The 136,769-nt window shown below is 49.7% G+C and overlaps 2 protein-coding genes and 3 long non-coding RNA genes across 5 annotated transcripts; 1 reads left to right on the top strand and 4 right to left on the bottom strand.

The window, feature by feature from the left end:
• Nucleotides 1-55,115: 55,115 nt before the first annotated feature.
• On the bottom strand, nucleotides 55,116-90,346 carry Chc (clathrin heavy chain). The gene is made up of 9 exons (XM_077679192.1): nucleotides 90,159-90,346; nucleotides 79,628-79,985; nucleotides 78,682-78,800; nucleotides 78,425-78,586; nucleotides 71,082-72,818; nucleotides 62,554-63,384; nucleotides 60,568-62,145; nucleotides 59,114-59,189; nucleotides 55,116-56,627 (listed from the first exon to the last, which is right to left on the bottom strand). The coding sequence occupies exons 1-9, from the start codon at nucleotides 90,198-90,200 to the stop codon at nucleotides 56,518-56,520; spliced, it is 5,013 nt and encodes a 1,670-aa protein (XP_077535318.1). The 5' UTR covers nucleotides 90,201-90,346; the 3' UTR covers nucleotides 55,116-56,517.
• LOC144147117 (uncharacterized) lies at nucleotides 63,761-65,986 on the bottom strand. Its single transcript, XR_013317823.1, has 2 exons — nucleotides 65,645-65,986; nucleotides 63,761-65,211 (listed from the first exon to the last, which is right to left on the bottom strand). It is a non-coding gene; the product is annotated as an uncharacterized LOC144147117 (long non-coding RNA).
• Nucleotides 90,347-90,563: 217 nt separating the features above from the next.
• On the top strand, nucleotides 90,564-96,170 carry LOC144147118 (uncharacterized). The gene is made up of 2 exons (XR_013317824.1): nucleotides 90,564-90,638; nucleotides 94,464-96,170. It is a non-coding gene; the product is annotated as an uncharacterized LOC144147118 (long non-coding RNA).
• Nucleotides 95,583-109,582, bottom strand: Med21 (mediator complex subunit 21). The gene is made up of 4 exons (XM_077679193.1): nucleotides 109,476-109,582; nucleotides 109,154-109,265; nucleotides 106,966-107,066; nucleotides 95,583-97,049 (listed from the first exon to the last, which is right to left on the bottom strand). The coding sequence occupies exons 1-4, from the start codon at nucleotides 109,515-109,517 to the stop codon at nucleotides 96,780-96,782; spliced, it is 525 nt and encodes a 174-aa protein (XP_077535319.1). The 5' UTR covers nucleotides 109,518-109,582; the 3' UTR covers nucleotides 95,583-96,779.
• Nucleotides 109,583-122,852: 13,270 nt separating this feature from the next.
• LOC144145286 (uncharacterized) lies at nucleotides 122,853-124,360 on the bottom strand. Its single transcript, XR_013317465.1, has 2 exons — nucleotides 124,280-124,360; nucleotides 122,853-123,165 (listed from the first exon to the last, which is right to left on the bottom strand). It is a non-coding gene; the product is annotated as an uncharacterized LOC144145286 (long non-coding RNA).
• Nucleotides 124,361-136,769: the final 12,409 nt, after the last annotated feature.

The following is a 136,769-nucleotide window of genomic DNA, read 5'->3' as shown; positions in this document are numbered from 1 at the left end:
CCCCCTCTACATCTCGCCAGCGCACTCCAAGCAAAGAGCGCCTTGCTGAGGTTAACTCCAAGGACATGTTTCCGAATACCCGGCCTCAGTCTCGCGATGCGCATGCATGCACGCCGAGCATGGCCGGCGTCATAAAGACCGGGAAGGATTCGTCTCACGACACCCAAGGCGCGGAATGCATCAGGGCGTAGCAGGAATGCTACGCCATCTCTGGAGAATACATTTGAGAGCGTGGTTCCTTCAAGGAACGCATGACTCAGCTTGAAGAGCAAATGCGAAAACTCAAGGAAGAATACGTAAAGCGGGAGAAGACGCATGGCGACAAGCTGCGCGATGCTAGGAAAAGAGTAGAACTGGCGCAACACAAAGAGAGGGAGAGGGCAACCGCAGCCGAGAGAACAGCAGAACCAGCCCCGCGAAAACAACAAACACCGGACGGTGTGCCGGCACCCTAAACACGTTCGTCGCAAGAACCCAAGCAGTCGCGAGAGGAAGCGAGAGCCTCCATGCCCACTAACGACGCACCTACGTGGTTTCAGCGACTGGAGCAAGCCCAATAACACCAGGTGCAGCCTCTGCAACAACAGATACAAGAAACCGTCGAGCAGCAGATACAGGCCCAGCAGCTGCAGACGCAACAGCTGATACTGCAGACGCAACAGCGGACGACAATCGCCCTACAGCAGATGGTGCAAGCCATCGCACAGATACCGCTGCAAACAGCAGCGGTGACGGCGGCACAACTACAGGACAAGCAGGCGCAGCACCTCCCTCCCCAACATGGAGAGGAGCGGCCCACTTCCGCCTAATGCCCCAGACGTCCTGCAGTGGAATTGCCGCTCTCTTCGGGGATGTGTGACTGAGCTACCGAGCTCTTCAGCGTAGCCGGCGGACCGGCAAGGCTACGGCTGCAGGAGACCAGGGGCGAAACACCCGGAATATCTGGATACGTCAGATACTTCCAACCCACAATCGAACACAGTCCCACGGGGGTCAAGAGAAACAAGGACGGAGGCACAGCCCACGGTTTTTGTGCGGCGGGACTTCCCACATGCATATATAGACACTTCAGAACACTGCACCAAACACCAAGGATTAGTGACAGTTCGTACAACACTAGTAAGTCGGAATGTGATTTTGGTGTCGTACTACGCTCACCCTGACTCCAGCTGCGGAGGTCGCAGAGATGTTCCGGGTGGCGTAGTGACGTACAAGATGATCCTAGACCTTCGAAGACGCTACCCGTCAGACAATATGTTGATTACCGGGGATTTTAACGCGCACCACCCCGACTGGGGACACCGCCAGGCAGAGGCACGAGGTCCGGAGCTCCTAAAGACGACGGAGGCCGCGCCCCTGACGCTCAACAATGACATCGAGTACCCAAGATACGGGTTATATGCCGGACAGCAAGACACAGTGCTCGACCTAACCTGGGCATACCAGGGAACTGTGCTGGAGTGGCGGTGTAGCATGGGTCCCATGGGCGCAGACCATTACCCAATCTGGAGCTGCTTGGACACTGGAGATGAAAAACAAGCGCAGACGCATAGCGCGCGCCATCGACTGGGATTCCTTTCGAGAGGCCATTGGCAAATGCGAGCGAAACCTGCTCATCACGGAGAAGCTGCGCCGAGCGGTGGAGACCGCCATTCGAAAGACCGAAGTGGACGAAGACTGGCTTCACGCCGGACAAGCATTTTGCCGACCTCTTGGAGACCCGCGAGCAGCTGCACATGCGCTACATCACCAACGGGCAGAGATATGAAGGTCTTGTTCGTGTGCGCAATAAGACGGCCCAGGCGAGACGCCAGGCTAAGCACCTGGCGAGGTCTTGTTGGATGGAACACTGCGCGTCTTTTGACGAAAAAACTGGCAGCCATCGAACATGGCGTACGTAGCACGCCATGGTCGGTAAAACAAAGGGGCCGAACACCACGAAGAACATAAGGCTGGCCACGTGCTTGAGCGTCGAGGAGTTTGAGAAAAAGGCGGCCGAAACCTTCTTCCCACAACCACCGACACCACCGAATCACAGCGTATACGAACCAGAGCCAGTGACGAACGAACTAGAACAGAACACCCTGTTCACGCTACAAAGGCTGTCTGTGGCGCTAGAGGCGATAAACGTCCGCAGCGCCCCAGGCAAGTACGGATATATGAAGCGGCATATTCTGCGGAACCTAGGCGACGAGGGCCGTACACAGCTCCTGGACGAATTGACCATTGTGTGGCAATCCGGAGAACTGCCCGCAGAGTGGCGCCATTTCAAAATATTCCCAATTCCTAAACCCGGGAAGAGACCTGACAGAGTGCAGAACCTCTGACCCATTTCGCTTACGTCCACACTATGTAAGATGTTAAAGCTCATGATGCTGACGAGGTTTACCTACAGAGCAGAGCACCACACAGGATACATGCAGTCCACGCAGACCCGGGCTCTGTACGCACGAGAGCCTTCAAACGCTCCGCAGCACGCTGGGGCGCCGTCGCCTGCAGCCACCACCAACACTCCAACCATCATTGTAGCCGTAGACCTGAAGAAAGCCTTTGACATGGTCAACCATACCCCGATCGTGGAAGTACTTCGCAAGTGTGAAGTTGGCCCACGCATCACCAGTTTTGTGAAAGGATTCCTAAAAGACCGGACATTCGAGATTAACACCGACGGCCACCAACCACACACCATCAATGTAGTCGGTGTGCAACAGGGGGCGATCTTGTCTCCTAGGCTCTTTAATCTTGTGATGCGCGACATCGCTGGTGAGCTCGAGAAAATCGAACACTTGAAGCACACAGTATACGTTGACGATATTATGATCTGTACTGATGGCTCGACCGACGTCAAGGCGGCCACTGCGACGGTGCAGCGTGGACTGGACGTCATTGAAAGACCCAGTACATTGTTCTATGACCCAGTACATTGTTCCATGTAATCCGGAGCAGACTAAAGAGGCCATCGACATCAGGTCAGGTGGTCGCTGCATCGATCGGGCTGCTTCCCGTTGGATCCGGATCCTAGGGGTCCCAATGCACGAACAGGGCGTAGCTGATGAGTCGGTCCGACAGCTGAAGGTTACGTGGCGGCAGCGGCTCCATATCATCCGACGGATGGGCAACCGCTTCGGTGGTGCGGCGACGCAGGCGATACGTACGCTGATGCAGGTGGTGCTTACATCGAAGTCTGCTACGGAGTGGTTTGCTCCGAGCTCCCCCAAGCACAACACGCGCAACTAGAAACGCTGCACCACGAGTGCCTGCGAGCAATCACGGGTCTGCCCAGGCACACCAGAACGGAGGAGCTCTGCCGGTTTGCGAGGCTTCCTCCGCTAAGCCACACCATAGAGGAGCGGTACAAAAGGCACGCAGCGAGACTAGCTACTACCAATGCCGGGGCACACATCCAGCTTCTTATCGACGACACGGCGCGTGATGAGTCGCCGATTTCGCCACCGCCGAATCCCATCCCCCTTTGGGAGGACGAGCTTATCCGCACCCCCAAGACCATGTCGAGGGTCTGCAGGAAGGACCACCACAGAGAGGAGTGCGCCGCAGCCGCGGCACGAGCCGACCTGCAAGAAGGTGCAATATTCGTGGACGCTGCCGTCGATGCGACCACCAACCACGTTACCGTTAATTGTGCAGATGTGCCAGCGCGGGCGAGGCGGTTGTTTCAATTTGACACCACGCCAGCACAGTGCGATGCGAGCTGGAGGCGGTACTGCTCGCGGCGAATCACATAGAAGAGCGCTACCAGGCGGAGGAGCACCGGGGCCGGACGTTTAGTGTATATACTGACAGTAAAGAGGCGGTGGCAAGACTTGGTGGCACCCCACATCGATCCACATTCCACCTCATCAGGACGATTGCGAACACACCGCACAGTGAAATACATTACCGTGCGGGAGAACTGGGTGCCGGGAAGCGCGGGTGGCGTAGGGAACGAGGCCGCCCACGCGGGGGCTAGCGACGAAGCAAGTATCCGCTCCAACCCATCACACCCTGTACCCAAGAGTGGCACGACCCAGACCCTGCGGACGACAAAACCGCTGCCAAGCAAGAGAGCAGGGTGAAGATCCGTGCTCCTACACCCCATGACCCATGACCACTGTCAGGAAGACTTCTTAGGGGTGTCCAAGTCATGGTACACAAAATATGAGCCGGGGCTGCTCTTACGGAGGACACGTGCTCGCAAAGTGGCGGACATACATCCCCCGACGCTCAAGACACCTGAGAGAACCCCCCCCCCATCCCAGAACTCCAGGGAGACGACCATCGTGACCTGCTCCTCGTGTCACGTGCAAACGAGGCCCACAATGCAGCACATGCTATAAGAATGCTCGGGGCTCGCGGCGAAGAGGAATGGATAGAAACAACTTTATTGGTAGCCTGCAGATCGACGCCTTAAAGCGCCGCGACGCGGGCCTCTACGTCATCCTGGCGGGGTTCTCTACTCGGCGTCCGCATCTGCTACTTCCGCGGTTCGATGCCCGTGAAGGCGCCTCCAAGTCTTTTTCGCTCCGCTTGTGCCTTTCGAGAGCTCCCAGGACCAGCTGCTGGACGGCCCATAATTGTTCTTCCTGGTCGCGGCTCGCCATCGCTGTCCCTGGCCTCGACGGAAGTCCTCCTCTTATTGTTGACACTCGCTCCGAAAACTTGATACAGTCCCACAACACGTGCACGAAGTCCGCCCTCCCCCGCTGGCATACCCTGCACCTGTCGGTTGGGTAGGCTTCTGGATATACGCGTTTCATCAGGACCGGGGTGCGTATTCCCAAACCATATCCCGTAGGGGCCCAGGCCGACCACACCCTCTAAGCAGGCGCGCACCCACTGAGGTTAAAAAATTGCAATTTTTTAAAATCTTTGAACGCAGCACCGTGACGTCTCTACCTATATGTGCGCGATTTCATGCAAGGTGGATTTTTTCTTTTTCCCCCTCCCCTCGTTTCGGCTGCGTTACGGGTGGCGGATGGTTTCGCGCCGCAGGCAACTTGTGTTGTACTATTTATATTTTTATTCCTGCTATTTCTTGTTTATACCTTTGTATACTTTTTTGCGTGTGTGTGGCTTACAGTTGAGGCACGAGCTGTGACACAATGCTGGCGAATTAAAAGGCCAGGCAATACAGAAATCTATATGTGTGGTAGCTAAAAATGCGTCGCAGGAAACAGACACGAACTGCTCATCTATACCCATCAGTGGATCTCTAAAAGTGACAATTTTTTGCCGCTATTTGGACTCCGAGATCACTATTGTAAAAATAGTGCGCCAAGGAGATAACGTTCTTACTTAGTTTTATCTCTGCTGCGACTACCGTGACTTCAAGCTCACGGGCAACTACTCATTAGTGCCAGCGAAAAGAATATACGTATCTGATAGAGTGTAATACTGGATTAAATGAGAGGCCATGGCATGGGGCCCTGGGGGAGCAAGGATGAGGAGAAAAGGGGAAGGTCACAACTCGCACAATGAACACAGTTGCAGTCTTGGGGTCCTAATCGCAAAATGAACACATTAAAGTCAGTCAGTGGTAGCAAAACGCAGAGTTCACACTTAAATGTACTGTTCACACTGTGGACAATGCGGTTCACACTGAAAACTGCACGCTGCAGACAGTTCACATTGTGTACCGAACGGGAAAGTCGGCCAGGCTGCTACACCAATTTGTAGAGTCTGTTTTCAAGGGCGTACTCGGTAATTGCTTCTAGTGCGGTGGGATCGTCACGGACCCGACTAACATGTTCCTGTTCAGTCGCAGGGGCGGGACCTAGAGTTAAAAGCTGGTGGTGGCGATTACGGTCGAATAATGGACAGAGCCAAATTAAGTGGTAACGATTTCGTGTGCCTTCCCGATTACAGGGGGGGCAACAGCGCCATTAGGATCCTGCTGGAGCTGTCTATTTATAAATAACGTATCTTATGCAGCAAAATCTCTGTGTGCATGAAGCACAAATTGTTAAAAATAACTAATCGACATTGGCAAGAGCGTGAGTGGTAGCACGCATGATTACTGATATGAAACTCAGCCTGGTGGCTTCAGTGAAGAGACTGTGGTCAATAGCCCTGTACAGAAGACATATATCAAACTCCTCGAGTACTTCAGTTGCTGTACATTTCAACTATTACTTAGCCCTTGGTTGGTATATATTTTCGATATTGTTTCCCTAAATTGTTAAGACCAGCAGTGTAAATTATGCAGAATTCATGATCGAGTGTAACACGTGTACGTTTGAGCTGGTGTCTTTCTTATCAATGTATCACCCTTGCAAGAACGATTCACACCTTCCATTGCTGTTTACAAAATGTCAATGTTTTCCTTAGTGGCACTGTTCCTGTTAAAGAATAATGCAATGAAGTTAATGTTAACGAACTTCAATGTAATAGAGCTTATGTAAGTGCCAAAATGTAGCAGCTCATGCAGCTGTAATATTTCGCAAGAGTAGGACAGTTTGTAAATGTAGTCAAGGGTAATTGGCTGCCTTTGTAATCCTTACCTGCAGCACCGAATCGTGTTTTGAGCTGTGTATATAGTGAAAGAGCACCCAACTCAATTAGAATGAGCTTTCAATGAGGGTGTTTGCTTTCCGGAACGTGTATAATTGCCACATGCGCGTGAAAGCGTCCATCCGCGCGCGCGCAGTTCGAGCACCGAATCGAGTGCTTATTTAGGAACACGATCGGAGGCAGTGTTGTGCGGAACGGCGTTACAAGGAACGGCGTTCCTGGAACTAGTTCCTTTTTGGAGGAACGGAGGAACGTCACCGTTCCATTAATGGTCGGTGGAACTGTAACGTTAACTCGTTACGTTTTTCAAGGAACGGTAGGAACGGCGTTCCTGCCGTTACATCGCTAGGATTTGGCTGTTTTTGATGCCCAGGCTCGAGTACAAAAATCCACAAGTCTCTACTGCGTTTCTCTTCCTAAAATCTGGTCAATTTGCCCGCCCTTTAGCCTTAAGTGCTTCCTCGAATTTCAAAGGCAGAAGAATACCCACACAGCAGGCCGCGTCTTGTGCTTGCTTTCATGCTGGTTGAACATACGCGGCGTTCGACGGGTGAATAGCGTAGCCGCGAGAAAGCTTTTTACCTTTCTTCGTTTGCCTGGGGAGGCCAGGACGGGCGTCTGGCAGAGAGAATTGGTTCCTGGCGGGAAAAGATTGTCTAATACGGGATCCGGAGATTTCGGTGTCGGACATTTAGGTGAAGGAGGTTTCGGTGCGGACATTTCGGTGCACAGACATTTTGGTGCACGACGTCTTGGCCCAGACATTTTGAGTCACGGGATGTCCCAGGCATTCTTTGAACCTTTTAACTTTGATATTGTAATTTCGTGACTTGATATGATGTAACGTTCGAGACTTGTGCTTGCGCCGCCGTGTGTGGAAAAGAATGCTAAACCCTGGCGGAGCATTGCCACGTAAAACCCAATTTCTGAAGTAGATGGTAAAAATTAACGTCGTTAATTTGCATCCGTTCAACCTTTTTTTTTAACATTTATGTGAACAGCCCTACTACTTTAAGTGTTACCAAAGCACTTTGCTTTCACTTTACCCAACGGTGCAAGACGCTAGTGCTTTTAGTCAATCCCCCCCCCCCTTAGCAAAACATCCGCGAAAAAAAACAACAGAAAAGCGAGGTAAATTAAGCGCGTGTGCATTCCGTTTTAATTGTTTTCTCAATCAATCTCGTATTCGTTGCATTCGGTGTCGGTTCTACTTAAAACTAACCAACCAACGATCGCACTTACGGTGGCGCTACTTAGGGGAGGGGAAGGCTGAGCCCCGCCGGCTATACTCGGTTACAACTCAGGAACCACACCACCTATTGTACTGTATCACTCCGCCAAAGTGCCGGACCCGTGACGTCAGTGCGCGCGCGTTTTCAAAAGGGTTTGCTATGAATGCTTGATATCGCCTGCTTTGTCTCACGCAGTTTGTTTGTCGTCACTGGAGTCGTTTATAAGCATATTAAGTCCAAAAAATCACGGAAACGGCTCACGCCATGCCCAAAATATTCCCAGTAACGCCCTACTTGCGCCGCGCGGAGAAACATCCGGCTACGGTGATAAGGCACAGCGGCAACTTCCGGTGCCGTTCTTAAGTTGTCACCGAGTATACCAGCCCCCTTTGTAGAGAGAGAGGGGTGTCCCTTGTGGTTCACCATTGCATCAACTGGACTTCGAAAACTCAAAGATGACTGTTGCCGCTCTCGTCACACTAGCCTATTGAATTTTTTCGCTCCTTATAATGAGAGAAAGCAATGTATGACTTGGGTGTCCATGATATGCGCCACCTGAAGAGTTAATTCCCAATGGGGAGACTGAAGGCGAAGAAAGAGCGATTCCTGCAGTGGGGGTGCCATCGGTATGACCGCGACGCGCGGAAGGGCCTAGCCAGCAAACGATAGTGGCCGTTGCGTTCTTGGCGGTTTTTTGGGTGGCTTTTTGTTTCACATTATAGGGGTTTCGTGAGCTCCTGGCGAATGTAAAGCTTTTTCCTGTATCACTGTGGTGAGGCTTCGGAGACCGTGAACTCCGCCACGCTTGTAGGATTTTTTTGGGGGGGAAACCGAAAATAATATGACTGAAAATGAAATCTGGTAGAGATTCGGGCGTGCAGGCGGGGAGGGGAGGGGGGTGCGTTAGGACAAATAATTGTTGTTGTAGTCCTTTATTAGGCGAGGGAAGGCCATGCGGCCAAAATAGGGGTAGGGGAAGGAGGGGAAGGGAGGAGAATTAAAATGTTGTGAATGTAGGCATGTAAACATACAACGAAGGTTGGTGTTCCCGAACAGGATAGCTGCAATTTGTATGCACATCCCGTACGCGCTTAATCAACATTTAGGACATTAGAAGCTGCGGCTGTTTTCAAAAAGGCTCGTTCTTCCTCCACGACAATATCCTAGACCAGTATTTACAAATTCATTTTAGCAAGGCAGCCCAGCCTACGTAATACCCTTTATAAGGTTTTCTGCATTCTGGGCGGCTAGCTAACGTGTGTTACGTTTTCGATATTGACTAAGCATATAATTTATGTAATTGAGGTTGTGTCATTGTGTAATTTAAAAAAATACAAAAAAGGCGTCGGACCCTCGTAAGCACCGATTAATTGTCTTAGCTTAAAAAGAGCGAATATAAATTAACAACCTGTCGTAAATGAAAAAAAAAACGTGTGCTAAATATTTCAATCGGCTGCATAACAGGTGTCCCCAGGAATATGTATTAAACGAAAATATAAAAATGTAAATTAAAAAAATAAAAAAATAACGTCACTGCTCCAGATTGTTGTCTATCCCTCACGTTAAGCGGAAATAAAAATACAACGGCTGTCGCAAACAGGCAAGAACCGGATAATTTGGTCGCCGAAATGTTTGAGCACCGAAATGTCCGTACACCGAAATGTTCATGCACCACAACGCCCATACCCCGATGTGTCCGTACACCGAAATTTCCGCACCGAAACATCCTGCACCGAAATGCCCTAGAGCCGTCTGGAGTTTGTCCGGTGCTCCCTGAAAAAAGTCGCCTAGGAGATTTTCTTTTGGTTATTTTTATCTCCAGATAATTTGCTGACGGCGGTGTTAATATTCGTATAATATACGTAGTTCAATGGGAATTTTCAATTATTCACTTAATTTCGCCCCAGGATTATCCGACACTATATTTTAATTTAAAAACCTAATTGTAACGTTAATGTAACGACACGTTCCAATTTTTGAAGTGGAAGTGGAACGCGTTCCTTTCGCAATAAAGGAACTTGTAACGGGAACTCGTTTCAAAATTGGGAACGAACGAGGAACGAGCTTTCGTTCCTATTTTAGAGGAACGTGTACAACACTGATCGGAGGTCAGCGTCAACTCGCAGGTGCGGAAGAAGAGCGCGGAGAGATCAGGGGCTCAGGTACAAAGGGTTCGCTTCTACCACATGTGCGTCAACTTCCCCAGCGCCGGAGGCCAGCCCCGCCCACGGAGCGAAACCATCGGCCGCCTGCCAAGCAGTCGAAAGGAGGGGAGGGGGGAAAAAGAAGAAATCCACCTGGCATGAAGTCACGCACATATAGGTAGAGACGTCACGGTGCTGCGTCCAAGGAGGTTAAAAATGGCAATTTTTAATCCCTTTGGCTGCGCCCCCGCTTAAGGGGTGTGGTTGGCCTGGGCCCCTACGGGATATGGTTTGGGAATACGCGACCGGGGTGGGTAGCGACCCGGTCTGCAGCTGTCGAAACACCACTGCCTCTGAGCGGCTTAGCCCCGGGTGAGCTGGCGGAAGAGTCCGAGCCAAGCGGTGGAACTTTGTGGCCACGTTATAGTCTGTCAAGCCGTCCTTGACTCCGCACCACTTCGTATGGTCCGTTGCAGCGGCGCGGTTAGTTAGCGCTCGCGTCGCCGCGTGTGCCCTTTCGTGGTTGTCGTTCGTGGCCGACGCGTCTTGACCTGCGTGCGCCGGAAACCACTTGAGACGTATGCTTCTGTTTTCCTGCTGTAACCTCGCAGTCCGCTGCACGCGCTCGACTTCCTTGCATACTCAGCCCCTGGCGAAGTGTCGCACTGCACGGTCTTGCACCCGGCGTCAGCAGTGGGCAGGGCGATGGCCACATCCTCCGCCTCGGACGCCTCCTTTACTGGAACGCTCGCCGCCGCCCCCGTGGCACCGGCCGATGCCTCGACAAAGACCGCCGCGAACGCTTCTCGTTCTCCTTGATACTAGGCCGCCTCCACGCACCTCGCGTGCCCGTCGTTTGCGTGTAGTTCGGTAAGGGCCTTGGCCCTCGCCGCTCGTACGTCTGCCCCTGTTGTACTCCGCATTTACGTTCCTCTGTGCAGGGTCCACCCTGATCCGGCACCGGGTCTCGTCAGGGATGGGGACTCTGCTGCTCGCGTTCCCCGCCCCCTTCTCGTACCCCAGATCTCGCAGTATTCTCCTCCCCACCCGGTCGTAGATAGCCGCTCTAGCTGGGCCATCCGTTGTGCATCCGCAATCTCCTCGAGCATGTTGTGCACGCCCAGGCTCAGGAACTTGGTCGTACTCGTGCCCTCGAAGAGCCTATCTTCCGCCGAACATCAGGGCCCTCCAGGAGTGGACGTCACCTCCTCTGGTCCGGACCCACCCAAAAAGGACTGTTATGTCCCGGTGGACTTTCGCAAGTGGAACGGGGATACACAAATAGATGTAGACGCTCTCACCTCCTTGACCGCCTTCCCCCTCCCTGACTAGAAAGTAGTAAAAAGCTGCGGATACTGGTTGACGATGGTACTGCATAAAGCGGTACAGAAGGCCGAACGCGCGGACAGCATACACTCTTGCGACCGCACTGCGTTCCCACCATCTGTTTGGGCAGTGCCATTGTCAGGTTCTTAACAATAATATTCACAAGAAAGAAACTCGGTGAGCGAGTCTATGTTTATGTTCTACCCAAACCACGAATAAATACACACGCTATAGGGACAGAGAGACTAAAGAACACTGGGGAACCGAAGAACAGAAGGGGACTGCGATAACGCGGTATAGCAAATGCTAAAAAAGTTCAACAAAAGGGAAACAGTCAAAGTCCGGAATGAACGGCAATGACACAGTAAGGGTTCACTCCGGGCAACGGAGTATGTCCTACCACACGTCCCAGAGGCGCAGTCGTGGTGTTGTGGTGTCGAAACGTCCAGGTGATGTGTCGTCGCCGTGGTGTTCGAGCGCGCTCCCAGCTCCCGTTGCAGAGTGGCGAACGCAGCTGTCTTGGGGCGTCGCTGTCTTTCACCGATGCACGGCGAAACGAATTCCTTGCGGAGGAGAAGTTCTCCAGGCTCCGGTAGTGGAGGACCTCTTTAGGCACGGCACGGGTCCGGTCGCCCGACCGCCGTACATAGCGGTCACGCCTCACCCTCCGACTCTCTCGGTGTTCTTCACGGGATCGCTTTCTGCCGCCGGCCGCTGTCGCTGGCAGCTTCCGAATGGCCGGCGGCCGACGCAGCTGGTGCTGCGGTCTCTAGCGCTTCCTGCCGTAGCTCTCGGTGATGATGATGATGCTCTTGGGGTGGTTGTAGCGTACGCCACAGCACGCGTATTGTTTATGGTCGTCGTCTTCTTTTTATGGGAATGCATTTTCGTCGTTGTGATTTCTTAGCATAACAGCCATACAACCGCAGGTTTCAGTGGATGATTCACGATGGTAGATGTTTCACTTCAGTGGATGCTTCACTAGAGTCACGCCGGCACATACACGAAATCGCATCGTCAAACAAAGTGAAGATTTAACTGGAACCAACTTTGCTGCTAGCCGAGTTCCTATTTTGTAATTACCATGTTCGAAATACTAATTAAGGTATTACGTCTTTAACAAACGTGATATCGTTAAGGTTTGGAGGCCACAGCGGAATAACTACAGGCCAACGTTTAGGCTGTTAAGTCATCACTCTGTAGTGGCGCAGGGAATGTCTGTTCGCAACGCATTTCAGAGGCCCGGTGCAGATTCCCACCACTTTCGAAATTTATCCACTTCTTGTTTGAACCTCTACTTCTTGTTTCCTCTATCGTCGGCCGGTTCGTGATACGTCTGTCGCCAGATTCGGGCCTAATGAGGCTACTAATGCTGACCAACCCTCGGCCATTCGTCTTCCTGCGTAATCCGCTTTTACACCTTCCCCGGCGTGTGTTTTCTATATAGAAGCAGAGTTTTGATCTAGAAAACAGTGTAACTTGTGGCTTTATCAGCTTGACATTTCAATTCGACATTTTCAACGATTCTTATGCTGTTTTCATTTTTATTATCCGACACACTTCTTGCTGTTCACAAAACATAATTGGCATCCACTGCACCCTTAAGAGGCCCATGCATAACTGTTCATGGCCCAACTCCAAATACCAGCAGGAGGGAAAGGGGAAGCCGACAAAATCTCGTCAGCGAAAAACAAGGAGAGCCTTGGCAGATCGTGCTTGCGACATGTCCATCCCGCGAAGAAGAGGAAGAAGAGGAAGTATGGCAACTCACCTGTCCTGCCGACCTGCTCCGAAGGGCATCCTCAAGGGAGCAGCTTCGCCGGCAGGTCCTCAGCCTCAGCCTGCAGAGCCAGTGAGCGTCGACGCAATAGACAAAGAGCACGCTTCACAGCCGTGGAACGAGTTCTTCAATAACGAGGAATTCCGGGTGGCAGCGTGCTCGGTAGTCATGTGCGTACTCTTATCCATCACCGTGGTGGTGTTGGCCTTCGTGTTCTACGCCACCCCCTACGGTGAAGACGAAATCCCCGAGTCCACAGCAAAAGTCGAAAAGGGCGAGTCCACTACTACCACTGCGGGCCGGGACGTGAGATCTCCAATTGCAGATCACAACGCCAAGTCCTCTGACGCACCTTCGTTTCCCACAACACTGGGACAAGACAGCACCGCCAGCAAAGTCAGTGTGGGACAAGACAGCACCGCCAGCGAAGTCAATGAAATTGGCAACGGATCGACGGCAAGCCAAGAACTCGTGAATGCAAGTGAAACGCCAGCAACGTTCGCCACATCATCTGAACAGGTTGCCACCCAGTCGAGTGAGCGCTAGCCCACCCCAACACGCGGAATACCGGTCGACGAAAGCAGCCTGCGTATTCTAGTCGCAAAAAGTGGTGATTACAACGACTCGCGAAAGGGAACTGCCGACAAAAGAATGACGTCATTTTAGCCTTTGTTATTATCGATGAGCTTCACAGGCTTGAAGAATTCTAATTTGGGACGTTCATAAAGTCAGAATATTATGTGGCCTCGAATTCGTTCAAATGCGCTTCATTTAAGCTCTGGAACTTATCTGGGGAAAGATACAAGCCCACGTGCAACTGACATGCGCTCGTATCTTTGCATATTGGCTTCCTACTTAGCTTTTGTTTGTTTTTGTACGGCTTGTTCTGAGCAAAATAACTGTGTTTTACAAACTTTATCCTTCGGTAATTACAAATCCATTACCGCTTTCATCACCCTGATACTGTCACCTGAGGAAGGTAAATGGACACTATCCACTATAGTCGCTCGTCTAATGTAAGGGTGATGCGTATGCCAGCGCATAGCCATGCCTGAACTACACTCACTATATTGATCCCTTCATCATTCACCATGCTCCCTGTCACTTACGTCCTGAGAAACAAGTGCACCAAGGGTTACATGTGGATTATGCTTCAATGACCTGGGTCTGTTCGGAGATCAGGGTAATCTTTTTAGTGATGCTGTGACCCACCACCGCGGAATAGCGACGCACTGATTACTTCGGCGATATATTCTGGAAGCTATATACCGGCAGGAAAACGGGGGCTCTTAACATTTGCAGGCATTGAGTAAAGGGACGGCGTACGTTGTCTCACCCGCCAACGGAATGAGGAACCCTTTTCATTAATCTCTCGCTCTTGCCAGCCGTCCTTACAGAGCCGCTGTTAATGGGGTAATGATAAATTATTCTGCGATGTTCCTTCCACTCAGTGCAGTTCATGGGGAAATGAGAAGTTATATTCTGCAATGTTCCTGCCACTCAGTGCAGTTAATGGGGTAATGAGAAATTATTCTGCGATGTTCCTTCTACCCAGTGCAGTTAATGGGGTAATGAGAAGTTATTCTGCGATGTTCCTTCTACTCAGTACAGTTAATGGGGTAATCAGAAGTAATTCTGCGATGTTCCTTCTACACAGAGCAGTTAATGAAGTAATGAGAAGATATATTCTGCGATGTTCCTTCCACTCAGCGCAGTTAATGGGGAAATGAGAAGTTGTATTGCAGTTAATGGGGTAATGAGAAGTTATTATGCGATGTTCCTTCCACCCAGTACAGTTAATGGGGTAATGAGAAGCTATTCTGCGATGTTCCTTCCACCCAGTACAGTTAATGGGGTAATGAGAAGTTATTCTGCGATGTTCCTTCTACCCAAAGCAGTTAATGAAGTAATGAGAACATATATTCTGCGATGTTCTTTCCACTCAGTGTAGACGTATAACTAGCGGGCAATTGGCCTCGCGTCGCTCTCCACTGAGGCGAGAAAGGAGGGCACGTGTACAGAAACAACATTCTAAACCTTTCGACATCGGTCCGCCTGTTACTATATCCCTAGCGCGAAAACCCGTTCCCCTGCGGGGAGAGAGAGAGAAACACTTTTATTGAGCCTTGTGGTTTAGCAATGCGTGGTGGCCCCCGGTTGGAGTCTAGCGGCGACGGTGGAAGCTCTTGTGACCAGGAGTGTTTGCACGCCCGAGCTGCCCAGCGCACGCACCCACTGCTCATCACTATTTACGTATTGGAAGGGGTCTTGGGGGCATGCCCACATGGAGTGGACAATTGTGGCGGGGGCGCCACAAAGGAGGCAGTTCGGGGAGGGATGCTGTGCGGGGTAGATGCGATGGAGTACTGCCCGACAAGAGAGGTTATTCGTTTGCAAAAGTCGCCAGAGGCGTTCCTGATAGTTGGTGAGCCCTGGATGAGCGGGGGGTAATGGCGGCGGGCGAGGCGGTAATGCACGACGATGTCGTGATAGGTGATAAGTCGGTCCCTCGCGGATCGGGCACCATGGTAGGGGGTGAGGCTAGCCCCGGCACGGATAGTGAGCCCTCGTGCCACATTGTGGGCCGCCTCGTTCCCTCCAAGACCAATGTGCGCCGGGGTCCAAATGAGTTCGACCGGAGAGGTCGGGGGATTTTTGGAGAGGATTTTGGATGCCACGAGGGAAACTGACCCACAGGCGAAATTTTGAATGGCCGTTTTCGAATCTGTGATTATAGTTGTTGGAGTAGGCCGGGTTGTTAACGCAAGTGCTACTGCAGCCTCCTCCGCCGCCGCTGGGGAGGTGGTACGCACGGTGAGAGAGGTAACAGGGGGGCTATCTGGGCTGTTGATGGCTGCGAGGGCATAGCCTTCGTGATGGCAGTATTCTGCCGCGTCGACATACATGATCAAGAGGACTGTGATTTGGGCGAGTTGGTGAAAGTTCATGATTGACAATCCAGCGCGCGAAAACACGGCACAAAAAAGAACGAGAGTTAGACAGAACAGCGCTGCACTCACAACTGATTTATTTCGAAGAAAACATTGGTCATATATCTTGTGGAACAGCGCGAACTAACAGGGACACAAAACGAAAGAAGTGGACAGGACTAGCGCTGCTCATTCACATTTGAGTTCACATTTGAGCTGCCAAAACTGAACAAACTGCAGTTTTTGGATTTAGAATTAACTTTCAATACAGGTCATGTATACTGGTGTTACCGTCCCGATCTCAAAAACCAGTGCTAAACTTCAAATCGGGTCATTCGAAGGTAATAAAAAATGGGATCGCATTTTCTTGATTTCGCTCAGCCCTTTCAAAGTCATGTGACCATCAGCTGAATGACAGCTTCTCGAACCAGATAAGTAGAATGCAGACGGCTGGCTACCCTGACAATGTTCTCCTCATGGTCGTGCAGAAGTTAGTCAAATGGATAAAAGGAAAAGATACGGCAGGTTCTGTGACGCAGCCACCAAGGCAAAGAAAAAGATACCCCGTTGTGATACCGTATAAGCACCGGCTCTCTCATAACTTAAAAAACGTGGCAAAAAGATACGCTGTCGACGTGGTATTCTCGGCTCCAAATAAATGAGGAAAATTGTGCAGTAGGGTTGACCGAAGATTAGCTTCCCGGAATACAAAAAAAGTGTGCCCGATAAATCATTCAGACCCATTTGTGAAATGTGCAATGGGTGTCGTGTATATGTTACCACTTCGGTGTGGACATATATATGTGGGACAAACCGGGAGGTGTCTGAACACCAGGTTGTCCGAGCACCAGCGTTCATTTAAAACGAATCCACACAGCCACCTGGCAAAACACTGCTGCAAACAAGATTGTGAGCCGCTTTTCAATGAAACCACTGTGTTGTCGAGACACAAAGATAAAACAACACGGGAAATTATCGAGGCCTTTCAAATCAGACGAGCTGCTGACCGTTGTATAAGTATGCCCTCAATAGTGCTGCATGACCGGGAATACGCGTATCTGAGTGACGCCTTTGCATGACCAAGTAAACCAAAGACTACACATGTGCAAACCGATTAATGATTGCGTTTTTTTGTTTGTGGTTATCGGGTGCAATAAGTTACCGCCACGTGGGAGACTGATCTGTATATATGACCAATGTTTTCTTCGAAATAAATCAGTTGTGAGTGCAGCGCTGTCCTGTCTAACTCTCGTTCTTTTTTGTGCCGTGTTTTCGCGCGCTGGATTGTCAATCATGGACATACATGATGTCTGGTCGAATGGGCAATCTCTTCGCCAGCGGTCGCGCTCGCTCCTCCCTGCGAGCCCTATGGTACTCGGGGTGCATGTTCCGTGGGAGGGGACGAACGCGGAGACAGGCATGGGTGGTTCTTGGGGGACCTTCGGGTCGGAGATCTCTGGTGCGCGGATACCAAACGTTTTGGAATGTGCTCACCAGTGGTGGTAATGGAAAGTCGGCGGAGTGTGTTGATGTGATGGGCTTCAATAAGCTCCTGAGCCGTATTGTGGAGGCCTAGGCGTTCAAGTCTGGCTTTGGGTGCATTCTGGGGAATTTGCAGTGCTGCCCTGTATGCCTTCCTAATTAGATTATTGACTTTCGCCAGATCCGCATTGGTGACTCGAAGGTAGGGGAGGGAATAAGTAATCCAGCTGATGACAAACGCCTGTACAAGTCCTCTCGTGTTCTTTGAGCCCATGATTTCGACCGGAAATTCGTTTAAGGAGTCCAATCGTTTGATTTACATGGGAGCTTAATTTTGAGATGTATTGTGTGTTGCCTCGGTTGCGTTGTATTACCAGCCCTAGCACTTTAAGGGCAGGCACGGGATCAGGTGACCATCTATGGAAACTGCGATGTTTGGGGGGCTTCGCGCCCCTGCGGGGAGGTAGGGGTGGGAAGGGAGTATGCAAGCCGGCAACTTCCTGTACACAACCAGCGCTATCTACCTATACTTACTGTGAACACTCCCTTCTATTAAAGCGAAGCTTTAGTGTCCTTACCGATGCCGTAGAACGCCAATACGCGCTGCATGAAAGCCAACTTTCTCTGACGATGATGATGAATGATCGTGGGTGAAGTGGAAGAAAATAAACGCTTCCCGTGGCCGGAATCGAACCTGGGTCCCTCGCGTTACGAAGCCGGCGCCTATCCGATTGTTCCATTTCGACATGGTCGAAGCGAACTCCAAGCAGCAGGTACCGATTCGCGCCGTGCACCTCAAACCCAAACGTTAGGCCTACGGAGTGCGCACCCGACTGTTGCTGTGGGTATTTTGGAAAAGTGGTGCGTACCTCCAGAGTAGCACATACTTGCAGTGCGGGATCGATAAACCAAAGAACCCGTCACGAGAAAGCTTCGCGTTCAACCATCGTCGCCGCTAGACGGAGTGGTGCGGGATTTTAAGTGCGAATGCACTTTATAAGCGACCCCGAACCTTCCGCCGTCCGCATAGCAACAGCTGCGGGTGCGCGCGCTTTTCGTCTTCCTTAGCAACGGGGGGAGATGGGCGCGCGCTGCCTGGCCGCTGACATGGCACATACCCACGTGGGAGATTGGCCAGGAATAAGTGCGAATGCACTTCTTAAGCGAGCCTGAATCGTCCGCCGGGGAGGTGGGAGCAAGTGCGAATGCACTTTATAAGCGACCCCGAACCTTCCGCCGTCCGCATTGCTCCTCCTCCTCTCCCCTAGCAACGGCGCGAGGAGCGGAGAGGAGCGGGCTGCGGATCCCGAACTCCGCGCTCGGGAGGCCGAAGGGAGACGTAAGCGGTGCATCGCCTGCGGTGATGAAGGCCGGCAGCGAGACGCCGAACGAAAGCGTGCGAAGCGAGCCGAGGACCCCGAAGGCGTTCTGGCCCGGGAGCGCGCGGCGCGTGAGCGTGTTAGGGCCCTCGAATTCGATCGGCCGGACGCGCGCTTCAAGCGAGACTTCCTGGACCGCAGCTTCGGCAACAGCTGCGCCGTGTGCGACCGGCTGTGGTTCGATAACCTAAGCTGCATTTCCGGCGTGAGGAACGAGACCAACAGGTTGAACGCGTTGCGGGTTCTCAAGGCGATGGCACAATTACTACGCCGTGTACTCTCGGCGCAAGAAATGCATTCGCACTTCCTCACGATTCCCTTCGGGGAGGTGGGGGCAATTTTTTTTTAAAGACGATAGTCTTTCTTGGGCTACTTAAACCCAGAAATTTTGGTCCGTCTGTCTGTCTGTGACTCGATTCAGCCACCCGGCCAAAGGAAAACAAGGCCTGCGCAATTCCCTTATATAGTCACAGCTAAATCTACCCATCTAAGTCCGCTGTAATGTTCATACTTGTCAACATTGTTGAAGAATAACAAAACATTACGCAAATATAAGGCAACAAATTAATACAGAAGTCGTATTTGCATTGTTCCTTTATAAAAAATCGTACATGCTTGATTTTTGCGAAATAGAATACTTCATAACCGCAGAAAAAAAAATTCACTCCACCGTTGCCTGCTGTCGCCCGCGCCCTTATAGCTTCTGGCGCCATTTTAAGAAATCAACCGGCAACAGTAAAGAAATGTTCCACTAGATTGGTTCCCCGTTCTGCTTGGAACGCACGTGGAGTAGGGCAACGTGGTTCTATCAACGTTGAAGTAGGGCGCCTCGATATTCACGCGCGTCTCCGCCGTACGGCAGCGTTGGCATCGAAACACCCGGCCGGGAGCAGTGGAACGCGGTAAATTTAAAATGGTTTAAGCAAACCTTTCGCGTCTTTACCTTGGGAGGAGCACGACGCAAGTGGAACAACATGAGAGGTGAGCAGGAAAGCGAAGGGAGGCATTTACTTGGCAAAAGTCGATAAAGACTATCGTCTTGTGGCGAAATTCGCAACGAAAGGAGCAGATACGTGGCCAATTTTTGTTTGGAGCAACGTTTTAAAAAACCCGCTGTTCGGCATGCGAGCCTAGGCGCAGAATCGCGGGTTTTGAGGCGAACGACCTCGGTTTGAGACACCCAGGAGGGCCCAAGTAATTTTACTGTAAAATGGCCTTTTGGATCTGTTATAAGTATTCTATTCGCAAATAAGGGTCATTTGAGGTTTCTTTGGGGGCGGGGAGCGGCATATCAGCACACTTGATTAACATTCTTCATTGCTTCGGAAGTGTCCGTCTTGTACTTATCTCGGAACAGTGTTACCTTGGCGTTCGCCGCTGGGCAGCGATAGGGAAGGCATGAGCTGAGAGCGAGAAATGCGGGAACGGGGTTGTGTTCTCAGCTTGTCCTTTCGGCCCGTGCTGTATTACGCTACATCGCGTATTGTCACAACCTCGAGCGTGCGACGTCCAAAAGTACCGTATAGCAATTCATATTATTGTACAGCGCCTAATTCTTGTTGCAATCGTTTGATTCATTCAGTTCGGTTCTATTTGCCCCGAGAAAACACTGGAACTCTCTCGAACGAAGCGGCGGTAACGCGACCACTCGCCGGCTCGCCGGCAAGAAAATACCAAAATAGAAGCTCCGCCGCTCAGCTTTCACCGAAGCTTCGAGTTCTTTCGAGGGGGCGAGCGTAGCTTTGCCTGTGCAAAGGCGCGCCGATGATCTCCCTGCCGGCGCAGTTATAAAAGGAGAATCCGCGCCGATGCAAATTAGCTACCTTTGGACGTCGTGATGTGACAACGGCTTCTGCCAGTTTGTACACCACCATCGGTGACCCGCGCCCTGGAGGACTCCAACGTACTCCCGGGCCTCGAATCACCGTGATCGTCTCGGACGGCCTGGCCTACGACGAAGCCACGCTTCCCAGGTAACCGAATCGCCTGCGACAGCGGTGCATCGTCCAGCCCGGTCGGTGAATATTGTGGGACTCTGTCTCTCATATGCATCGAACTGTCATTCTTATAATTAACTTTTCTACCTTGTAATATTCGTTCTTAAAGCTCCTTATTGTACATTTTGTATTTGAACTGTTTCCCGCAATCTCATTCGTTCTAAGTTACCTCTCGTTAACGTTACATCTCCTCGTGCTTGTACAGTGTTTTGCCTGTCCGAATATAAGTCTCTGTTATTGATTCGTTCAAGGCTCTGACTCATTCTTACCGCTTTGGTCGGCGAAAGCCGCACATCAGACGGCCACCCCCTTCGTCACCTGTGCCCTGTAGATTCGGTGGGGTTGTTTGCTCGCTTGAGTCGACTCCCGATACCTTCTAACAGCGCACCCAATTAAGGAAACGGTGACACGTATTGACCGTAACATCTCCCGCTCGAACGAAGTTGCGGAAATACCAAGGTGCGGACGTTAGCTACAAACAACAGCCCCGTAAGAGGAAATTTTGCCGGCTTTTTCGCGCAAACTATTTTCAACGCTGGGACAGTATTCTAGTATTTATCGCTCGAGGGGTCGCCATTGCTTATGACAACTATCAGGCCGCAGCGGTACTTAGGGGGACCAATGAAAATAAAATTGTGCGTGAATAACTAAGATACTCATATATACAGTAATCCCGCGTTATAACGAAATCGCTTTAGTCGAAATATCGCTTTATTCGAAATTTATTGTGGTCCGAACCCAAACACATGCATTTTGGACCATTACTCGAAGCTCACGAACAGCGTGACCCGCTTAGAGCGAAGAGGCGAGCGGGGGTGTTTCCGAGTGGCGGCGACCCAGCGGCGAGCCAAGCTGCCAACATGTCGGGTCAATGCAAGCCAAAGTTTCCTCGGACATTTTCTCGAACCGGTAATGCTCAATCTGCGCCATCCGACTTTAGACAAACGGTCCAAATGCGTAATCGGGGCATTGAATGCGTAATCGGGGCGCCGCCCAACTGCACCAGCTGAGCCAAGAAATACCTAACACATTCGTGGAGCTCATATCTGCCCAACCCTCCTGTCCAAGTATACTTGATTTGATTGATTGTAGGGTTTAACGCGCCGACGCAACGCAGGCGATGAGGCGCGCCGTAGTGGAGGGCTCCGGATTAATTTTGACCACCTGGGGATCTTTAACGTGCGCCGAAATCTCGTACACACGGGCGTTTTTGCTTTTTGCCTCCATCAGAAAAGCGGCCGCCGCGGCCGGGAATCGAACCCGCGACCTCATGCTCAGCAGCGCAACGCCTTAACCACTGAGCCACCGCGGCGGGTAGTACATACATACTTAACGTATACAGCCCTCCCAACGGTAGTTTTCACGCAATTGACGACTTAATCCACGAAGCGACACAGAAGACAAAAAACGAACCTTTCCTCCTGGTTGGTGACTTCAATGCCCCGCACTGTGCATGGGGGTACGTGCACGCCTCAAAAAAAGGAACACAATTACTTCACGCCACACAAAACCACCACCTTACGCTTAAAAATGATCTCACCATTCTGACCAGAATTGGCAACAGCGTAAACCGAGATACTATCCCCGACCTGACTTTCACGAGAAATTGCCGAAATGTGCAATGGTTATGCCTGCCAGAAACATTAGGTAGCGACCATCACATTATCTCTCTACGACTATACATGAAGAAGAAAGCCACAAAAAGAGTAGTAGCCAAACTAACAAACTGGTCCGCTTTCCTCGAGGATGTCACCCCGCTCCCGCCAATACAAACAGACCTAACCGAATGGGCACAGGCAATGAAGCAGCGGGTACAAAAATACACGCAAGAAATCGCTCTTACTGAGGACACGCCAGCTACAGACACACATCTCCTAAACATATGGGAAGTGCGAAGGAGCTTGACAATGAGATGGAAACACCGAAAACAAGACGCTTAATAAACGTATAGCCCTCCTCAACCAAAAAGCGCAAGAATATTCCGACACCTTACAAAGACAAAAGTGGCCCTCGTTCTGTGACAAACTAAAAGGCACTCTACTCTAAGCCCCAAAAAAGCGTGGCACCTTCTTCGCCATCTCCTGGACAGCTCCAGCTCTCGAACTCAAGTCAACCACAAGATACAGCAACTAATAAGAAACTGTGACCTCCACCCCAGAGAGCTGCTTCGAACTATCCGCAACAACCTGTTTGGAACTCCCACAACCCAGCCAGCTCCCCCAACACTGTGTTACACAGGCCGACCAAATCAAGAACTTGATGCTCCTTTCACCTTTGAAGAACTGAAATCAATCCTTGCTAATCTCACTCGTAACACCACACCCGGCAGGGATCGAATCACTAACCGCATTCTTCGCAACCTGGATCATGAAACACTGGAATCGATACTTGAGCTCTTCAATTGCCATTGGGACGAGGGCACGCTGCCGGCACAGTGGAGGCACTCTGATATAACGCTTATACCGAAACCGAACAAACCCATCTCGCCTACGTCACTACGGCCAATATCTCTGACCTCATGCGTAGGCAAGCTTTTCGAGCACCTCGTGCATCAACGACTGATCAACTCTCTTGAAAAGCAAAACTTATATCCTCTAACAATGTTCGGATTTCGACAGAAACTCTCCGCTCAAGGTGTACTCCTGCAACTGAAGGAACAGGTCATTGATCATCTTAGCCGCACCACCCCTAAAGCAATACTGGCCATCAAGCTACCTTCGAAAATATTAACCACACTCACTGCGGATCCAAGGCTTTCAACTATGTCAAAGCCTTCCTTGGCAACCGTACAGCCGCCATCAAAGTTGAGCAGCTTGTGTCACCGACATTTAATACGCCTGCCAAAGGCACGCCCCAGGGCTCTGTAATTTACCCTCTACTTTTTAATATTGCGCTACTGGCACTTCCCGCAAAACTTAACGCAATAGCAAATCTCAAGCATGCATTCTATGCCGACGATTTAACCCTCTGTGCAGTGAAAGGTTCCAGTGGGGAGCAGGACGCCCTCCAACAGGCGGTGGATGAAGCCATCTCATACCTTCAACTAAGGGGACTAACATGTGAGCCTTCTAAATCAGCACTCCTCATCCTCAGGGCAAGAACGCGAGGACACCCACTCCCTCTTTCTCCGGACCCAGGCGTCACAATTTTCGGGCCGCCCGTTCCCAAAGTGCGAACACTTAGAATTCTTGGGGTGCCTTTCCACCACGATGGTTCGGGTTCAGCCCTGTTACCGCAACTTCACAGAACCGTGACGCAACTTACCCACCTCATACGCCGAATACGAGGCCAAAACACATGCCGATTGGTACTTAGCCCTTCTACTTAGCCGGATAACATATGCGACTCCCTTTATTCAACTCAGACCACAAGAGATCAGCAAGCTGGACGTCCTCATACGGAAAACATACAAAACGGTCTTAGGCCTCCCCACTTACACCTCCAATGAAAAACTACTCCGGTTGGGGCTACACAACACTCTTGAAGAGCTAATTGAAGCCCAGCGAAATCCACAACCTCATCGCCTAACACTTACTCCTACAGGGAGGAAGGTGCTTCATGACATCGGAAGACCAAGCCCAAACACCAACGACTTACCTCAACGAATCCCGCTCCACATTCGCAAGAAGCTCAAGGTTGCCCCCATTCCCAAGCACATGCACCCAGCCTTTAATCGAGGCCGCCGTGAGGCAAGGGTCCGCAAGCTTACGAAGAAATATGCAGACGACTGTCATACCACATATATCGCTCAGAATCCCAAGATACCCGCCACCACCCTGGTCACGCTCGATTCCAAAGGAGAAATTGCCACAGCAGCAACGTACTTTGATTTATCCACAAGATCGGCAGAAGCTCTAGCTATAGCCCATGCAACCACCACTCACCACAATCAACCCTACCTTACCACCATCTGGGACTGTCAGGAAGCCTGCCGAATGTATTAAGCTGGGCCGGCACCACCCCAGGCCATCCCAATCCTACAGCGATTGCCTGAAAACATAGAAGCAGCCATTGTCTGAACTCCTGGACACTCGGATCTTGCTGGGAACGAAGCTGCGCACGCTTCCTCCCGAGAACTCCACTCCCGGTTATTCCCATCCTCAACGCAAGCTACCCCGAGGGGCACGGAGAGTGGAGCTACCCAGCTGGAACCCCTCGACAACAGCTACAGCTCACTCTTGTCACATTACACCCACACGAGAAGAACATATCCCCCCCCCCCTCCCACGCCACACGTTATCTAACTACGACCGCAGACTACAAACTCATCGACACATTTTACAACCACACCATCCTCGCACACATATCTCCATCCACATACCCCTACAACTGCCCGCACTGCGACACTCCTCTCACAACCTACCACCTCGTTTACTCCTGCCCACGCAATCCTGATGCCGTCCCTGCCGTCCCCTCCCCTTCCCCAGAGCAGTGGGAGTCTGCGCTGACCAGCTCGGCACCGGAGCGCCAAATAGCCCTGGTGCAACGAGCCCTGGAATCAGCAAAGGCTCACGGCCTCCTGGACGTAGGAAGCTGACCACCACCCCTCACTCTCGTCCTTTTGCTCAATAAATGTTTACTCCTCCTCCTCCTACTCATTGTGTTTGTCGTCTTCGAAAAAGTCGCCACATAGCGCCACCAATGGCTGCATGGGTGTCCCATCCAAAACAGGATAGCATGCGAAACTCATAAAAAGTAAAAACGGGGGCTCGCATTATTCATAACATTTATTCGTACTTCTTTTAAATGCAGAGCATTTCTTTAACTCACGATGTCACCCGTTCTTGGCGTCCGTAGTAGTCCGCATCTCTCGCAGGTGCGCCCTGTCGGCGCGATCGTGGCGTGATAAAGGCGGTTGTCGGCGAGGCTGGAACGCGCTCATCGCCGCGCTACTGGCGGTGAGCGCGAACACGGGCGGCGCTGCAAAGCGCGCCTCCGTGACGTCGGCTTAGGGATTCTCGCATTTGTCGTCTGCTTCACTCAGGCTCGCTCTCCTGCTGTTTCTTTGCGCTCGGTCAACGTCTGATGCTTTTCCGCACCAGAATTGGCGTGTGGGTAACTTTTCATCATAATAATGGGCTTGATGATGATGATGGTTGGTGTTTCATGGCGCAAGGCCAACGAGGGCAAAGAGCGCCAGAAAAGAAGTTATATAATGAAGCGAAGTGATTACCACAAAAAGGTAGGTATAAAAACATGTAAATCGAACATAGTAAAATCAATTAAAGGTACTGGTGATGGCTGGTGTATAGGGCCAGATTTGATTATGCGTGATATGAGATAAGGTTTAAAAACTGAACATCTGACAAATAATGAAACACACGTTTCATAGAAACACTGGCATCGTCACCTAGAAACAGCAATGGATGTAGTGGGATATGTTGTCTGTAGAGTTCTCTGAAGTGTTTGTGTCGTGTTGTGTGAAGTGCCTTGCATGTTATTAGTATGTGGACTACGGATAGGCCCTCCCCGCACCTGCTACACAGGGGTCTTGGAGATCCCGTGAGCAGGTGGGAGTGTGTTGCATGCGTGTGGCCTATCCGTAATCGAGCCAGGGTAACTTCGTTGTGTCTGTTGTGAGTATCAGTGGTGTATACTCCCAAGAGTGGCTTTATAATGTGTAGTTTGTTGTCAGTCTGTTGATTCCAGTGTGCTTGCCATGTTGTGCGCAGGTGCTGTCTGATGTGTGATTTGAGGTCGGTGTAGGGTATTGTTGTTATGTCAACCGTAGTTGTAAGGGCAGCAGCGGCCGCCATTCGGTCTGCGGTCTCATTACCTGGAATTCCAGAGTGCCCTGGCACCCAGCACACGGTCACCTCAAGGTTTAACACATGCACAGACATAAGAGTACTAATGAGAGCACTGACCACATGGTTTTTAGACTTCTGTGAGGATAATGTACGCACAACACTTAAAGAATCAGTATAAATTACAGATTTCGGAATTCGACTTAGAACAATATGTTGAACTACAAGAAGTATGCCATAGGCCTCTGCCGTAAAGATACTTGTATTTCTATTCATAGTTCTACAGACATTAAAGGTGCCACCATGCGCAGCACAGGAAACAGTTGTGGCAGTTTTTGAAGCATCCGTATAAAATTCAGCACACTTATATTTGTGCTGCAGGGACAAGAAATGTTGCACGATCGCGCTTCTAGGCACTCTATTTTTCTCGACACTTATAAAAGATACATCACATGATATCGGGCGAAGCTGCCACGGTACTAGAAGTTCAGTAGCGGAGGTTTTGATGGTGTCTGAGAACATGACATCAAGTTGCGACGCTTCTTCTCTTACTCTCAAAGCGAAGGGAGCAGAGACTTATGGACGATTAGTAAGAAGTTGAGATATGGATGTATCATAAAAAACTGATATAAAAGGATGGTGAGGCATTGATGAGATTTTAAAAGCATAAAGCAGGTCTGTGTAGGCTCGCTGACGGTCTAGGCTCTATTTTTTGCACTCTACATACAGACTTTCGACTGGACTAGTCCGAAAGGCACCACATGACAAGCGGAGCCCTAGATGAAGCACAGGGTCCAGCATTCTGAGGGATGTTTTAGTGGCTGACCCATAGACAACGCTACCATAGTCCAGTCGTGAGCCTATCAAGCTGGTAAAAACACGTAAAAGAAGTTGTTTGTCAGCACCAAAAGAAATGTGCGACAGAACCTTCAGGATAGTCATTGTTTTTAAGCATTTATGTTTTAGTTGTTTTATGTGTGGGATAAATGTGAGCTTTTCGTCAAAGATTATACCTAAAAACTTGTGTTCTTTCTTGACAGGAATCGAGACACCATTGAGATGAATGTCTGGATCCGGCCGGATGCCACGCCTCTTGGAAAACAAGACACAAGTGCACTTCCCCGGATTAAATTTAAAACCGTTGCTGTCTGCCCAACCAGCTAGCTTGTTAACACCAAGCTGGACTTGGCGCTCGCAGACAGATAGGTTACAAGACTTAAAGGATAATTGAACGTCATCCACATAAATGGAGGAGGAAATCGATGGTGGTAGCGCCTTACGAAGAGAATTCATTTTTACAATAAAAAGGGTGCAACCCAAAACTCCACCTTGCGGCACGCCGTTTTCCTGCACATGAACCCTAGAAAGTGCAGTTCCAACTCGCACGCGAAACGTTCTTTCAGACAGGTAACTGGCAAGCGTGTTCATCATGTTACCCGACATGCCAAAGGACTTCAAGTCGCTAAGGATGCCGTACCGCCAAGCAGTATCGTACGCCTTTTCAAGATCAAAGAAGACCGTCATGCAGTACTGCTTGTGGAGGAAAGCATCTTTGATATAGGACTCTAACGCAACGAGTTGATCGTTGGTAGATCGCCCCGCCCTGAAGCCCGCCTGGCAGCTCTCGAGAAGACCATTGTACTCTAAGAAGTACACGTCTCCTGTTTATCATCTTCTCGAAGAGCTTACACAGGCAGCTTGTCAGGGCAATGGGCCGATAACTGGCAGGAGAGGAAGGGTCCTTCCCTTCCTTTAGAACAGCCAGTACTATGGCCTCCCTCCAAGAGCGAGGAATGTGCCCCGAAAGCCATATTTTATTGTATAGGTGTAAGAGTGTTTCAAGAGTGTCTGGGTGTAGGTGTTGTATCATGGTGTATGTGATTTTGTCTGAACCTGGAGCTGACGTCTTACATGTGCTCAGAGCAACCTTCAGCTCATGAATTGAAAAAGGATAATTGTAAGAAGTGTGCGACTTGTTGTTATCACGCAGGGACTTCTTTTCTACAGATGTTTTGTGTTTCATGAAAGTGTTTGTGTAGTGTGCTGAACTGGACACGTGTTCGAAGTGTTGTGCAAGTCTTCTGGTCTTCCTGGTCTTCCAGTGTGTCCCCTGTTGTACTAACCAGGGGCAGGCTGTGTGTCTGTTGTCCTTTTAGTTTTCGTATTCGTGTCCAGACTTTGTGTGTGTCAGTGTATGAATTGATGGAAGTGAGGAAGGTGCGCCAACTCTCCCTTTTCGCCTCACGACGCACTCGCTTCCCAAAAGCCTTTGCCCGTTTAAAAGAAATGAGGTTGTCTGACGTGGGGTACCGGCGAAGGACACCCCACGCCTTGTTCTGGGCCTCTCGCGCCCGCCTGCAGTCCTCGTTCCACCAGGGCCTCCTTGGGCTGCGGGACCCACTGGAGGCCTGGGGAATGGACTTTTCGGCGGCGTCGAGGATGTGCGCCGTGACGAGTTGGGCGGCTTCCTCCACGTGTAGGTGTTTTATGGATGTGTGGTGTAGTTGAGATGTTTGTGTGAATGTGCTCCAGTTTGCTTGTGATTCATTAAACCTTTTATGGGAAGATGGACTGCTCGGGCCTATACCTATATACGTTAATGAAGTGGGGAAATGGTCACTACCATATGGGTCTGTGCCCACACCCCACTCAAGACATGGAAAGAGAACTGCGGAACCAATAGCCAAGTCAAGATGCGAGTATGTATTGTGTCCTAAGTTATGGTATGTAGGCTGTGTTTTGTTGAAAAGGCATGCTCCGGAGGATGTAAGGAACTTCTCTATCAGGCGATCTCGGGCATCCGTTCTGGTGGAGCCCCAAAGAGAGTTGTGCGCATTAAGGTCGCCTGTTGGTATGTATGGTTCGGGCAGCTGGTCAACCAGTGCCTCGAAATCAGAGCTCAGAAGTGCAAAATCAGGAGAGGTGTAAATGGAGCATACCGTTATCACCCTATTAAATATTATGGTACGGATCGCTACAGCCTCGAGGACAGTGTTTAAAGTGACAGGGTGGCAGGCTAAGGATTTCCGGGCGATAATGGCCACACCTCCTGAAGAGTGGGTGCAGCCAACCCTGTCCTTTCTGAATACCATGTACCTAAATTTGTTTGTTTAGAGTTGAGGTGGGTTTCCTGGAGACACATAATACTTGGCTGACTGGCATGCAGAATCTCATACACATCGTCAAGATTTTTAAGGAGGCCTCTGCAGTTCCATTGGATGATATTTTCTGTTCCCATTATTTAAATTTAAGAATGACTGGAATGTGTGTGTTCGTGTGTGTTCATGTGTCGTCTTTCGGGGCTGTTACTCTTGGATTGGGCTTTTTGGGCCTTTCTGTAGGTTTGGAAGTCGGTGGCCGCTCCTTGCGCTGCGTTGCAGGCAGGAACGGCCCAACATCCATCTCGTCGTCGGATGTCCGAGGGGTGCCCGACGGACCGGGCCCCCCGGACTTGGCCCCCCTTCGGGAGCCCTTCGTTTGAGCCGCCACCGTCGGGGGCGCCAGAGGTGGCACAGGCGGTGCGGTGGCGGTGGGAGCCGGTGCGGGGCCCGTGGTGTCCATCACCTCGGTACCCTCCAACGCACTGGAGGACGGGGAGACAGAGGCGGGAGCGGCACCGGTCCCGACAGGAGTGGTTTGCGCCACAACCGCTGCTGCCTCAGCAAGCGGCGTGGTGCCGGGTTGGGCTGCGTGAGGCAACCCAGCGGGGGGCGGGGGCGGGACCAGGTCAGACTCGCTGAACTGGGTCCCTGTGGACACCAGACGCCGCTCCGCCCCCCGGCGAGCCGCGTCAGCGTACCTCCCCAGAGGGAAAGAGGCGAACCTATTTCTCGCCTCCGGGAAGGTGATGTTCTCGGTTACCTTGATGTTGATTATCTTTTTTTCCAGTTGGAACTTTTCGCACTTGCGGGAGTACGCTGCATGCGGTCCCCCGCAGTTTACACAAGTGAGGGTATCGGATTGGCAGTTGTCACTAGGATGATCGCGCGCCGCGCATTTCGCGCACGTCGTTCGGCCACGGCAAGAGTTCGTACCGTGCCCGAACCGCTGGCAGCGCCGCGGGTTCGGGATGTACGGACGTATTGAGCACCGGATAAAACCTGCATATATATGTTGTGGGAGAACTGAGCGGTCAAAGGTCAAGATGATGTGCTTGGTGGGAATCTCCTTGTCGTCTCTACGGATAGTGATGCGGCTCACGGCAGTGACGCCCTGATCCTTCAAGCCGGCAAGGAGATCCGCATCCGTTTCGTTCAGGAGGTCTGTCTCGGATATCACACCCTGCGAGCTGTTGAGGCTCCGATGGGGTGTGACCCGGATGTCAAGATCAGCCAGTCTAGTCTGAGCTAGAAGCTTTGCAGACTGCTGATTGTCATTTATTTCAATTAGGAGTTCACCAGACCTTTGTTTTTTGCATTTATACGATTTTCCTACTATGGCTTCAAGATACTTGGCGATCAAGAAGACTGACTGAGATGCAAGAGGGTGGGTTGGATTGAGGGATTCCATCACAAGAAATCGAGAAAAATCCCAGTCGAAAAACACAACAGGAATTTCTGTCGCACAACAGAAATTTCTGTCGCACGACAGGGATTTCTGTTGGGACTACAGGATGGTCTGTCGTGCGACAGAAATTTCTGTAGTACAACTACAGAAAATCTGTCGTACGACAGGCATTTCTGTCGCGCGACAGGGATTTCTGTTGCGACTACAGGATGGTCAGTCGTGCGACAGGAATTTCTGTAGTACAACTACAGAAAATCTGTCGTACGACAGGCATTTCTGTCGCACAACAGGAATTTCTGTTGGGAATGCAGGATGGTCTGTTGTGAGACAGGAATCTCTGTAGTAGGACGACAGAATGTCTGTCGTACGACAGAAATTTATGTAGTACAACACACATATCTATCATGCGACAGACATTGTGTAGCCCCACTACAAAAACCTTTGTAGTGGAACTACAAAATGTCTGTCGCATGAGACATTTCTGTTGTACTACAGAAACTTCTGTTGTGCAACACCCTGTAGGCACTACACAAATTTCTGTTGCACCATAGACTGTCCTTCAGCCACTACGACTGGATTCCGTAATTACTATTATTATCTGCCATGCGACCGAACATTTTGTAGTCCCTGCAGATTTTTACAGTCTGAAAGAGAATTTTAGATTCATTGCAAAAGTGTCACACGACAGACCGTTCAGTATTGCTACAAAATCTCTTGCTTACCCTTTCGGCAAACCCCGCGTTTTCCAGCATTAGGAGAGCGGTGGAATACGCCGGAAAGAAGGGATTACACTGGAAAACGCAGAGCTGGACAACATCAACGCGGGGACCACATTTTCCATCGAGAGAGCGATGTAATGCGCTGGAGACAACAGAAAACAGAAAACGCCGCGCTGAACGAGCGGTGTGGTTGCTGGAGAGCATCGAATAACACGGGGCCATTGCCTTTGAGGACAGAGCTTCAGACAGGCCAAACGGGATAGCACGAACAGGATAGTTAGTGTGGTACCGCTGCTTGGCTGGACATGGGAATGCCGCGCGCCGCTTAAGGGGTGAACTGGTTGTATTCCAGCGCCGCGATCGACGCAGATGCTCCGAAACTTGGTGTTTTCGGCCTGTGCGGTGCAGCGAATTCCCACTTTTATAGCGTGCGCTGCACGAAAATAATGGTGCGTGCGAGTGATGGTCATCTCGTTTAATTGCACCGCAAGCGTCTGTTGTAATGAACGTTTGTTGCATTACTGCCATTAGCATTCCGGTCGTGTTTGAAAAAACCTCGCTACAAATTTGCAATTAACAACACAACTTAGCACAAATCACTGTAATGTTGCAACATCTAAGCGTAGCCCCATAACCAAAGAAATGGATACATAAAGAACTTGCAAATTCTTTTAATTCTTTGAGGGCATTGCAATTGCATATATTGTCTGTGGACAACCTTTGATAAAAGAATGAGGCAATAAGGGTAGCCCGTCGGCAAAGCGGACACATAAAGGACAAGCAAGACATGCTTTTTGAAGACGTGGTGTAATAATTGCAGCGCACATTCTGACACGTATTTCTGGGTGTCGAGAGCCCCATTGTTTCAATCTGCGTGCTGTTGTTTTATTTTTTTAGCACGCAATTTGTTTATTTCAACGCGAAACATGTGTCCAATCAAGCCTAAATAGTTAAAATAAGATTTTAAAAACAGCGAACCAGTTGCCGCTACCGGTGTGAAAAAAAAAAAAAAAAAAGAAACGGCGCCAGTGAACTCGTTGCATTACTGAGATGTGTTAAAAAAATAAATGCAGAAAGAAAGAAAACGCACGCCTTCCCTCTAGCCCGGCCCTTCGGAAGAAGTTCGGGGAAGCATCGTCACCACTGAAGGCATGTCGCGGCGCGACAGCACTCGCGGGACGGGGAGACCCCAATACGAAGAATCGAGAGGGGTGAGGAGGGGTCGCGAAACAACTTCTCGTGATCGGCCGGTTCCCTTCTTACCCTTCCTTTGTTCCCTCCTGCTTTTCGTCTTTCGGTCAAAATTTGGCGGTGGCAGCGTGGCCGAGTGGCTCGTTCCCATTTAACATCGGCGCTTTGCCTAGCTGAAGTTACGCCTAACTTTTTGTAAAAACGTGCATCTTATGTCTCCGCGAAGTATCAGCCGCAACATTTGAAGCTTCGGAAGCTGTGCTAAAAGCAAGATCAGTGGTCCGGATTTCAAGCATCTCGAAGTGAGGACTTCTCTAGCCACGACTAACCGTGGTGCTTGGGATTATCGGCACAGTGATGCGAGTGAATACGACGAATTTCGCAGGCAGTGTGATCTCGAATGCGTGCGATGTGCTTCGACAATCGACTGAACTTGCAATGACCCCTGCGTGACTTCGGCAGGTATCGGGCGTGCATACTCTTCGAGATAGTGCATCACCACAGAGACGTGCGCTTTTCGCCACAGGATACCCCTCCACGTTTTGCTGTGCGAATGCATTGTCAACGGATCAAGGTTCACCAAGGCAAGCATTCCAGCTAAATCTTGACTTTCCATTTTAATTCTCTCACGTTCTCTCGAGTTTTGCTGTTTAAATAAATCAGGTTCAAGAAATATTTGTTTGCTTGTGTTTTAATGGTCCTAACTATATAAGGAACGAATTTTCGAACGGTTATTGTCCATGCTCGTTTAATAGTTTTTTTTTTCTATCCGGGAGAATAAATTTGCTTTCATGAACAGATTGAGCGTCATTGACGGAACGCGATGATGGGACGCGATTTGGCCCTGCTTCAGAAGCACGGCCAAATAAGCTGAAAAGTGCCCAAATGAGTCTACCCAGTCGAAAAACACAACAGGAATTTCTGTCGCACAACAGAAATTTCTGTCGCACGACAGGGATTTCTGTTGGGACTACACGATGGTCTGTCGTGCGACAGGAAGTTCTGTAGTACAACTACAGAAAATTTGTCGTACTACAGGCATTTCTGTCGCACGACAGGAATTTCTGTTGGGACTACAGGGTGGCCTGTCGTGCGACAGAAATTTCTGTAGTACAACTACAGAAAATCTGCCGTACGACAGGCATTTCTGTCGCACAACAGGAATTTCTGTTGGGAATGCAGGATGGTCTGTTGTGAGACAGGAATCTCTGCAGAATGATGACAGAATGTCTGTCGTACGACAGAAATTTATGTAGTACAACAGACATATCTATCATGCGACCGACATTCTGCAGTCCCCACTACAAAAACCTTTGTAATAGAACTACAAAATTTCTGTCGCATGAGACATTTCTGTTGTACTACAGTTTTTGTGCAACACCCTGTAGGCACTACACAAACTTCTGTTGGCCCACAGACTGTCCTTCAGCCACTACATTCAGCATTCCGTAATTACCATTATTATCTGCCATGCGACAGATCATTTTGTAGTCCCTGCTGATTTTTATAGTGTGAAAGAGAAGTTTAGATCCATTGCGAAAGTGTCACATGGCAGACCGTTCAGTATTGCTACAAAATTTCTTGCTTACCCTGTCGGAAAACCCCGCGTTTTCCACCATTAGGAGAGCGATGGAATAGCCCGGAAAGAACGGAATACACAGGAAAACGCCGCGCTGAACGACAGCAACGCGGGGAGGTTGCTGGAGAGCATCGAATAACATGGGGACATTGCCTTTGGGGACAGGGCTTTAGCCAATGCGAAGGGGATAGCACGAACGTTATAGTACGGGATGGTATGGTGCCGCTGCTTGGCTGGACACGGGAATACCGCGCGCCGGTTAGGGGTGGACTGGTTGTATTCCAGCGCCGCGATCGACGCAGATGCTCCGAAACTTGGTGTTTGCGGCCCGTGCGATGCAGCAAAATCCCACTTTTTTAGCGTGCGCTGCACGGAAACAATGCTGCGTGCGAGTGACGGTCATCTCGTTCAATTGCATTGCAAGCGTCCGTTGTAATGAACGTTTGTTGCATTGCGGCCAATAGCATTCCGGCCGTGTTGGAAAAAACCTTCGCTACAAATTTGCAATTAACAACGCAACTTAGCACAAATCACACTAATGTTGGAGCATCTAAGCGTAGCCCCATAATAAAAAAAAATGGATACATAGGGAACTTCGGAAATTCCTCGGGTTCTTCGAGTGAATTGCAATTGCATATATTGTACTGTGGACAATGTTTGATAAAAGAATCAGGCAACAAGGGTAGCCCCTCGGCAAAACGGACGCATAAAAAACAAGCAAGATGTGCTTTTTGAAGACGTGGTGTAATAATTGCAGTGCACATTCTGACATGTATTTCTGGGTGTCTTTGAGAGCCCCATTGTTTCAATCTGCGTGCTGTTGTTTTGTTTTGTTTTTTTAGCGAGCAATTTGTTTATTTTAACGCGAAAGATGTGTCCAATCAAGCGAAATAGTTAAAATAAGATTTTAAAAACAGCGAACCAGTTGCCGCTACCTGTGTGAAAAAAAAAAAAAAAAGAAACGGCGCCAGTGAACTCGCTGCATTGCCGAGATGTGTTAAAAAAATAAATGTAGAAAGAAAGAAAACGCGCGCCTTCCCTCTAGCCCGGCCCTCTGGAAGAAGTTCGGGGAAGCATCGTCACCACTGAGGGCATGTCGGGGCGCGACAGAACTCGCGGGACGGGGAGAACACAATACGAAGAATCGAGAGGGGTCAGGAGGGGTCGCGAAACAACTTCTCGTGATCGGCCGGTTCCCTCCTTACCCTTCCTTTGTTCCCTCGTGCTTTGTTCCTTCCTGCTTTTCGTCTCCCGGTCAAAATTTGCGGTGGCTGCGTGGCCCAGTGGCTCGTTCACATTTCACATCGGCGCTTTGCCTAGTTGAAGTTAGGCTTAACTTTTTTGTAAAAACGTGCATCTTATGTCTCCGCGGAGTGTCAGCAGCAACATTTGAAGCTTCGGAAGCTGTGGTAAAAGCAAGATCAGTGGTCCGGATTTCAAGCATCTCGATGTGAGGACTCCTCCAGCGACGACTAACCGAGGTGCGACGAATCTCGCAGGCAGCGTGATTTGTAATACGTGCGATGTGCTTCGACAATCGACTGAACTTGCAACGATCCCTGCGTGACTTCGGCAGTTATCGTGTGTGCGTACTCTTCAAGATAGTGCAGCACCACAGAGACGTGCGCTTTTTGCCACAGGATACCCTTCCACGCCTTGCTGTGCGAATGCAACGGAACAAGGTTCACAAAGGCAAGCATTCCAGCTAAAGATTGACTTTCCATTTTAATTTTCTCACGTTCTCTCACGTTTTGCAGTGTAAAAGAAATATTTGTTCATTTGTGTTTTAATGGCCCTAACTAATATAAGGAACGAATAAGGATCGAACGGTTATTGTCGATGCTCGTTTAATATTTTTTTTCTATCGGGGAGAATAAATTTGCTTTTATGAACAGGTTGAGCGTCATTGACGGAACGCAATGATGGGACGCGATTTGGACCTGCTTCCGAAGCACGGCCAAATCAGCTGAAAAGTGCCCAAATGAGTCTGGCTAAATTTTGTAGCGCTACTGAGGTTTCCCTGAAGGAATGACTTCTGTATTTCTTGTTAACAGCTACGCGGGTTTGCAATTACACGGCTATTAAAAAAAAACGCAGAGCGCGAGCATCGGCCACGCTATTCGCTAGACACGGCGTGGTGTCGGGCGTGTTCCAGCGTTACGTTCCAGCGGCTGCTGGATCCACGAGTTTCCGTGTCCGGCGTGTACCAGCGTCCAGGTTCCCGTGAATTTGCAGCAGGCGCAGTTTCGCATGACGGGCGGATGAAAGCTGTTTTGTACTAAAAGAAATTATAGTTCTGACCGTTTCCAAGTCAGCACGATCATGGAGCATACAAATAACGCGCCACATTTTGTTTTTATATTTGGCAATGAAATAAAAATTATTTGTTTGGTGCAACAGCAACATAAGAGGGCAGTAAAAGCCTCTCCATGACAAAAAGTGAAGCCCCGGTAGTGCCCAGGAACAGTGTTGTAAAAAGAGGAAAATAAAATGGATAAGCACCGCAAACTGCTTTTTTTTTTCGGACTGTGATCAGGCATGTGCAGTCTGCGTAACATCAAACTTTTGTATTGCATGCATGAATGTACCACTAGTTGCATTGCTTAAATGCCTTTTGGTACAGCTTTCTGAAATCAGTTATTCACTGAAAACAATTTCAAGCTTTTACCAGAAAAGCAAGAATGACCCCAAATGCTTATGTTTGTTGGTCATATTTTTATTGAAATTGTTATGCATATCCTGCATACTTCAGGTAATTAATAGAAAAAACATCACGGGAAGTAAATTTCTTATGCCAAACTAGTTGAAATTGCAGACATGACAGTATTTACTACGAAAACAGACATGACAGGATTTACTACAGAACAGGATTTACTACAGACAGACTACAGAACAGGATTTACTACAGACTACAGGACAGGATTTACGACAGACTACAGGACAGGATTAACTACAGACTACAGGACAGGATTTACTACAGAATACAGAACAGGATTTACTACAGAATACAGGACAGGCTTTACTACAGGACAGGGTTTACTACAGACTACAGGATGTCCCATTCCCTCACAGGATCATTCTGTCGTATTTTTCTGTTGTGTTTTTCGACTGGGTAGCTAAATTTTGTAGCGCTACTTAGGTGTTCCTGAAGGAAAGACTTCTGTATTTCTTCTTAACAGCTACGCGGGTTTGTAATTACACGGCTATTAAAGAAAAAAAGGCCTAGCGCGAGCATCGGCCTCGCTATTCGCTGGAGACCGCGTTGTCTCCGGCGTGTTCCAGCGTTACGTTCTGCGGCTGCCGCATCCACGAGTTTCCGCGTGTGCAGTGTGCGTGTCCACGAGTTTCTGCGACTGCACATGCATCAGGCATGTGCAATCTGCGTAACATCAAACTTTTGTATTGCATCCATGAATGTACCACTTGTTGCATTGCTTACATTGCCTTTTAGAACAGCTTTCTGAAATCAGTTATTCACTGAAAACAATTTTAAGCTTGTTCCAGAAAGGCAAGAATTCCTCCAAATGCTAATGTTTGTTGGTCATATTTTTATTGAAATTGTTATGCATATCCTGCATACTTCAGGTACTTAATAGAAAAAACATCACGGGAAGTAAATTTATTATGCAAAACAAGTTGAAATTCGAGACATGACAGGATTTACTACGAAAACAGACATGACAGGATTTACTACAAACTACAGAACAGGATTTACTACAGACTACATGACAGCATTTACTACAGACTACATGACAGGATTTACGACAAACTACAGGACAGGATTTACTACAGACTACAGGACAGGATTTACTACAGACTACAGGACAGGATTTACTACAGACTACAGGACAGGGTTTACTACAGACTACAGGACAGGATTTACTACAGACTACAGAATGTCCCATTCCCTCACAGGATCATTCTGTCGTATTTTTCTGTTGTATTTTTCGACTGGGATGGTCAGGTTCAGGAAAGGTTAACGACGCCAACAGAGGAAAGAATACTTCGGTGCGGCCCCTTTTCAAGGACCGATCACGGTTGGGGGGGGGGGGGGGGGGGTTTAGACAATACCATAAAGCATAGTATAAAAGCAGGGAGACGGGGGTACTTTCTCCTTTGACCTTACCCTGGTAGTCAAAGAGGTCCCAGAGCTCCCTGCCTGGTAGACAGGCAGGGAGCCCATCGGCCGGAGCTTGACCAAGGCTCCGACGGCCACCGTTTACGGCTTCTACCCTTCACCTTAAAAACACCTCGCCACGGTTGGACACGGCTTATGTTGGGAGCTCGTGGTCCGCGGTGTCGCTGCTCACCGTCCCCATGAATACTCAAGGTGCCCCGTGCGGGGATAATAATGGGCTTAAAATCGCGTACACTAGCTCATGGTGTCAGTTAAAGTATAGTTTTGGATACCGCTACGGAAGAAACATTGCCGGCGTCGCCCCATTCCTTGCGAAGCCGGTCACATCACTTTACGTTATCAAGGCATGAAAGTTTGCCGACATGCACTATGGGCTGCAAAAACTGTAGGTTGAGTTCCAAATAACCCACTTTGTATATAGGCGCGTGATGATTTCATACCAGGCATCTAACCAATATGGAGGTTTGTTGAGCTAAACGACCCACGTCTACGTTAAATATACAGTAACACTATGTTTGTTCAGACCTGGAGGGATATTTCGGTACATTTTCCACAGCCATATCTTCCCGGTATTCGGATATGCGTTATAGGAAAACTGCACTCAAGAGGAGGAGGAGTAGGAGGAGGAGAAAATTTTATTTACAATTAAATCGAGCTGGTTAGTGGGCCAGGTCCTCAGTCCAGGACAAGAGAGTAAAAGTAATTTTCTTCAATTCATAGAACGCCATCCCGAGTAGAATAGGATTTGTTCTTTGCGCCTGGAAGGGTTGGAATGCAATAAAGAGCTACTTGGAATTATTCTTCGGTTTCGATTCTTGTAATATATGCAGGTATACTATTTATTGCGTTAGTTAGCGAGTACATCATGCCTTCAACACCGTAGTCATGTCATCATTGTTCGGGTTGAGAGTCAGTTCGTTATGATAACGATATGATTACGATAGAAATTCGGAGCACAAAAGCCGCCTTTGACTACTGTGGACAACGTTGTTTAGGGCGCGATCGCGGTGGCTTAGCACAAACTTTCTCATTCTATTTGCATGTGCATAAACAAAGTACGCTGCGGATATGCACCTTCTTGCACTCAGCCGTAATGAAAGCCAATTTGTGAGGGAGCAATGTATGCCATACAACACGAAGGAAATATCCACACGATCTTTGTGAGCCTCCCAAACATCCCAAAACCCCCTAATAAGACGTTTGTGACGGCGCAGAAAAATTAATGTGTTGGGCAGAAAAAAAAAGCAAGAAGCATTAATCTGATACAAAACAACATCAACGAAAGAACTAGAAGAAAGCCGCTTTATTTCCTGCTGTACGATGCGCGTGTAGGGGCCGCTGCTTGGTACGTAGTATTAGACTGTTGAGTCTTCATAAGAGCATCTAAAAAATACTGCAGGGAAGCCTACGCATTTTGAATACTTATCAAGAAGCTCTGATCGCTGATCCTCGCGAATAAGCTAGAAAGGACGAGTTACGCACGATCTTGTGACCGATGCTCTGAAGGAAGTTGTTCTCTACCTCCTCGTGTGTTGCAAACTTGTGGGGGATACAGCTTCAAATTATTCAGATGCGTCAGAAGCTGGCAAAATAACTGAATCACTAGAAATGCGCTTTTTAATGCACTACAGCAACAAAGCGGGTGACTTCTAGCACAGACACTGCTGCCCCTCACAAGCGGAGTGTAGCAGACTACAGCGGCGCGAGTCCCTAAGCTGACGTCAGAGCCAGGGGGCGCCACTCAAACATCTCACCGCCAATCTCGTCAGCCCCGCTCCTCCTCGCCTACTCTCCGCTCGCATCGCGCGCTCTCTCCGCGGTCGGTTCGCGCCCAACAGGTGGTGGCGCGCGCGTCGCGGGATCAACAACATCTGTGGCGTGATCGTGACGTCAGCATCGCGCGCGCGTGGCGCGATCGTGGCGAGATAAAGGCGGCTGTCGGCGAGGCTGGAACGCACTCATCGCCGCGCTCTCTCGTCAGCAGTTGCCACAAGTGCAACAACATTAACGTAACGCAAACTACTTAACGTCGCGCGCCCCCGGAAATGCTCTGCATTTGATCGTGCCCCTCGCGAGGGGGATGTTTCTTCCATCAGGAAAACGGCTACCGCTGGCGGGAATCGAACCCGCGTCCTCTGGCACAGCATTTCTTCCACCCGTCGCCTTGTCATCATTCACTCAGTTAGGACGGTGACGCTGCTGAGCCCAGAAACGGCCGCCAAAGGGCTGCGCCCTAAAATAACAGCTTCAAATTTTTTTTCTTACGAAATCAGAGAAAATTACTTCACAGAGAAAATTTCAATCACAGAGAAAATTACTTTTTACTCTTAGTGTTCGTGACCCACGCATTTTTGATGCTCTGGGAGATTTATGACTGTGTTCTCCACGAAACTATGCGGACATCAATGAGGTCTGCGGGCATTGCGGGACCCATGTACGAATGGATGCCTGATTACTTCTCTGATAGTAGCATCTACATGTCTGTAGCAAATGGTGAGACATCCCTACATAAAGTGACCCGTCGTGCACCTCAAGGTGGCATATTGAACCTAACTCTTTCCAATATCTCGCTTATCGAACTTGACAGGTGTCTGCCGAAATCGGTTGAAGTATCCATGTAGGCAGATGATATATGGTGCTCGGGCCACAACAGGCGTGTGCTCCAGTCGAGGCTTCAGCGTGCAATAAGCTCGATTGAAAAAATTCTAGCGACACGTGGCCTTGCTATATCACCGACCAGGTGCGCTGAAATCGCGTTCACGAAGCGGAACCTCACAAACTACCAGCTAACGGCGGCAGGCGTCGATACCTCACGTCAACTATGACAGGTTCTTGGGTGTTACCTTCGACCGCCATTTCCCATGGATGCCGCACATCCAAAGCCTAAAAGAAGAAGAAGAAGAAAATAACTTTATTTTCACAAGGATCTGATATCTAAAAAGTTATAGGTCACATCCTGATTAGGTACAAAGCTTCTTGGCCAATCCCCCGCGTGGGTATGTGCAATGGTATGAGGCAACCAACCAACCAACCCTAGTCCGGAGCTTCCGGGATGGCCGACAGGGCCTTCTCTGCGCAATCAATACTTCCGCGCTAGAGTCGGCTAGCCTTCTTTCCCATGACGTCGGGGTAGGATTGGGTATTGGGGGAAGGTTAGGGTTCTGTGTACATGTCCAGAGAGTGTGATAGATGCTAGGGTAGTCCCCGCAGTTAGGACACTTGAGGGTACCCGGTAATCGTTGGAATCGGTGTGTTAGGTGTACAGTAGGTAGCGTGTTTGTCTGAATTTGCCTTAGCACAGCGGATTCTTGGCGAGTGAGTGTTTTGTGTGGTGTTGGGTGCTCTTGTCTGTTTTTACGGGCTGTCCGTAGCAGATCTCTGGTGCCAACTGGTTCTTGAGGTCCTAGTTGCGTCCTACACTCCTTTGAATGTGGAAGTGCATGCTCAGGCGACCGGTGGTTTAACGCTCGGGCGAGTGCGTGAGCGCTCTCATTTTCTGGCATGCCTTCGTGCCCAGGTACCCAGATTACCTTGTAGCACTTCTGACTTGAAGCGAGAACCTTGTTGAGTATGTTGGCGGTATTTCTGTGCATTCGGTTGCAGAGAAGTTGTCGGCATGCAGTCGGTGTAGATGTACACTGTACCGGTGTCTGGCACAGAATGGCAAGAGGGGTCTATAGCACGCGCAATTGCCCTTGTCTCCATATTGGCGGTTGCGTTGAGGTCAAGTTCTGTGCCTGCTGTGATGAGGGCATGACCCGTCTACGACAACGGTGACACCCGTCCCATCTCGGAGGCTGGCGTCAGTGTAGTAGAGTTTGGGTTGTGGCTCGGTTTTGTTGATCTGCTTCAGGATGGCCTTAACACGAAGGGTTCGTCTTTCCTTGTTCCTCTCCGGATGCAAATTGCGGGGTAGAGGAGCAGGGCAGATTTTACCCCGTATGTAAGGTTCCAGTTGTCCGTACGTGCTTCCCTCATATTGTCTGGTGTCGTATCCTAGGTTGTGAATGATGCTTACGCCCTGTGCCGTGCTTCGCAGTCGTTGTAGCTGATTGATTTTGTGCGCGTTAAGCAGTTCCTCCAAATAACTTGTTGTGCCGGTGTCTTCCAGTGCCTTTGTTGAGGTATACGTGGGCACCGCGAGTTCGATCTTATAGGCCTTTCTTAAAAGCACCTCTATGCTTTTGAGTTGAGATTTGCTCAGATTTTGGTACGGCAATTGATAAAGTATCCTGGAAGTGATGAGAGCTGCGTTAAGGCGAAGGACATCAGCTTCCCGAAGACCCCGGTGCCTGTTCGTAATTCTCCGGAGCATATGTATTACCCGACTTCCCTGATATAAGAGTTTCCGGACTGTATGGTTGGCTTTTCCGCTGTTTTGTAGTGTTAATCCGAGTACTTTGATGTGCGAACGTTGGGGTATGGCTCTTCCTTGCAGCTTCACCTTCAGTTGGACTTGTTGTTGCTTGCTATTGTGCTTAGTTACTACGACAAGCTCTTATTTTTTGGCAGAACAGGCTAGGCCACCGCTACTGGCGTAGCGCTCGACCTCTTCGGCCGATTGTTGAAGTGCTTCTTCGACTTATGCTGGGTAGCCTTTTGTTGTCCATATGGTGCTATCATCGGCTATCATCGGTGTCGTGCCCACGAGAATTGTTTGATGTGAAAAAGCATGTGTTTAGCTTATCGTCGTTGGTGTCATCCGCTCTGTCAAATATGCTACTGATGCTTTCGGGTGATGTGGAATCCAACCCGGGTCCTATGAGCAAAACTGAAGCAGACGCCTTTGATGCCGCGTTAACAGCGATACGCAACCTGGAATCGGGCCTTGTGGCACTACTAGCTAATCTCAAAACAGTAACGGAAAACCAGGAAATTACAAGGAATGAAATTAAAGCTCTTACAGCGCAGGTTGCAGCGCTCGGAACAAATGCTTCGTCTACAAGCGCTGTCACAGCTACAAATGATGATACCTTACAGAGCATTGCAACCCAGATTCAGACAATAACCACAAGGTGTGACGATGCTGAGAACAGGATGCGGCGTTCAAATTTGTTGTTTTTCGGAATAGAAGACGATGAAAAAGAAGATTGGGCGGCATCCGAACAAAAAATAATCGCGTTCTGCTCCGAAAAACTAAAAATCCCAACTAGCAGTGCACAGTTCGAACGCGTGCATAGACTGGGCAAGTATGCGGAGGATAAGACTCGTCCTGTAATTGTGAAGTTTACTTTATTTAAAGACAAGGATAATATCTTGGGCTCCGCACATAAACTGAAAGGCACAGATTTTTCCATCGGAGAAGACTTCTCGTTTTCAACTCGTCTTGCTAGAAGGAAATTGATAGCATTTGCCCGGGAACTGAATAAACCCTTCAAGCTTGCGGTAGACAAGCTTCACATCGACAAAAAAACCTACTTCTACGATACTACAACTGAAACCGTCGCGTTGCTTGACAGATAGCTAGATAGCGGTGCGCGAGTACAAGTTCCTATGCTGTCTACTTCACCCCGCACAGGTCTGTTACTATCACTGGCCTTTACCAACATACGGAGTGTAATACACAAGCGCCTGCAAGTTTGTTCTTTTTTAGATGACAGCAAAGTGGATATTCTTGCTTTTACGGAAACGTGGTTGCAGCCTGACATAGCTGACAACGAAATTTTGCCCGGAAGTGATGAGTATGAAATATATCGGAGGGACAGGACGAATAGAAGGGGTGGTGGCGTTCTCCTGGCAATCAAGAAAACTATTCCGTCATACGTGATAACATGCCACACTGATGTCGAAATTCTATGGGTCGTTTGTTTAACTGGTTCTGTAAAAATTCTGTTAGGTGTTTGTTACCGTCCCCCGGATTCCCCTTATTCCTTTATGACCGACCTGCGTGCCAGCCTGACAACAGCGACTCAGTAGTGCCCTGTTGACAAAATATATCTCCTTGGCGACTTCAACTTTCCAGATATCGATTGGGTTAACTTAACATCATCTTGCCATGCTTCCGAAGAACTAATCAACATAACCCTGGATTTCAATCTGTTCCAAGTTGTTAATGAGCCAACACGAGGCACTAACATATTGGATTTAGTATTTACATCTGAACCGGAAACCATTCAGTCTGTATCAAATTTCGATGGATTTAGCGATCATAACATGCTCCTAGTTAACCTAAACGTACCCTTAACATCCACTGGTTTCAATGTCAAAAAAATTTACGATTACAATAGAGCTAACTACGATGAAGTGAACAAAGAACTAGATATATTTCATAATACAATACTAATGCCTTCATTTGAGAGTCGTTCAATTGATGAAAACTGGTCGCTTTTCAGGGATAAAATGGCTGCTTTGGTTACAAAATACGTACCGCTCATTTCTATCTCAAACGATAGAACAAATCCATGGTTTAATAGGGGTCTCCACAAACAAAGAAACAAAAAGAAGAGATTATACAAAAACGCCAGGCGTGTAGGTACTCCCCAGGCATGGCAGAAGTATAAAGAATGTTTACAAAAATACGTGTCCGCTTTAACGGCTGCTAAAAATAAATATTTTTCATGCGACCTGCCTTCAATCCTTAAAACCAATCCAAAGAAGTTTTGGCAAGAAATATCCCCCCGAAACAATGGCCATAAAATTTTGCTGCACGGTGACGACCACATTCCCATTTCCGACATTAATTGTGCTAGTGTCTTCAACACGTTTTTTTCGTCAGTTTTTACCCAGGAAAACTATTCCAACGTTCCCCTTTTCGATGACCTTGATTGCCCATATATGCAACCAATTTCCCTTACTGTCGAAGGTATTGAAGCTTTAATAAGCAACCAAAAACTGTCCACGTCCGCAGGAGTAGATAACATAAACTCAAAACTTTTAAAAAACACGAAATCAATTTCAAGTGTGATCTTATATCACATATTCACGCAGTCATTATCCTCTGGCCAGTTGCCTAGGGACTGGAAAATAGCTAAAATCGTGCCGATACATAAATCGGGTAATAAAAACTCACCGGACAACTACCGCCCAATTTCGCTAACGTGTATCTGCTGTAAGATGCTGGAACACATTATCGCTTCTAACATTTACTGTCATCTTGAGACCAATAAATTCTTTTTCGCTAACCAGCACGGTTTTAGGAAAGGCTTTTCTTGTGATACGCAGCTTTTTGAATTCACCACGGACTTACACAATAACATGAACAGTAACTCGCAAACTGATTGCATCTTCCTGGATTTTTCCAAAGCGTTTGATCGTGTAGCCCACTGCCGTTTAATCAGTAAATTATCCGCGCTCCGATTAGATTCTTTAACTTTATCTTGGCTTCGTAACTTCCTTTCCATGCGTGAACAGTTCACGGTGGTTAATGGTTCTACTTCGCCGCTTTCCCCTGTCACCTCTGGTGTGCCTCAAGGCAGCGTTCTTGGCCCCTTACTTTTTTTAATATTTATTAATGACCTACCTTCTCGCGTAACATCTTGCATGCGACTTTTTGCTGACGATTGCATAATCTACCGGAAAATAAATAACCCTAGTGACCATGTAACGCTTCAAAATGACTTAAAGGCTATCTGCGACTGGTGCAATACGTGGCAAATGTCTCTGAACTTAACCAAATGCCAAAAAATTTCTTTCAGCCGAAAACGCGTTAACTCTAATTTTTCGTACTTCCTAAACAACCATTTAATTACTGACGCTTTAAATTATAAATACCTAGGCGTGCTCTTAACGGCTAACCTTTCGTGGTCCACCCACATTAACGCCATATGCGCTAAAGCTTCGCGATCACTGGGATACTTACGTCGAAATCTGCATGCTGCGCCCTCTAATATTCGTCAACTAGCCTATAAAACTTGTGTACTACCACAGTTAGAGTTCACTTCTTACGTTTGGTCCCCCTACCAAAATTACTTAATTGAAAAAATAGAAGCAGTGCAGAATCGGGCTGCACGGTTTATAACCAAGTCATATAACTTCGGCTCTAGTATAACAAAAATAAAACACGATCTTTCACTAGAAACACTGCATCTGCGCCGGCAAATCGCTCTCCTGTGCATTTTTCACAAATACATTCATAGCACCAGCTATTCCCCTTTGCGCATTATAACCCCTGTTTCCACATCACACAGATTATTTAACCAACGTAGCTTCGCACGCATGTACGGCACCACCAACGCATTTAATTCATCCGCTCTTCCACGAGCTATCCGCTTGTGGAATGATCTTCCTGATACCATCGCGTCGCTGACTAACCCGGAAACATTCCGTCATCACTTGCAGATCCATTTTTCAGATTGAACAGGAATGATTCCGTTCGCATCGGTTTTTTTTTTTCTTAGTTTCGCATTGTGTTTTACTTGATGATGTTCTTTGTATAATTCTCTTGCCGTTGGTACGATGATGTGATGAAGTTCTTTTTTATTTGACAGCTTACTTGACTTCTTGATATCTGTATATGACATGACTAATTATTGTATAACTCTTGTTCGTTATTTTGGTGTGATTTCCTCCACAAGCCCCTCTTACTCAATGCCCTGCTGGGCCTGTAAGATACCTTGAATAAATAAATAAATAAAATATATTGCATGTTTGATATCACCGATGCGGTTAAGTTGCGCTGGTAGGTTCTTCATCGCGCACATTTTTGGCATGCTTTCCAATAGCACTGATGGATGTAGCGTCAGCTCTCTTTTGAGGTTATACGACGGCCTCTGCGAAGGCTTACTTCGCAATACCCTCCCAGCCCTGGCTTCGCTCTCCAAAAGACATTTTAACGTACCAGAGGGGTTGCAGCTGCAGGCCAAAATATTCTTGGTGTTCCAAAGACTACCTCCCCATTGTCTCGATCGGTACCACACGAGGTACAACCGGTTCATACCCAATCGTAAAATAAATGAATGGGCCAAAATGGCAAGTGGATTTCGACCCCCCGATGGTGGGGATAATATTAATCGTAATTGCTACTCAGCGACACAGCCAGGCGTACGGGCCCGGGGAGAACCCCCGGATCTCCCCTAGGACGTAGCGGAAAGGGTTGGGTTGGGTTGAAGAGAAAGGGAAAAGAGACAACGGAATGGATTGTGGGAAATTATAAGGGAATTGGAGCAGCGGGTTTTTGATCTCATTCCACATAACTGACTTTTTTTCAGGCCTGAGCTCTCACCTCAGAGAAAACATCAGACCGTGTGCAAATTTTGCGGCGCCTGCAACGGGGTTGCCGCTCAACCACAGGTGCTGTTTGCTGAGCTCCGACCGTCGGAGACAGAGAAGACCCATCAGGGGGTGGCAACACTGACCCCTCCAACGACATTTGATTCCACAGCCCGTGCTTCCGGCGGGCCCCGACCAGCGGAACTGATTCGTACGGTACGGTACAACTTTATTGAGTGCCTTCAGACGGCTTGTCGCACGTACTCCACCGCAACGCGGCCTTGACGTCGTCTCGGTTGGTGTATCCCCTACTTCGTCCAAGGCCCCGATACTCCCTCGCCTGCCCCTGGTCTGGGGCGGCAGACTTCCCTCAGCTTCACTGGTTCGCTGCCTTTCGAGTGCGGCCGAGACCTACTGGAAGGGTCCGGCCGGGTCTCTCTGTGGTGCTCCTTGTCGTTGATTTTAGCCGCGGCAAGATCGTCTTTCTCGTTGCCGCTTCGTGTGGATTCTTGCTGCAGTCCCACAGGATGTGAGCCATCGTTCGGCATAGGTCACTTGTGTATACGTCCGGGCCACGGAGCAAGAATAAGATAGGAGGGGAAACGAAGCTTTCTAGCGCGGCCAGATGTCACAAGTGCTCGTCAGAAGAAACTGCGCGGCCACCGCGATCGGCATTGCACTGCGCAGTCACGGAATGAATTGCGGCCGCTGTCATTTTGTCCATCAAGTGCCGCTACCCCCCCTACGCCGCCGTCAGTCGGCTCTGTCGCCGTCAGTCGGGAAGCTTGTCAGTCGGCCTTGGTTTTCACTGTGACATTATCTGGTCGCTCACCCGCGCTTGCCGCAATCGGCCGTTTCGCCTCCCATATCCGTGGCCCGGGCACGAGCGCTTTATTAGGGCTTGGGTGGTGGGTAGCGTCCCCGTCTGGAGCTGCCGATATAGCACCGCTTCCTCCTAGGTCAGGCCCGGGCTGGTCGGCGGCATCGTTCTTCTCTCGTGTCTGTACCACTTCGTTATTTCGTTGTATGTGTTCATGTTGTCTTTGGTCTCCCACCACCACGTGGGATCGACGGCGGCGGTAGCCGCGGCGCGGTTGGCGAGTCCTCGCGCCACTCCGTTCGCCGTCTCGTGGTTAGCGTGCCCTCTTTCCGATACGTCTTCGCCCATGTGCGCTGGGAACCATTTGATCGCCACGCTGCGGCTCTCGACCTTTGTCGCTCTCAGTATCCGCACGGCTTCGCTGCTCACTCTTCCCCTGCCGTAGCAGCGTACTGCCGTTCTGGAGACGCTGAGTACAGTCGTTCACATGGGGTCGGCGCTGCATCGCCGACCATGCATCGTGACCATCGCCTTGGCCATGACAAAGGCGATGGCCACCTCCTCTGCCTGATTCGCCTTCCGTGTGCGCACGCTCGCTGCTGCCTTCGTCGTCCCGGTCGTGGTTTTGACTGCGACTGCTATAGGCTTGTCGTCTCCCGGAATTCGATCGGCAGCGTCCACATGTACGGCTCCCTCGCCCCTGGCGTCGAGGTCGGCGAGTTCCCTCGCCTTTCCCTGGCAGTATACCGGGTTCATGTTTTAGATGCGGAAGCATATCATGGTCGGGGCTATGTCCCTCTCTCCGCCGTGCGGCGTCCACACCCCCACTGCGCATGCTCGGCTTGCTGAACGCCCGGTGGTGTCTCACCCTTTAATGGCTCCTGGAGCGACAGTGGTGCCGGTGTCTTCCTGAGCCGGCACGAGACGAGCACGCTTCACGTGCCTCCGACGTTTTATCGTCAGCGGCGGCGGCGTGCGTCGGCGAGTCTCGGCGGGCCGTGATTACAAGCAGCCCACAACCATCCGGAGAACGTGCATCGACCTCATCTTCGGCTACTTTAGAGTTCTGCAACTTTAGAATGCTGCAACTGAATACAGCAACTTTAGAATGCTGCCACGTATACGTTACGTGGCTTATTGCGAAGGGTTGTACGAGTCTCATGAGGCTCTCCTCCTTCATTCCCACTTTTTTGTTTGATATTCTATGAGGCGTATGGCCACGTTGACTTTGGCCGTAAGTGGGTTGACCGTCTCGCCATTCACCCACTTCCGCTCGATCAGCATGCCGAGTACCCGAATCTTCTCGACCTCGGTGTCGCCGTTTCTCGTCTTGATCCTGATCTTCTCTCTCTCTCTCTCTCTCTCTCTCTCTCTCTCTCGGGTTTGTCTCCCTTTGTCCTTCCGGTTGTCCTCTCCGGTGGAATCACCAGTAGCTAGCACTTGCTTGGGCAGCAGATGAGTCCGTGCCCGTCTAGTTGCTCTTTGATGGCCTCGACGGCCTCTTGCAGCATGCTCTCAATGTACCCGTCGCTTCCCTCGGTACCGACAGCGTCACGTCGATGACGTAGTCAAACCCGACTATAACGAACCCGGATAGAGCGAATTATGCTATATAGTGAACAAAAATTAATCAGTTACGGAAATACACGCGAAGCATATTCCTTATAACGAACTTCACATTTGATACATCGAACTCGGCATGCTTAGAATGCCCGCAAAAATGCATGGTCTCAGAGCGGCGATTGATTGGCTGCTGGCCACTGAGCAAAGACCGCGACTGAGACATTGCGCCTCGTATGGAGTGACATGACGCCCTCCACTGTTTCCGACGCGCGGAACTCACGAGGGACCCCGCCCAGTCAGTGGGTCCGGACTAAGACGGCAGCTCGCCAACCTTCCCAATGGTGTGCCGAAAGGAGTGTCCTTCGAAGATTTCCAGAGTGTCGACGAGGACGTCGCCGTCACTGTAAGCCCCTCGGACGCGGGCACCGTCAGCAGCACCGCCGTAATGCTGATGAAAAGCACCAAGGAAGAAGAGGATGCCGCGAGTGAAAGCCGTCCGACGCTTAATGAAGTGCTTTCGGCAGTCGATGTCCTCCGCCAATATTTCTTCGATATTGGAGGACACGGACTCGAACTGGTGCAAACAATGTCTCGTGCAAAGAATGCTGTGCTATTTGACGCTGCCAAAACGAGAGGGAAAACAAAAATCGCCGCTTTTTTTTTTTTTCCAAGTTGGCAGTTTAGGCGTTAATGCGGAAAGTAGCTTTATTGTTTGCAATAAATCGATTATTTTGTGTACGGTAATTACATACTTTATTTTGTTCGTTTCTGCATGCGGTGATGGCAAGGGAATCCCCGCGTATTGCGAACTCGTAACAATAAACTAGTTATAGGCGGGTTTGGCTATATCGAACTATTGGATATAGTCGAACCCGCCTATAAGGAGTTTTTTGTTACGGGTTCGCAATACGCGGGACACCCTCACCCCCACTCCCCTCCGCCTGCCATCCCCACAAGCAGAAACGAACACAATAAAGTATGGCATTACCATACACAAAACTATATATTTATATAATAATAAAGCTATTACTAAATAATATATAAAGCTAATTTCCGCTGTAACTACCTACTTTCCGAAAAAGCGGCCATTCTTGTTTTCACTTTCGTTTTGGCGGCGTGAACTAGCACAGCCTTCTCTACATGAGACATTTTTTGTATCAGTTGCAGTCCGTGTCCTTCAATATCGAAGCAATACTGGTAGAGCAAATTGACTGCCGAAAGCGCTTCATTAAGCATCGGACGACTTTCACTCGCTACATCCTCCGCCTCTTGCGTGCCTCCAGCACGCAGCGCCAGCAGCCATGACATTGGTGACGGCGTCGGCGTCCGAAGGGCTCACCGTGAAGGCAACGTCGTCGTCGACACTCAGGCAATCCTTGAAGGGCACTCCTTTCAGCGCTGCACAACATCGGGAACGTTAGCGAGCTTTTCTCAGAGTTCATCGATGCTTCTATCTTGGTCCGGACTCTCCGACTTGGGAGGGTTTAATCACGAGTCAGGCGCGTCGGAAAAGGTTACGGAAAGTGCCGGGAGTCGCGTTGCTCTATGGGAGGCTCAACATCGCCATCGCAGCCAATAAACATCTCAATCACCACTCCGAGACCATGCATTTTGGCGGCAATTCTAGACGCGCCGAGTTCGATATATCAGATGTGAACTTCGTTATAAGGAATGCGCTTCGCGTGTTTTCGTAACTGATCTTTGTTTGTTCGATATATAGAATAATTCGCTCTATCCGGGTTTGTTATAATCGGGTTTGACTGTATGGTGTGTCGAGCCCCCGCGACTCGCGAAAGTCTATCGGCCACCCCGATCATAACCAGATTGAAGAATAACGGCAAGATGACCGAGCCTTGGGGTGGTTCCGACGCTACCCAGCTTCTCCGGTAGCCGTGGGTCCCCAGCGTTGATCCCGGTGGTTTTGTCCGTCAGAAGTCCTTGCTGTTTGTACGTGTACGTTCTCTTGCCCATGTTTAGCTTCACCACTTGCTCCATGATCGCCGAGTGCCCGACTTTGCTGAAGGCGCTCTGGAGGTCCAGGCCCAGTATGGCCTTGTCGTCTCTCGATAAAAGTTTTCCCACTAATCCGGGTACTTGCAGCTTCTACCTTTTTTCGCGGTCTCCGGGTGCCAGTAGTTTGTCTGGATCTGGGGAGTCCATGGTGTCGTGGAGTCAAAGTGGTCCTATACATCACCCATACCCTTTTTTGATGTTTTCCTCCAGCCCACACTGTCGCTCACAGGAACAAGTCTTTGGGCTTTCTGGGACTCATGCCAAGGATATCAGACCGGCCCTACTAGCCGGTATACTCAGCGAGGAGAGCTTCCACGGTCGGTGTACTAATTCCCTCCTTCCCCATTTTCCTCAGAAGATCGAGACCAGGGCTTTCGCACCGACCACTGCGTCCCCAAGTGTCAGTTCAAGACGTGGCCACCATGAGCCCCCCATGTAGGACCTGATTCTCCAGGAACAGGAACCTCCGCATCAGCAGCCGGGCGCACATTCCCCGTGAGGCATGAGGGTGCGGCTTCCACGCACTCACGAGGAACTTTTCACCGCAATTTTTATCTGATTACCATTCCAAGCACCAACCTCGGCAGCCACCCAGGCTGTCCGGGCCCGAGTCCTCATCACGCATCAGTTTCTTGGAAGTAACTTGCCTCAAAGTCCATTGGAAGTTGCTGAAGCTCTCGTGGGGTGTTAAAGGCCCCGGGAGTGGGTCGTGGCACCCACTCACCGCTGTCATTGCGATGGACCAAAGTTAGGGAGCCTAAACCGCCGCCGCCCAGCCCGACGACCGGATTCCCCCCCTAACCTGGCTAACCTGGCTGGACTGCGCACAGCTTTCCAGTATATTCTAAACCGTCCCCAATTTAAGGGCTGTCTTTGCAGGCTCCAGGTACGCACTCCCGAGTTTAAAATGCTACAAAAACAGCAAGCTGGCCTGGCAAATCAATATTTTGCACCCACAAGCAATACAAAGGGGGCACAGTGTGGAACTGCAGTGGCTCCCTGCTCACTGTGGAGTCGCCAGCAGGGACGCCGCTGACAAAGCTGCCTCATCTGCCCCAGTCTCTGTACTCAAGCTCTGCGATCCCATTCACAAGAACGAATGCAGCAATGCATCATCGAATGCATGAAAAATGCAGGTGTCTATCTGGACTGACGCAAGGCAGAAATATGCACCTCTTCAACCGATTGACCCCAAGTTCAGGACACCACGAGGTCCGAGCGATTAATGAAAGTTAGCCTTTTCTCAAGATTTCACACTGTGCCATCTCGTCGTCCTAGTGAATGATTGGATTCAGCCTGTCACTTGCATTACAGCGCACACAGACGGTGCTCCATCCATGGTGAGGATAAGCGACTAACCGCTGGCAAAGCGGCTGTTAAATTGTCGCCTAGTCGCATGGTACCACGGTGATGAGGCTCGGAGCGAGTGCAGCTGCCACTCCTTTCCGCAGCGGGTCACATGGCATGTCGGACCTGCCACCCTTGCACTCCGGTGGCTCAAGGTCATTGTGGCACTTGGGTATTAAACAGTGCGAAGTAGAACAGTTTTAGGTGTGAAGCACTTTAGGACCTTGCATTGTCCGTGCAGTTATAAGGAGTTGTCCATGTGCACATCATTGTAAGACATCTATCGAAAGCGGCGCACACTATGGTACCATCCGCACGCCATCTGGGGAGAGCGTTGCAAACTGCAGTAGCAAAGAGCGCGAATTTCAAAGGGTACAAAATGCAAAAACAAAGCAAAAACCATAAACTATCAACGATAATTCGTGGAAAAGGAGTGCAATTAGTTGAAACTAGCGACTACAGCGAGCTACACGAGAGGACACTGCGGTGCAATGCGTGTATAAGCGCGTCCCGGAATGAACTGACGACCATCAGGGGAATGTGCATAGAACTCAAGTTTGCAAACTGCAATCTTGCTCCGCTCAAAGAACCACTGTGTCTGCACTTCACCGATCACAAGGCAGTGATAGTGAAGGGGAAACTCAACCCGGAACTCGTCACAACGTACCACCAACATCGTCAATAAAACACTATATACACACTGCACACACGTTTGTCCATTTAATGCACGGTAATTCGTGTTAATTCAGCCCAATTCGGGTCAATAAAATCTCATATCTCCACGCTTGAACGATGCCGATGGTGATAAGTACTGGGACGCTAATTGTCTTTTTCGTGTAGCGCTTGTCATTTTCAGTGCATTTACTGCACCTCAAAATCATTTAAACCTCCGAGTGCATCAGCAAGCACGGACGATGACACTGATCACACAGGCAATACACAACTTGCGTCCCAGTCCTTCACACCCTCGGCATCGTACACGGCGTGGAGCTGCGATTTTTTTGGACAAAAATCATGCGGCTCAGCACTGCTCCTTGTGGTACACCTTTTTTTTTTTTAATGTTAGGACAGTGCCCACGCAGAAAAAAATTTGACCAGGTAGTCCTATGCAGCATTGAGCATACTACCCCTAATGGAAAAGGATTGCTGACCCTGCAAAATGCCAATTTCCATGGTCCACCATATGCATTTTTCACGAGAAATAACTGAAAAGCAGTGCTATGAACAAGAAAATGGTCAAGATTCAATTCAAAATTAAGCAGGCATCTGTTGACCTCCCAGCACAAACTGCGGCTTATCGTAGCCTCGTTGCTCTTCGGAATTTCTAACCGTGCGTGCTTTTTGGAGGCAGTTGCCAAGAACGTGGCAAAACTATCGCTGAACCCACCATTATTAACAGGTGTAGCGGTTTAGCGGTGTAACAGGTGTAGTGGCGGATGTCACCTAAAATCCAGTTTCACAAGGCTGGGACGGGCAGTAATTTTTTGTGCTCATAATGGTGAGTATTTGCAAGAGCCCATAAATCAATCAAGGCGAAAAGGTAAAGCCGAGAGCAGCAGAAGGCAGGGTTCGTGGAGCATGTGAGGACGCAATTTTATTTCTCCTCCAGAAACTACATACACTTCTTTTAAATTTCTCCTATATATATATAATATGTATAATGTATATATATAACAAGTCTCTCATTCAGAAGAAAAAAAAAGTAAAACAAGGGTCAGGCAGCATTATCTCATTCATTTCACTTCCTCACTTCCAAACGGAGGAGCAGACACTGAAGTGATGGGCACAAAAAAGAAAAAAAAAAACTCGATGCTACACACATTTCACAGTTCCCCGCAATTCCTCCCTCTCCCACACAGCAGTAGTGGCACGGTAGCGTTCCTCCTAGGCCAACTCCACGACAAACACGCTGCTGGTCATTCCCAGAATGCACATGGCAGGAGGGCTCAAGTCCGGACAACCGCGCTTCCACCACGCCACGGCAGTTTCTGCTTTCGCCGCCCACAGTCATGCTTACTCGCGGCTGACAGCAGAGTGGATGGGACAGGGGGAGGTCGGGTAGGGCGCATCATTCTCATAAATATGTACCGCTCAATTTTGTTAGACAAAAAAAAATTAAAAGGAAAAGGGGAAGTTGAACTCCTTGCGTACGGGACTGGCCAGAGCTAGTTTTCTCTTTCCGTGCCCCAGCCGTGCACATGCCTTGCCCGTGCAGCAGCAAGCCTTGCTTGTGGGCTGGAGGACGCGTCACTCCCGCCACATCCCGAGCGTTAGACGATAAACCGGCCTGATCCCCTTAGTTTGATCAGCACTTGCACACAACCACTACCCCGGGGACAGCGGTGGTAGCACCCCCCCAAAGCACTGTACAACCAGCCACATTCGCAAACAAGCTCCCCAGGTACGACACACTGAAGCGACAGGGACAAGATTGGTGGGGGCGAGGAAGTTACCGGAGAGAGCTCGAAGCTCAGCAGCACAGAGGCGAAAAAGAAAGGAGAGCGAACCGCGCCACTGTGAACATTACTGGGCTGGGGCGAAGAGAAGGGTGCTCTGAAAGCAACGGCAGACACGGTTACACGCACACACAAGTACCCGGCACATGTTACACGACCACACACTTCGACACATAGCGCGCCCTGAACCAGCAGGCTGGGGTACTGCAGTGCTGAGCCCAAGCTTGGAAAAGAATGAAACGACGGGGAATGTTGCTACTGCACTTCAAGTCGGAAAAGGGCACGCCCGAGGAGGGGGAAAGAAGATAAAAAGAACAAGCGTCAAGAGGCGTGGGAGCAAAGGGCGGCACGGGCCTTCCTGCAGGATGCGATGGCGTCCCAGAGGCGAGAGGGAAAAAAAAAAACATGGTGGGGAGGGGGGGTGTTCCTTTTCAGCGAGGCAGCCAGCTGAAGAGGAGGAGCGCTCTCCCTCCACTCCTCCTCATGAGAAAGACGGTGCGTGCGTAGTAGTAGCCTACATGCTGTAGCCCTGGTACCCCGGCATGGGCGCCCCGTAGGGTGTTGCGTAGCCGGGTGCACCCAGCATGCCCGGTGGTGCCGTCAACATCAGCTGGGGCTCCGGAGCTGCAGAGAAAGGGGGGACGTGGCGTCAGCACCACCAATTACCTCCACTACGACACTTCAACACAGTAAGACTGCTAGAGAGGCTCTTCAAATACGAATGCCGAACTCACTACACTACACAAAGTAGTGTCTTGTCACAGTGTCTGGGACTGACAAGCAGAGAGTGATCAGGCAACCATACTGGCAGTACAAGACATGGGCGTTCAACCTATGCCTTGTACTGCCACACACAGACCCTCCGAAGACTTATCGTATTTTCCTGTCTATAAGTCGCACCCCCTCAAAACAAGTTTTTCCGGGGGGAAAAAAAAAACGTATGCAAGTTGCACCGGTGTACGCCAGTGTACGGTGAACGCCAGTTTTCTGTAGTCAGTGAGATGGCAATAAAAGGAGTGGCCAACAACATTTCGCAAAGATGAACAGCGCCGGTGCGCACGTAAGCGCATGCCACACGCTATCAGCCGCCACCAAAAGTCGTGCCGCTCACTCGGTGCACAGCGCGCGGCACTGCCGGGTGCCAAATTCAAGAAAGCGCTGCGGCCAAGATCGAGAAAACTAACGTGCATTGACTTGTTTGTGTGAAAATAGCGCATTTTGGGGCCAAAGCGGTACTGAGCAAGTTGTGGTTGTCTGCATGGTCCCTTTGAATTTCCTGGTGTGTGTATAACGTCACACGCGCCCTTGGCGACTACGCGCCGCGTGCGGCTGACAGCTTTTCTCGCGGCCTGCACCAAAACCGATGGCTGGCGCATGGTTAATTGAAGCCACGGGGGACCTGATACTCCCGGGAACAGGACTCGACAGTCGCGCTCAAAGGCGCTGTCACGGATATGTAACGAAGGCTTTGCGATGGTTTACCTGAATGTAACGAATTCGATGTGCAGACGAGCCATTGTTTTTTGCACTTTTTCTTCAAAATCAGCTGGAGAAATGCACTGATTTAGCGAACTTAGCCCGCACCGCTGATGTTATATAGCGCATGGCATTCCATCACCTTTAGCAACATCTAGAGGATGCCCAAGGACTGCCTCCCTCTATGGTTGGATATAGCACACAGATGTCTACCCAAGACACACTGCTTGGCATATACAAGGATATTCTCAGTCTTACAGCTCAATTCACATAAAAGGCATCCACACTAGACCTCACGAAGGCATTTGACTATGTGGATCACAACTCTATGCTCTAAGAACTAGCGGACATAAATTGCGGCTCGAACATGCACAGTTACGTCTGAAACTTTCTTCAGACAAACTTTCATGCAAATTGGCGACCACAAGCTTGACGCAATGCCTCTCCCACAGAAGGGCATGCTGCACTGTGGGGTGAAGACTGGACTGGAACACGCATGCGCCCTCAGCTATCTCGACATCAGGCACTCGGCCTGAAGGCGTCGCGCAGATAGTTATCGCGCACCGCTCCTTCGGTCCGGTTTATTTTGTGACCGACAGCACCCACAGACGGTGTTTAGGCAAAAACAGGAAAGCCTTCTTTCTCCGACTCGCTAACAAATAACTCAGCAACTTCAAGTAGGAGTTCCGGCGGCGCATTGCTGTCGTCTCCAACTCGCTGATGTCTTCGCCAACATCGTCACCACTGGCGGACGGGATAAGTGCAGCCTTTATAAGAACCCAGCCTGAACTGTTTTTGTTTTGTAGAACCAGATTTGATGTTACCTTGAATTTATTTTGAACTGTAGTTACTGCGCGTGGCAGTAGGTGGTGCGCAGTTGTTGCAGGCCATCATCATTACGTTTTTCACTAAAAAAAAGGTGAAAATTGGTTTAACGTCCCGAAGCGACATATGGGCCATGAGAAACACCATAGAGGTGTGCTTCGGATACATTTAAAAAATAGAGCTGTGTCAGATGCATGGCCACCATGAACCAAATTTATTCCACACGCAAGTTGCACCGGTGGATACGACGCACCAACGAAAATTTCAGAAAATAGACTGCGACTTATACAACGGAAAATACGGTACCTGAGGAGGTTGTCGAGACTTCCTCTCCCACAAAAGCCACAATCAAAGACTTCTTACTGCTACATTGTGTGTTTGAGTCTTTCTGCTTTCACTTCATTTTTCTGGCGCGAGTTACTTCTACCAGCAGACTGGGGAAGCTAACACCCCAGCTCCCCCGGAATGAGGGTCCTCCAACGCCCAGGCATTTTCTCCACTTTTGCACAATCATGTCCACCTGCCTAGCAACAGGACAAGCACCGAATCCACGCAACTAGTTCCGCAGCTGGCAACGGCACGCTGAAAAAGCGTAGTACCAACACATTTGGTTTCTACTCCGGAGACCCAATACGAGCTCAAATGTGTTGTTTTTTTTTAATTTGCCCTTCAGTGTAGCAGCTACTTTCTCTACCACACGATGAGGCCAGTTTCTCGCACCAATTAAACGAGCCGATAAACTCCATTTCTGCTCCACAGATGCAGACTAAAGAATCCAGCCACGCGAAGGAGAGTCTGAAAGTGCTCACCGTAGACGAGGGGCTTCTGTTCATTCTGCGCAGACTCTTCGAGCCTCTGGTTCTCCATTTCTTCTAGCTTGTCAACCTGTAATGGGGGGCGTGCAGTCATTCACACAACACACTGTTCGCAGTAATAAACACTCAGAGAGCTGTTCTCAGAGAGCTGTTGCAGAGAGCTGGGATTGCGTGGTCCAGTGTGCAGAAGTAGCACCTGGCATCTTTGGTCAAGGTTTTGTGCCAAGGCCAGATGAAATGCACGAACAGTGGTGTCAGTAAATACTGCATTGTGTTGTGCTCATTGATTCTATGAGGGAGGTGCCTTTAAAGAGGTGTTGCCAGTTGCGACGGGCATGCAAGTCTTGGAGGGATACAGGGTGGTTGTTTCCCCTGGAGTGACCCGCAGTTCTATACAGGCGCATCGGGTGTCCCAAAGCAAGGTGTCTTGGCCCTGTGTTGTGAGGTGCAGTCGGTTGTCTAATTATGACGGAGCACTTCTGAGGATGTCCTCGATTGGCGGTAGGGGCGTTAGGTCCCATAGTTTGCTTAAAATGTGTCAGTGGAGGACTTGAAATGTTTTTTTCAGCTGTTCTTGATAGAGGTAGGACTGTAGCACCGAAGGCGATTTTGTTCTCAGGCGCCAAGGCGAGTCAAAGTTAGGGAAGTGTTTTGTCACGTGCCACGAGGGCAGCCTGAAGTTCGGCGGCCATATCTTCATTATTTCCACTATAGCCTTGTGCCTTGGTCCAAATGGTGATGTCTGCATGAATGCTGTAGCGGGCGCCAGTGTTGGTTTCCAGTCATTGGGAAACCATAAGCATGGCCACAATGAAAAGCAGGGGGCCCAAAATTGAGCCCTGAGGGACACCGTGATCAAGGTACCGGGATTCTGATGTGATGTGTATCCTGGGGGGTGCGCACAACTTAATTTGGGCTGCATAAAGGCGTCACTGATGCCGCTGGGTATTGGGGCCAACCCTTGTACATGGACATTGTCAAATACCTCTGAAAGCTTTGCTTCTTTATACGACTCCATAAAGCAGCCCCACAACCTAGCGATACTACATACAATCACCAACACCTTGTAACTATGTTCCACAACTTCAGAAGCATAGTTTCAGCAATAAGACTAATGCTCAGTGTGGCATGTCCCTGTGCCGTTCTCGTGTTCACACCGAAGTTTCAAACCTAGCTAGACGTGCCCGCCTCTTCAGATTCAGCCTCACATTCAACCTGTACTCTACAAACTTGGCCCTCAAAAAGACGACCTTTAGATCAGGCAGATCTAAGCTAGTTTGTTCATAACTCACTCGGTTGTTGGGACGGCCTAAAAAAACTAATGCTATGCGTACAACAAAATTTAGACAACATACAGTGCTGACCATCACATGGCGCTAGAAACCATGAAACAACATTCAAAAGCAAGCCCCCAAGACATTACGCAACCGCAGGGGGGTTTCACGCACCTTGGAGACGTACTCTCGCATGACCTGCACGAAGTAGGGCATGGCAAAGTCCATGATGCTGTGCTTCCAGGCCAGCTCGAGGATGACGTCCGGGTGGAGCAGGTCATAGCACTGGAACAGGCAGGCCCCGAAGCACTCGTAATTCTTCTCGTCCAGGAACCAGGAGAGCAGCTCCTCGGCCGTCTCGGCCTGCTTCGACTCTGCCGCGTACTCCATGGCGTCCCGGAAGAGCCGGTCCTTCTTGCACAGCTCCACCGACTGCTTCCACCGGTTGTTGCCCTTGTAGAGGTAGGCCGCCAGCCGCCGGAATTCCACCAGGTCGTGCCGCTCCAGCCGCTGGGCCAGCGCAATGTTGTCGAAGTTGTCGAAGGCGTCTATGGACGTGCGCAGCCCCTGGAAGTCCTCCTCCTCGATGAGCAACCCGTTGAGGGCCTCGTTCACCGCCTTGTTGTTGAGGCTCTGCACCGAGCGCAGGTACGGCTTCACCAGGGGCAGGTGGCCCGCGCGCGTGAAGTGCCCCACCGCCCGCGTGTGGTCCATGCGTGGTGCCAGCACCAGCAGCAGGTCGTTAAGCAGCAGCGGCTTGTGGTCCAGGTAGAACTGCACCGCCCGGTAGTACAGCTCGATGTTGGCCACCTTGGTGATGATCTCCTTGAAGTGGGCCTCTCGCCAGGCCTCCGTCGGGTGCTGCATCATGGTGACGACGGCGTTGTCGAACTCCTCGTACTTGTCGTACAGGAAGACCAGCTCGGCCCAGAGGTGCGCCTGCTCGGCGGCCCGCAGCACCTTGGGGATATTGACACGCGACCAGAAGAGCTCGAGGTGCTCGCGCATCTTGCCGGGCTTGTACTTGGAGTAGAGGATGGCCAGCTCGGTGAACATGCCCATGTGGGCGCGCTCCAGGCCCAGGGCGGCCTCGAGCAGGGCGATGAGCTCCTCGAAGTAGCCCCGGTCTTGGTAGTAGTTGATTAGGTCCTCCAGCTCGTCCGCGTGCACCACAATGTGCAGGCCGCACATCTGAGCCAGCCGAAACTCCTCGCTGTCCACGCAGGCAAAGCACACCTCCTTCCAGGTGCGCGTCGAGTTGGCCTTGCGCGCCGAGTCCACGGCACCCTGGAACTCCCGCAGGTGCACCAAGGTGATGGCCAGGCGGGCAAAGTTGGACACGTTGTTGTACAGGAGCTTGGCCGGCTCGTACAGGCCGTCCTCGAAGCACCGGTCGCCGATGCGCTGCACGTCCGCGTGGTTGGGGCCCGACACGAACTCCTCCAGGTCGGCCAGCCGGTTCGTCTTGGCGTAGGCGTAGATGAGCTCGGACTCGACGTACGACTCGCGGCCCTTCTTGCGGGCCATCTGCAGGTAGCGCACCAGGTCCTCCCACGAGTTGGTGCGGTGGGCCGTCTGCACCACATCCAGGTAGGCCGTGTGGTCGCCCGCCTTGATGAACGAGTCGATGGCCTCCTTGACCAGGCCCTGGCTCAGCTGGGCCCGGGCCAGCTGGCTCCACACGCCGGGCTCGTTGCAGCGCTCGGCAAACTCGTACGCCCGGTCCAGGTTCTGGATGTGCTCAATCAGCACCTGCACAGCGTTTGCCCAAGGGAGAGCACGCCGTAAGTAGCAGGTCCCTCTTTCTTTGGGGCCAGGTGTTGCATAGCTGCAACTGGGCGGTTGTACCATAAGCAGCAATGATAAGCATTCTGAAACAAGCTCACATTTAGAAGGGCTGCCTGCCAATTCACAGGCTTTCAAAGCAATTTCCTCCAAGTCCTGGCTCAGATGTACCTCTAGCTTGTTCCCACATTTCCATTTATAACATGTCATTTTTATTGCCAACTGCTTCTCTGCTAGCAAGATATTTAACAGTTCTTAAATTATTTACTGTTGCTCTTTGTGCTGCATCTAAGGGCCAACTGAAGGGCTTCAATAACTTCAATAGTTAGGGGAGTCGAAAGGCATGGATAACCAGTGCCACTCTCGGCCACGCACCTGAATGGCTGAGGTGTTGACGTCGAACTTGCGGAAGATAGCGAAGGCCTCCTCGAAGAGCTCGCTGCCAATGGCGATGTTGGCGATGTCGGGGGCGTCATAGTTGTCGAGGCGGTTGATGTACTCCATGACGCGCGAGCGGTCCGCCTTGATGGCCGTGAGGATGAGCAGGTTCTGCAGGTTCCGGTGGTCGGAGAAGACCGAGTTCTCGAGCACGATCTTCTCGAGCAGCTCGATCAGCTCGTTGGGCAGATCGGCGGTCATGAAGGCCTTGACGGTGACCGAGATGTCCTCAGGGTCCTGGGTCTCGGAGAGGGCCGTCTGCACCACCTGGTCGATGAGGGGCCGCCGGAAGGGGTTGCTCTCGGCCAGCACCTCGGCCCACAGGTCGGGGTCGCGGCGGCGCACCAGGTAGCGGGCCTCGCTCTTGAAGAGCGAGTTGTCGTTGCACACCTGGACCAGCTCGCGGTCGCACTGGCCCCGCTCGTAGGCGATGCAGGCCAGGTGGGGGTCGCGCTTCTCACAGTACTTGCCCACCACGGTGCTCTCGTAGAAGGGGTTCTCGCGCAGGAAGCGCTCCGGGTTGTTGTTGGAGTCGATATAGATCTTGGCCAGGGCATTGTGGGTGGCGGGCTCCTGGCAGCCCTCGTGCAGCCGGCCCTCGAGCCAGGGCAGCAGCAGCTTGAGCCGGTTGCGCTTCTCCACCTCGGCCACCAGCTCGTCCGTCGAGAACTGGCCCCGCACCACCAGGATCAGGTTCTTGATCACCTCCTCCGCACAGTCCACGTCCAGCAGGCCGCCCACCACCACGGGCAGACGGCTCGGATTCACCTGCGACAGCCAACGATGAGGGGCCAAACACTGAAGTAGCAGCTTCATGTCTAGCAGGGAAAAATTAAGCTTTGGATTGGCAGCTTTTTGCGTGTGCAGGGCAACGGGAAGTTCCAATGGCCAATGCAAATGACATGTCAAGTGACAGGTCTTGGGGACACGCGTTTCAGCCAATGTCATGAGTAGAGACCGGAAGTTTAGGCACTAAAAAAACGGGTTTTAGGCGCCTATTGAAGGCGCTCAAAATTGAAATTTAGGCATATATAGGCACTAAGTACTACCATATAGGCATATATAGGCTCGAATAATATTTACTCAGGCGGCGTATTTCAGTGCAATTTTTCGGTTTAGAGTAAACACAGGCTACAAACATCGGTATTTTGAAAATGCAATTTTATTTTCTTCATAAAACACTCAAGGGTGACGATTTCAAGATATCTAGGGTGACGCAACACTGTGCGAAAGGCTGTGGAAGCAGTGGCAAACAAGCACCATCTCCAGGTTTTCGGGCTTGAAGTTGTGCCTTCTGTCAGTCAATATCGTCTTGTACGCAGAGAAAGAACGCTCCACATCCACTGAGGTTAGCGGAGCGTACTTGTACTTTGGCACGTTGGATGTTTTGATTCCATCTGGAATCGCGGTATGTCCGCCGCTCAAAACCTCAGACAGTTCCGTCAGCGTCGAAAATCCGGGATTTCTGTCCAACACAGACTTAAGCTTCTCTATAGCTCTGTCAGCAACCGGTCCCCTGGGAGCACTAGCGAACCTTTCCTGTGCGTCCAAAATCAGCTGAATATTTTCAGTCAGCGTTGTGCCCGAACTTTCAAGTTTCTGTATTGTTGTTGCCAAGAACGTGAAATGGGCACACAAATAGGCCAAGTCACATGCAAGTGTAACATCATGTAGAACCTTCTGGGCCCTTCTCACGGCGACACTCTCATCTTCAGCAAAGCTGCTTACAACAGCCTTGACACCGTTTAAGTGTTGGTTGTAGTATTCCACTGCCGTCAGCCAAGTTCCCCAGCGGGTAACAACAGGCTCCGGTGGAAGAGGTACACCCGGCAGCTGCTCCCTGAAAGCACGAACGCGGGAAGGAGCCTTGAGGAACACCGCCTTCCCTACAGCTATCAGTTCGTTGACCGAACTGAACGACTTTCGTAGCTCTTCACACACCCGATGAATCCCGTGAGCAAGACAAGTGACGTGCAATAGTTCTGGGTAAAAAACCTTGAGAAGTGCACCAGCCTTAAGCATATAAGCTGCTGCATCTGTGTAGAGCAGCAGTACTCGGTCGTCGTGGGCTCCGGAGGGGTACAGAAGCTTCAATGACGAGTTCACGAAGCGGGCGATGGTCTCTCCGCTAGTTTTTTCTAGCTCTTTTGAGCAAACCAGGAAGGGTGTTGTTTTCTCTTCTGCGTCAAGCTTTCCGACTACAAAGTGACCGAGTACTCGTCCGGTGACATCTGTCGTCTCGTCCACAGAAATCCAAATGTGGAATTCACCGATTTCTCTTCTAATTTCTTGTAGCGTCTTCTCGTACAGTGGTCGCAGGTACTCCTTGCGAAGAGTCGACTCTGATGGTACCTTTTGTTTGCAGTACTTTTGCAAGAAATTCTTGAAAGTCTTGTTTTCGATTTTCGCCCAAGGGATGTTAGCAGCGACTAATGCTTCGCACAGGTCAGCGCTGAATTCACTTTTTTTTCCTTGAGCAATACTTTCAGCCAGGAACGATTGTCTTGATGTCGACGGCTGGTTGCGCAGAGCATTGGCTTGATGCAGTGCTGTTCTTTCATGCTGCTGCAAGTGGAACTTTTTTTCACAGGGTACCTGCGCGAAGAAAACAGTAACGAAAACTAAGATATTGCGTAAGGCACGTGAAACGTTGCTAGTGTACTTTTGCTTTTAGTCATGTAGAGTTGTAAACCTGACAATAGCTCAAGGAATGGCGAAGTTGGCCAGCTGCGCAATAGCAGGTAACCGTTTTTAAAATCATGATGCTTATACAACAATCCGACCAACACTGTGCCGGAAATTTTCAATAAGGAAGCCAGTTCCCGAATTAGGTTGCAAACATTGCACAACAATGAATAGCAGTTACCGTAAAAAGTTCTTAAAACGCACATTATTGGCAAGTTCTGAGCATTCAGAATAAATTTAGCGTAAGCACTGTTGGAGGCGTCACGTTTACGGTTGGTCCAGTGTTCACGTCAAGTGCATGATATCGTTAATTAAGATCAAGTGGAAAGTATTGTATTCTCACCTGCTTTCCGCAGGGTTGGCAGAATACTGTTTCTCCGTCGACGGTGTAGCACTGCGATCCACTGGTCCATTGCCGGATAAGGACACTTTTCGGCGTCTTAATCTTCGGCATTCGTCGGCAGGCTTCGGACGGATTACGGAGAGAGCAGAAACGCCAACTACGCTGACGTGCTGGCTGTAGTGATAGGGTCAATAGGTTTTCTCTTAATCTTGCCACAAGCTAGCCTCGCGCTGCCTCTCTAGGGCACGCTCTAGCCTCGCCCGCGTGCAATCTGCGCTGCAATATTCTCGACACCAAACAAATCCGACCTTTTTTTTTGGGGGGGGGGGGGGGGGGGGGGGGGGAGGGATTCGCGAGCAATTTGTAATTGTTTTGCATTGTTTAGAAAGGCTTTTCGAAATCCCGTCCGAGGTAAATAAGTGGGAAAGGGTTCAGATTTATTTGCAATTTTTTAAGCAGAAGGAAAGGCGTGAAAGTCAATGTTGCGCATCTTGCCGAGAGAGTAGCTGTGCTTTCCCGCAGTACCGTCCTGGCCTTGAGAGGTAGGGGCTTCCATTGGCCGGCTCCCTCGCAGGCTGGCGCTTGCGCGCTATCGTTGGGGGCGCTAGCAGACGACGCGCCGACGGAACCCGCAAGAATCTTTTTATGCCGCTAGCATTCAATAAAAACCCTTAAAAATGCTAAATACAACGTTTTCAATTGCTCTCTTGTTTTCTTCCAAACAAGCCAGTGCGAACCCATTTCCAACGCCAGCGCGCCTCGTCATTTTCATTACTTCATACCCCCATTCACAAACATACTGTTTTCTATACTCGCTGCACGCCGACTGGTTGGGGGACAACGCGTACTCTTTATTTTCACCTTGCATGCCTTGCAGACTAAATTCGACGAGACCATTCCTCAAAACACGTGTTCTCCTGTCTGTGACAAAACAATTTATGCCACTGTTAGCACTGTATTATTGCGCGAACAATATATAGGGCATTTCGGGTAATATTTCCGTCGCTACGCGTCACTCTGTCAAACAGCCAGCGACATAAACCCAAAAACGGTAAAGTGAGATAGCGCTTAGAGATCGCCGGCTGCGTGAGTGACGAGAGCGACGGTGCTAAGAATACTTTAACAGGAGTGCGACTGAGCGGCAGCTGCCTCTGCAGACGTGCCCGTCAGTCACGGGGAGTCTCGGCGGGTCTCTGTGACTCCTGCCACTGATTGCCCGCGTTGTATAATTATCGAGCACGCAGCCAGTTTAGGGTGGCAAACGACGAAGAAATGAAAAATACTGCGGCTAATGGCGATACTGGCAGACTACAAAAGGAAAGACAGGCAGCCAAAGCCGCTGCTAGAGCGAGAAAACGAGACCGCTGAGATTATTAGAACGCTAAGCATGGTTGGCATAGTGTAGGAAGAAGATGATGATATTTTTGTGGGTATACGCTTTACTGAGTGGGGTGAAAGAAACTCTGCGTGGCGGATGTCTGAAGAGAAAGGAATGAGCATCGGGCGAGGCCTCAAGTTAGCAATGGAGAGAGACAAGATGCTCATGCATTCCCATCAGTCCAACAATAGATTTCCTTTTTTTCCATCGAGATATACGACTGATTGAGGCAAAGTCTGTACTCGACAGCACAAAAAAGGCATTTATAGGCGCTTAAAAGCTTGTATAGGCACGAACCTCAAAATAGGCACGTATAGGCACAATCAACTATTGCTTAAAATGTTCCCCTTCCTTTAGTTCATGCTTATATGTTAAATAGGCTCGATACGGACTGGAATAAAAAATAGGCATTTTGCCTAAAGTTCCGGTCTCTAGTCATGAGATAGTCATTGGCTAGGCATAGCATCGATTGAAATTCAAGGTGATGTCACTCAGGGGAACACAGAAACAGATTAAATGTCTCAAGGCTGGGGCAATGTCAAGATAAGATACTCAGGTATCACAATAGTCTCTTGAGCTGCTTTTGTAATGGAATTATTTAGTATTGGTTACAGTGCAATACTTGATACATTTTACGTTTTCCAGAACAGAAGACACCAGCTTTTATTGTTTTCAGAGCAGACTAACTTTTGCTATCTTATCTAATATTTAGAACCCCTGGCTTCCTCTTTGAGGGCAGTAGTGTCATGGGCTTGGCTACTTTCCTCCGGCTCCCCCCCGGTGGCGGTAGTGGTTCACTAGGCAGAAGCACAATTCCGAGCCGATGCAGTGGTGGTGACAAAAACAATTAAAGTTAACCAGGCATCGATCAAGCGGGTACATGGGCAACTGCACCCAGCACACCCGCTTGTGCTTTCAGCGGAGAAATTAGAGATTGAGACATCACTGCAGACGGGCTTGCGCTCGGCCAGATCCTTCGCTCCCATGGAGGATGTGACTGTCCAACGGATACCACTGTTTGCAGTTGCCAATCTCTACAGAAGAGCAGAGATGTCGTAGCACTGTCGATTCCGCGTCGGCAGCAGTTTCTGCCAAACCACCTATGTACTGCCCTCGTCAGCCAGCCAAAAAGCAGCTGTGGACATGATGCAGGAGCTGCTAGTACTAACTGCTCCCCAAATGACATTGTGAGCGAGTGCATTTAGTTCAAGTGCACATAAATTTACATGCTTGACAGGAGTATTAAACCTGAGAAGCAACTGAAACAGTTCACTCTGTGCGGCATGTTTGTGACACTAAAAGTACAATTTCTTTAATTGAAATCTTAAGCATCTACCTTCTGCCTTCCGACACTGTTGACCACCTTAACAACTCTTGAGAACCACGGTACTTGCCCCTAGGCAAGCTCTTTCCCGATCAACGTTGCAGACTACAACTATAGCTCAGCTGAGGTTGCAAATTTTGCACGTTGTTAAAGGAAGAGAAAAGATTGTTGTCGCGTATGTTCTCTAGTTCATGAAAGCCACTGTTTTGTAGTCAGGTAACCACAAACAATTTCTAAACAAATTGGCAAAAATTATTTTAATTTACATTCCCTGATGTGGAGTAAATAAACAACATCGAAACACGTCACGAGTTTGCGTTGGCCGCTGCCGCACTGCCGCCGGCTTGCCACTCTGATCAAACGGCGGTGCTTCTGCTCTCGAGCGTTGAACGATGTCCAGCCGCAGCAGCAATTTGCACTCGCAGCGCCTGTGTCACATCCACGATCGCTTTTTAATTAAGCGGCTGACTAGATCAGTATGTGGGGGCATTTGCAGAAACTACCGGTGACCCGGAATCAACAGTGCTACGGCAACTCTGCTCTGCGATACCCATCCGACGGTCACGTAGACAGCTTTGTCTTTATACAAAATTCCGCATTTCGCGGCACCCGCTGAAACCAAAACGGCAACTGGCCGCATTGAAAAAGTCTACTTAAACAACCGTCGCACGCTGCAGGAAATGAGGTCTCCACACAATTTGTGTCAGTGCCCGTTTAAGGGGAGACGTGGGTCTTGAAATGAACTTTTTTATTAATTGGTCTGTGATAATGAAAATCACTGTGCATATGTGTTTTGTCTTCCTCATTTCAAATATGTAATTAGTTTTCAAGTGGTATAATTATTTTTTGAGTTATAAAGAAAACACTGGAGCCTAATTAAGTAATTTCTTACGGGCCTTTAAGGAACTTTTTATTCAATTTTTAAAAAAATAAATGGTATGGATGTGTAGCTTAAGACCTGCCATGCATGCTGAAGCTATTTATATTCCTGTAAAGATAGTTGATTGGATATAATTAATCTAATTATGCCAAGTACAGCTTTCTGAAAACTTAATGACCTCTAATTATTACTCATAACATTTATTTGAGGCAAAATGAGCCAATTAAAATAGCATCAGCATGCAGTACATTTTATCCCGAATTCAACGGTATAACACTTGTAGAAATCCTTTGAAAAAAACTACCTCAAAACCCCTGTAAGGCTAGGCACATATGCAAAAAAAGGGAAGCTGAGAAAATCGCAGTTGAAGTTTTACTACAAGTGACAGTTTTATCTACTGAGCATATGAAAAAAAGAAAGGTTCTAGAATGTAGCTCGCGTTTCGCTCAACACGAGCATACCAAGTTTGCTGAAATCCGTTGGTGGGAAAAATATGAAATCCTCTGTCTACAGATGGTACCTGGCAGAAAAACTGAACAAAAGCAAAGCCAGAACGTTGCTTCAATTTTTATGCTGTTGGCAGCGCGCCGTCTCTCTTTGGCGACTAGGGCTGAGGTGCCGAGCGTACACCACAGTTGTAAACGTTTATTTTGTTATGTTACTGCTTCATTTGTAGCAATCAAATCGGATTTGCATCGCGTGAAGTGAGTTGCAGCGAAGGGGCTGGTAACGGAATGCCCGCCACTGTTCTGTAAAGTGCATGCGCTTGGCTAGGTGGGATAACCACGTTTTCGGTTTAATCTACTGGCATATCACGTCACCAACGCACATTGTGCACAGTGCGAACATTTATAATTCTCAAATCGCTCATCTATATGGTAACCTGCCGACGAGGAAGCGCGCGCCGGAGTGCGGACCGAACCGCCGCAGCATCGTTGATAACAGAATGAACACACTTCCCTTGCGACGTCGGCATGCGGCATCCTCCACTTTATCATTTCTTTTCTTTCTATTTGCTGCTGATCGAAAGATAGACGCACCTTAGTGCCCCCGCAGGCGTAATCATATCGCTACGCTATCGTCTCGGCAGCCCGCGCGGGCGCTAAGCCTACCTCCGTCTCGGCGCCGTTCTCGTGATAAGTCGTCACAGGAGCACAAAATCGTATTTCAGGCGCTTTTAATAATGCCTGTTCTTCCTTTCGGTTATCGATATACATCGTTGCTTTATTTTTACGCCATGCGGGGCTTTTGCCGGTCCTCGCATAGACGAATACATGAGCCGTTGCCCTGTGATGAGAGTGCCGAGCAGACGACCCACGGCGCCCAGCCAATGAGGTTGCGCCCTGCGGTCACGTGCAGTCAGTAACAAATTAGGCGGCGCGATCCGTCTCTTTTCTACCCCGGATTTACTCGCAACCAACGGACGAAACGGAGTGGTTCTTGCGGGGAATTGAAAACGAAAAGACGCGCTTTCGAATGAGACCAAGATGGACGCCGTGGCGCATGTAGAACCCGAGGGGCGAGTCGTCGAAAAAATGCTATTTTCGCGTCGAATCTTGGCCGATTTTAGCGGGCGTCGGTGCTATAAATTGATATTATGGCTCAAATACGTACTCCTGGGTCTTTATATTTTGCTAACCGGTAGAAAAATAGCTCTACTTTCCGAAAATGGCGATTTCTAAAAATCGATTTTTTGGCCAAATTTCGGGATTCCAAGACCCGCGTCTCCCCTTAAGGCATAGGAAACGGATAGGCAGGTTGCGAGGGGCAAGTGGACACTAATCGATACTATTCCGCCCCTACAAATCCTGCACCCACAGGGGGTGGGTTCCGACCTCTGTTTGCAACAGCTCACCTTCTGGACGTAGATCTCGATGTACTTCTGGAGGGAGTTGCGGTAGAGGTAGAGCACGAGGTCGTGGACGAAGTCGAAGCGGTCGCACACGATGATCAGCGGCAGCTGGTCGGTGAGCTTGGCCTCCTTGAGGAAGTTCTTGACGCGCTCGGCGTTGTAGCAGTTGCTCTCGCGGCAGATGCGCTCCACCTCCTTGATCTGGCCCGTCTTGCAGGCCGCCTGGATGTACTTGAAGTGCACCTCCGGGTCCTGGCTGAAGTTGACGATGGAGCCGAGGAAGTAGAAGAGGCCCTCGTACGACTTGAACGACTCGAACAGGTCGATCAGGGCCGCCGTGGTCAGCTGCTCATGGTACTTGGTGGCCACCTGCACGCTGATCTGCAGGTTCTGGCGCAGGTTGTGCGTCAGCATGGCACGCAGGCACTCCAGCGAGTCCTCCACCGACAGGGAGCCGAAGTAGTTGACGAGCCAGTCGGCGCTCAGCAGGTGCGTGTGCACGATGGCCCGCTTGATGTCGTACAGGTCCGTGTAGTGCTCCAGGGCACGCTGCAGCAGGCCCGCCTTCTCGCACAGCTGGGCAACGTGGGCGCGGTCGTAGTGGGTGAACATCTGGTTGCCCAGGATGGCGTCGGCCACCTGCGGCGCCGTCATCAGGTTCATCTCAAGCAGGCGCGTCTGCAGGGCCCCCTCCGAGGGCCGGTTGTTCTTCAGCGCGTCCAGCAGGAAGGCCGTGCACTGCTGCACCAGGTTGGACTCCATGAAGACGTCCACGATGTGGCCGATGTCGGCCAGGGGCTCCTCGTCCTGTACCAGCATCTGGGCGAAGGCCGTGCCCTGGTCGGGGCTCAGCCGCATCACCTGCCGCAGCAGGAGCACGTAGTCGGGTGTGTAGCCGACCTTCTTGGCGTACAGCACGATCTTCTGGAACTGGCCCGTCTCGGCAAAGCACTGGATCACCTTGGCGGGCACGTTGGCCCGCAGGTAGACCGACAGGGCGAGGGTGGGGTCCACCTGCTTGACGAGGTCGCCCAGCTCCTCAGAGCACTCGAGCTTGTCGTCCTTGAGCCACTTCTCGAGCAGCTGCTTGCGGCCCTGCTGCAGCACGGGCCGGCAGAGCTCCAGCGACTCGTACTTGTTGAGCTGGCCCTGGTCCAGCAGGATGCCGAAGTACTGCAGCAGCGGGGACGTCTGGCCCGGCTGGTTGGGCACCTGCTGGAAGCGCTGGATCGTCTGGGGCGTGCGCAGCACCCCCCGGGGGGCGTTGGCCGCCACCTTGGCCGCCTCCGAGTACTGGCCCGCGCTGAACAGGGTGTTGAAGCGCACTACGAAGAGGTCCTCGGCGCCGGCCAGGTTGTTGCGCACGGCCATGCGCAGCGCCAGGTCGGGGTTCTGCAGCACGCTGGTGATGTAGGGGATGATGTTCTCCTCCTCGACGCTCACCGAGAGCACCTGGCCCTTGCGGTTGACGCCGATGATGCCCGAGGAGGCCTCGTGGGGCGCGGTGACGAAGATGGTGTCGGCCGAGATGCGGTTCATGTAGATGCACGTGCCGGACTCCAGGTCGTAGAGGTGCACGTAGCCGTACTTGGTGATGAGGAACACCACGTCATGCTTGGGGCTCGTCTGCATGGCCACAGGGAAGTCGTTCTGCGCCTCGGGCGGGAAGAACACGTCCACCGCCTTCTTCGGGTACGGCTGGTTGCCCGCCGCAGGCTGGCCCACCTCAATCACGTGCAGCTGCGCCGTTCAGAGGGAGGGACGGTCAGTGAGGCTTGCTCGGCTAGCATTCACATGTGCATCAGGATAGCATCAGGTGATCTCCAACAACACGATCAATGGGCAGCCCAACTACGACGCTGCTACCAGAGCAAAGGCAATGGAGGAGGCAGCACTAACTATGCAGGACTGTGGTCAATAAGCACAATGAATTCAAGTACAGGCACTCAGAAAAAAACCCTTAAATGATAGAACTAAACGTCTGAGAAAGCACACTCCAGGGCACAGAAATAACAGCAGGCTGTCAACACCTGCCTGGTCTGCCCAGTGAAAACAGCTATGTACAGTACAATAAAACGTAGTTACACAAGAGACATTCGGTCATAAGAGACATTTGAAAATGGCTTGGTTAGTTTTCCTATGTTCGAAATGTTAGCAACATTGCATACAAGAGACATGAGTACGGGAGACACACTAAGGGGAACTAAGGGCAACTTTTTAGCTCCCTAGAGTAACTTCGTCTACAGTAGACACTTATTAACTCTTTCGTTACCATGCCTATTCAAATCTATCACCGGTTTTCAATGATTTATATTGCCTATTTCGACATGTTGTAGTCTTTTCTCATACACCTACTGTGGCCAGTGGCTAGTCTAGGCACTGCACTTTTAGAATCAGTTTAAATTTTCCTGCTCCGGCGACATTAAGATTTTTTACCGCCTATCTACGCCTTACTTCTGCACTAACAGCTTCCACTTTAAGTCAAAAGATAACACCAAGTCGCCGGGATCAGTTCAGACAGCAGAACGCTTCCGAATGGCCTTGAAGACCGCCAGCTGTTCACCGGCCAGTTTCAGTTTCATACGAGGGTACAGTTAAACCTCGATGTAACTAAGTCGGTAAAATTCGTAATTTACTTCGTTACATAAATATTTCGCCACATTGAAATTCGCGGTTATAATAAAGTGTTCATCCCGTGAAGCGCTTCTTGCAAAAGAAAACGTGGCGCGCATATACGGCCGGCGCACTGTTTCTGTTTCTATAGGAGCTTAATCGTCTGTGAGGGCATCAGCGTGAACCGCATGGTGCGTTTTGTCCCCACAAAAATGCGCCCCCCCGCAAGCCTTAGGCGCGCTGATACAGTCGCGGGAACCACCCGCACGATGCGGGTAGCTCCAGCGACTGCTTCTGACCGCTCGCTGAAACGCAACTCGAGGGGCAAACGAGAGGGGCATGCGAGCAAAAAAGCCGATAACGTGAGCGAAATTTTCCCTGTAAGACTTCATATGCGCTGCTTACGAAAGCGCCCATCAAAAATCCTCCGCGGTGGTAAGCCGCGGAGCCGGCATCCCCGAGCGCTTTGAACCTCCCGCCATAGTCCGTGCACTTCCCCATTGGCGAAACTGGTCAGGCTCCTCCCACTGCTGCGCGCAGTGCAAGTCACTTCCCTGGTTCAGCCGCCACCCGCGCACAATCGCGGATGCGGGTGTGAAAAAGAAAACACGCGAGCAAGGCTCAAAGATTCACAAATGCTTGCTGGAGCAATGAAACAAAACAAGCATGAGCGAACTCAAACGAAGGGCAAAGCGGCGGCATGCGGCAATGGTGGCAACGCCAAAGGAGATTAGGCCACCGCAGAGGATATTTGATGGGCGCTTTCGTAAGCGGCACGTACGACGTTTACAGTGAAAATTTCGTCCACACTATCCGCTTTTTTTCTCGCGTGCCCCTCGAATTGTGTTTCAGCGAGCGGTTAGAAGCGGTCGCTGGAGCTACCCGCATCGCGCGGGTGGCCTCCGCAGCTGGGTCAGCGCACCTGTGGCTTGCGGCGGGACGCGTTTTGAGTTTTTGCGGGAAGAAAACGCTCCATTCAGTTAACGCTGATGCCCGCATAGACGATTAAGCTCCGACAGAAACAGAAACAGTGCGCCAGCCGTGTATGCACGCCACGCAGTTTGTAGGCAAGGGGCTCACTCACAGACTCCGGCTCGCTGCATCCGCGGCATTGGGCGGCCCGTGTCGCCGTTCGCGTTTTATTGAGTCCCCATTTCGGCGCTTCCGTCTCCCAAAATCTACCTCTACAACCTAAATTTCGTGCCTAGTTCTCCATGAAACTTCGTTACATTGAAATTCTGGCAAACGGGACTTCCTTACAGAGAGGGTGAAAATACATGGTGTGCATACACTTGAAGTTACAGAAAATTCCGTGGTTCGTTACATCGAGAGTTTCGTTACACTGAAGTTCGTTGCATCGAGGTTTAACTGTATTTCCGGAGGTCTTGTGTCGCTGCTTAGTAAAACTGTATTCTGAATTTGTTTCTTTTCGAAACTGTTAGGTGGCGCTGCAATATAGTAGGCTCGTAGTGCTGAACTCGCTTCATAGCACGACGGCGGCTTGGTGAAAGCTTTCTGGGCACTATTCTACCGCATCGTACCTTACTCCTGCAAGCAGGGCTGCCATAGCGAGTCAGAACATGATTTTTCGGATTTTTTTCGCATTGCTTGCTTACCTTCAATATTGTGCTGGTCCTAATCATTAACAAGGTGTTTTTACATCATGTGGAGGCTAATTTGAGGCCTTTAATAATGTCAAACCACCAAATTTCTTCAAGAATTACGCGGCTTGACCACACAATTCTTCAGCTTGAAAGCCATATTAAGAGAGATTGTCCATCTGCGGCCCTCATTAATCAGCTCTGTATTTAAAGTCTTTCTCTCACCCTTTGCCAGTATATTTCACGACTAAATATGCGCCTATCCCCAAGTGCAGGTTTACGCGTGGCTTAACTCTTTCACGACGGCGCCATAGGCGATCGGAAGCCGGCGTCCGATGATTTTAAATCTCCCGCAAAATCTGAAACCCGCGCTCCACAGACAACTATCGCCATCTGGTGTGTTCATTGGCAACGTCTCTTTCAATTTCGGTTTCGTTTGTTTATGTGTCTCGTGTGGTGGCGGCGTAGCAAGAGTAATTTGAACCGAAGGGGGAGGGGAGGAGGAGGAAAAATGGCGTTCGGTTCGCGCCGCGCTCCGCACAGTCGGACTGCTGTAGCAAGCACTTCGGCTGCTCCTGCTGTCGATTTTTCTGATTCCAGCAGCAGTGAGGGATCAAGCAATGATGTGGGATCTTCAGATTTCAGTTAGGAAGACGAAGCTCCGGTTCAGGTGCCTCGAACTTCAACAAGCGCTGGCAGGTAATTTCGTTGTGACTCCGCGCTGTATTTATAAACAAAACGTGCTTCTTATCTGACGACTGCGGTTTTGATTTTGTGTTTAGGGTCTCGAGAACGTACGGGCGGGATATTTTGCCAAATGCACCGCGCCGTATCGCGCTATCACCTTCAACTCGTGTCAGATTAGCGCTGCAGGGTTCAGGTGCGATGCTTGTCGAGAGCGCTCGATTTTTTTTTTTCTTGTTTTTTACCACCGAACTGATAAGGATTTTGTGCGAGGTCACAAAAGAGTATACCGTAATTACCTGGCTCTAACGCGCACCCAATTTTCCTGACAAAAAACCGAAAAAACTTGCACCTCCGATTGTAACGCGCATGGAACTGTGTGAGCAAGAAAAACAAATGCGATAGAAACGGGTGATTTATTTCCCGAAGTAATCTCACTCATCTCACTCCTCGTCGCTCTCCGCTGACCACAAGATCTCGTCCTCGGTGCCGTCAAGCACGTTCGCGATGCCACACTTCTGAACGAACGTTCAACCATGGTCGATGGGATCGTGGCCCACGCCTCACACGCCCATCCCGCGAGCTTCTCCAGAGGCGCACGCTTCAGCCGACCGCTCGTTTTGAACACGTGAGAGCCGCTGCTGCCATTGCTGTTATCAAGCGCGCAAGTGGAACGATCTGACTATTTGTATGAACTCCGATGGAAAAGCCTAAGCGCCTATGCTTCCTGCGTGCGAAAAATTGTTGCTAAAAGCTTCAGCGCCATCTTGACATGGCGATGGTGATGGGTGGGACGAAATTTTCGCTGTTTCGGTTTCGGTTTCAAATCCGATTCTAGCGCGCATGTGATTTTTCTACCTATATTTCTGGAAAAAAAGTGCGCGTTATAATCAGGTAAGTACGGTACTTGGATGCACATTTTACAGACTCACTCACCCTTGAGTGCCCTCGCGGCGTGGCACAGCCGTCAGTTGCGCTAGGTTGACGGGCCCTCAAAAATCCAAAACTTGGTGTAGACTGTTGATTTATATATTGAATCATAGCCAAGGAACGTAGGAACAATTTGTATATCTTAAAATACCTGAAATAATTTTTAGTCTCGGTAAAAGTGCCGATTTGTGTTTTTAGTATACTTTTCTTGGGGGCTTTTTTCTGATTACTTCACAAATAAACTGTAAGTAATTGTACTTTTAACAAAACTGATGCTTTGTGTTTCGAAGAGCAATCTATAAGCTACAATTTCATGCATAGCAAGATTACGTGTGTCCAGTAGCTCAAGAGAAGAAAAACGTTTTGTGGAAGCACTTAAAATCGGCCATTTTTCCGCCGTAACGAAAGAGTTAATGCCGTTACTGATGACACACCCGTCGTGGTGGTGGGAGATTTAAGTGTGGGAGTCATTGCTCAATGCGCCCTGTCAGCTGAACTTGCACTCAAGCGGTTTCGATTCGGGTTGGCGTGTTGCACAAGCAATAACATTCCTACGACTGGGCAGCGAAATGGACACCCACATGCGTGTCCACTGGTATAGAGGTCTTAGCCCTCGAGATGTTAACTCAATGAAACGGACGCACATCACTTGCTTGGAGGAAGAGTGGAAACTAAAGAAGTGCCAGCCTGAACAGATGTGTGAATGGGCGTGAAAACAATGGAAAGCCACTCCACTGCCATCGCCATTACCGCCTTAAGTTCCAGCTGGTCGAGTAGCTGCGAATCCCTCCTGGAAAACAGCAACTGGCCCGCTTGGAATGTCGACGTGGGCCAATATCACTTTTGCAGCTTAAAGGGCTTTCAGAGTGACATGTTCAACAGCGTCTTCCACTTCTAAGAATCCACTCATGACCGGTAGCAAATTTATGCGTGCATAGGTTAGAAGTGGAAGGAGGGGGCGGACACGCGCAGCTATAAGTTTCCTGCCGTTACTGATGACATGTCCGTTGTGTTGGCGCGAGGTTTAAACGCGACCGTAAAACAGTCCAATGCGACCTGTCCAGTGTCCTCAGTGGTAAAGTAGATTGGGTTGGTGTGTTACACGAAGAGTAAGACACCTACGACGCAAGAAGGAAGGAGTCAGCTCTACGTTTGTTTGCTAGGAACTGAGCTCGGGTCATTCCAAATTTCATTCAGGTAATTGACTAGGAAGTATGCGCAGTCGTAAATTACAAGAACTTTTTTTTCTCGTGTACTCCGTGGAGGGCGTGCAGCTTCGCAGGTCATCCTTCAGAGTGGAAGGGCATTAATTATGTTTTTAATGACAATACTTCCACAGCTTCCACAACTATTGCCTGCAAAGGATGACATGAGACAGCTGCTGCCGCAGGGTTGAAAAACCGTTCCCTCGTCTACCACAGTCAGTAGGAATGGCCTTCACTCCTTCTGCACACTCCCGATAGTAGAGATGACAGCCCATGCTGTCATGCACACAGCACACATAGGAAGGCAGCATACCTTGCCCCCGTGGGCTGACCGGACGGCGAAGCAGAACAGGGTGGAGGGCTCCGTGTTGCCCTCAAGCTTGAACTGGGCGAAGGCGGCCGCATGGCCCTCAATGGGCTGGCTCACTTTGCGCTCCATGGAGTAGAGCTGCATGGCCCCCGCTACCCGGTTTTGCTGCACACAATGGAGAGGGGGAGAGTGCACGTTACCACCAGGCGCACACACCCATTTACGAGGGTTTCAATGCAGACAATGGCAAGGCGGCGCACCTGGGCAGAGATGCCGATGAGCAGGAGCCACTGGATCTTGGCGTCCGTCCGGTAGTTGATGATCTGGCAGCCGGCCAGGCTCGAGTGCCGGTCAAACATCTTCTGGGGCTGCGAGTCTCCTGCACACACAGAAGGCAAGGCCCCATGACCCTGTTACACAGCGTTCCCTTTCGACACACAGCCGAGCAACTCGCCTACACCGATGACCCCATTAGCTTGACGAAGAGCAGGAAAAACTACCGAGAAGCCCTACACAAACTTGCTGTACACTATTTACCCCAGTCTGAATGTTTCAGGCTGCAGCCCTTACCTTATTACCACAACCACACAAAGGACACTACCTCTAACCAGAGTTGCTCACTATACAACAGTTGCAGAACTTTTCGTAGGCCCCAATCATCAAAAACCGGTCCACGGTTGGCCCCTGAGCACGGGTAGCAAACAGGGCCAAGTATGGGGCAAGCTGACCAGCCGGCCATATGCCGACAGAAAGTACTCAAGCACTCGTGGCTGCTGCTGAAAGTCGCAAAAAAGATGTCGAAACATACGACAGCATTACAGAGAAATAGAAGTGGTAGCCTATTCCAGGAAGCCTTGTGATGAGCGGGCAGCCTTCACCCTGGAGGCCAAAAGTGTCTGGACATCCAGATTGCTGTTAGTCACCAGGTGCTCACACAGCTCAGGGGTGGGAAGTGGGGATGGAAGAGGAGTAATTTCATGTTTCCTCATTTGGACAGCAAGCTTTACTTGATTAAACTGTGCTATTAACCGACCGTTAAGCAAAGTTCACTTTTTGTCCCCTAGGTGCCGCAACCACACACTTGCCCCTCTCAGCTTCACCAAAGCAGCAGGGGTGTTTGCGCCAACCAGATACCAGAGCATAGTTTCACAACCAGTGCACGTTCAGGAACCCTCGTCCAGCCTGGAAAGAATGCTAGGCGCTCACCCTCCATGCTCCAGTGGTAGACGGCCCCCTCGGTGACCAGGGCGATGGTGTTGACATTGATCCACTTCCAGAAGACCACGTCCTCGGTCATGGTGTGCGCCTTGACCTTGCTCTTCATCTCGATGTTGAAGATCTGCAGGGTGCGCGACGCCTTGAGGGCGATCACCCGCGACGCCGGGTTCATGATGGCCGAGTCAGCCGAGATGGGCCGCCGGATGGGGCTCGTGGGCGTGGCCATGTCCACAATGACCACCTGCGCTGCGTCGCCCACCTTCTCGCGCACGCAGATGAACTTGTCCGACTCCATGGTGAGCGTGTTGAAGCCCACGTTGGCCGCATTGATCCCGATGTTGGTGAGCTGCGATCCAGGGGGGGGGAGGCAAACCATGAGGGGGGGGACGGCTCTCTTGACACCACTCTTTGTATGCACAAAACAATTTACAAATTTCAACTACGGGGCCCATTCTGCACAAATAGGGCTCCGGTGGAGTGACAACTGTACCAAACATCCCCCTGCCTGCGACACATGTGGCCACAAATGTGGATGTACACTGGCTGCAAATGCGGGGGACAGACCAAGAAAAACTGCATGCGAGTGCTATCTAGGAGTAGATGCACAGCAGATAGCAAGACTACGTCGGCACAACAAACTGACCGATCTTCGGGTTCTGATGATCGCCTTATCGCTGCTTTTGATTAACTCCTAATTAAAAAGTCTGAAACAGAATTTCATAATCCTCAACTGTCACCAGCATTCGGCAACACTCACTCGCCCACCACAGAAAGGCAAGAGTGAGAAGCTCACAGTTCACGCAAGCAAAGAGACTTCACATAGACCAAGACTGCCACACCCTAAGTCACTATGCCATGAGCGGTTTCTACCAGTTTAGCCTTTGCAGCAAATGAATCACTCATTTTGGAAACACTAAGCTGCCAATTCCAGTGTCACTGGGGTTTGCATACTGTTTACTCCTTTCAAATTCAAACAAACAAAAAAGCACCTATCTGCGCAGAGGTAGTGATGCACCGTAGATACACCAGTGTGGCACCTTACAACTGCTCCTTTGGAACTGACAGTAAAATTGCACTGGTACATCCAACGTAACCCTGGGATGGCCATGTGCTGCTCAAAATTTAAGGGGGGACACTGGTCTTCGGACATTTGTTATTTTTTAACCTATGTGCTTGAGATTTACACACTGAGTGTATTTCAACATCCTGAGCACAAATATGCAGTCAGTTTTCCTCTATGGGGTGTAAGTTTAGAGTTGTGCAACATGTTATGCCACTCCGTTTCGGGCAATTTTTTCATTATGTACCTATGAAATACTCAAATAGCTTTTATCCCTTTGTGCTCTAGAAGGACCAGGGAGTGCAACTATACCACTGCAGTAATTTTAGCATGGTTTCTGCAAACACTGTAAACTTGTTAAATGTCAGGTCATGGATTAGCAATGCTTTCGTAAAACGGACGGCATAAAATCTTGTGCCAGCAAAAAGACATTCTATATTATTGTGGTTTTATTGCACTGTTCAGTTCATAAGCTTTCAAATGCAGCAAAAATGATGTAAATCGAACCAGTACATCCCAAGATATTGTACCCGACAGCTGACCATGTGGGAAAAAAATTGGTTCTGAAAAAACAGGGCACAAAGTTTGCAAACATAGGCAAAAATGGTCATTTAGGAGACTTCAAAGGGTAACAGCTTTGTGAATACTTATGATACAGCTATGATATTTTGCAGGTACATTCTTTGGGACCTGTAGACTGCAAATAAAATTAATACAGAAAATTGATTTTTTGGCAATTTTTCGGTCCTAAAGACCAGTGTCCCTTAAAGGAGTACTGACACGAAATTTCAGTGTTGTTTTTTTCCCTGCTCTGGGTGCCTACCATATCAGATTGGCACATTAGATGGTCAATCGCAGCATTAATTATTACAGCCTCATTTATCCGTGTCACTTTCGGTTTCAACAAAACGAACACCGGGGCAGCTGCCATTACAGACGGCATTCCTGACGTCACCATTATTGTTGCACCACTGCCAGTCTGGATGCACGCTTAAGTGTGTGTGCAACGCCCAGACTAGCTGTGGTCTCCATCATCTCCATACACCCGAACAGCACCAAGTCGGTCCCAAAAATGACGCAAACATGCACGGTGGAGCAGTGCGCACCAACCGCAGCCAGCGCGTTGGCCACGTCATGGGAGCCCTACCGTGGGCAGTTTGGGGCCAGGAGTAGATAAAGTCATGCTGATGCCGACGCTGAAAGGGTATCAGTTCTGGGCTTTCTTGTGTGGGCAAAGATTAAAATGAATTTAAAATATGTTATACTGAGAAGTTACTGTTGAAACTTGCTGGCAGATATCTCTATATAAAAAGGAAGCGCTTCACATAGTTACCTTAGCTTTTAAATTTCGAGTCAGTACTACTTTTAACCCGTTGTCCCAACAATGCAACGCAAGGGTGTTGGGGTTCAATTTCGCGGGTTTTTTTTTTCACTGCGACGCACGCGCATTCTTTGTAAATATGATCCGCCATCTCATGAAGGATAGCACACACTATATTTCCATGCATGATACACCTTGAGGGATAAGTGAACTTTGTAAAAGCTTCAGCACCGGCCTTCTGGATCCCAGAGAATTCTCAGTTGCACATTGTTCGCTGAGGAGCACGGCCACTTTTTCAACATGTGCGTTTTACGCTGGTGCATTTAGTGAAAGCGATGATGACTTCACAGTGAAGAAGAGTTTTACGTGCCTCCATCAGATAGTGATGACAGTGATAGTGATGACAGAAGAGAGGGCTCAAATGTCAGCAAAGAAGTTTCGTGCAGAATGCCAGAGAAAAAACAAATATCCTGCAAGTTTCTTTCACAGTTTGTTTTTCTCCGCAGCACCGGAAACAGGCAAAAATATGTTCGGATCGGGACAGCTGGAAAGTGGGTAAAGGTTTTTTACTGAAAAGGGTTAGAGTCAAAACTGGTGGTTTGGAGGACAAAATCTACACCGAAGTTATAAAGCCCAAAGTGAAAGTTGCACAGGCTGTTTTCCAACCTTTTCAGAACACCAGCCACAGTAGCCAGGAGCCGTATGCACAACTTTGTTCCCATTAACAAGAACACAGCCATTGAACCACTCTGGCAACTCCTTGAAACAGGCCCAGTTGTTTTTGCAGTCTCCCCTTCAGGTAAGACAAGAACGCTAGGGCAAGCATACACCAACTTCTTTTGCATATGAATGCCATAACAGCTCGCCCTAAAACCATGACAGCCCACAGTAGACAAAAAGTGCGGTGAAACTATTGTGGTGCTCGCTTAGATTCATTCCTCTTTATCAACAAACTTGCGAACCTAATAAAAAGAAATCCCGGGCCATCTCCACTAGCGTGAAACATGAAGATGGTCGAAGCATGCAGTGTACAAGTGTATTTAAAGGGACACTGAAGTGATTTGTAAACAATGCGGGATTACGAGCGCAAACTGTAGTCCGGAGTCCCTGGGCCCTGTTTCGACCACTCTGTGCGCGTTTACGCGAATTTATTTAGTAGAAAAATCAATTCGAAAATGCTGTCCTCCTCTCTTTACGCTCGCCCATTTTCTGTGGCGTTTTCGTGTGACGTCAGCAGGAGAGGAGCTGACAATTGGCTGCGCTACTGCACGGCTCGCCGACCTTCCGCGACCGAGTCAGTCGGCCCACCATTTAGTCCGCCGGCCGCCAACGGGTCGTCGCAATTCGCTCGATCAGTTGAAACTAAGCCACAACACGTTTGGGAATGGAAGAATGCACCTTTATTTACTTCGTTAGTTTGTACACTGTATCTAGCTCCAAGTCAAGGTCGTTTCACACAAGCGCTGCACAAGCGCACATGCGACGCTTCGCTGACTGGTACGCCAGTAGGGAAATATAAGGCCTCTTGAAGGGGGAGAAGAGTGAGCGAAGTCAATATAGGTACTAAGGAAATAAAATCAACTGATATTTTTACCGTACAGCGTAAAACTAGGGTGCGGGAAGCACTTTTTTGCGCTGGGCGAACAAGCAGAGCGGTCAGCAAAACGACTACGCATCTGCGAACGCTTTCCCCGTCTACGAAATGCAATTGCTAGACGTGAGCTATTGTGGAAACTCGGGGGATGCTTACTGCACAAGTGCAATACAACAAATAGTCACCTAAGCTGCTTGAAATACTAAAACTAAATAAAAGTGTAAACTGGTTATACATTATACACCTTATCTTTTCCATCGCCGCCAGCAGCCCCCTGTGGCCTAGTCGTCTGGGGTGCTAGGTATGTCATCGCAAGTGTTTTGCCAGTCACAAGTTCGAATCGCCGCGGGTACATGCTTTTTTTTTTACGAGTTAACTTTTTTTGTTTTTCGCCGATGTTTTCTATACTGAGTTCACCTTTATTTTTGGGCTGCAACGTTCATTGCTCCATGAACTAGTCCACAGAACTCGCGCAGGCTGGCACTGCCGCGCTAGCGAGTTCTCGTTGGCGTGCTGTTGCCATAAGCACCGACTGCTTGCGGGCAGTGGGCACAGGCCAGAATCAACAGACCCTTGGCCTGGTGCGAACACGCTTTTTACGATACAGGCATGAGCGAGGCACGCTCCAAATATGGGGGAAAAGCGCATGCATTTGAGCGTCTGCGGGGACGCGGAGGGCGTTCATGCACTGCGTAGGCCTCAGATAGTGAATGCTATGATTCCAAGCCGTCCTGGGAGGCTTATCTTGTGCATTTTACAGCCGACAACATGGCAGGAGCGCGGTACTACGATAACTGGGATATTGAGAATGCCCATCCAACGACGCCATCGAATGTCAAATATGTTGTTTTACAGACCGAAACCGAAACTTGTTTGATTGCTAACCTTGGGCATCGTCCAATCACGGCGCCCCCTCCTCCCAACGTCACAGCTTAGTTTGTGCGGCCGCCGCAAACCGCACATGGTAGTTTTTCTTCTTTCGCGCTTTGTAAAATAATTACCGATTTGTCAACCGGATAAACGATGAAAAGTGTGCTAATTTGAGCCAGTCTACACAGTGCAAGCAAGAACGAGAGCTTGACAAATTCACTTCAGTGTCCCTTTAAAGACTAATCCTTCTCTTGCCACACGGCACGCACTGATATACGCAGCAGCCCAATTACCAAGACTGAGAAGTGAAATTTGAAACGAAGAACCGCAAATTTTAAAGCTAGAGCGAGTCAAGTATGGAACGAAATAGAAGCAAGCAAGCAAGTGCAAGCGAAAACGAGTGTCCCAGTGTGTTCTTTTAGCAGGCGTTATTGCCTATGGAGATGAAACGTTCTAGCGCAAGGCGTTGGAAATTGAGTGTCCCGGTGCGTTCGTTCAGTACGTGCTAAGTTCTAGCCCGAGGCGTTGGAAAACCAGTGTCCCCGTGTTAGTACTGTGACCACACAAGAATACGACAAACAACGACATGAGATGCCGACAGCTCAAGCCCCTAAGGTGCTTTTGCACCTAACAAGTCTGGCTGGCTGGGTCTGAGATGCACAGCAAGAGAACAGCCATGCACAACCCCCTGCCAATACAACTCCTGACAGAGGCTACTAACGACCCTAGCTAGAGACCTTCCTTCAAGAGGAAATTATTTTCTGCCTCAAAGTGGTTTACAAAAGGACAGCCACTGACCACATCCACGGCACATCCACCTACATAACCCACGCAACAACGTTGTCACTTGAAGCCCCAAGAGCCACTCCTCTTTGGGTGCCACCCAGATTTGCCCTGGCAAATGGCTCGAGTGAAATCGTCCGGCCATTGTGCAGCCAGCAACGCATCAATCATAGAAAGACATTCTTCAGCAGCTAGCGAGGGGGAGAAGAGTGCACTGTTCCCAGCATTTTCACTCAACCCCTTTGATTTCTGCGAGCCAGATTAGGAAATTGCCTTGCCAGCAACAGACAGTGATAACAAGTCCAACAGACAATCGCGAGATAAGGGTTCCTGGATCAAGTGCCAATAAAGCACAGCGCGGCGGAATTTCAGCCGCAGCCGATTTCATTAGACTTCCTATCTAATCTGTGCAGTTACACAGGATAAGCTAAGATGAATCTCTAAAGATATTCTTTCACAGTCTGCAAGTAAAACACTAAAAGATACGCAGTGAAAGCACTTATAAACTTGAATGCACATCCAGTGAGCCTTAGTGACACCAAATCTGTATGTCAAGTTTTTTCTTTTTCTCTGATGTGTCCATACTACTATACTACCCCATAAAGTAAAAGTGGCAAACACGCTGATAATGAATTGCAGCCCCATTCATGGCATCAACTTCAGTTTCGGCCACCGAGATCATGGGGAAAAGTGAGGAGGGTGCTAGGGACATTTCCTGTCCAAGCAAGCCGCCATCTGTCTTTGCTTCCGTTCTCAATTGCCTCAATGCCTGATCCCCCTTGCTGAACAAAATATTTCTCCCACATCCAGCTAGTGACACTGGCCAGAGTTCAGGCCAGTAAAGCATAAGAGGACAAAAAACGCCACAAGCCCCACCAAAAATTTTATTTTCTGCAATTTTCTTCCATGCAGGGGTTATCAGTTTCATTACTAATATGCCTGCCTAAGAGGGTAAGGACAGGTCGATTGTTTGACAGGCCAGAAGCTTATCACACTTCCCTAAGCGAGCCCAATGTCACAAAGCAACTGGGCTATGCTGATTTCCCTATTTCAAAACTGGCAATCATATCAATTTAAAATTGGCCAATGTTTGATGCTTGTAATCATAAGAAGGCATGTTTATAGAACCATATCGGTGTTTATAAATCAAACTTTAGTGTCAGTAATCGTTTACCAAGATCGCAACCACCCCAGCACAGCGGCTATTTTAACGGCCTCGCACAAATTTTACACAAACCAAAGCTACGGGAACCACTGGTTCAACATGAGATATCTGGCCCTGAACTGAAATTATGAACCCAACACCAAGTGAAAAATCCACCACTTTCAAGGCACCCGCATTATCAAACAAACCCCTCTGGTTCATTTTTCCTGCTACTACTGTCCCATCCAGCAAGACTTGGGACTGCTTCCCGAATGAAGACATTTGTCCACCAACCTTGCTTCCTCAATAAAGACAGGCTGGAAATTAGGCGACACAAACTGACATGATTGATTGTGGGGTTTAATGCGCCGACGCAACGCAGGCGATGAGGCGCGCCGTAGTGGAGGGCTCCGGATTAATTTTGACCACCTGGGGATCTTTATCGTGCGCCGAAATCTCCTACACACGGGCGCTTTTGCTTTTCGCCTCCATCAGAAAAGCGGCCGCCGCGGCCGGGAATCGAACCCGCGACCTTGTGCTCAGCAGCGCAAGGCCTTAGCCACTGAGCCACCGCGGTGGGTTGACACAAACCGACATGCTCAGCTTCCTTGGTATAGTGTGGCACAGCATTTATTCCTGGCGCAGCACACTTTTTAGGAGACCAGAAGGGCCTTGCTCAGAGACAAAAGTTCCTTCCAATTTGTTTCTTACCTACAAGGTGATCAAAAAGCAACCAAACCAACCATACGCAAATGCAAAGATGCAACTGATTAGCTGCTCCCGCCTTCACGAGCACACAGCAAATTTGTCTTGCACTGTTGCTGAAGTCTTAGTCTGCCATCCCCATCGAATCTTGGCTTGTGCCAATCACACTCAATGTTCCAAACGGCTCTCCCCGCCTACATCTTAGGTCGTGGGTTCGATTCCCGGCTGCCGTGACCGCCTTTCTGATGGAAGCGAAAAGTAAAAACGTCCATGTGAGAGATGTCAGCGCACGTTACCGATCCCCAGATGTTCAAAATTAATCCCTCCACTACAGCACGCCTCATTGCCTGTGCAGCGTCAGCACGTTAGACCCCCACAATCAATCAATAGCCTACACCTTCCACTGGACATTCTAGTCACCCACAAATCTAAACAGAATTGCGCAGACCCAATATCTCCTGCCCAAGCACCCGAAGGATGCACAGCTGTGCAGACCACCGGCCATGAAAGGAAGAGTGTGCGAAGGGGGCGGGAGGAGAGAGAAACGGATGCCCGTGCCTGCCCCTGGCCGTCACAGGGGAGCTGCGGCTGGCTGCAACCCAAGCCCGCAGCCTCCCGAGGGGGCGGACCCCTCAGTCCGACACTATTACTTGCCCACCCTCGCACACTGCGAGCGAGACATTTTACAGCCACCCTCAAGCAGAGTGCATCTCAAATAAACGGTGACTAAGGCATTTATGCTGATAGTGCATATAAAAATTTTAAATTCGCTGCTCTCACAAAGTGGCACCAATCTGTTCAAGCTTGCAATGCTCTTTTTCATAAACAATGAATGATTGGTACAAAAGTAACACAAACTGGGAAAAATATCAAACTGAGGAACAAGTTTCTTCAGCATGGATCAGGGAAACCTCAACGCACATGAATCACGACAGCAACTGTAACATGCTCTGCCTAACCGTGCGAAAATGCAAGATCGTGGGGAGAAAGACAAAAGATGACCATTTCCGTGTGGGAATCCAATCTCTTCTAAGATCTGGAATAGCACTCCCGACACTGATAATGATTAGCTTCAGGAAGAGTTATGGCACAAGAGCAGAGGAAGGGAGTAATAGATTACGATTAAGCTACAGTTATTTTTCTGCAACACAGTGGTGCACAGCTTCACATAGACCACTTATTGGCCATTCTGCTGAACCGTTCCTGGTGAATTCGTGGGTGGTTCCGGTGCAGGCCAGCAAAAGTATCGACGCGGTTCGAAACACAGGCATCTATCTACAGGCAGTCCAGGAAGCACAGTGCAACGAGACTAACTCGCCCAAAAACCCTCCCGCCCGCGGCAGACGAGAACAGAGAGCAACAAGCACTTCGGGGGAGCGCACTTAAAGCACTCGCCGTGCACCTGTCTACACGCACGCGTCCGAGATGCGGCAGGTGCGGGGTAGAAGGCGTGAAAGGGAGGAACCCGCCGGCCGGCCGCTATCGGGCGACCAAGCGTGCAGTAGCAGACGACAGTCCACGCGCCCGAAACCAAAACAAGCGCCGCGTCGGCTGGCCCAGATTTTCGGCGAGGAAACCTGCTGGAAGCAGGAACTGCTAAGCCGACTCTCTCCGCCAAAAGTGCAGCAGAAAATGAGTCTTCGACGACTTAACTGCCCGGGGAGAGTGCACGGGTAACAACATCGCTACACGCAAGAGGCGGCGGAGAGGAGCTCCGTGCTGCGGCACGCCGGTAGGAAGCGGCGAGCCACCGGCAAGCACGCTGACAGCACAATAACCGCCGACAATGCCCCGCTGCCGATGAGTTTCAAAGGAAGGTAGCAGAGCGTAAAAAAACAAAAGCGAGGCTGGGAGATTCTCCCAGAAGACACGGTGGCAAGCCAAGCAAGCTCTTCCAAGTCGCGTAAAAAGGGGGGGTAGAGGGGGCAACGTAGAGAGCAGGCCGTTGAACCCTCCTGCTTTATTCAAAACCACTTTCTTGTTCCCTACAGGGCGGAGTTAACGGGAAAACGTGGCTGGGCCAGTTCCTTCCGGACTGCCACCAAGGCGAGCGAATCGTGGCTCACGTGAGCTGCCCATAACGTGCGCCTCGTCCCCTCGATAATACGCAACAGTGATATTTTTGGGCCCGGGCGAAGAACCGAAATAAGAAAGAGCTACGAGCACGTGAGAGTTTACCAAAAACAAGGTTGCGTCAGCCGGCGTGGCTCTCGAAGGACCACCGTTATTTCCGCCCGACTCCGGACCCCACCAGCCAGCTCGGGTCGCGTTGCAATGTTTACATACTTCGCTGAGAACCGGAGCTTTTGGGTAACGGCGCAGCGGTGAAGAACGGCAACGGAAATGAGGGCGGGCGGCCGGTCAAGATCGATACCCTTCGCTCACGGTCGACCCCGGCCTAGTTTCCTCCGCCCCGCGGTCCGAAACTCAAACCGAGGGTCCGAAACTAACGTTTCTCGGTCCCCGGACGGCGATATTGCTCCGCGGCGAACGAAAAACCCACTGCACACAGTACGTGGCTACCAGCGACCGGCCTTTCGATAGCCGAAGGGAGGTATCCGTGGCTCAGAGAACCCGTTTTCGTTTTCGGCTCCCTCCGCTAACGCGTTGGCCACGGCACATCGTGCAGGAGGAGGCACCATCCGACGGTGCCTAACCGAAGGGCATTGAAATTTTGAAAATTTCACAGCAATGACGACCCCACGGTGGCCGATTTCGGATCAAAACACCGCTGTCATCTTTGCGGGCGTCAGTGCTTTCTCTCGGGTTGAGCTTGGCGGAGGGGGGGGGGCGTATCGGAGCCGCTCGTCTGCGCCCCTCAATGGCCACGAAGCAGGAAAAATACGCCAAACCGGTGTCTCGAATTGTCGCCGGCGGGCACCGGCGACAGACGGCCAGCGGAGCCAAACGAGCGAGAGCGTTTTCTTAAAGGTCTGCCAATGACTCCACGCGACTATGCGCACACATTAGGCCTAATACCGGTTGATGACTTCTGCACTAGGCTTATAGCACGGGGAAAAGCATCGGCGGCCACTGGCTTACCTGTAAATGCTCCTGAAACCGTATCGGTAGTAGTTGCGTCATTGTGGCTCGGGAACCAGCTCCTTCGCGCCGGAGTTTGGCCACACGCTCCTCACGAAAAACGTTTGAATGACGAACACCTCCAGTTGCTCCAGTCACAGTCCCGTACGCACCAACTTCCACCCAATATGGCGTACGCCGGCCATGTATCAGCCGAGATAATATAGTTCGCTCCGACTGTTCGTAAAACCGAGTCAGTTCAGTAAAAGAACGGCAAAATATGACATTTTTATTGCGCGGAAATTTTTATTTACATTTTAAGCTATTTTGTTTCTTTTGCGACAAAATTGTTTTGCAGCTGTCAGTGAGAAAGCGCTGGCGCATGAACACAGTTTTCGGCACTACCCGCACTGCCACATTGCATGAGTCGCATCGGCTGTAATGTGAATGGAATTTACGTTCCACGCTGTTAACCACGCCTGAGTGATTTTGCCCTTCAGAGTCAGTTCTTTTTTTTACTTCTGCTTACTTCTGCATTTTATTTTGTATGCATCGAAGTTGAACTTTGACGCAAATTCGCTAACTCCGGCATATCACCATATGCTGACAAAACATTCACACGTTTCGATGGATGTGCTCAACTTCACCCAATAAAAAGAGGAACAGTCACTTAAAAGTTTGCAGTTTCGCTACAAAATCTAGCCGCATAAAGTAAACAATCATAACAATCACTCGTGCTGCTCGCTCTTGACGTGCCTGTGACGTTATATTAGCGGATGTATGAGGTCCAGAGGAATCCGCTGGGGGCAAGGGTTGGTTGGTTGGTTGGTTGCCTCCCACCATGGCACATACCCACGCGGGGGATTGGCCAAGAAGTTTTGTGTCTAATGAGGATGTGACCTATATTATTTTAGATCCCAAAATTTAGAAAAGGAAATACTCAACACAATTTTTTAAATATGTATAATATGAAAGTAGATTCAGGAAGAAAAATGAGCTAAGTGTGAACGTTTAGCTGGCTAGCAGGAAAACCGGCCTGTCGCCGCAACATAAGAATGGAGGGCAGGCACAACATCCCTGTGGCAGACTCCTAGGGCGGAAGCGCCTAGGGACAGGATCTCGGAACTAGATAACGGAAGGTTAAGGCGTCTAAAGGTTGACTCCAGATGCGTGCGTCGCATTGGGGAGAAGCTGCAGCAATGACATAGGAAATGTTCTATATTTTCCAGTTCATCGCAGAAAGGGCATTGCGGAGATGGAGCAAGACAAGATTTATAAAGATAAAAATTTAGTGGGGGAATTTTGCACCGAAGTTTAGTGATTGCTAACTCGCATATCCTTGTTTCACAAAACCTCGGCTTCCATGCATGACGAAGGTGGCTATAATCTCTAGAAGATAGAAGGGCGTCTTGCTTATAAGCCTGGAGTAGCTGTAGACGTTTAAATCTCGCCCCCAATAGAAAACTGTCATTTGGACATTGCACGACCACAGGGCCACCAAGAGACATGCTGGCTAATTGATCAGCCACTTCATTGTATGAGATTCCAGCATGTCCTGGAACCCACATTAGCCAAACCTCACAAAGCTGATGCGTAACAAATGATCGGAATGTGCGGATAATTGGAGAATCTTTTTCGGATGTTAATGCGGAACACACAGAGAGGGAGTCAGAAAGTATAACTACATGGGAAAATCTATGCTGAAGTTTTTGAAGAGCTTCTGCACGCTTTTTTGTTTTTTGGGGGGGGAAGAGAAGGGGGGGGGGTTGCCTGCTTTTTGTATATTTTTGTATGACTTGCAGCCATCGTTTCTAGATAAACTCAAAACTCAAAAAATGTTTCTTACTGCCGCATATGAAATGTTCGCAACAGTATTTGTTTACAGAATTGTACTACCAACTTCATTTTTTCGTGACGACTTTTTTTTTTCATATTTGACGTCCTCTTTGGATTCGCGAAGATTCGTCGGGCGAATAATCTGCAGAAAATAGTCCGGAAACAAAAATTTTAGCATGCTTCCTTCACTTTACAACATTTTAGAATGATGATTTTAGAGTAAATGTCTTCGCATCAAAATTCTGCCCAGTAAACAACACACCTGTAAAGAAATATAATAGTACTCTTTGGGTATTGCCATATGACCAGGGATATGGCCGATACGTAATGCATTTTTAAAGCTTTCAAGCACCGGTATCTGCAATCGAATTTGTTCATACTGCTTGCCCGCACCTTTCACGTTGGGTTTTCGCCCTTTCTTCTGGGAGACCTTCAGTAGAATACCATTTGGTTTAATTCTCTCTGTTATGCACTGCTGCTGATTTTAAAGAAGGCAGGCAGCAGAGTACTACTAATGCAAACACAATAGACCACAAAAGCAAGAATTTTCACTGTTTACATCTACCCGCAACAGCACAATCATGTTCGCACGCCAACAAAAATGCGAGCAAAAACTTTGCATCACACCGCAACTCATCAGGATCAAAGGTGGGGGAACTGTGGGCGATGCCGCCTGTATTCGCATAATGGTAGTTTTACGTTACTTTATACGTTGTCAGGCACGTTATGGGTACAATTAATCCTTGCAAGAAACACAACACCTACCTGCTGTCGTGGATTGGCCAGCTCTTTCTTTGGGATTTTTCGTTTAGTGCGAGTCCCCAAACACACACAATAGGACCAAAATAGCACTGAGCGCCTATACTCACTGATGCGGGAGCCAGTAACCAATGGCACCGAGCGTGCGGAATGCCTGCGGTGCAAACACCAGTGACAGGATTCTAACTTTCACAGTTCACATCACCCCCTAGTAACTCCAAAACAGACGTCGCCATCTACTGTACAGGCACTTTGGACGGCCGAAACAAGAACAGGACACACTAGTGGATGTCGCCGGTGACTTTAATTTTGACATTGTGAAACATGACAGTTCCCGACTGGTTCCCGACTTTGCTCTTGGACAACTCCAGATTTGTACGCTGCAACGACCCTAATCATCCAACCACAAGATGCAGATTGTTCTTGGATTTGGTCTTTGCTGCAAAGGAGTTCTCACTACCATTACTCTCAGGAAACAAAGCATTGCATACCCTCATCGGGAGGTGCATTGGTGCAGCTTGCGTCAGGCATTTACTTTCACTGGGTCAAAATAGCGTATATTTCTGTCCTAGATCTCTCACTCCATCCCGTTCATAAATTAGCAGCCGAAAAATGCTGCGAAACATGAGCTCAGACTTACTTCACAATAGTGAGCTCACGGATAAAAGTTGTTTATGGTATATCTTGCTACATACACCCTGTGCACCTCAGCATTTATATGCCCTAGTGGTATGTGATCTAATGGCAACCTACGTTGTTAAATTTCCAGCCTCTATGAATCCTTCCCCTAGATCAGGGGTTCTCAAGCATGTTGGTCCCAGGGAACCCTGCTAAGTTCCGTTAAGTGCCAAGGAACCCCCCCCCCCTCCCGCCATTTTTCATTCCGTTCATGCTACATTAACGTGCAACAAATTCAAAAGCAAGCAAGGGTATCGTTTTTTCCCCGCCGACTTTACGCGAATGCGTACGCTAGCGGCACCTATCTCCAAACAGGGGAAATGCGCATGGGGGTAATATAAGGCCGAGGTTCAAGTGCAATAGTTTAACCACGTGGCCCGTTTTCGAAGTCTGGCTGGCTACAAGCTGCTGGCGAGATTTATTGCGCAGCTCGCGCGTTTCTGTTATGCGCCGTGATGTGCTTACTGACACTCGAGCGTGAGTAATGGAGGTTCCTTAGATCGATCGCACCTCAAGTTCACCATATAAGACTTCGCGACTGCGGAACCAGGGAAAATTTTTCAGTGGCTCGCGGAACCCTCAGGAGGGGCCTGCGGAACCCCAAGGTTCCGCGGAACGCACTTTGAGAAACCATGCCCTAGATCATTACTTGCTTGACCCACAAATTGTTTAAATCCACTTCTTGTTCCTCATCATTTTCACACATCTAAACGAGCGCACCCAGTACATCAGTGCACATGTAGAGCCAGTGTTGTCTATAACTACATAAAGCTTTAATTAACTAGTATGTGCAAAAACAGCCAAAACTTGAACTTCAAATCAGCATACTAGGCAGCACAGTGTATTGAAACTTAATTTACAACACGTGTATAACCCACGCTTCCCAATCAGATTTACATATTTTGTTTCCTGGTTGGAGAACAAATACAATCAGCCAGTTCAACAGATTTAGGTTCATATTGGCCTGTCAAACTTTGTATTGTCCAAAAAACTGTGTGAATTTTTCTTTTCTTTTTTTTTTTCATTTGACTAAACATCGTTGACCCACCGCAGTGGCTCAGTGGCTATGGCGTTGTGCTGCTGAGCACAAGGACGCGGGTTCAATTCCCGGCCACGCCAGCCACTTTTCTGATGGAGGCAAAAAGCAAAAAACGCCCGTGTGTACGAGATTTCGGTGCACGTTAAAGACCCCCAAGTGGTCAAAATTAATCCGGAGCCCTCCACCACGGCGCACCTCATTGCCTGTGTATCGTCAGCATAATAAACCCTAAAATCAATCAACTAAAAAATGCTTTCAATTTTTGTTAGGTCAGTATCTGCAGTATAACGCTAACAAAAATATAAATAAACCTGGCCTATGAGGTGCACTGCAGTGGACCACTGCCAACCACCATGTCATTTTTTAGGAAGGTAGCCTTCTTTGATCAGCACTGCAGAAGTCCAGCATCGGTGTCCAGCGTTGCACCTATGGTAATACCGCCGCTCCCTTCTTGCCTTCCTCCAAGAGACGGGTACCTATTCCTATCCGCAAATATGTTTTTATGCCAACAGGCGTATTGTTGCAAATACAAAAAAATAAGCATTTAAGGCCATCGCCTACAACACTTGCAAGAAGTTACAAGCAGTTACAGGTGCCTCAAGCAATTTTTTTCCTTAACCAAAAGAATGACAATGTTGAAGAGGGATTTGAAAAACAGAACGCCAGACTGCCTGTAAGGTGCACATCCACACAAGCCATTGGTGTTGCGACAAACTGCAGGATTGCTGTGGCAAGCGAGAGGTGATGGCTTGGAGGGCAGAATTAGTCGCATGATCACAACAGTCAAAAAAAAAAAAGGTGAACATGAAAGAGGAGACAGGGAAAGCACTGCTCACAACCAACTTGCTACAGTGCTTCGCAGTGCAGGCCCCATCAACACACAAGCATAACCGCAACATTGTGCCTGATGTGGGGCACTATACCCTGACCAGTGCTTTTAAGGGCCTAGAACACTACACTGCCCTGTTTTCCTGTCTGTGTGTGCGAGAAAAAGGTGGGGGAACATTGCCACAGTATTCCGTAAACATTTTATTTTATGCCATTTCAGGGTAGCAGCTGATACTTACCACTGACAACACTCCGAGGTATTGCCTTTAACAGCGATGTTAGCAAAAAAAATTGAAACAACAATATTGATGGCTAAACTTTATTTTCTCACAAGAAACATTCCAGCCACAGCCACGCTTGGCATTAGTCATTGGTTCTGTGTTTTGCCTGATGAGACTAAAGTACGACTCATTGCAGGAGACCTGCTGAACATTAAGTTTAACAGGATTGAAACTTTGGGCTAGCTGGGGTTTATTCATCGTGAAAACGGGCGTGGAAAAAAACGTCGACTTAAGACGTTGTCCTCTGTATGCAGTTTCGTTGACCTTAGTCAATAGTATCTTTTTCTGCGCCTGTTTTCACTGCTGGATATGTTTGACAAGCAAACCCTGCATTTCCCCACTGACAATCAAGCGCTGTCCCATGTGAATATCATGCTTGTCGGGCATTTGAAATGAAAAATCACATCAACTGCAGTCTTGCCGCACTGTACGACATTTCTCGGTGGCATTCAGTTGATACATTATTTTAGTTGCAGCGTCACAAAGTCCTTTGGGAATGCGAAACGCCTTGAAGAATTTGAGCAGGTGCCATCTCAAGTGAAAATATCACCGCGCCAGTATTCACAATGCAAACACCACTGCATAGACACATAATTCACGTTAATCAATCCCGGACACCATGAAACACAAAACTGATAAGAGATGAAATGCCACCATGCCACTGTTTATAACACAAACACCAATGGATAAGCACATCATTCACATTACCCAATCATGAACACCGTGAAAAACAAAACTGGTAAGAGCTGAGCTACCATACTGCCTATCTTGATTGCTTCCACATGTGACCATCTCTCTTTTTCCGTACCTCACATTCTCCCTTATCATTAACATGTGCTGTGTGGTGCATTATTCGCTGACGTTTACTCCACATTTTTGTTTCCACCACAATATCAAAATTACCTAGCCACCGGCCCATGCAAAAGCACTAGTTCTCGAGAGAGAGGGTACAAAAAACATCTCGAATTATATAAACAGGAGCCCACAGGTAAGTATGGTGAGCCGGGCAGCTTGGCAACCACTCATTCTGCGTTTAAATATGAAGCTCAACAAACTGCAGACACTGTCCCCTGTCTCGTACTTTTAAACGAAAGAGCGCACCACCATTGAAAGATGAAACAAACACGGAGCACCATCACAGGGCCACGACACGGTTTGGCATCGGCCGCTCCGTTGCACTGCAAACAACAGCGGAAACTACAACAGTCCTCCTTCCTGTGCTCAGTTGTTGTTGGTGGCGGCTGCGGTGGTGGTGGCAGAGGTGGCAGAGGCGGCGGTGGTGGTGGGGGTGCCCGGGGGGAAGGAGGAGGAGGAGGGAGTGGGAGGGGAGAGGAGGTCCGGGTCCAGGTGCTGCATGCTGAGCTGGGACTGGGCGATGTCGTGCAGCGCCCTCTGGATCTGCTCCAGCAGGGCCTCCCCCTGCTGGACCACTTCCTCCAGCCGCCGGGCCGCCTCCTGGTTCTCCACCTCCAGGCGACGCAGGTTGGCCGCCTGCGTGCCCAAAGGCAAGAGAAACAGAGCGGGCAGGTGCTTCCGTTTTTTTTTATGGAAGTAGGTGATGCAAGAAATAAAGACACTAATTAAACACACCCGACCCGGGGCACAAAAAAAAAAAAAAAAAACGAACTAGAGATCTGCCAATATATTAAATTTCACGTTTTTCGCGAAAAATGTGTGCCATCGAATTCAATTCGTGCTGCTGCTTTCTGTTCAAAGTATTCGAAGTTTTTTTTTTTAAATATTCGAAATTCACGAATAACGGAGCAATAAAAGTTGGCTCTGCCACACGGCTTGCGATCTTTCAAGCCGTGGGGCAGAGCCAACCTCGCTCTGCTCCTACGCTCGCCCCTTTTGGGGTGGCTTTCCCGCACGACGCGGAAACTGTGCAAGAAAGCCCGATGCTTGTAAGCCTCTCGCATGATGCAAGTGAATGCTAACTCTGGTGCATGTTAGCTGAAGTGATTTAAAAGCAAAAATTTTCCTGCCAGTACGGTCACATGAGTGAGATACCAAGAGTTCTTACTTGTTAGCAATTCTTGCAGCAAGGTACTGGTCATACTAACCACTAGCATATGCTTAGCTGCTTTTCAATAACTGAAGGGGCTACAATGAGTCAAATATACCGGGTGCGTGAAGTATTTGAAAACAGAACGTTGGCATCAGGAATAACAATATCTCCAGCAAAATCAGACATATTTTCACAAAACCTTGAGAAATACTTCTCCTATGGTTTATTTCATTAACTACTCAATGAATCTGCCATCGGCAGCAATAAGCGATTCGATTCGGCTTCGCAAACGGCTGCATGCGTGGATCAGGTGCTTCTTAGAGATGTTGGCGATTGAGTGGAAAATGGCGGCCTTCAGCCAGCCTTTTGTATTATCTGGCTCTTTGTTGGCCTCTCTTTCAACGACACCCCAGTCATAGTAGTCGAGTGGCTGGACAACTAGGAGGTCACAAGTTGGGAGTTACGAAGTCGGAGAAGTTGTCAGCCAGCCACACTTAGGTGACTCAGGCAGTCTGGGCAGGAGTCGGATCTTGCTGATAGACACATGGTCTTCTTTTCGAAACACTCTCTATCCATGGCTTCACAACGGTGGCCGCCACATTTGCATACGAGGCAGCGTTAATTCAGATTCTTTTTGAAAAAACGTGTCGCAGCATGACGTCACCCTTGTTGCTGACGATCGATAACACCATCAAATACAACAGAAATTTTGCGTGCATCACTGTAGGCACGTGATTCATCAGCGTTTGCGCAAAGCAAGCCACCAGCCATTATAGCGGATAACTTTTTGGTATTGGTCAAAGTTCTTTTCATCTCAAAAAACCACAGCATTCCAGGCTCCTCAGGTCTTTTCAGCTTGTTGAGCAAGTGCTTGGACCGAAGCAGATGATTCTCCCAACACGAATTGCTCCCTCCTCATGACAGGAATGTTATCTCAAGTCCTCGTGTACAGCGAGACTGACAGTCGACTCTGCGACATGGAGCTTGTTCACAATGGCCCAAATTGACTCCTCTGGGTTGTCACTCATGATGACTTGGAGCCACCGAAGAAAATCAGGGGTTCTGACGACGTCTGGCCGCTGACTGTGCTTTTCCCTTTTCACCTAAGATGCCTCGTCAACACAACAACACATCAGCTCTGTCCGCACATTGTAAGCGAAAGACTTCGCAACGTTCAGAAATGTAGCAATTTACAAGACGTTCACAAAGGCAGCAATTTCCAAGAAAGGCGCGGCCAAGGCGACGGGGACTCCATAGCGTTTCACGTCCTGTGTTTCATTTCCCTTTACACTTCCCTCGTTGAACAAACTGCACAGTATGAATGATAAGGTGTCGACGAACAAGAATCCGCACGCCTAAATATATATGATGAGCCTGCTGGAGTCTACGGCGATAAAGAATAGTGTTTTCACTCAAATGCCTCACGCACCTGGTACATACTCCCTGTATTCACAGCCCTTCGAGGTAACCACATTTGTTTATGACAATGCATGCCAAATTTTTGTTACACTGCTTTGCCACCTAGTCTCAATGTTTTATTTTTAAGTTTTTTGTACCATTCCCCTACCAATCGCAGTACGTGAACACTCGCATGTAATCACGGACAATCGTGTTTCATTTCGTGCACTCGTTTGGACAATGGCCCAGTCAATACGCTCGTAAATACAAAGTGTCAACAACTCGCAATTTGAAGTTTACTTATCATTCATTTTAAATACAATTTTCATGAGTACTTTAACAGCTTTGCCACCCGCTCACGTGAGCAGGGCTAAGAGTCAATCATTTTCAAAGTCCCGTGCTTAAACGACACAACAAGGTGGATTAGTACTCTCCTCCTATCTTTTCTCTCTCACGCTCCCAGTTTTGCCTCTGCTTACTACGACCGAGTTTTTTTCAGTACACCGCCTGAGTTTGGAGTTCATGATGATGGCTTGGTGGGCTAGTTGGTAATGCAATTTTAAACAAAATGTTACATCGTACCAAAACTTCCTTCTTTGTGTCCTCAACCTAGTGCACTGTAACACTCCCTTTTATCGTTGAGTTTGGTGTGAGCTCCGTTGTTCTCCCATCAATTCTCTCGGGCAGATTTTGATCTTTCACGCTTCATTTTCAAGCAGAGGAGCTGAAAGGTTGCACTCCTTCAGCTTCAGACGGCAATTGCGATTCCGTCACCAGTGCCCTGCCTCAAATGCGTACAACTCTGAGGGCCTGCAAAAGGAACACTCAAGCAAGTCATAAACGATAAAAGTTGTTTAACTACTTCACACGGCCGTTCGTGTTGTAAGCCTCACAAATCTGGTGACGTTAACTCTGACAGCATGCTGGCATGTCCGCACAAAGAAATTAAGGAAATGTGTCTACCCACTTCTAAACTGCACCTGAACAAACAAGTGGCAACACTAACCCCAAACTATGCAAATGATGAAAAATCTGAACAATGCGGTAGCAAAAACCACATTGCAAAACAGCGCAACGTTGTCCCAATAGTTTGTGAGGTGCACCCATGATAGGGAAACACACCGTCATGGGTGCAAAAGCACGAATCCGATTCTGCAGTTCCATTGAGACACCTTGATTTGCTTATGACACTTGTCTGCGTTCTGCTAAGACCCCTTGGCTAGTTTTGACGTCCAGTCACGTCAAGCTCCCCCCCATACAGATGGAACGCCCCACACCGGATGCTTCACCTATCACGACAAACATATCCAGTTCCTTTGAGCCTCCTACACTTCTGCGATCACAAACTGCCTCTGCAGATGAGTGCTTGAGCGATTCTGCTTAGGCCGCCCTTGACTAGACAGGTAATGAATGGCAGCCTACCATTGTCCCTGAAGAAGAAAGTGTATGGTAGCTGCATCTTACCGGTACTCACCTACGGGGCAGAAACTTGGAGCCTCACTAAGAGGCTTCAACTTAAATTGAGAACGACTCAGCGGGCAATGGAGCGTAAAATGATAGGTGTAACATTAAGGGACAAGAAGAGAGCCGAGTGGGTAAGGGAGCAAACGCATGTTAAGGACATATTAGTATAAATTAAGAAGAAATGGACGTGGGCAGGGCACGTAATGCGAAGGCAAGAGAACCATTGGTCATTAAGGGTAACAGAGTGAATCCCTGGAGAAGGCAAGCATTGCAGGGGGCAGCAGAAAGTTAGATGGGCAGAGACGAGATCAAGAAGTTTGCGGGGATAAATTGGTCGCAGTTGGCACAGGACCGGGATAACTGGAGATCTATGGGAGAGGCCTTTGCCTTGCTGTGGGTGTAGACAGTCTGATGATGATGATGATGACTAGACACAGGTCCCCCTCTCCATTGTAGAAGAGGGGCGTCTCCCAAAGCTGCCAAGTGACTCCTGCCCATTCTTAACCTTGCCCAATCTTTTGCCTTTCAACATTTCAATCTTATTTGTCCAGCCAAGTCCTCTGAACTAGTGCTTCATTATTTGTGGGCTCCGCCAGTTCCCAGCCCACTACCTCACGTACACCTTGATGCAGATAAAAGGGTGTAAGCTACCTTGGTACAAACTATTAGACATATGCAGTGCGCCTCTTGTAGACACTGCTGCAAAAGCAACATAGTCATTTGAAAGAAATGAAGCTGTTGCCACAAAGGCTCACGTTAGGAGCACAAGCAGACAATCGACAAAGAGCTGAAACGGAGGAAGCGCGCTACAGGAGGGAGAAATTCAGTTTAAACAGCTGGACTGTGGAACAAGAACATAAAATTGAGGCTTGCGAGATGCATCGCGTCTCGCAAGCTCAAACTCAGCACTCAAAACTCAGAAGTTGAATAATGGGATGCTAAGGGTGACAAGAATACGTATACTCGTGGACAACTTAAGACAACGACGGAAGTTGCCCCTGCGCCACATCACCACAGCCAGCAGTTACTTCGCGCGGCACAAAGAGCGCGTTACTGCGAGCATTTTGAACGCGACACGAGCCGTTTTCGTGATTTTTTGCAGTTGATCAGCTTATCAATTCCTGCTGCGATGACAAAAAAACTAGGTGTGAAAAGCAAGACGATGCTACGCATTAAGCGCAATCTCGTTTCCAAACGTGCGCGCGTTGACATCTGAGTCCATTGCTTCGGGGGAGTAGTACACAACATGAGCTATTGCCGTTGTTAACTTGTACTCGAGTATAGTAGGAGTAATCCGTCAGTGGTGCTGTCAAGACAAAGAGAAAGACGAGAACACCATGCGACTCCATGGCAGCTGCCTAGTAAAGAAGCCTTTGAAGGCAACACTATACTGTATCAGCAACCATTTGTCCCCAGCCCTTCTGATAGTAACGCAGGCAAGAAGTGTTCTTCCAACTACACAAAACGCACACAGGAATGGAACAGAAGCTCATTGAGGAATGCTGACAGCTGGCAAGACATCCACCTGAACTCTCACCCAACAGTTCACTCAGTGATTGATGCAACGTAATGTGGTTGCAGTTGAGGACAATGCCTCTGTCTCAACCCTGTTAGCTGCCACACAAACAAGAAGTCATTACGAAACATGAAACATGTTATTCCAGCTGGTTAAATTAAATCTAGACTGAACAGGCCAGTGACTGTAAGTATGTTGTACCGGCCAACACTGCCAAATGCATGACCATGGGTAGTTCAAGGCACACGGCAATTTTGGCCGTCCCTTCTTCAGGAAAAAAATGCACGCCAACTGCAACAGCTCACATGGTCTAGACATTCACAACTTTAATGTAATGATTGATTGATTGCAGGGTTTAATGCGCCGACGCAATGCAGGCGATGAGGCGCGCCGTAGTGGAGCGCTCCGGATTAATTTTGACCAGCTGGGGATCTTTAACGTGCGCCGAAATCTCGTACACACGGGCGTTTCTGCTTTTCGCGTCCATCAGAAAAGCGGCCGCCGCGGCCGGGAATCAAACCCGCGACCTCGTGTTCAACAGCGCAACACCTTAGCCACTTTACTGTAATGAAGTACTGACTTGAATATTTTAATATGCAACTACAGTGCCCCTATAAGAACAAGACATCCTACAGCTAAAAGGATTCCACTGGGCACTTAACATTCTGCTAATGTGCTTTCAAAGCAGCAGCATCACAGCTTGCCCTGGCAAGACTCCCTTACTGCTAGAGCATGTTTGTGTCACTTTCTTCCCCCCCATTTGTCTTTTTACGCGAATCAAAAAGACAGGTGAATTGCACCCCATTCACCTGTCTTGCAGCATACCCTAGGCTGCCCCATGTTCAGTGTTGAAAGCGTGCTGCACTAGTGCAATGGTAATGCCTCGTTTCCTACCTTGGAGACCAGGGGTTCGTTCCCATATGAACTCAAATGAGTTATCTATTTACTGATTACAGCATAGGCCATTTTATGTACGCACTGGACTGGAAAACAACGCCGGTTTTCTGCACAGTGGGGCCACAGCCACACGTGCCAACCTTCAAGAAGGCACCATCTTCACCGATATGCTGTCCCTAAAGAAAGAACAATGTGTGCCACACAGGCATGTAGTCATGGCCAAACGCGCAAGTCTTGCAAAATTCAGTTTCTTGGCATGCCAAGCACATGTTACACACACATCGAAGCTATTCTCCTCACTGCAAAACGTGTTGATGCAACCCTCAGCGCAGACGAAAACCAGCGATTACCAATATTCGCGGAAACCCTTGAGGCCCTCGACTATGCATTACGACACGCGACTGCGTACAGACCATTTGCCGTGGAATGCAGGGCACCCGTAATACAGCCATCCGATTGGAACAGTGCAAGTAACAACAAGAGTGCTTGCATGTGGAGAGCCAGCCCGTACAACTCCCCTGCAACCTGGCTGACCCCTACTCGCACGACGTGACACCAATACCAAAGGAGCCGAGGCTGATGCCAAGCGCACATCCGAAAAATCGATTTGGAATTTGGTGGTGTGAGATCCTGCTTCACTGCCTGTAGGATTGCACGTGACGCTCGAGTGCTTCCGTACGGGGTACAGGAGGATACGTTGGCCAAGCGGCGAGCCCAAGTGCTGAAGTGTCGCCAACATGTTTGCCAAGACTGACAAGCAGTGACCGTCGTTGCTCGGTCCTCCTGTTCTACAGGGACCAAGTCGACAATACACCACATGCCGTAAGAACACCCGGGCCTTCAAACACAATGCCTGAAGTATCTTCCATCCACCTGGAGTTTAGCGGCTTCCTGACTGGATAACTCCACTGCAGGCTGCTGGTACCTGGCCCATTAGATGCTGCTTTCTCTGTCGGAGTTCACGTGCTCCACATACGTTGGCTGCCAAATGCAGATCATGAACCCTTCCTATTTCCTGTGCAGACCAATGTTTCTACCTACTTTATTGTTACATGTTCATGCACTCCAACGACTGTGTCACACAAGCACGCGTCGAAAACAATCGCCTTATTATGCATACCATAGTAGCATGGCAGGTGGTATTTAGTCGGGAGCTCGACGAAAGTTCGTCTCGTCAGGTATCACGATGACGACGAAGATGCGGTCACTGACCAAGTCAAGGTGAAAACACAGAGACATTTTGGGACCCGTACGGGTCTCTTGATCACACTGAGCAGGCTAGAGCTGCAAGTCAGCTCTTGCCTGCTTAGTGTGACCAAGGAACCCGAAATGTCTCTGTGTTTTCACCTTGACTTGGTCAGTGACCGCATCTTCGTCCTCAGCAGGTAATATTGCCTGAAAATCACAATTTCTTCAAATGATATTTAGTACCTCAGTACCAAGTCAAAGCTTCACCTCCTACCTGAGGCATCGCCCGCCCGCAGTGCTTTGCCGCGTGGCTCTGTCTTCAGGCAGGTAGAAGCTCCATCTTTTCCACGGAGCGAAACCTCCAACAATGCCATACCTCTGAATAAGAAAGCCGCTATCCTACAACTTTCAGACCCCTGCAGCGTCATCAACAATTAGGAAGCCTGTTGGCCAGTCGGTGGTGCCAAATAGTCACGTGGCAAGTGCCGAAGAAGACGCCACGTGATTTCACACCTGGGAACACCCCAGTTGCGTGGCCGTTCAGGCCCCCACTCAACCACCACCACCGAGGGACTTGTGTTACCTCATCTGCACTAATACATGGCATTTACTTCCAGTTTTTATATTTTGCACCTGTTTCAACTAAACAAATTTTGCTCTAAATATATCTTACTTTTTTACAGAACGCCTCCCCCCCCCCCCATTGCTAGTCAGATATCCTGCTATAGACGACATAGTTAACTCTTTCATTACCACGCCTATTCAAATCAATCACCAGTAATCGGTGCTTTACACTGCTGATTTCGAAATGTTGTAGTCATTTCTCGTGCACCTAATGCACCCCAGTGATTAGACTAAGCACTGCACTTTTAGAATCAGTTTAAATTTTCCCACTCTGGCTACATTTACATTTTTAACGGCATTTTCTGCGAGCTGGGCTGCATGTGTTTCTCCGATAGGGGGCATGGCTGCTGAAATTGACAAAAAAGAGTGCCGCTCGTGGTTATGCTGCATAACCATCTAATTTTTGTTATCAAAAGGCTACCGGCAAGTCAAATACCAAATTATGTCATGACTTTGTAGTCCAACAGCATTCAGAAGTGATAATTAGCTGAAAATGACACCAACTATTCACTGGTGAGCTCTGGCTCGGAGAAAGTTGCAGCTTTATTCTGCCAAAGCTTATTTCTAATGGTCCCCCGCATGTCTAACAAGCGGACCTGGCATTTTCAGCCAGTTCCCAGAAGTTTTGGCTTCGTTTTTGCGTTGCAAAATTCATATTTGGCGCTACTATGCAGTTACCTGACTGCAAGCCGATTAGCCATGGCACCTCCGTTGCCCACTACTGTTCCTCGAAAAAAGCATGTCGCTAGTGGTTTCACTTCACCTACACCTTACTTCTACAATAACAGCTCTGGCTGAAAGTCGAAAGATAACACCAAGCCATTGGATATCAGTTCACACACGGAGAGTGCTTTCAATCAGCCTTGAACACCGCCAGCTGTTCGCCGGCCAGTTTTGTTTCCGTATGAGGGTATTTCCAGAGGTCTAGTGTCACTTCTTAATAGAGCTGTCTATTCTGACAAAGTCTCCAACAGGCTTGATATTCTTTCTTTTCGAAAACGTTAGGTGGCGCTGCAGTAGGAGGCTTGCAGTCCTGAACTCTTCGTCTACCGACAGCTGCTCGGTGAAAGCTTGCTGGGCACGATTCTAGAGCATCGCACCTTATTCCTGCAAGCAGGGCTACCATAGCGAGTCAGAAGATGATTATAAACTGCAAATGAAAGTTCTGAGAGATAAGGGATGATCAGAACGTGAACAAGTATCCACCACCGAGTTTGGTTTTCAACTCCAAGTGGGTTTCTTCACATCACTTGCTTGCCGTAAATTTGATCTGGCCGTAGTCATTGACAAGGTGTTTTTACATCCTGTGGGGACTAATTGGTGCCTCTAATAACGTCAAAACCCCAGATTTATTCCAGATCACCATCCGAAATTGCACATTTTGATATGGAAGTTGGGCTTCACCACAAGGCAGGGCACCACGCGTGCTAAGATCATTTTTATATCTGCTAAATTGTTCTGTGCAACTCGATTCTGTTTCTAGGACGGCTTTTTAAATGTTTAACTACAAAATGTACATTATAAATTTTTTCTACTACTAGTGGTTTGTTATACAAAATTCTTCTTTTTATTTTCTTCGACATCTGGATAACAATTTTAAATTTGATAATTTTTTTGAACACCATTATTTATGAAAACATTATTGAAACTAGTGTTACTGGAAAGGGCACTGAATCATCTGCATTTTACGTGACTGCAATATGTGCCTAAGCAATACAAATAGCACAAAAAGAAATGTTTTCTTAGACCCCTAAAATTCAGTCAATTTTCTGCATTACGGTGCTGTGAATTTTTCCTTTCCAAGCGCTGAAGATATTTGTGGAAAAAAAAAACAGAACAAAGAGTGCTCTCGGAGCAAATATCAAACCGCACCACCACGGCACTTGAAAAAGCAAAACAGGTTCTTATTCAAGTAACTTCCCCAAGCTAAATAGGTTGATAGGTATGGCGTAGCTTACATTGTACCTTCCAAAGCTGAAGCAAAAAGAACCAGAGATGTAACAAAACACGCCCAAAATTTCCATCAACTTGACTTAACGTAGACAGCTTGTACAAAGCTCCAAAGAATGGCTTTTCCATCCTGCCTCTCTATGCCTCTCCAAGTAGGCTAACACTTCTGAATAGCTCAAAACACGACTTCTCGCTAGAAGCTCTTGAGCCACGGCCCCCTGCTGCTCGGCTATAACCACGTCCAACAGTGGCGAGTTGGATAAGAACACATGTGACAGAAAGTATCGAACAGCACGAAATGAAAGCAGCAAACAGCCACATCCTGAGGCATACTAAGGGAGTGAAGGTGAAGGCCACACCACCTGCAGCTCTGGGGAGGCCTCCTCGCTCGGCAAGGAGTCGATAAGGACGTCAATGTCCTTGGCAGTCCTGGCTATGAGCGACGCAAACAGCTGCGGGTAGTCTGAAATGAAAGAAAGGTCGTCTCCGTCGCAATCCACTGTGGCCATCCACCCACGAACTTGTTGGCCGGAAGCAGCGCTTTTTTGGGATAATAATACCTATTTCATGGGGTCACCCTTTAAAGGAAACAACTCCACGAGGGCTGGTCGCCCATCATCGTGTATGCACTGCTGTTATCGGTATTAAGGGATCAAGTTTTAAACCAATGTCAACACAAGCGCTTTCGTTACCATTTTTTGCTGCTCATCTTGAATGTTGTTTCATTTTACTCATAGCGCTACTATTGTAAAAGCACTTTGTACCGCCACTTGCAAAAGGGGGCAACAACTGCTAATTACGAGAGCTACAATGTTTAGCAGTTCCGTCCGAACCCACCTGCTATTTTTTGTTTGTTTGTTTCAGTTGACCAAGGCAAAAGTTTGGATGGGCAATATGGCTTGGCGTAACGGATCTTTTCAACACTTTCGTAACCGCGCCTATCCCCATCGATAGTACGCTTTCGAAGAATACAAATTCAAATTTTGGCGCTCTCCGAGCGCTTCTGGACCACTAACGCCATCCAAATGGTAAAGGAGGAAGTCTTTTACCAGTTTCACTTTCGAGTTTTGTTTTTCCGCCGCGGGGGGTATTTTTGAAATCCTTTGCCAGCGGGGAGACGAGCTCACGTGGTTTCAGTGATGGCGTTGCCGCCGCTTGCCGATTCTCCACATGAGAGGCGAATTTCGAGGGATTCCGATGTATCTGAGCTTGAATCTGTGCATGATGGTAGCAGCACTCGCATGGCAGATAACTTCAATTCACCAGACTTTAGTACGGACAGCGAAAGTGCGTCAATTCGCCCCAGACCATCACCAGGTGTGCACCGCTGAGTTTTGATTTCATCTCTGGTTGCTCTATCGTGGGGGTGCATTGTTGTAAACAGATCCAGCCCTGTTCTAAAGGCCACAGCTCTTATCTGCAAGGTGTCGACTATATTCGGGTGAGACAGTTTGGCGCCGGCTGCATAGAGAGTCGAGTTTTCTCCATGAAGACGGCCCGGAGTTGACCTCGGTGTAGCACTCCGGTGCAGCGCGCGGCTGCTCATGTTTATATTTTTGTATGTAAATAGAGAGAGATAGAGAATAAATAACTTCCGTACTTACACCGCTCATATTTGCAGTATTATTCTATAAGCGCTTTATGTTCAAAGTGTATATTAAAAATTGTTTTTATGTCTACCGTGGGCAAAGTAGCATTGAGGTTATCATTTTCTTTCTTTTCGTTACTTCTTTTTTGTTTTCACAATTTTTTGATAGAACTTCTTATGCATCTGTTGTTTAAAATTATTACTGTTGGAAAGCCCCATTCTTCTTCTATCATTTCATAACTTACACTTTAGCATCCATTATTTTCTGTCGCAAGCAAATATTTCCTGGACAACCAAAAACAACCGGTCGGCACTAGTGTTTATATAATTGCATGCATGTAAATAACTTTTGTACTAACAGAGCTCATTTTTGCTGTGTTACTTTATAAGAACCTTATGTTCAAATTTTATATTTTCAATTTCTTTTATGGTACCCTGTGCAAAGTGGCACTGACGTTTTCGTCTTTTTTTTTCCTTTTGTTACTTTTGTTTATTTGATGCTTTTTTTATATTTTTTGTGAAACGTGCAATAAATCTGTTGTTTGAAATTATTAGTGTCAGAAAGCCCTGTTCTTTCTCCATCATTTCGTATCTTACACTTCAGCATCAGTCATTTTCTGTCGCAAGAAAAAAATATTTCCTGGAACACTCAAAAACAACCGATTTTTCGCAGTCACGAAAGTGTCAAAGCAAAAAAAGTTGGTTAAAGCCAGGTATTGTAACTTATCCTTTGAAGCGACCACCCTTGACTCTGCACATTGGCGACAGGCCAACAAAGGCGTTCTAAACATTTATTGTCCTCCAAAGGGTACGCCGCAACGCAGCACGTAAGGCGATTTTTCAGAGTGCCGGAGACAGCAACAGTTCCAAACTACCGTCAGAGCGTCCATACGCGAGGAACGTGGTGTGCACAAACACGCTCACGACGAAAAAAACAAAATTGGCGGGGGTCCGCGTCTGACCTTCTTGCGTTGACTGCCCGGGCTTGGAGACGGATTTCTCGAATTCCGGGAAGCTACTCGGAGCGGCGTACTGCTGTAAAATGCCGATGCTGTTGCAGAAGTTGTCTGCTTGCTGAAATAGACCAGGCACAAAACACCGCGCGTTAGCAAAATGAGACGCTTGACACAAGCGTGGTCGCCTACACAACGCATTGTGACAAATGCGGCCGTGTTCCACAGTAGTAAAGCGATTGTTCGCTAAATAAGCTACCTAGTGCACGTTGCCTCAATGAGGTAAACAAATGTCAGCTGCACGTGGCCAAAGTATTATGACTCTACTAACCGCATTCACGGCATCCTGGAGTTGCGTTAGCCGGTCCGCCATGATGTAAATAAAAGTGCAATGTTGCTACGGCAACGGCTTGGCTTTGGCTCTATATTGACTTGCGTAGGTGGATCGAAACCGAACTTCCAATCTATTTGGGCTTACACATCATAGAGTTTATATTAAACAGCTCACAGGCAGCATTACGTGTCTTTTTTTTATTTTTTAACACTGTCAGGCTACACAAATAAAATGTGAGTTAAGCAGGCATCTTCCCACATTGCATCTGAAGCTCCGTCGCGGCTTTTTCGACGGCCTCCAGTATCTCGTACCATATAAATTGCAAAGTAAAATATTAGATTACCTTCAAGGGGTAACCGTAAGGATCAATTGTTCCGAACGACGCAACAAGCGTAACTCTATCGGTGCAGTGACCTACACAGCCAATGGGGATGTGACGTCAGGCTGGCGCATACCCGCGCCCGCGCGCGTTCGGACTCATTTGTGACCCGCCGCGGTGGCTCAGTGGCTAAGGCGTTGCGCTGCTGAGCACAAGGTCGCGGGTTCGATTCCCGGCCGGGGCGGCCGCTTTTCTGATGGAGGCGAAAAGCAAAAACGCCCGTGTGTACGAGATTTCGGCGCACGCTAAAGATCCCCAGGTGGCCAAAATGAATCCGGAGCCCTCCACTGGCGCGCCTCATCGCCTGCGTTGCGTCGGCGCGTTAAACCCCTCAATCAATCAATCGGACTCATTTGTGCCATGACATTTGACAATTGTGGGTGAACACATTGGCAGCTAGCCAACGGGGTTTTTGATAACATCGTAGTCATGGGCGCTCGGGGTCCCGTGGGCAATGACGCCACTTCACATCAGAGCACGCACCCCACCCCCCCCCCCCCTCCTTCTCCCCACTCCCCCCACCCCAAATCCGAGCCCTCGAACAACTACGCAAACGCATGCGAATCATTAAATTTGGAAGCCACGTTTTAGCTGTGCGTTTGCATTTTCTTTTAAAAATATCAGTGTATAAAACGTGCGTATCCCAGGCAAAGTTGACAAACTTTAGTCTCGACTATTCTATCAACATAGAAATTCGGATGGGACTCCTGATCCCGAGAACATCCGTGCACTGGCGGATGGCTCAGAGGCAGTTCCGCGTCGAAGTCTCGGCAAAAAATGTAAAGCCAGTGGCTGTACGTGACAACTTCTGCGATTTGCACTACCGGGCACTCCCAACCTGAAGGACCGACACCGGATGCTACCCTCCCACCAATGAAGACACGCTCCCTCCCCTTGATTCCACCTTCTGTTTCATACACACACACGAAGAAAATACCCCGCCCCCCCCCCCCCCCCTTGCTCCCTCCCAACACAGTACGCCACCCTTTACCGCCGCCTGCAAACTGAAACCTTTTATATCGCCCCATCCTACAGACCTCAGCGTCCCTTTTCCTCTACAACTGCCCGCACTGTCACATAGCCCTCACCACTTACCATCTTGTTTTCTCTTGTCCTGACCACCCTAACCCCATCCCATATCCCCCAACCCTGAGCAGTGAGAGGCCGAGCTGACCAGCTCAGCACCGGAGCGATAGCAAGCCTTGCAACGAGCTCTGAACGCAGCTCGGACTCGCGGCCTCTGGACTTTGGAGGCTGAACACATCCTGGTGTGCACAATAAAAGTTTATTCCTCCTCCTCCAGGACTCCTTGTACATCTAAAACAAAAATGTTCGCATCGGTTCATGTTTCATTAGTTTGCCTACGCATGACGTAAGTGATATTGGTCTTAGGTTTATCTACAACTTTTTACCGGGCTTCGGGATCATTGCCACCGTGGTTGTTTTCCACTGCCCCAATGCCTCTCCCTAAGAACATGCATCCGGTACATAACGCTGAGCGGCAACAGGCCAGAGCCAGGGCTCTGCACAATATAGATACGCGAAAGCCGAGGACGTGATGTACGTGGACGCTGTCGAATATACCAAAGAAAGCAAAGCCCTTAAAAAATCCAAGCTGCCAAAGTCCAAAGCCAAAGTTCAATTCAACCAAAGTGCAAAGCCAACGTCCAACCCTGCTTGGGGAATGTATTTACGAGTGCAAAGGCATCCTATTGTCATCTTACGTTGTTGATTGGTGTAGCCTTTGTGAAATTCATTGTCTAAAGCGGACTTCTCTTTAACAAGAGGCAGGGAAGGAGGTGGATATCTTTATTCCAGGATAACACTGGCCTCCAACGCCGCTGTGGCCACCGTTAGCAGGCAGGGAAGGCCCAGAACAAGAGGATTGTTAGCACAATTGCCACAGGGGTGTCAATACCCATTCACCTCGTTTCTGCCAATGGGTCAGAACACCGAAGTTTCTCAGTCAACGGGGGCATCGACGGACGCCGCGCCGGTGTCCTCTGTACTCGGCCGATGAACTTTTCGAAAAAAAATTACGCCCACCTCCCCTCGCGGGAACCCTGGTGTGATGCGACGCTGAGGGGGGTTCAAGCGCAAGCGGAGAGCAACCGTCGACCGAAAGGCCGCCGGAGAGCGGCACACCGGTTATATGCGCAGCGCGCCCGAAGGAGAGGATACCGCGGAGAGAGAGAGTACTGCACATGCGCAGCACCGCGCGCAGCGCCGCCCACCGGCGGAGTCAGAGCGCGCTGGGCCGCACACGCTCCCACCTGGGCACGCGCCGGCGCCAGTGCGTCTGCCGCGGCTATGACGCAACACAATCCAACACAATCCACTTTAATCCAATCCAAATCCAATCCAATTTAATTCAATCCAAGCCAAGCCAATCCAAATCGAATCCAATCCAATGCCCCTCGCGAGAGAGTTCGCTATCGGAGAGGAGAGCGGGAGAGTGGCTGCGGACAACAACGGACGCACGCGGACAACAAAGGATGCACGCAGGAAGGACAGGGCCGCCGACAAGAGATGCTCTGAGCGTCGGGACCCCGCACCTCTACCCGATCGGGAGGCGGAACCGTCAACGTCGTCCTCGCCCCGTCACGAGAAAATGGACGCCGAGACCTCGAAGCCGGAGGGGGCGTCGCTAGAGCCGAGTCAGATGCAACAGCTACAGGATGGCCTGGCGGCGGTCATCGCGGCCGTTAACCAACTAACCCAACAGCAGAACGACGTGCAAACGAAGCTGGAGCTCCTAGGGTCCAAAGTGGGAAGCCTGAAGCACGAAATGGTCGAGATTGAGAGCAGGATGGAGGACTTATCCACCAAGCTGGACCAACAAGCCGCCAAGACCTCGTCCTTGGAAGCAAAAATGCGGTACATGGACCTCTCCGGGAAGAGAAGGGAGCGCGCGAGTACCAGTAAAATCAAGGGGGCGGTCGCAAGTAGGCGCGACCAGGTGACCTCGGACGACGATGAAGAGGAGCAACAATAATAGACGCAACCGTGGGGGGGGGGGGGGGGGAGACCACGATCTTTTACCAATGGAACTGCAGGGGAATCAAGAACAAATCGCCAGAACTTCAATTACACATCGAGAGCCTCGACCAGAAGCCGGATGTGATCGCGCTCCAGGAGACCCGCGGCAGACCCAGAATCCCGGGATACGTGACTTACGCGGACCCGTCGGAAGAAGGGACGGCGGTCCTGGTACGCAGCAGCGTGGCGGCCACCCAGCACATCACGGCCCAGAAGGGCTGCGAACACACCCTGGTGGAGATACACAGGAGAACCATAGGCAGCGGAGAGAACTTGTTCGTGATGAGCGCCTACTGCAGGCCGTCATGCAGGGACCTCGATTTCGACGAGACGGTCGGGCAGGCGAAGCAGCTGGCGGGGAACAGGCCGCTCCTGGTCCTCGGAGACTTCAACGCCCCGCACACCACATGGGGTTACAAGTTTCAATCTAAGCGGGGCAAGGCCCCCGTGAACACGATGGAAGACCTGGAACTGGCGCTCCTCAACGAGCCTGGGGTAGCGACCCGAAGGGGAACCGGCACGAACCGGGACACCGTCCCGGACCTCTCCTGGCTCGCGGGGACTCTCGACGCGACCTGGCGCAACGAGGACGTCAGCCTGGGATCCGACCACGACATCCTGAGCGTGACGATCAGAGGACCCAAGTTCAGAGCGGAAATCGGCACGGCGAGGATCACCGACTGGGACCGCATGCGCAAGTGCGGGGCAGAAGCGGCCGAATCTTCCGCCGAAGCCGTGGAGGGTAGTGGAAGACCGTACGCGGAATGGGCAAGATAACAGAAGGCCGCGCTCGATAAGTTCACGGAGACCGTCGCCACGACAGCAAAGACACCGTTCGTCGACGCCAAGCTCGCGCACATGTGGGCGGCTCGACACTCGCTGACTCGGAGGTGGAAACGGCAGAGAAGGAACACAAAGCTGCCCAAGCGCATAGCCTCGCTGAACAAGCAAATCTCCGAGTACGCCACCAAGCTCTGCCGGGAGAACTGGATGAGCACGTGCGACGGCCTGCAGGGCATGCTGTCCGCGCGCAAGACCTGGTGCCTCCTGCGTCACTTGGTCGACCTGCTAAATGAAAGGGCGGCCACGAACCGAAACCTCACCAAGGTCCTCAACGCCTACGGTGGGGACGTCAAGAGGCTCATCGAAGACCTGAAGGCGAAGTATCTTAAGACGGAGCGCGTGCAGTTCCCGCTGCCGGAGGAATACGGGGGACCCGAAAATCCGGAGCTGGACGAGCCCTTTACCACCACAGAACTACTGACGGCCATCGACGAGAGTAACAAAAAAATTCCCTCGCACTTCCCCGAGGGGGAGAGTGTGTAAGTGCGAATGCACGGTTGTTGATTGCGCGATTACGGTGGATATCGTGATCTTGGAGTGGAGAGGAGGCGCCCAACACCCGCAGTCACTGAGCGGAGAGAGGAGGAGGAGAGTAGCGCCCGCCGTTACGGCGAGGGCTACACGAGCGCCCTCACGCGTCGGAATGCGGAGCGCCCGCTACGCGAGCGAGAGCTCTCCCGCCCGAAGTGGAGAGGAGGCGCCCAACACCCGCAGTCACTGAGCGGAGAGAGGAGGAGGAGAGTAGCGCGCGCCCATCTCCCCCCGTTGCTAGGGAAGACGAGGAGGAAGACGAGGAGCGCGCGCACCCCCAGCTGTTGCTATGCGGACGACGGCGGCGGACGATTCAGGCTCGCTTAAGAAGTGCATTCGCACTTAAAAGAGCGCACCCGGCACGGACGCCATTACCTACCGACTCCTGAACAACATGAACGACGCGGCGACGGCCGAGCTCCTGGACCACATCAACCTGGCCTGGGAACGCTCGGAACTACCCGCGGAATGGAAGGAAGCAGAAGTGAGATTCATTCCCAAGCCGCGCAAATGGCTGACAATTGAGAACATGCGCCCGATCTCGCTCACGGCTTGCGTGGGCAAGGTCATGGAACGCATGGTTCTTCGAAGACTCCAACGGTTCCTGGACGAGACGAACCAGATGCCGGCTACTATGTACGGGTTCCGCCAGCACCTGTGCACCCAAGGCGTCCTCCTCCAGCTAAACGAACTGGTGTTCAAGAAGGCCACGAGGCACTCGCTCCGCGGGATACTTGCGTTGGACCTCAAGGGGGCCTTCGACAACGTGTCCCACGGAAGCGTGAACCTCCGCAAGACGGGCTGCGGCCGTAGGACATACGGCTACGTCGAGAACTTTCTGACCAAGTGTACAGCGACCATAAGGATAGGAGAGGAACGGTCCGACCCGATCGAGCTCGGAGACAGGGGCACTCTGCAAGGGTCGGTATTGTCGCCGCTGCTTTTCAACCTGGCCCTCCTGCCCCTGCCTAGGTTACTCCAAGAGATCGAAGGCGTGCACCACGCGTTCTACGCCGATGGCATTACGGTATGGACGTCCCGAGCGGGTTCCGAAGCCTGGGTGGAAGAAACCTTGCAGAGGGCGGCGACCACCGTCCATGAGTACGCCACGACCTGCGGGCTGAGCTGTGCCCCGCAGAAGTCGGAGCTGTTGATGGTGCAGCCAGGTAGACCCAAGAAGGAACCGCCACCGAACGTGATCGCCACGATCGACGGCACGAAGATCGAGCCCACACAGCAGGTCCGCATCCTGGGCCTGTTGCTGCGTGACGACGACAAGGCCACCGCGGCAACACACAAGATCAAGACCGTCTCCGAGCAGATCTCGAGCATGATCAGAAGAGTCACCAACAGGAACCCAGGAATCAAGGAAGACGACGCCCTGAAATTGGTGCAGGCATTCATCGTGTCCCGCATCACTTACTCTGCCCCGCACCTCCAGCTGACGAGGGCGGACCGTGAGGCCCTGGACACGGCCCAGTAAACGCAAAACGTCCTGAGGACGTCCTAAAATGGTCTAAACGTCCTGGATCCTTTACTGGGCGTCCAGGGGACATCCACAGGGTTAGATATTGTAAATGATCCCTCAGTGGTCCATCCTAGAGCTTATTTTGGACCACAATGGATTGCGAATGATCCCTAAATGATCCGTTGTATTACTTCTTTTGGATCACAATCCGTAAGACGTCTGACGCTGCCGTTACCATGGAGGAAAGGCTTTACACTCGTATCCCTAGCAAAAATTCTGATAGAAACTTGTATTAGTCTTATACATTTTTGTATTGGGTGTATAAGACGTGTATTAGTCTTATACAAACTTGTATCAGTTTTATAAGTTTCGCGTATAAGATGTAATACAAATGAACCAATAAGGTTGTATTAGTTTACAAATACAAATAGATCTGATAGACCGCTAATAGACTTAAGAGCTATTAGTTTGTATGAGTCTAATACGTAGAGACGTATTGGTTTAAAGAAAAACTAATACAAATGGACCCACAAAGTGCGATTTCCTGAATTTTATTTTTTCCCGAAAATCACGCGACAAAAGGTTGAAATGAAGGCCCTTAAACAATAAAATTTATTTGTTGTGACATTATGAAGCGTGTTGTTCAGTTTTAAATCTCCGTAAATCTCTAACCAAAATATTACGCAAAATAGGTCAACATTGTTTTTTTCACTTTCGCTCCTAAAAAATGCGCTGAAGACATAGCTAAGAGCGCTAAAAGTGCTGTGCCTGCCTGTGAGGCCTGTGACGCCGCAAGAAGAGCAAGAAATCTAACCCGGAAAGACTGCAACGAAGTCAAGCCAAGCCTTGCCATGGTCTTCGTTGGGTAGCCAATATGGCGACAAACATTAAAGTGCGGGTGGCGTGTGTGATCGTTCAGGAAGAAGACGGCTAGAAGCAAACAGCCTGTAGCATTATTTCACATCAGACGCGTGTGCATCGCGTCATCGAGAAGTGTTGGAGACGTGTCTAACGCTCGCATAACTTTGGCAAGTATGAACCAGGCCGCCGCGCAATCCATCTTGGACCCGTCACCTCGCCTAGTGTCACTAACCTCGCCGCTTCGAACATCTTTGCTCCTTCTGGTATGCTGTGTAACGAACGCCTGACATGGAAGAAAGCGTGCGCATCACGTCATCGAGAAGTGTTGGAGATGTGTAGCGCCCGCCTAACATTTACAAATACAATCCGGGCCACCGCCCGACCCATCTTTCACCCATCACCTCGCCGCTGCGGACATTTTTGTTGATTCTCAAGGGAACGCCTCACGACGAAGAGATTCCATTCTAATCGCGTGTTGCGGAAGGGTGAATGCCGTTTTGAAGTTGCATCACAATGGGAATGGTGTTCAATCGGCCATTAATGCGCTGGATGTGTGCCTATGACTGGATCGTGCAGGTTTGACTTGAGCTTTTTTGATTGCATGCTGCAGCTATTTTGTGGATTCGCATTGCAATTTATTCGTTCGTTCTTAATCAGGTTGCGAAAGTATGCATCGTTAAATTATTCAGCCAGATTTCTGTCAGCCAGAGGAATTTGCCTGTGTACAGGGGGGATTAAAAGAAATACGAACGGAGCATACAGCCTCCGACGCATGCCACACCGTCTGGCTGCGCTGTCAGTAAACGGCGCGCATGCGTAATTCTTTCAGAGTGTTTGAGAGTGTGGCCTACTGTTAGTGGAAATGCTTGATAAAGAAGGGACGCCGGTCATTTATTTTGGGGCGTCTTATGCTCTGTCGCCACTGAGCATATTGTTATCTACTACATTCGGGAGCCAAGCTCGCAGCAGGCTGATTGCAGCTAGCATGATGCCCTTGAACGATCACCCTACTCAGTGGCGATGCAGCGTGAAAAGACACCTCCTCAATAAACTATCGGGGTCGCGTCTTGATCAAGCATTTCCCATAAATATAGGCCACACTCTCAAACGCTCTCAAAGAAATGCGCATGCACGCAGTTTACTGACTTTGCAGCCAGACGGTGCAGCATGCGTCGGAAGCTGTGTGCTCCGCTGTTCGCATTTCTTTTAATCCCCCCTGTACCCTGATAATAAAACGTGTTGCCGTGTTTCATTGCTTGGTTTGAACTTGCCACTGGTTCTGATAGAACTAGTACACTCTGGTAGACCTACCAGACGAATACACACTGATAGATCTAATAGACGAATACAGACTGATAGGTCTATTAGTGGCAATAAGTATGTACGTGTATTAGAATTTGTATCAGAATTTCACCAATAAAAGAAAAACAGTTACAAAGTTTATCAGAAGTTTTTTTTTTTTTTTTTTTTTTCAAAAGTAGCCAAGTCCACTTTGGGTGGAATCGAGAAAAACGTCGTTTTTTGCTCCCAAAATAACGGTGGCAACTGCTGAAATAATTTTTTGCTGTGTTGTAGAAGCAAGGAAAGGATGAAGTTGAACAGCGCAGGGACGACTAAGGGCAGAGGCGACAAACACGGGCGCCTCTGCTCTTAGTCCCGTCCCTGCGCTGTTCAACTTCATGCAATGAACCAACTAGCCCAGTTACAAACCCTCCTAAAGGAAAGGATCTTATTTGAGCACTGAAATAGAAATGTGGCTGCATTACTTCCCCTAATGGTAAGTACTAGTAAAGTTCGGATCTGGCACACACTGATGTGACATGCAGGATTTGACCCATTTTGGATGAAAAGTTGTTAATTGCACAGGTATTTGCGAGTGAATAACGGCTGGAAACATCACTTAAGGGCTTTTTTAAGGGCTTTTTAAAGTAACCTGCACAAAAGTAGTAATATGACTGTCATTTTCAGCGGCAATGCCTTGCTCCTCTGGAACTGAGGTCACTGGGTGTCGAGAGCACGATTGATGCGGACAGAAGTGTCTTCTTGGAAACATCCGCACTCTTCCTGTTCAACAGCTGCCTTTTCTTTATCTTGGAATCTCCTCAAAAAGTCGGAAAAGTACTTCAACTCTTCATGCAGCTGCCATGATTCTCCAAAGCTAGAGAAGTCCCGTGACGCCTTTCACCTTCAGGGGGCTTACGTTGTGCTCGTACAAGCCACGCCTGTCTGGGGCACCTGAAAGTTTCTTCCCTTTGCCTGAAACTGAAACAAAATTTGACACCGAGAACTGGTAATGTGGTTCTGTTCGAACTTCCAGGGTTCGTCCATTGGGGTTCAGCTAGCCTATATACTCCGCTTTAGTTTTCTTGGGTTACCCGTGCCGTCTTTTCGGATGCAGTGTTTTTGCCTTCCTGCCAGGCACGGCTTCCCCAGGTTCTACTGTAATCATTTAGGACGTGCCCAATTTCTGTAGTGAGGCCTGTTGCATTAGCTTGTGAAAAAAATACCGAGAAAAAAGAACGTTAGTTTGTATCCTGGAAGTGTACGAATATTGTCCAGCGGCATCATTTTGACGACGTTCTGAGGATGTACGCTGGACGGACAAACGGACCCTGATTGGACTGGCTGAGGATAAGATATGGACAACCTGAGGATGCTGAAATGTCCAGAGCCGGACATCCTGAGGATTTACCCAGGTTTGTTTTGCGTTATCTGGGGGTTGTCAGAAAGGCGACCAAGCTCGCCCTGGGAGTGCCCGTCCATTCATCCACGCAGAAACTTCTGGGCATGGGTAGGAACAACACGGTGGACGAAATGGTGGAGGCCCACCTCTCTAACCAAAGGATCAGACAAGTCAGACCGAACACGGACGGGCCGTCCTGCGCAAGGTGGGATGGAGCATCGAACCACAACCAGACACCGAGACATTACCTACCGAGTGGAGGGACGTCGTAAAGACCAAGCCCCTTCACAGGAACATGCAGCCCGGGAAAAAACGAAGGGAGGCGATCTACAAGGGCCAGGGCGCTGTCCCGCCAGCTCGAAGAGGACCCCGACGTCCTCTACGCTGACGCGGCGCTTCCCAAGTACGGAACCAAGGCTACGGCGGCGGTCACCACCATAGACACCCTGGTGACCTGCGCATCGGTCCGCACGACCCAATCGATCGAAGCAGAGAAGTTGCCGTGGCCCTCGCGCTAACACATCCGACGGCCGGCACTATAGTAACGGACTCCAAGAAGGCGTACGCCAGCTTCCGAAAAGGGAGGGTGTTCCCCGCGGCACATGCGATATTGTCCAAGCGAAGGCCCCCGAGGAGAGCCTTAGAGCTCGTGTGGGTGCCGGCTCACTCGAAGGTGGAAGGAAACGAATTCGCCGACCACCACGCCCAAGAGTTATCCGTCCGGGCCGAGGACGAGCCGGCGCAGCTGCGCCCCGTCACGAACTATAGAGAAATTACTGAAATGTACAGAGAGCGTAGATGCAGATTTCCCAGGCCTCACCCGCAATTGAGCCGAAAACAGCAGACTGTAATCCGAAGAATACAGGCGGGGTCGCTAGCACATCCCACACTTCTAAACAAGACGTACCCGGACAGGTACGAGAGTACTTGTCCGTTCTGCAAGGAGAGACAAGGCATTCTGGCACACGTCCTAGCCGAGGGCGAGTCTCTTGAGATCCGCCCGCCCCTTACCCCTATTCCCACACCCGACCCCCGAGAGCGATGGGAGACCTTGTTGTCTAGCCCCGATCTGACGATCCAGCTCGCGCTGGCAACCAAGGCCAGGAGCTGCTACACGCATATAGAGGTGTGCGCCGAGACGTCGGCGCGCCGCCGCCGACTGTTCTGGCCGCGCCGCCGCCGCCGACACTAACTGATCGGCGCGCCGCCGCCGCCGCCGCCGACGTATTGTTTCGGCGTGATCGGCGCGGCATTTACGTATATAGAATAAAAATGACTTTTAAAAATTAATCCAGCTTTGTTTGAGATTTCGTGTTTTGTTCAAATTTTTTTTCATGCCTCGGGCATTTTTCAATGTCACGTAGGAGAATAATGAAGCAACAGAAAACAAAAGCAACCCTGCTCTCCGCTCATCTGCGCATGCGTGTCGTCTCTAGCCAGAGCAACGTGGGATTGCCTAACTACTCTTTCGCGCGCAAAATGGCGCAACGAGAAGCAGCGGCCTCTGCTACGGTAGCCACGGCCTCGAAACGCCGGAATGACGGCTTGACGGTCGCGTGTACTGAGGTTGCGGATGGAATCGGCGACATATCTGCAACTTGTTGCGAGGAAGAAATTCCTGGCCCCGATGTGTTTAAGATGCCGATTGGAAGTTTTCGGATTGTTCCTTTGCATTCGAAGGGGAAGTCTAGTTTTGTTTGGAAACATTTTGGACGCCTAGCATACATCACGGGGGGAAAGCAGAAGACAGTTGGAACGGACTACTACTGCAAGAGCTGCTTGACCAACTCCTCAAAGAAGGAAGACTCAAAGCCTTTCGAATCGTAAGTAGCGCTTCTTTGTTTCTCTAAGTAACTGAACCGTTGGCTGGCGCCTCGTAGGAATTGTGAAATTTGTGAGACTTAATACCGTGCAGTGCGCTCCTCAGCTGTTGTGCTCGCGAGACCGGCTGCCGTTTTCGCGACCGTACATCAGGACGCCCGTCTAGAGTTCAGAGTTCACATTTAGATTTCTTGATTTAGATTTCTTAGATCTTTTTCTGACCACGCTGTTTTAGGTTGTCATGGTTGCTGTTTTTATTTCAGAGAACTTCGAGCTCGTATCGTTGACCCTGAGCACGAGACACATGACCGAGAGGCATACAGGCGCTGCCATCATGAATGAGTTTCAAAGGTGCCTCGAAGAATTCAACATGGTGGGAAAGGAAGTTTGTGCAGTCACTGACGCCGGCTCGAACATGAAGCGCGCAGCGAGTCTCGCATGCACGGAACATCACCTGTGTGTTGGGCACGGCCTACACAACTTGGTCATCAAGGACGGATTTGGAAGCGTCCCAAGACTCCACGATTTGCTGGTCAACTGCCGTGACATTGTGAAGACTGTGCATTGTTGTGGGACCCGTCCATTGTTGTGGGCGGGTCCCACGCAGTACATGCATTTTTCAATACCGTTCTCACGTAGGTTTGGGGGAACTCTTTGGTGTTTCTACGCAGAAATGAAAACTTGAAAGTGAACATTTCGACAGACTTCTCAGTTCAGAATGAAATGAAAACATGCGACAGGCTTTTGAAGCGATAAAAATCAACATGCAGATGCCAGCACAGTGTCGGAGTAAGGAAAACACCTAGATACTTAAATTCACCAACAGTTTGCAACGAGTACCCGTCTATAGCGTAAAAATTTTTCGAGGCATTTCTTTTCTTCGTAAAACACATGTGTACAGGTTTTTTTCAGGTTTAATGACATGTGCCGCTTGTGACACCACAGCTGAATGTTGTCCAAATCGCGTTGGATGTAGCGGAACGATTTTTTTAATGGCTGGCCTTTTTTTAATTTGCGGTTCCGGTTTCGGCGCCGCCGGCGCCGCCGCCGCCAACAAAAATTGGCCGTGCGCCGCCGCCGATGAATACCCGGCGCCGCGCCGCCGACGCCGCCGCCGCCGACAAAAAACGACCACCACGCCGCCGCCTGTCAAAACCGACACGGCGCACACCTCTACACGCATATGGGACCCGAGAAGAGGGTGCCACCCCATCCGGTGCCTGCGTGCACTAGCCAATACCTCACTGGGCTCAATAAAAGTTTATTATCTCTCTCTCTCTCTCTGAGCGCCGCATCTAAAACTTCGTTTTGAGCCTGGTGATGTGGGAGTGGTCCCTCGAAAAACCTTAGAGTAGTTTCCCTTTCCCGCTGTCAGTGGGTCTAAAACTCTGTCCTTAGCCGACAACCATCGCCTCGGTGATGTATGGGCGTGGTTGGAAGAGTTACGTTGTTAGCATCGCGGATTTTAGAATGGGGCTGCGTGCGTCTTGTTGCTTGACCATTTGTCTTGTAGTGTCTTGGCCTTATCTCTCGCATCATGTGCAGTCGTATTTTAGCGCCAGCAAAATTTTCGTCGCCACGTGATGACAGCTTTTTCTATCGTGTAAACCCCCAACTGGGGACAGGACTGCAAGTCATTTCTTGAGTTCTGCAATACACGGCGCACTGAGTTATCAGTGCACACAGCAATGTGCACTCCGACCGCGTCGCATACATTAACTCCGTGCACAAAGATATGGGACACTTTTATTTAGGCAGGGAAAAAAGGAAGGGAGTGTCCAGCTGCTAATAAATGGAGAGAGAAAAAAAGGAAACCCTTGCGTGTCCGGTTGAGGGAGGGACAATGGCTAAATGGAGAGGGAAAAAAGGAGGACGGAAACCCTGTAGTGTCCACGTGAGGGAAGGGCAGTGGCTAAAGGAAGAAGGGCAGCTGCGAGTGCCACATGGCGTTGTAGAGGGCCTGCTGGATGCTCTTCAGAAGCTCCTCCCACTCCTCCACGATCTTGTCTTCACGGCAGGCGTTTTCGTCGAGGCCGGCCTTCTGGATCAGTTCCTGCATAGCCTTTGACACACAAAAGAGAGACTGTCAATGACATGTCACTAGATTTCATCGTCACAGGTCGCTGACTGGAACGTGCGGTGCAGCCGTGGACACGGTACTGAGAAATAGTGATACTGACGCAACAGGACTTGGGCAGGTTAGTTTGTTCATGGTCTTGAAACAATTTACAAGAAGAGAAATTATTGAAGCCTGTACTACATAAGTGAAGAGAGTAAAAAAATGTATCAGCATTTAAACTGTCCGTGCCACTGTCTGAAAGATAAAATATCTAGATGGTTTTCTTTAACGTTAGACTCGGCACACTCATCACGATTGAATGCATGTACCTGCATATTTTTTTTCTGTTAATGTACAAATTGCTTGGTCAGTCGGAAAATATATTACCTGGAAGCCAGCGCCCGTCTGTGCCTCTGTCCCTTGCCCCGTCTTTTCGTGCTGTTAAAACGTTTCAAAATTACGCGGATGAAGTTTCTTAGTGGAAACCCTGCCACATTACAGTTAAAGTCATCACCAGAAAGGCAGTTAAATCAACTGTTTCGGTATTGCCACATCAACCGGATCTATAGATCCACCAAAGACCTTATCTCACGAATAACCCGAAATGTTTGGATGTTGGCCTTCAGTAGCCGTAATTTGTTGGTATTCGCTGCAATTAACGAAAAAAGCCTGTTACTTGTTCCACAAGACCGCAGCACGAGTAGCCGAGGACTTGCAATTGTGTGGCAAGCTAAGTGGGCAATGAACAAGCAAAAGGGTTGTTCACGTTACTTTAAAGCTTTCTACACGAAACAAAATTCGACGTAACAGGAATTCGTAGCATTGAGCAGCGCTAACCTCGCACTGGAGCGGTAAATAAGCAAAAAAATTGTGCGGTACCCCACCAGGGTTATTTGTGCGGTTCTGCACCACGATGAAAGCTAGAAGTGGATCTGTAGTGCGAACGACGTCGACTGAACGCAACGGAACAGCGGTGCGGACGAGTCACAGTGAAGAAGGCGAGGGATATTCCACCCTCTAAGTGGCGCGTTAAGCAAGTTCTCTGTTCACAGCCTCGCCAGGGGTCGAGCAAGTGCGCATGAGCGCGGCGACGCACACCAGTCGGCCCTACACGCACCCTTGGTGGATCGAACAGGGCGCTCTCCATGAAAGCGCGAACCTCTGGGCGGCGATCTGGGGACCGCATCATGTCCGTGAAACCTGCGTGCAGCGCGCGCGATTCGCGTGCGTGTGACGTGTATGCATAGCGGATGTGAAATTGTCGGCTAACAACTCGAGAATAAATCTTTTTAAGCGAAACAAGGCCCTGCGTTAGTGGATAGCAGTCGCGGCTCGATCGTAGTAGGTGGTCTCCTGTTCACGCCCGTTTCCGCCCCTTTATTTTCTTTATGATTAGCTTTCACTGCGAAACACGCCATGCGGGAAAGCCAGCTTACAAAGCCCAAGCTGACCCCGATCTCCTTAAGGTCGGTTCACCACTAGACATAAATATTCCTGGGAAGTCCTTTTTTTTTCGTGGGCAATACACGCCTTCTTGTATCAAAATATGACGCCCCGGAGGCGAACACGAGACCGAAGGGCGAGGGTGGGCTCAAATGAAAGGGAGGAGAGCAGGTTTTTCCGTCTACGCAAGCAAAAAAAATAAGAAAAAAGAAAAGAGCCCATAACTACTCCGCTGCAAAAAATATAGGACTTGGTTGGTGTGTTTTTTTTTTTTTTTTGAAAAATGCAGCCCAAAGCTCCGAGCGTAGCTTTCATGAACATTGGACGCTCAGCTGGTGGGTGCACACTGGGGCAGCACTCAATCACCCTCCTGAGAATGCACAGAGTGTAACTGGGGCATGTTTTTTGGGGCAAAAAAGACTTTCCGCATTAATTTATGCACAGCGTGTGGCGTGGCCGCCGAGAGGGCCAAGCCACATGGTGCGCAAGCCGGCTGTACTTTGCGACTGCAATTGAGGGAGCACGTAGTAGTGGCTAACACCAAGGGTCCTCGTGTCACTCTCTGACATGAAACCCTCCGCTGGAACTCTATTAAATCGAAGCTTCCTACGCCTCACTGGTGGCGACGTTAGGCGAAAACGAACTACAGGAAATCCTTCTTTACACATTAATGTAAGAGCACATGATTATGATGATGATGATGAAACGCTAAGCTTTCTCCGATACAAATGCAAGGTCCACCATCCAATCAGCTAAAGTCCAAGCAACGACAACGCTGAGCGAACCGGATCAGCGCATTCAGATGACCCAATCACAAGCTAACAGATTGAAAATAATATCACATTCGGTTAGCTCAGCGTTGTCGTGAATTTAGACTTCGGCTGATTCGACTGTGGAATTTGCAAAGCTTCGCGTTTCAACCATCTTTCTTCCAGAAAGGGGTGTTAGATTTTTTATCCTCACAGACCTCCACGATCCGCGGGCCAAAGTTACGGAAGCCTTTCGCTGACGGAGATTCTAAAATCAAGTTAAAAGTGTAGCAAGCAATAAAAGGAAATTTGGCCGTTGTTTCACTGCTGCATGAGAATTAAAATGCCGGGGTGATGAGCCTTTTTTTTTTTTTTTCTGCTGGCGAAAATGTTCGTGGATTACTCCAACCGTGGCCTCCGCGATTTGCTGCCGGCGGCGCGAGCAACGGCGCGCCGCCGGTAGCCGATCGCGGAGGCCACGCTCCAACGTATGGTTGGAAGCGGGCCTATGTACAGAATTATGTTGTGGATGTCAGTGTGTTTGAAATTTTGAATGGTTCGAGTGAGGTTGCTCCCCCCACTGATTTTTTTTTTTTTTGCGTACTTGAAGGGATATACATGCATGTTTATTGAACCATTGTTGCAAATTGTACACTGTAGTGACGTTAAAGCGAGGCTTAAAGGCAGGTGAATTGACTCCAAGAGTAGAGGCGTATATAGTTTCACCCTGCACGTGTCCCTTCCGCTCAATTTTTTTCTCCTGTAGGTTGAGCGCGCTGCTCAAAAGCCATACCCCACTTGACGCTTCCCCGAAATGACTCCTCTTGGAACTGGTTTCGCAAAATCAGGGAGTAGTGTTTCTCCTCGACTTGAAAACCTTTCCGGTTGCATAAATCCTTGCCGTAAAGGGCCAGGAAGACAAAATGCAACTTTGTTCTGTTAGAAAGGACTATTCTTCGGTAGCTCACTGGGCTCCATTCCAGCTACGAAAGACGACTGAAAAAACTTCCCGCCATAGTGACGTGATATGGGCAGAAGTGACGCGTATGGACCGGCACTAAAAATATTTTTATTACGAGTGTTAACTGCCCGTCAGCATGGAAGTGATACTAGCAAACGGAACAAGAGGCCCTATTACAATCGTCTGCAGTCATGTTTTTGGCGGTGGTTTGGGTGGGCTGCCGCCAATCGCGCAAACAAAATTCTGTGACGTCACAGATAAGTTGCCGGAAAGTGGCTAGGGAGTCGCCACTGTTGACTTTGCCCAAGGTGAAAATATTTTTCTAGCTGCATTATTTAAACTAGAAATTTCTTCTAGCTAGAAATAAGCAGAATTCCCAGCTATAAATTCAGCTTCCAGCTCATTTCTAGCTGGATTAAGGTTTTCCGACTGGTAGCTATTACTTCCAGCTAGCATTTGTCTGTCCATCTGGAAGAAATAAACCTGCAAACTGGTAATCGTCTCTAGCAAGAATAAGAACTTTTCGAGCTAGATTCCAGCTAGAATCTACAAATCTAGTCAGAAATGAAGCTGGAAATTATGATTTATCGCTACAAATGCTCTTTCCGTTTTCACGGGGGGGTTAATTTAATACTCCGATTATGTGCTTGAAGTTGGTGTTTTTATCTGTACGAAAGCGCCTTTTCAGTGAACCGACTTGTATTTTGTCTTCATGGCCCCTTTAGCGTGGCATTGTGTCACGATATACCCACAAATACGATACGTTTCACGCGCTCGGTCCTGAATGAGGTTCGCACGGTGGCAGCAGAAGCGTGCACGTACTTTTCTTGAGGATGCCCGGTTCCGCCTCCTTCGGGTCGGACGTCTCGCCTCTGCGCTTCGCGTAGAAGCACTGGTCAGGTTCGCTGCCGCATGTACAAAGAACTGCCTGAGGAGTCTGGCGGTCGGGCTGCTGCTGCTGCTTCGGCTGCGGCTCCAGCTCCTGTTGGGTCGCAGCCCGACGGTTCTGGAGCCTTTCTCGACGTTTGGCACAAGCGTACTCCCCTCCGCAGCAGTAAGCGCACTCCTGGACTCGTCAGGAAGCGAGAAAGAAGACGGGGAAGTTTTTTTAAAGCGAAGCTTTCCATGTTTCATGATGGCGTATGTCACGCCGAAAACGCATTGCAAGAAAGCCAACTTTCTCTGACGACGATGATGATCGTGGGATAAGTGAAAAAAAAAAAAAAAAAAACGGTTCCCATGGTAGGAATTGAATCCGTCTCCCTCGCGTTAAAGGGCCATGAAGAGAAAATACAACTTCGTTTAATTTGAAAGAACTAGGATTCAGTATCTCACTCAGCTCCATTAGAGCCACAAAATATGTTTTTTAACGAAAAAAAAGCAAGAAGTATTTAAAAACTTTCAAATTTTGCGCCACAGTGACGTGTTATGAGCAAGAATGACGTCATACGGACCAACAATAAAATATAATTTTCAGTGCGTTAACTGCACGTTAGCATTCAAGTGATGCGGTCAAATGGAACTAGAGGCCCCATTACAGACGTCCAGTCATGTGTCGTCGCGACAGGTCAGTTAGGAGGCTGCCAATCGCACAAACAAGGTTCCGTAAAGTCATAGAAAAGTTGCGGGAAATTGGCTAGGGGGTCGCCACGGCTTCACACGTTTTCTTTAATATCTCCGTTATTTGTTAGAAGATTGCGATGATATTGGTATCATTGTTATCGGGACTAAGCAGTCTTTCTAATAAACCCAACTTGTATTTTGTCTTCACGGCTCCTTTAAGGCCCGTTCACACTTGCGAGGAAAGCGAGCGAAAGCGACGGGAATTCCGTCGCGTTGTAGCGCGACGATCGTTTTTCTCGAATGGTCGATCGCGACCAATTTTCGTCGCGCGACAGAATTCCAGTCGTCGCTTTCGCAAGTGTGAACGGTCCTTTAGGAATTCGGCGACGTCTATCTGATTGCTCCATTACGACACGGTCGAATGAATTTGGATTTGGAGAAAGGGTGCACGGACTTAATTAGACGGCCAAATCATTCGACCCTCAGTCTAACAACGACGATAGTTGAACGCGAACAATCAAATGACGAAGGATCAAGCTCAAAGCCGCTGTGATCAAAGGGTTAACTGCATGCGAGTCAGTGTCAAATCTCGACGAGCCAAAGTACAAACTCAGACGAAAACCGAGGAATCCCTCAGGAGAAAGCTTCTCGTTTAACCGTCGTCGTCGCTAGAGGCAGAGCGCATGATTTTTATCGGCGAAGCCCCTAAGCGGAACGGAGTGTCTCATGTCGTCGTAACCGTCGTCTCGCCTAGTCACGGGGGGCAGAATTTCACTGGATGGGTGTCGGAGGATATCCTGCGGGGTTAATATCCCGCTGGGTCTACGTGACATCACCGAATAATATCTAAAACGTATTCGCGTGACGCAGGCTGCGTGGCGTTTTCGCACTGCGCCAATCGCGTGAGAGCCCGCAGGAAATCAACCCCGCCGTATATCTTCCGGCGCCCTTCGGGATGCTTTCCGGCACCCAGTAAAATTCAGCCCCGCGACACTCATTTACGCTTCGCGCCAGAACGTAACGCGTTCTAAAAAAAAAAAAAAAAAACGGGACACTCGTTTACACCTCGCGCATGGAGTGCTTCGTAACGCGTACTAAAAAACACCGGGATCTCGTTTATGCCTCGCGCTAGAACGCTTCGTGCTTCGAAGATACGCGACTTTTACAGCAAAGTTGCATACCTTTACCGACCCCCGTTATTCGTAGCCCCGTTATTCGTTATTCGTAGCTACTGTTGTGCCGCTCACAACGCTTCACTACACCTCCCTTCTGTACCGCACAACGCGACCTTGAAATAGAAATATAAGGTTTCACCTGAAGATTAAGCATCACAGAACAAACGTAACATAACAAAAAAAAAACTCTCAGCTACTGGCAATAGCGAACGATCACTTCAGTTGCGGCGTCTCCGCAACTGTGAGCAGTAATGATGCGATTGCCTATGGTACATGGAGTGGATCTACAGAGAAACAACAAAATGAGACGTCAGGCAGACGGGCAGGCTGCTAAAACGGCAGAAGAAGACTTCACAGTGCTTTTCCGTTTATGTTTACGCGTACTTCACACAATACACGACCACCTTCTCAAACACGCAAACTCGGAGAGATTTTTGAATGCCAGGCGAAGGGCGCGTACACGAGCGTCTACGTCGCACGCGGCCAGCACCTATCCTCGCGCATTTTCGAATCGGCGCAGTGCCGTCACTGTCTACGAAAAAATAAACAGAGCAATTGGCACTATAGTTCATACCACAAGCTGCATGCAGCGCTATGGAGGCTACATTGTTTTCAATACAGCCCCCGCTGAGGGCGCCTATCTCACCGCGGAGGAAAGCGAGAGTAGGTGCCGGGTACCACCGGCCGAGAGGGGAGACGGAAAGGTCCTTTCAAAACCTACAAAAATGTAGCCTCCATAGTGCTGCATGCAGCTTGTGGCACGTACTATAGGTACGGTAGAAACCGGTCAATGTCCCAGCAGAAGGGAAGAATGGGGGAGGGGGGCGAAGAGCGACAAAATTAGCGGCGCGTGCATGCGCTGGCGGGTGCGCGTGAGGGGCGGCCGGGCATGGCGCAATTTTTCGATTCTGTAAATACTTGAGATAGGCACTATCCGCATTTACAAGAGGAATCAAATGCCGGAATCCTCGACTCGATTACTGAGCGCGACTATAACCTTCCTTTCTTATTTCGCCATGGGGCGCCGACGCGAAACATCCAAAAAAGATGCTGTGCTGAAGTAAAAAGCAAATGTCTGAAACTTGCATACATCTATTCGCGAGTAGCAGCTAAAACAATTCAAATCGCTTCGTAGAGAGCTCTGTCATGGCCCTACGGGACCTGAGCGCAACAAGGGCTCTCGGAACACTAATCGCGCGCCACCGGCATCTTCCACCCGCCATGGTGGAACCAGGAGGAACGGCGTTAAATAGAGTGTCTGCCCTTCCGTTCAGCAGGCCTGCATGCTCTACTGAGGACAGAAAACCAATGCGCCAAGTGACTGCGCTCACGGATTCTCCGTTGTCCCCCTGGAGCATCTTGGACATGGCCAGGCTGCGTGTGGACTCTCCGAGCGTCGACGAGCGAATGGTTGTTGTTGTTGTTGCGCCTTTAGATATGCCACATACCCAATCAGGGGATCGGCCAATCAACAAAGGATGGTTAATATAAATGGAATTCTTACCTAATCATGAAAGATAATTAGAAAAGATAAAGATAAGAAAAGATAATTTAGACCGGTTGGAAATAGTTTTGAAAAAAAAAATGGAACTGGTTGTTGTTGTTGTTCCTGGTGACTTGGCACATACCCACGTGGGGAATTGGCCAGGAATTGGGCGTGAGAAGGGCTAATGCGCCCGGCAGGGTGGCTCGCGCGGTGGCTCGCGGCACGCGGTATTGTGTTGATGACGACGACCGATAGAAAATGGCGCGTACCCGCTGAGGCGCATTGGCGAAGAAGGGTTTGGTTTAGTCAGCGAATTTAATTTTCCAAGACAAGATTACGGGAGAAGTTGGAATGGTCCATTATGAATTGAAAAGAAAGAGAAAGGGGGAAGAGTTGAAATAGAAAAAGAACAAGAAAAAAACTCCCCCCACCTCCCCGAAGGGGATCGTGCGGAAATGCGAATGCATTGGGTGCACCGATGAGTGCGCTGCGGCAAGCAGTCACGGAGAGAGGCGTGCGCTCCACTGCATTTATATACATTTTCCGAGCGCAGCGAGCGGAGAGAGGGTACGCGGAGAGGAGAGAGAGACCCGCGCAACACGCCCGCCCCGCGCGCGAGCTCTCTCTCCCGCCGAGCTCCGCGATGCGAGCACCCTCACACGCCCGAGCGCGCTCCTCCTCTCTACTCACTCTCCGCTACTCCGCCCGAGCTCCGCGATGCGAGCGCCCTCACACGCCGAGCGCGCTCCTCCTCTCCCCTTGCCCTCCGCTACTCCCTCCCGAGCTACGACGCGCTCCGGTTGCTAGGCGCGCCACAGCTGTTGCTAGGCGCACGCCGGCCAACGCACGACAACCCCCGACTAAGAAATGCATTCGCATTTAAAAACTTTGGTTGGCCGGTTGCCGCAAGGAGTGGCAACGGACCAGCTACGGGATTAGCCGAAAAAGTGGCATTTAGAAATTTTTACTTCGCCTTTTTTAGAAAGTGAAGTAAAGGATCTTTAACAGCGGAGCTGTTTTACAAGCAGTAAGTTCACTGTTGCAGAAAAAAAAATACCATGAAAATGTGGGGCGCTCGTGAGCACGGGCCTCACGGCGACCTCCGAGCGTTCCCGGCACGCGCAATGATTTCAGCAAAAAAAAAAAAAAACGCAAAAACCTCGAGGAGCGAGAAAATGCCGAGCGCTGGTGAGCGCGTGCCTCGCGGCGACAGCCGAATCCCCGGCTCGCGCAGTGGCTTTAGCAAAAAAAAAAAACCTCCACAGCTGTCGTCAAGTGCTCCCCCGCATGTAAAGGAACAATAAAAAAAAAAGAACTCCACCGCTACTGCTAAAGTTGAAAAGACACCTTGCTTGGGAGCGGTCACCGCGGCCGCCGCGTTCTCTAGAATCCATTATGGATAATCGAAAACATGGGCACGAGTGTGCCACTCCTTCCCGAGACGACTTGCAGATCCCGCCGCTGCTGCTTCGAGTCGATGACGAAAACATGGCGGAAGTCTACAATGCTGAGGATGACTTTGTGTCCACCACTGGTGGTGAAGAAGACGACGACCTCTTCGATGCATATGACGACGATTTGCATAGCTTGTTTATGTGTTTATTTGCTTATTGTTTATTTGCATAGTTGCACCAGTTGCAGGGCAAATATAGAATTAAACAGTGATACTGAGACTAAACTATGTGATCGGCAATGCTCACCTACAACAGCTCCGCCATTTAAGTCTTGCGCGAGAGTACAAGCTTCCCTGAAATTCTTTGTAAACAAATAAATAAATAAATAAATAAATAAATAAATAAATAAATGTAACTTTATTAGGGAAAGCGCTGCCTCAGAGGCCTATACAAATGGTAGGGCGGAAAAGGAGGGGGTAAAATTAAGTCCGGCTCAGAATGTCAGCCTCGCGTGCGAAGTTACAGTAAGTAAGTAAATAAATAAATAAATAAATAAATAAGAAGAACACGGGAATATGGGACTCGAGCAGTGCCATTTCCTAGTGAACACGTGGCGCCACCTGGCAACGGGGACGACGTTTCTCCCGCAGTGAAAATAAAAATGCCCAGCAATTTACAATGGAGCTTCGTTACGAAGGCCTCCTAATTCAGCCGAAAGGAAGCACGTGGGTTTTTATCTATAGGCACGAAATCATTACATGGCCGATTGAACCACAAAACCGGTGCCCAAACTACCATAACGCGTGCGTCAGAAAGAAAAAATTCTGCAGAAATTTACAGAATTGTCTACTAATGCGTACCATACTGTTGGGAATGACCATCCCACCGCTGGTACCAACGTTGTGACTGGGCATCCCAGCGCTCCTCCAAGGTTGGGAATCAGCCATCCCGACGCTGTCTCCGCAGTTGGGACTGGGCCCTTTCACCGCAGCCTCCACTGTTGCGACTGGCCATCCGAGCGCAGTCACCGGCGTAGCGGCGTTGCCTTGCTCCGTCCGCTATCGACGCGGCTTAGAGCAGAGCGATGAAGTTCTCGAGCCGACGAAAAGTTAAAGTAACATTTATATACAGTATGTACAAGGGTAAGCAAACGTTACATGACTCGCACAAAGGCGACAGTCCCTCTCCACTCGGTGCCTCTGAAGAGACTGGTGCCGAAGAATGCCGCCAGCTAATGCCGACGATACGTGATCCGGTAGGGTTTTTATACCCCCGGAATTCCGTTGTGGCCCCGAGAAGTTTGAATCACCCCAGTCAGGACTCTCGCTGGCTGAAGTCTGAAATCCGAAGAATGGCAGCGGAGCGGTAAGTCAGCCGAGCCGCCTCGATGGGGAAGGGAAGGGCGACGCCCACGCCGTCTCCGTGACCTCGCCTCCAGGCGAGTAGCGACATGCCCGTTGCTGGTCGTTCGCCCGATGCAGGATTCGGCCGTGCCGCCGCGCCGCAAAAGGACAGGCGCCTCTGCGGCGGTGCGTGTTTCAGCTTGTCCACCGCGGCTGGTTTGGTCTGGTTTGAACGACGGCCCCGCTGTAGGCGCGTCGCCCCGTGCAACGCGTTTGGGCCGGTCACTCTGGCACAACAGTACTTATGCCGCTTCAATTGAGTGTGAGTTCTTCACAGCCACTTTTCTTTTCGTTTTTTTTAATCCTGCCCGACCAATTATCTCGAATTACGCTATTGTAATGATTGCAGGTATAAATTTCGCAAAATCTGCATTATTGTGGAAATACAGGCCATTACACGGTTCGCACATTTTACGTATTTTTTATATTTTTCCTATTTTCTTAGTTTTTCAAAATTTTGTTTGACCAATTATCTTCATTTACACTATTATAACGATTACAGGTGTAACTTCCGTGATATCTGCATTTTTGCGCAAATGCAGGGAGTTACGCGGTCCTCGCTGGGGGGGTACTTGGCAAAGAATGCTACAATTAACAAGAAATACAGAACACTGCGACAAAGGGTATGGTATGGAATAAATCCCCCCCCCCCCCCCGGGGCTGCCAAGACGACAACCGTGGGGTTACACGAAGCTTCCAAAATCAAGTCCAAGAGCACCTCTGCGTATGCGAACACCTGTTTCTTATCGGGACGGTTTACAGCACTGCGATTGTGCTCTCCTCTGGTGTTTGAGCGATACGGGCACTTAATGGATTTCCCTGGCGTTCAACCATCGTCGTCGTTAGACGGTGGGGTACATTTTCTGGCTAACTTTTCACGTCCATGCACCCCTCTCCACATTCAAACTACTTCGACCGTGCCTGAATGCCGCAATCACGGATAGACTTCGGCTGCGTAAATTCGGGGGCCCAGGTTCGAATTTAATTTTTTCTTCACTTCGCCCCCGATCATCATTATCATCATCGTCGTCGTCATAGAAAGTTGGCTTTCTTTCAGCGCGTTTTAGCCGGGATGCGGGTGACATGAGTGAGCGGCGGAAAGTTTCAAGAAAAGCACCTCGCGGGCTCCTGCAGAACCATGCGGAAAAACGCACAGTGCCTTTGGTGAAACCGGTTTGATTTCCGCTTGCCTCGCTCCGAACTTTGCGTGGACCGCAGCGCCCTGCGGGGCTCAAGTGGGCACTAATGGTTTCGCCTTCACAGCTGATGAGAAATGCTGAGGTGACCCCGGATTTTTCATACAGATATAAATACCTGTTTAATGAGATCGGCCGTAACATGTCTGAGAACATTTTAGAAACCGTTAAACCACTACTAAAAGCTGACCGTAGTAGACGCATTAGCTGGTCACGAAAGCGCTGTGCACAGCATACGCAGTACGCTGAGCGGGAGAGAGATGGAGAGAGAGAGAGAGAGAGAGAGAGAGAGAGGAAGATAGAGGAAGAGAGAGAGATGGAGGGAGAGAAAGAGGGAGAGAGATAAACTTCATTAAAGAAGACCTCTAAGCGAGTGAGGTGGCCGGCTGCCGGAGCTGTGTAGCCCGGGCTACGATGATCTGTCTCTCTGGGTCAGAGCAGCTCACCGCTGCCTCCCAGAGCTCAGAGGAATTGACTCAGGGGAGGAGATCATAAGGACAGGCCCACATGCGGTGTGGCACGGCGTGTCCTTGTCTCCGCATAGTGAGCAAAATGGAGAGGGATATACTGGGTCCAGGACGCCCTGGGCACGTGCAATTAGCTGCGCTTGGGAGATCAACTGAAGCCGATTCGTCAAGTGGGAGGCGCCCAGCGGTTTTCCCACTGTTCTTGGGAAGGTGTTGGGAAAGGAGGCAAACATGGTGAGAGAGCACTCTTGAAGGGAAAAAAAGAGAAAACACAGAAGGATAGGTAGTCTTGCGGATTCGCACGCGAGCGACAGCTGCGAGAGACAGACAGAGAACTTTGTTGTTTTCCCAGTATGGGTCCATGGATGGCGCAGACTGGGAGTCCCTTTTCTCTCTCTTCAGCCGGCGAAAAAGATTTCGGCGCATGTCAAAGATCCCCAGGCGGTCAAAGATCCCCAGGCGCCCCACGTTGGGCGCCAATGTGGGCGTAATGGGCCACTGATCTCCACCAGAGTTGCTGGATGGCGCTTCGAGCTCTCCGGCGCACGGCCGCCGGAAGTTCGAGCGCTCGTCCCGGAAGTCGGGCCGTTCCAGCATAGCGCATGCTACGCATGGGCTGGTTTCGCACGCATTCCGCCAAAAATGCCTGCTTGTTGCGCCGTCAACTGCACAAGCAGACCAGAGTAGTCGTCTGGGAAAACGTTCCCTTTGGAAGTATTACAATATTATGTACGACGTGCGTGATACGCAGCAAAACGCAAATGTCAAATCAGTGTCGTTTTTAAGCTGTGGTTCTTGTTAGGCAGATTCCCTCGCTCTAAGCCGGATTTATACCGGCGTTGGGTGGCAAACCTATACCCTAGTTACACGGCGAAAGTAACCGAAGTTAAGTTTAACCGTGGTTACTAAACTTTAACCGCAGTTATCGCAAACTGCGGTTTTGGATGCTACACGCGAAATCGCAAGTTTGGTGACCGCAGTCACTTGATTATGATCGCAACAAAAATTAATTACCACACTTTTAACTTCACGATAAAAAACAAAAGAGAAGCAGTGTAGACCAAAAGAAATATCGTTAAAGCATTCGCTTCTGACACAAACGCAACGCACTCGTGCGCGACGAGAAGAGGGGCTTCCCCAACAGCTCGCAACCGGCTTGGTTTGCTTAGGTCTTGTCGGTGTTGGGAACTTTCATCTTAGCATCGCGGTAGATATTTGACCACCGCTATCTCTACAACTGCGAATTACAATCCATAGCACAATTTTTCACCGCACTAACATCCATTTTCTCGCATGCGGAAGTTCTTTTCCGCGATCAGATTGATTTCGAAGAGCGGCGACGCGATAAGCTGTTGCTGCCGTGGTCTGGGCCTGTTCGGGCCGCAAGCAGTGCCGTGCGGGCAGGCGCGCCGGCGTGTTTGCAGGCACGGCCGACGCGCGCGCCGATCGTTTCCAAGTGCTGAAAACGCTTAAAGATTGCCTGCTATATCCATTTTTGGCAGACGACGCGCGGAATTTACAAATGTAGCACGGCTTTTGTCGTAGTTGATCGGGCGGATCGGGAAACGAGCCGCTGCTGACGGGCAGTCGCGCTGATTGCGAGAGCGATGCAAAGAACGCAAGCGCGTCTTGGGGACAGCTTTGGGGCGCCCGCTATTTGAGAACCTTCGTCTCTTCCGAACGCCAGGTGATTTTTTTTCGCCTCCGCTGATGCGCCGCCACTTGCGTCCGAACTGACTTGTGCGATTTTGAGCAATGCGGCGGCGGAAA

The sequence above is a fragment of the Haemaphysalis longicornis genome, unplaced genomic scaffold (genome assembly GCF_048455015.1).
Source record: "Haemaphysalis longicornis isolate Haplotype H1 unplaced genomic scaffold, Haemaphysalis longicornis Haplotype H1 scaffold_7, whole genome shotgun sequence".
In the NCBI taxonomy this organism is placed as follows: domain Eukaryota; kingdom Metazoa; phylum Arthropoda; class Arachnida; order Ixodida; family Ixodidae; genus Haemaphysalis; species Haemaphysalis longicornis.
This window is presented reverse-complemented; position numbering and strand designations above follow the sequence as displayed.

Excerpts from the sequence above, each read along its gene's own strand:
- Chc (XM_077679192.1), bottom strand. The coding sequence starts at position 90,200 with ATGACGCAACTACTACCGATACGGTTTCAGGAGCATTTACAG. Across the intron at positions 78,801-79,627 it reads CTACCACTGGAGCATGGAGG|GAGACTCGCAGCCCCAGAAG; the intron begins GTGAGCGCCTAG and ends CTGTGTGTGCAG. Across the intron at positions 62,146-62,553 it reads TCAACACCTCAGCCATTCAG|GTGCTGATTGAGCACATCCA; the intron begins GTGCGTGGCCGA and ends AACGCTGTGCAG.
- Med21 (XM_077679193.1), bottom strand. The coding sequence starts at position 109,517 with ATGGCGGACCGGCTAACGCAACTCCAGGATGCCGTGAATGCG. Across the intron at positions 107,067-109,153 it reads CGGGCAGTCAACGCAAGAAG|ACTACCCGCAGCTGTTTGCG; the intron begins GTCAGACGCGGA and ends CTTTCATTTCAG. Across the intron at positions 97,050-106,965 it reads AGGCCTCCCCAGAGCTGCAG|GCGGCCAACCTGCGTCGCCT; the intron begins GTGGTGTGGCCT and ends TTGGGCACGCAG.